The 109,184-nt window shown below is 45.1% G+C and overlaps 5 protein-coding genes across 15 annotated transcripts; 4 read left to right on the top strand and 1 right to left on the bottom strand.

Annotated features, from left to right (window-relative positions):
* Positions 1-4,707: 4,707 nt before the first annotated feature.
* On the top strand, positions 4,708-14,246 carry ZNF530 (zinc finger protein 530). Of its 2 annotated transcripts, none has more exons than XM_038006420.2 (3): positions 4,708-4,957; positions 9,119-9,245; positions 10,836-14,246. In XM_038006420.2, exons 1-3 carry the CDS (start codon positions 4,928-4,930, stop codon positions 12,470-12,472), a joined length of 1,794 nt encoding a protein of 597 aa, XP_037862348.2. In that variant the 5' UTR covers positions 4,708-4,927; the 3' UTR covers positions 12,473-14,246. The 2 variants fall into 2 exon arrangements, with proteins under 2 accessions (XP_037862348.2, XP_007996523.3); XM_007998332.3 differs by having other exon boundaries at positions 9,116-9,245.
* Positions 14,247-20,333: 6,087 nt separating this feature from the next.
* Positions 20,334-49,492, top strand: ZNF134 (zinc finger protein 134). 8 transcript variants are annotated; one of them, XM_038006421.2, is made up of 6 exons: positions 25,385-25,479; positions 36,577-36,717; positions 38,468-39,608; positions 40,192-40,230; positions 40,787-40,913; positions 47,424-49,492. In XM_038006421.2, the coding sequence occupies exons 3-6, from the start codon at positions 39,579-39,581 to the stop codon at positions 48,899-48,901; spliced, it is 1,674 nt and encodes a 557-aa protein (XP_037862349.2). In that variant the 5' UTR covers positions 25,385-25,479; positions 36,577-36,717; positions 38,468-39,578; the 3' UTR covers positions 48,902-49,492. The 8 variants fall into 8 exon arrangements, with proteins under 8 accessions (XP_007996522.3, XP_072871943.1, XP_037862349.2 ...); XM_007998328.3 differs by having other exon boundaries at positions 38,264-39,608; XM_038006422.2 differs by lacking the exon at positions 38,468-39,608.
* Positions 49,493-62,411: 12,919 nt separating this feature from the next.
* ZSCAN4 (zinc finger and SCAN domain containing 4) lies at positions 62,412-68,413 on the top strand. Its single transcript, XM_007998345.3, has 4 exons — positions 62,412-63,341; positions 64,620-65,113; positions 66,525-66,690; positions 66,777-68,413. Exons 2-4 carry the CDS (start codon positions 64,718-64,720, stop codon positions 67,514-67,516), a joined length of 1,302 nt encoding a protein of 433 aa, XP_007996536.3. The 5' UTR covers positions 62,412-63,341; positions 64,620-64,717; the 3' UTR covers positions 67,517-68,413.
* Positions 68,414-77,450: 9,037 nt separating this feature from the next.
* Positions 77,451-86,737, top strand: ZNF551 (zinc finger protein 551). 2 transcript variants are annotated; one of them, XM_007998391.3, is made up of 3 exons: positions 77,451-78,026; positions 80,934-81,057; positions 82,460-86,737. In XM_007998391.3, the coding sequence occupies exons 1-3, from the start codon at positions 77,946-77,948 to the stop codon at positions 84,262-84,264; spliced, it is 2,010 nt and encodes a 669-aa protein (XP_007996582.3). In that variant the 5' UTR covers positions 77,451-77,945; the 3' UTR covers positions 84,265-86,737. The 2 variants fall into 2 exon arrangements, with proteins under 2 accessions (XP_007996582.3, XP_007996583.3); XM_007998392.3 differs by lacking the exon at positions 80,934-81,057 and having other exon boundaries at positions 77,452-78,026.
* A 10,818-nt stretch (positions 86,738-97,555) lies between these two features.
* ZNF154 (zinc finger protein 154) lies at positions 97,556-106,356 on the bottom strand. Of its 2 annotated transcripts, XR_012093073.1 has the most exons (4): positions 105,550-105,809; positions 101,492-101,618; positions 97,847-99,394; positions 97,556-97,749 (listed from the first exon to the last, which is right to left on the bottom strand). XR_012093073.1 is itself a non-coding variant. In XM_073015838.1 (3 exons), exons 1-3 carry the CDS (start codon positions 106,231-106,233, stop codon positions 98,241-98,243), a joined length of 1,638 nt encoding a protein of 545 aa, XP_072871939.1. In that variant the 5' UTR covers positions 106,234-106,356. The 2 variants fall into 2 exon arrangements, 1 of the variants encoding a protein (XP_072871939.1); XM_073015838.1 differs by lacking the exons at positions 97,556-97,749; positions 105,550-105,809 and adding an exon at positions 105,877-106,356 and having other exon boundaries at positions 98,241-99,394.
* Positions 106,357-109,184: the final 2,828 nt, after the last annotated feature.

Genomic DNA, 109,184 nt, shown 5'->3' with positions numbered 1-109,184 from the left:
CGAATTGTCTCCAAAATTGATTTTTAAGACAAATTCATTGCAATCAGATCCAAAACGAATCTATATGGCTATTAATTGTTTCATCTGGTGAGTCTGTAATAATATATAGCTACCACTTTTTATTATTATTCTTGATGAGACATTTGTCCAGAATTTGCCACATTCTGGAATGGTGTGTGTTTTTGTTTTGTTTTGTGTCTCTCTGATGTCATTTAATATGCTGACCCTTTCTCCATATTCCTGTGCACTAGATATTAAGGAAATGGGTAATTGAACTCTGGTCCTGCAGATAGGTGTGCAATAGTAACACACTTATGCAGTGTGTGACTGTGTTGTATGTATATGTGTGTCTATTCACAGGGTGACATTCACAGACATCTGGAGGCTTAGGGATTATTGAAAAAAGAAAAAAGGAAGAAGCACTTTGTTTTTGCTTCCTCTAAGACATCTGAGAAAGTTTCTCAACTGATTTGAAATGTGAAACAATGCCAAAACAATTACCATAGATCCAGTAATAGTGCTTCTTGGTTTTACTCAAATGAGTTAAACATTTATGTCCACACAAAATCTTGTACATGAATATTTATAGCACCTTTGTTCATAATTTGCAAAATTTGGTAGCAACCAAAATATCCTTCAGTAAGTGAATAGATAAGTGTGGTACATCTAGAAAATGGTATATTTATCCACATTAAAATAAATAATAAAAGATGTGGAATAATCTTAAATACATATTTCTAAGTGAAGGCATCTGATATGGTTTGGCTGTGTCCCTACTCAAATCTCATCTTGAATTGTAACTCCCACATGTCATGGGAGGAACCCAGTGGGAGGTGATTGAATTATAGGGGTGGGTTTTTCCCCGCTGTTCTCATGACAGTAAATTAGTCTCACGAGATCTGATGTCTTTAAAAACAGGAGTTTACCTGCACAAGCTTATTCTCTTTGCCTGCTGCCATCTACCTAGCATATGACTTGCTCCTCCTTGCCTTCTTCATTAATTGTGAGGCCTCCCCAGCCATGTGGAACTGTGAGTTCTCCATTAAACCTCTTTCCTTTGTAAATTGCCCAGTCTTGGGTATGTCTTTTTCAGCAGCACAAAAATGGACTATTAAAGGATCCAAACTAAAAGGACTACATACTGTGATTTGAACTATATGACATTCCAGAAAAAGCAAAACTATGGAGACAGTAAAAAGTGAGTGGTTGGCCGGGCGCGGTGGCTCAAGCCTGTAATCCCAGCACTTTGGGAGGCCGAGACGGGCGGATCACGAGGTCAGGAGATCGAGACCATCCTGGCTAACACGGTGAAACCACGTCTCTACTAAAAAATACAAAAAACTAGCCGGGCGAGGTGGCGGGTGCCTGTAGTCCCAGCTACTCGGGAGGCTGAGGCAGGAGAATGGCGCAAACCCGGGAGGCGGAGCTTGCAGTGAGCTGAGATCCGGCCACTGCACTCTAGCCTGGGCGACAGCGCGAGACTCCCTCTCAAAAAAAAAAAAAAAAAAAAAAAAAAAAAAAAAAAAAAAAAAAAAAGTGAGTGGTTGCCAGGGGCTTGGGCTAAGGGAGGAAGGGATGAACACGTGGAGCATGGAAGACTTAGGGCAGTGAAACTACTCTGTGATACTAACATGGTGTGTACAAGTCACTATACACTTGTTAAAAGCCATATAACGTCCAGCTAGAGTAAATCCTAATGTAAACTATAGATTTGGGATGATAACGATATGCCAATGTACCATAAATTGTAACAAATATACTATTCTAGTGGGGAATGTTTATAGTGGAGAGGCTGTACATGCATAGGGGCAAGGGATATGTGGAAGCTCTGTAATTTTTTGCTCAATTTTCCTATGAACCAAAACTGCTCTAAAAAATAATCTATTAAAACTTTACGAGTCTGAGCAACATGGTGAGACCCCGTCCCTACAAAAAATCAAAAAATTTTCGGGCATAGTGGTACAGGTGCACACCTGTGTTTCCAGCTACTCTGGAGGCTGACGGGGGAGGATTGCTTGAGCCCAGGAATTCAAAGCTACAGTGAGCTCAGATTGTGCCACTGCACTCCAGCCTGGATGACAGAGTGAGACTCTGTCTAAAAAAAAAATTAAAATTAACTAATTTGTAAATCAGTTAAAAATATTTATTTAGCAATGTTTGTGCTGTGTATGTATTTGTGTAACTCAAGGGAGATTCATTTTAACAAATTGAATTTGGTAAGCCAGTTATTTCCATGAGCAGCCTAGTTAATTTATCTACCTAAACAAAAAAAACAAGTAGATATACAGATTTTCTGGCACTTTTCAAGCTTAATATTTCCCTATTTTGACTATTAGCCTAAGAAATTGCCATAAGAGTTGTGTGTACCTGTAGCCCCAGCTACTTGGGAGGCTGAGGCGGGAGGATCACTTGAGACCAGGAGTTTTAAACCATATCAAGAACCCTGTCTGTAAAAAAAAAAAAATCTTTTAAAAATTAGCTGGGCACGGTAGTGAGTGCCTGCAATCCCATACACTCAGGAGGCTGATACAGAAATGTCGCTGGAGCCCCAGAGTTTGAGGCCGCAGTAATCTATGATCCTGCCACTGCACTCCAGCCTGGGCAACAGAGCAAGACTCTTCCTCAAAAAAAAAAAAAAATTACCATTAGACACTCAAATATGCAGACAAACTGAGTCCTTTGTGGAGTCACTCAGAAGAGCTCCCCACTTACCTTTCTATATGAAATCATGCTGGAGCCAGACCTTCTCCCTTTCTTTTTAGACAGGACTTCAATTCAGCAACTGAAAAGCTATCTGCTCTACATGTCTTCAGGGTAAACTTTTCCAGAGTCAAGCCAAATGTACTCATACACTTATATATGAGTGTACTAAAAAAAGCAAAGTAAGTCTATGTTCAGTTCAATTAATTATGTTCAATATTCTTTTTTTTTTTTTTTCCTGAGATGGAGGCTCGCTCTGTCACCAGGCTGGAGTGCAGTGGCGTGATCTCTGCTCACTGCAACCTCCACCTCCTGGGTTCAAGCGATTCTCCTGCCTCAGTCTCCCAAGTAGCTGGGACTACAGGTATGTGCCACCACACCCAGCTAATTTTTGTATTTTTAGTAGAGATGGGGCTTCACCATGTTGGCCAGGCTGGTCTTGATCTCTTGACCTCATGATTAGCCTGCCTTGGCCTCCTAAAGTGCTGGGATTACAGGCATGAGCCACCACACCCGGCCTAGCCACAAGATTATTAATAGTTGTGATGTTTAATGTTTTGTGCCAACTTGCCTGCATTAAGGGCTACCGAAATAGTTGGGAAAACCTTAGTATAGGATGTGTCTGTGAGAATGTTTATGGAAGATATTAGCATTTGAGTCTGTAGACAACGTAAAGGAGGTCTGGCCTCATCAGTGTTAGGGGGCAACATCCAATGCTTTGAGAGCCAAAATAGAACAAAAAGGCAGAGAAAGAGCAAGTTACTCTCTCCTTGTCCTGGGTCATCCACCTTCTGCTTTCCAACATTGAAGTTCTTGGATCTTGGGCCTTTGGACTCTGGAATATACAAGAATGACCCTCACCCAGTTCTCAGGCCTTCAGCTTCCAACTGGGAATTTCACCATAGGCTCCCTTGGTTTTCAGGCCTTCAGATGCAGACTGACTACCACCCAACTTCATGATTTACCAGGTTGCAAAAGGCATATCCTGGGACTTCTTAGTCTCCATAACTGGATGAGCCAATTCCCATAATAAATCTCCTCTTGTACATCTATGTACCCTATTTGGTTCTGTGTTTCTCTGGAGAATCCTGACTAACACAATGGCTTTCAGCAATTTTCATTTCACAACTGTTTTTCTGAGATAATCTCAACTCCCCTTGCAGGCACTGTCCCTGCAGTAACAGTATCAATGATCAAAATTTCCCATCAAAGAGATGAAAGCTAGGTGTCCCTAACCTTTATTTTGGCATTCTGGTGTCCCCTTTGCACAAGTGCTCTGACTGTGAACACTACAGACACTGTTCTACTTTAAAATGACATATGCTAAGTGGCTCTTCTGTTTAGAAAGTTGCTACAATCCTAAAAGAGGCATATCTAAGAATATGGAGGAAGAAATATTATATGAATAAAACACCGTTCCTTACAGGGTTAGACACACTTACTGATTACACAGGCAGGAGAGGCATTTTCTGTGAGAACCAGAGACAGAATTCCACTTTCGTCCACCTGCTTCGGTGCGATCTAACGGATGTTTTATCATTCCTGTCGTGGCTCTATGTAAACTCTATTTCCCTCATTCCTTACTGAGCATAATGAAATTCACAAAGCTGACTCTAACATTCTACTCTACATAAATGTGTGGAGAAAGAAGGTAATGTTTACTAGGTTCTCACCATGGATAGAGGCATTTTGTATCTGAATGACTCTGACTACCTAGGTGACTAGTTGTACACAATACTCTCCAAAAATCTCTGTATGGTACCTTAAAAAAGCAGCGAAGCTCCTCCCTGGTCCAAGGAGGCTGAAGACACCACCTCTCAGGCTTCCCCTCCACTTTTCTCCATAGCACGGGGCCATTCCTCCCTGAGGTCCAGGAGAAGAGCAAGCTCTGCCAGCCCAGGAAGCGGTGAGAACTACATTACCCAGAGGCCCGTGCGCCAGGCACTTGGCGTGAAGCCAATGAGGTCCAGGTGAGGGACTTTTCCGCTCTGCCCAACTTGTCTGGGCGGGACTTCCGGCGTCCTCCCAGTGGCGGGCACTTTGGCTTGTGTCAGTTCCATCCGCGGGTGCCGGATCTGGACCCAGGTGCTGACAGCGAGAAGGCGCGAGGAGAGTGGTTTTCCCAGCTGCACAGCCGGGGCCTGACGGTCGCCGGCGGTGGTGATTGCTTTGCTAGCGTCCCCGCCCGGATCGTCCACCGCTCCCGGCCCGCTGTGCCCAGAGTCCGATGGCGGCGGCAATGAGGGCCGCGACCCCGGTGAGCGCTGCGTCCTCCCAGCCTCCTCCGCCCTCCCCACCCGAAACTGAGGGGCGCGTGAAGGGTTTTCTGCAGCCGGACCGCATTGTCCAGCACAGTGAGGCTCTGGTGCTGGGTCTCGTTTCTGGTAGTGTAGCAGGGAGCGGGAGAGCGACGGCTTGGAGCTGCTCCTGAGCCAGGAGGCTGGGGAGACCCAGGCCGGCCTCACGCGTGCAGGGAGCAGAGGGTGGGGCAGCGCCACGCTGCATTGGCCCCACTGAGTTTCGCCAGTACACTGAGGGCCACAGCACGTAGGACAGAAGAGGGACACGGCCCCAATCACGCTTCTAAAAGTTTCACAAAAGCTGTTCAGAGGAACTCACTGGAAGGGCAGTGATGATAGCAGGCATGGAGGGACCTAGTCTCTTTACGAGGTCACAAAGCTGATAAAAGTCAGCATCAAGGACTGATGCCCAGATATAAAGCTGTCATCCCAGGACACCTGGCTCTGGTGTTACACATTGGAGCCAGAAGCCCATGGAGCCGCAGTGTGGTCACTTGCCTCTCAGAACATGTCTCTTCCCACAGATTGCCACTAATACTTATAGGTCTGTAAGAAGAACTTACAGACACTACAAGGGTGAGTGGAGGAAATCCAGAACCTAACTGATTGCAGCAATGGGATCTCTGGGACTGGGACTGTGGTGACCTGCTATTCTTTACTTACCGCTTTTCCAGGCTTTGAGCCTAGGGACTCTGAACAAAATATGCCCAGGGTGGGTATTCTATGAGGTGGTACCTGTTGCTGGCAAATAATAGAATGAATGTGGAAGTTTGTCCCAGAGATAATTACAGGTGTTTGGAGCTGCTTGGAGTGAGGCTGAGCTGGTTAAGAGAACCTCAAGTCTCATTTCCTTCTCATGGGAACAGAGAGCAGAGGTACAGGAGCTAGAAATTAAATGACTGTCTCGGATGTCTTTGTTCTGGAGATGATGGCAGCAATGAAGATTTGGAGCAGAAGAGGGAAGTGATCTTCCCCAGGCCTCCTGAGGCTCCTGTGGCTGAGCACAGACAACAGACTGTGGGTTTAAGGGAGTTGGTAGCAATACCAAAGAGGAAAGAGGAGACTAATGCAATAGTCCAGGCGAGTGTAGATGATGTGGGCCAGAGTAGTGGCCACAGTGTGGTAGAAATGGTTGAATTTTGGATTGTAAGTCGGTTCTGATTTTCTGGTATTGGGACTGAGAGAGAAGAAGGGATGATTCAAGGCTTTTTGGGTTTAGCAGCTGGAAGCATAGAAGCTCCATCTACTGGGAGAGCCAAGTAGATAGTAGGATTATTTTTCACTCAGGATATCAGGATTGTGTTTTGTCCATGTTATAAATATGAAATGTTTTAGAGAATAAGTAGCTGTATCAAGTGGCTAGGTGGACACACAGGTCTTGGACTCTGAGGAGGGGTGCAGGATAAAAACTTCTACAAAGAGTGGAGGATAGTATTGAACTAGGATGGAGCCCTGTGTCTGTTAGGCCATTTGCATTACTATAAAGAAATACCTAAGGCTGGGTAGTTTATAAAGAAACAAGGTTTATTACAGCTTATAGTTCTGCAGGCTGTACAGGAAGCTTAGTGCTAGTGTCCTCTTCTGGTGAGAGCCTCAGGAAGCTTCCATTCATTGCAGAAGGCAAAAAGGGAGCCAGCAAGACAGAAGGGAGGCACCAGTCTCTTTTTAGCGACCAGGTCTCATGTGAACTTATTACTGTGGGGAGGATACTATGCCATTCATGAGGGATCCACCTCCATGACCCAGATAACCTCCCACTAGGCCCCACTTCCAACATTGTGGATCACATTTCCAGGTGAGATTTGAAGGGGACAAATATCCAGGCTATATCAGTGTCTTACCTTAGGTTGATAATGAAATAGCCTATATTGGTGGCTTAAACAGCAAAAATGTGTTTCTCACAGTTCTTCAGGCTAGGAAATTCTACATCAGGGTGCCTATAGATTCACTTATTTGTGATGGGCTGCTTCTTGGCTTGCAGTGGCTGCCTTCTTGCTTTGTCCTCACATGGCCTTTCCTGAGAGGGAGTATGTGAAGAAAGCAAGGAATCTCTTTCTATTCTTACAAAAGCATCAATTCCATCATGAGGGCTCTTTTGACCTGATCGAAATCTAATTACCACCCAAAGATTCCATCTCCAAATACTATCACACTATATTACGCTTCATTGTGTTAGTGCTTCAACATAAGCATTTTGTGGGTGGGCATGGGGCAGAAACATTGAGCCCATAACATCATAGATCCCATTTAGTAGTGGGATTCCTGGTCACGATAATAATATTAATAGCAGGCCCAGGAGAGGGAGGCGTGGGAGCCACAAGAGGGTACCATACTTGGGTATCTGGATGGATGTTGTGGAAATCACAAACACAGGTTATAGAGGGAAGTGGGGCTAGGAATAATATAGAGAGAGGATACCAGGCAGGTGGCCAGGTTTATGAAGAATGAATGAACATAAGATGAATGTGGAGGCTGCATTAGTCCATTTTCATGCTACTGATAAAGACATACCTGATACTGGGAAGAAAAAGAGGTTTAATGGACTTACAGTTCCACATGGCTGGGGAGGCCTCACAATCATGGTGGAAAGCAAGGAGGAGCAAGTCACATCTTACATGGATGGCAGCAGGCAAAAAGAGAGTTTGTGCAGGGGAACTCCTCTTTTTAAAACCATCAGTTGTTTTTTTTTTTTTTTTTTTTTTTTTTTTTTTGAGACGGAGTCTTGCTCTGTTCCCAGGCTGGAGGGCAGTGGTGAGATCTCAGCTCCCTACAGCCTCCACCTCCTGGACTCAAGGGATTCTCCTGTCTCAGCCTCCCAAGTAGCTGGGATTACAGGTGTGCGCCACCACACCCAGCTAATTTTCGTATTTTTAGTAGAGATGGGGTTTCGCCACATTGTCCAGGCTGGTCTCAAACTCCTGACCTCAAGTGATCCGCCTGCCTTGGCCTCCCAAAGTTCTGGGATTAGAGGCCTGAGCCACTGCGACCAGCCTTAAAACCATCAGTTCTCGTGAGACTTATTCACTATTGCGAGAACAGCGCAAGAAAGACCCGCCCCCATGATTCGGTTACCTCCTACTGGATCCCTCCGATGACACATAGGAATTGTGGGAGTTACAATTCAAGATGAGATTTGGGTGGAGACACAGCCAAACCATATTAGAGACCTAGTGGGATTTCAGACAAGATGAGGCTGAAGCAAGACCTCATGCTTTACTGCTCTATGGCCCCACCAGGATCTTATGACTGCTTCTCTGCCTACGGAGTTTCATGCAGGCTGGTGGATAAGTTTAGGGGCAGAAGTAGTCATCTGGGAGCATCACTTAACCTTGGGTGGAGGGCCACTGGAATGAAGGGTAGCAAGAGAGGAAGGCAGTTACTGTTTAGTGCAATACAAGTTGGAAAGGGCCATGTGTATCTGACGTATGTATGTGGTTCTGGGTAGCTGAGGTTGATGAAAGGCATATACTCAGGTAGGGAGGGCTTCAGAGCAGGATATGGGGCTACCTGTGGCAGTAGGGACCATCAGAGGTCTGGGTAGTCCTGGAACTCGTTTGAATTTGCAAGCGGTTTCTAGATGTCTTGTGCTGAGTAACATATAGGAAGGCAGGAGAGATGCCTGTGTTGTGGGATCGGGGTGGAGGTGGCTGAGGGAGTGAGTTGGGTGAGAGAGGTGTGGTGGAAAGAGTGATGCACATATGAAGAAGGAGTGTGAGCTTTTGTTTCATGAGTCTGGACATTGAGGACATGAGAGCGAAATGTGAACCCAGACCTTCAGTTGTGTTTGGGAGCCATGGTCTGAGGGATTCCAGGAGAATTTATAGACACGAGAATGTGGTTTCTATCTGTCCACCTGCCTGTTGTTGCTGTGGGAGAACACAGTGACCAATGGGACCATGAGGAGAGAGTGGGCATCAGTGGCATCAGGGCCTGTTGTATTTCCTGAGATGGGGAGATGGGGAGGAGGGTGAGCCAGGGGTGGATGTGTGGGGGATGGACATATTCCCTGAGGTGGGGAGATGGGGAGGAGGGTGAGCCAGGGATGGACGTGTGGGGGAATCAACTTGGGGTCCTAGGAAAGATGCTGATCATGGAATGAACTGTCCCCATCATAGCAGGGTTTTGTAGCCTTTGAAGATGTGGCCATTTACTTCTCCCAGGAGGAGTGGGAGCTCCTTGATGAGACGCAGAGGCTCCTGTACCACGATGTGATGCTGGAGAACTTTGCAGTTATGGCATCCCTAGGTAAGGCCCTCCTATTCCTCCCAGTGTCCTTTGTGGGTCTCTCCTTTTCCCCTGTCCCTGAGGCAGCTCTGTCCTTTCTTCAGTTAGACCCTCGCTCTACAGACCTTCCCACTTTCTTGGCGTATGTATTCTGGGGGACATTGCCAAGCAAGGCACTCTCAAGACTATCCTAACACCTATTGCCTCTAGGCATGCAGTGAAGGGTCTGGGAGACAGGATCTTTCTTTCAGCCTAAAGGATTTGTCCTTGCCTTCTCCATGACAGGATGGCTTTGTCCACTTCTAGGATGCTGTTTGTTCCGTGTTCTGCCTTTTGCTTCTAACTAAAATCTCAAGCTGCCTGTTTCAGTAATTGCAGGCATCATGATGGTAACTACTGATTGGTCCATAGGCTTCTTATAAAGATCCACCTAAAAGATTTTCTTGTAACATTATTTTTCACTGCTGTAGTTTGTCATGTGCTGAGTTGCTCTGTGCCAGTGCTGGCTGTGCACCTCTCTGGTCTACCCTTTAGGGCTTGCATCTTACAGGCCCGGTATAGTTGCACAACTGGGATTGGGGGATGGCTCTGGTTGCTTTACAGGGTGCAAATAGCAAGATACTCTCAGAGGAGTCCTGGCCCTGATGAGTGACAACTAAGGGAGGGCAAGACGCTAGGGCTGTTTCTAATCACGCCGTAAACCTGTCCCGAGTTCTCAGTGATTGGTGCCAGTTCCATAGGATATGCATCATTTCGATCTTTTTTCCTTTTCTTGTATTTATTTATTTTTTTTTTGAGTCAGAGTCTCACTCTGTTGCCCAGGGTGGAGTGCAGTGGTGTTATCTCTGCTCACTGCAAGCTCCGCCTCCCGGGTTCACGCCATTCTCCTGCCTCAGCCCCCCGAGTAACTGGGACTACCACCGCGCCCGGCTATGTTTTTGTATTTTCAGTAAAGACAGGGTTTCACCGTGTTAGCCAGGATGATGTAGATCTCCTGACTGCATGATCCGCCCACCTCAGCCTCCCAAAGTGCTGGGATTACAGGCATGAGCCACGGCGCCTGGCCTTTTTTTTTCTTTTCTACACGTGTTCTGATTTTTATTTCATCCATGACTTCCAGCCCTTAGCTGCTCCCAATTTCTGGCCTCCATGTGTTACCTGTTCCTTTCCAGTGCAACTTCTGAGTGTTCTCTAACACTGACCCACATGTAATATGTTGTCAGATGTGCACATGTTTTTAAATAGTCCTTCCACACCTAGTATTCAGTTCCCATGGGTTTCTACTGGGCCTGGACACCAATAATCTTCTGTGCAGTATACCGAAGTCCTCTCTTCTCATCAGAGGAGGAGGTCCTGATAAAAGCTTTTGGAAGAATAGTGAGTCAGAGACCCTACCTCTTCTCTCTGAGTTGTGCCCCAACTTTGTGTTTTTCATCTCATAAGGCCTCCCTTGTTTTCTGTGACTTGTAGAGCCTTTTTTCCCCAAATTGCCACCAGCTCTCACATCCTAAGCATATTTTCTTAGGCTCATTCTTTGTCTGACACACATTTTTGATGTAACTTCTCACACCGTAGTGAACCTGCATTTTCTCAGCATTTCTCTTCTTTCAGGTTGTTGGTGTGGAGCAGAAGATGAGGGGGCACCTTCTGCAGAGAGCATTTCTGTGGCAGAACTGTCACAGGGCAGGACTCCAAAGGCAGATACATCCACTGATAAGAGTCACCCCTGTGAGATTTGTACCCCAGTCCTGAGAGACATTTTACAAGTGATTGAGCTCAAAGCCTCACCCTGTGGACAGAAATTGTACTTGGGTGGGGCATCAGATTTCTGGATGAATTCAAACCTTCAGCAGCTCCAGAAGCTTGACAATGGAGAGAAGCTCTTTGAAATGGGTGGGGACCAGGCCTCATTTATGATGAACTACAGGTTCCATGTGTCAGGAAAACCCTTCATGTTTGGGGAAGTTGGGAGGGACTTTTCAGCCACCTCAGGACTTCTCCAGCTTCAGGTGACTCCCAGCAGTGAGAGACCACACAGCAGGATTCAACACTTCAGAGTTCCCACTGGACAAAAGCCTCTCAAATACACTGAATCCAGGAAATCTTTTAGAGAAAACTCTGTATTCATTCAACACCAAAGAGCTGACTCTGGAGAAAGGCCTTACGAGTGCAGTGAATGTGGGAAATCCTTTAGTCAAAGTTCTGGCTTTCTTCGACACAGGAAAGCACACAACAGAACAAGCACTCATGAATGTAGTGAATGTGGGAAGTCATTTAGTCGCAAAAGTCACCTAACTCAACACCAAAGAGTTCACACTGGAGAAAGGCCTTATGACTGCAGTGAATGTGGCAAATCCTTTCGCCAGATATCTGTCCTCATTCAACATCAACGAGTTCACACTGGAGAAAGGCCTTATGAGTGCAGTGAGTGTGGGAAATCTTTTAGCCACAGCACTAACCTCTATCGTCACAGGAGTGCCCACACTAGCACAAGGCCTTATGAGTGCAGTGAATGTGGAAAATCCTTTAGCCATAGCACTAACCTCTTTCGACACTGGAGAGTTCACACTGGAGCAAGGCCTTATGAGTGTAGTGAATGTGGGAAATCATTTAGTTGCAATATCTACCTCATTCACCACCAAAGATTTCACACTGGAGAAAGGCCTTATGTGTGCAGTGAATGTGGGAAATCATTTGGCCAGAAATCTGTCCTCGTTCAACACCAAAGAGTTCACACTGGAGAAAGGCCTTATGAGTGCAGTGAATGTGGGAAAGTTTTTAGCCAAAGCTCTGGCCTCTTTCGACACAGAAGAGCTCACACTAAAACAAAGCCTTATGAGTGCAGTGAATGTAAAAAATCATTTAGTTGCAAAACTGACCTCATTCGGCACCAGACAGTTCACACTGGAGAAAGGCCTTATGAGTGCAGTGTATGTGGGAAATTTTTTATCCGAAAAACCCACCTCATTCGACACCAGACCGTTCACACTAATGAAAGGCCTTATGAGTGCAATGAATGTGGGAAATCCTATAGCCAAAGCTCTGCCCTCCTTCAGCATAGGAGAGTTCACACTGGAGAAAGGCCTTATGAGTGCAGCGAATGTGGGAAATCTTTTACCCGCAAAAATCACCTCATTCAACACAAGAGAATTCACACTGGAGAAAGGCCTTATGAATGCAGTGAATGTGGGAAATCCTTTAGCCAAAGCTCTGGCCTCTTAAGACACAGAAGAGTTCATGTGCAGTGAATGTGGGAAATTATTTTGTCACTTTTTTTTTTTTTTTTTTTTTGAGATGGAATTTCGCTCTTGTCACCCTGGCTGGAGTACAATGGTGCAATCTGGGCTCACTGCAACCCCCGCCTCCTGGGATCAGGTGATTCTCCTGCCACAGCCTCCTGAGTACCTGAGATTACAGGCACCTGCCACCATGCCCAGCTAATTTTTGTATTTTTAGTAGAAACAAGGTTTCACCATGTTGGTCGGGCTGGTCTTGAACTCCTGACCTCAGGTGATCCACATGCTTCGGCCTCCCAAAGTGCTGGGATTACAGGCGTAAGCCACCATGCCCAGCTTGTGTTGTCACATTTAACACAAGATTTCCCAAAGAAGAAAGGCCTTATATATTCTGTGAATTTGTGTGTTTTTTGTTTGTTTGTTTGTTTAATTTGGTATGATGGCGCTAGCCTTTGAGAAGAGCCTTCTCCTGATGTGACTCATGTAGCCAAACATCTATGGATTCCCCATAAATTTGAGGTATGTGGGAAGCGTGTCTAGCTATGTTGTACTCTCTAAACCTGCCCAGGGACCTTACCAGATTCATATCACTGCCAGTTTCTGTGGCTGAAGCCTTTTCATCTCTACCCCCTGGGAGACCCACAGAGTGTTCATCAGTCACCACCCCAGCATGCTCAGGGAGGCAGCCTTCTTCCATTAGTTGGAGGAAAGTATGAGTAGTCTAAGCTCTTAGGGGGATTTCTCATTTCCTCCTCTGGCTACATAGTGCATGTAACTACCCCATTGTTGGCCCCAGGACCTGCCCTGAATTCTGCTGGCAGCTTCCAGAGGACTGCCTTTTTTGAGGGCATTGTTGATCTCAGGCAATGCTTGTGATGAAGCGTTTTTTAGCTTCCACCACGTACCAGGAACTGCCTGTTAACTGGCTTGTGCAATGATAAAGGCCTTTTGTTTAAGTACCTTTAATCTTGTAAGTTGTATTAACTGTGGAGTAGTTTGGAGACATAATAGGACTCTGTCAGCTTAAAAGGGTATATAACATTTGTGGGGATTCAAATTCTGTTTGCCTCAGATGGGACAGTATGCTGACAGAATATAGCTTTTGCTCCATTTTTGGCCTATTTTGCATTGCTACTGAGGCCTTCTAGGAGACACTGCAGGGCTTTCTGGTTCTGATTTTTGCCTGCATGTGGGCTCAGAGGTCATTCTGCAGAGGGGGCAGTTGTGACAACTTCCATTGTTTCTGGAGACAACACAAAGTTTTTCTTGTTGATTGAGGATATCACATAATGCCCTGCAATGTTTAGAATCCCTTAATGAGGTCCTGTGAAGGAGCTGTGTCCCTTGAAACACAAAATTCAGTGAGCTAGTGTCCCTAGGTATAAAACTATGGGGCTGGAAGGAAACATAATTGGTAAAGAAATGCTGTGTTGAATACTAGGGAATGGAGGAGACTGCAGCAAATTACATGGACTGTTCCTCAAATAAAGCTTCATCCGGCCAGGTGCAGTGGTTCACACCTTTAATCCTAGCACTTTGGGAGGCCGAGGTGGGTGGATCACGAGGTCAGGAGTTCAAGACCAGCCTGGCCAAGATGGTGAAACCCCATCTCTGCTAAAAATACAAAAATTAGCTGGGCACGATGGTGGGCGCCTGTAACCCCAGCTACTCGGGAGGCTGAGGCAGAGAATTGCTTGAACTTGGGAGGCAGAGGTTGCAGTAAGCCAAGATCGCACCACTGCACTCCAGCCTAGGCAGCAGAGCAAGACTCTGTCTCAAAAAAAAAAAAAAAAAAAAAGATCCATTCAGGCCAGTCACAGTGGCTCACACCTGTAATCCCCACACTTTGGGAAGCCATGGCGTGCAGATCACTTGAGGTCAGGAGTCAGAGACCAGACTGGCCAACATGGTGAAACCCCATCTCTACTAAAAATACAAAAATTAGCCAGGTGCAGTTGTGCATGTGTATAATCACAGCTGCTCAGAAAGCTGATGCACCGAGAATAGCTTGAACCCAGAGGTGGAGGTTGCAGTGAGCTGAGACCATGCCACTGCACTCCAGCCTGGGTGATGGAGAGAGACTGTTTCAAAAAAAAAAAAAAAAGACCGGGCGCAATGGCTTACACCTGTAATCCCAGCACTTTAGGAGGCCGAGGCGGGTGGATCACCTGAGGTCAGGAGTTTGAGACCAGCCTGGTCAACATGGCGAAACCCTGTCTCTACTAAAAGTAAAAAGTAGCTGGGTGTGGTGGTGGGCACCAGTAATCCTAGCTACTCAGGAGACTGAGGCAGGAGAACCTCTTGAACCTGGGAGGTGGAGGTTGCAATGAGCCAAGATCACGCCATTGCACTTCAGCCTGGGCAACAATAGCGAAACTCCGTCTCAAAAAAAAAAAAAATTATCCACAAATGTTCCAGTGACTATGACTGCAGGATCACTGTGTGCCTAAATCTCTAGAAATGCGTGTCTTGTAGCTCAAGTCATTATTAGAGACAACACGGGTTTTATGGATTCCTGTAGCCTCTCTGACCTGTTTACTTCAAGGCCATTGCTACATAGACAATAAAAAAAGATGAAGTCAAGAGAGATTCAGTTGTCCTTGGTCCGGCTTTTGTCATCCAGCAGCAATCCTCTTAATGCTGGTGGAAATGGCCTTCATTGCTCACCTGTATTTCCCGCCACTGCCTCTACGTGGCCTGGGAGCTAGACGGTAGAGTCAATAGAGACTTAGTAAACCAGACTTTTTGAAGTGTCAACGACTGAGATTGTTAATTGCATCCATTAAAAAAAATTATCAAGTTATAACTGATGTGGAATAAATTGCACATATTTAAAGTGTACAACTTAAGTTCTGACATAAGTGTAAACTCATGGAAGCATTGTTGTAATCATAAGAATGAGCATATCTCATCTGCATATTTTACTTTTGCTCTTTTATAATACATTCCAGAATATGCAGGCAACTTTTGACATTCCTTTACAATTGATTGACTTGAATTTTCTGGAATTTTATTTTAGACATCATAAAGCATGTATTTTTGTGTGTGGTTTTATTTATAAAACTTCTCCTTAGGTAAGGGCCTGAGGTTAACTTTGGGGATGACAGATATGTCCAACACCATTGATAGGGTGATGATTTCAAAAGGGTATATATGTGTATGTGTGTGTGAATGTGTGTATATATATATCTCAAGACTTACTGTTGCACTTTAAATATGTGCAGTATATTGCATGTTGATTACACCTCAGTGAACCTATAAAACGTTATTCCATTTAAAAATCTGGGCCTCCCACTTCTATTGGAAACTGGACAACTTGACAGCCTGCAGTGTTTTGAAACAGCGTGGATTGAGTGTCTTGTTTCCAGCATATGTCCCATGTTCCCCAACACTGTTCCTCAGGAAACAGGGAGGAACAGCTATTCCTCAGGGAAAAGGTGTTCCTCAGCACCTGCTGAGTGGCCATATTCCCTGAATGTCAGAAAAGTAACAAAGTGACTGTTTTGGACAAAATTCTGAGCTTAAAACCTTGCCTGAATCAGTAGCCACCAAATTCATTGTGCACATCTTATAATTTCCAAGAACATACATATTAAGTGAATATTTTTATAATTGTGAAGTGGTCTGTTCAGGGCCCTCATTCCTCAACCTTTTTTTTCAACCACCCTCTCATTAAGGAGGCATATGTATTAATCATGGTTTTTGTTTTTTGTATTATATGTCTTGACATCTTAAAATTCTTGCTGGTTACAGAGAGACTTACCCTACCAGAGGTAGCTAATTTCCTTTTTTTTTTTTAGACAGAGTCTTGCTCTGTTACCCAGGCTGGAGTGCAGTGGCAGGATCTCAGCTCACTGCAAGCTCCGCCTCCCGGGTTCACGCCATTCTCCTGCCTCAGCCTCCCGAGTAGCTGGGACTACAGGCGCCCGACACCTCGCCCGGCTAGTTTTTTTTTTTTGTATTTTTCAGTAGAGACAGGGTTTCACCGTGTTCGCCAGGATGGTCTCGATCTCCTGACCTCGTGATCCGCCTGTCTCGGCCTCCCAAAGTGCTGGGATTATAGGCTTGAGCCACCGTGCCCGGCCGCTAATTTCTAAAAATAGTAAACAACTATCTTGGGAGCAAGGCAAGCCAACCACCCTCTTTATCTAACGCTTACTCACCAAACCAATGCTTTCCCTGCACTAAATCATCCCAGCATTACTGCCAGTGAGTTTGCAGCAGTCCGCAGCAATTTTGGTCCTTACTTCCTCAGAAGAAAATTCAACCAAGGAGGCAGAGGTTGGTTTAAGGCAGAGGAAGAGACCAAGGCAGGTTTTTTTTAGCAGGAGTGAGAATTTATTAAAATGTTTTAGAGTAGGAGTGAAAGGAATCAAAGTACACTTGAAAGAGGGCCAAGTGGATTACTTGAGAGGTCAAGGGCCCCACTTGATCCTTAGCTTGGAACTTTATACATTTGCTCATTTCCCAGGCTCTCTGTTCTCCTCCCTTGGGTAGGCTGTTGCTTGACTACTGCATGCACAGTGGTCTGCCAGCACTTGGGAGGGGCTGCATGCAGTAAACATGACTGTTTACTGAAGTCATACATATACTCATTTGGGGTGATTTTCCCTTACGAGTCAAGCACCCACAGAGGAAGGTCAAATACCAGTCAAATTTTGCCATCTTGCCCCATTTTGTGCATGCTTGAAACCTTGTCAGGGATTGCGGGTCACTGGCTCCAGGTGTTTTCTATCTGTTGGAAAACTCTTTTCCCTCCTGGTACCAATCATGGCCGCTTACCATCTCAGAGGGATAGTTTTATGCTCTCCTGTCCTTCACCCAATGAGAGCTGGACATCTCAGGGGTCCCTCTCTTGTTCTGTTTATTATCTCAGAGGAAAGGATTTATGGATTGCCCATCCTTAATGCCAAAATTGCCTGACATTCCTGGGGTCCCTCTCTCCTGCCCTACTCACATCTACCTACTCTAACACCAGGGTCAGGGTATGAGGCCACTAGAGACCACCCCTGTAAATCAAAGCCAACCAGAATTATTCAGACTAGCCTGTACTCACCTGTTCGCTCTGATCTGCCTTCCCTTTCCCATGGAAAACACAATAAAGGATCTGGCCTGGGTGCTCCCCTAGCTCTTGCTTCTTCCTTTAGACTAAAACCTGTTCCTCCTGTGGCCCTTCACGACACGCTGCACTTCTCATTTCTAGGGAAATTCAGTGGCATTGAGCTCTCCATGTCCTTTTCCAATAAAGACCCATCCACAAGTTGGCCTCTCTCGGCTATGCAATCTTACATATCATTCCAGCACTTCTCAGTGCCTTCGCCTCTTTTCTCCATTATGCCTGCTACATTGTAACACTCCATATAATTCAGCATTTTTTTCACATTTCCTCCTCTGTCTTTCTTGAGTACAGCGTGAGCTACTGGGGTCTGTCTCTTGTTTTGCAAATGTCCCGTGCAGTTAAGATAGTGTCTGAACTACAGTAGGTGTTCCTTGAACATTTGTTAGATCTATGAATGAGCATAATACTACAGCATCCCTGTTCACATTAACATTCTGATAGCACTTTCTAAATGTTTTCTTTACTTCTCCCTCCAGGTATTACTGAGTGTTTTCAAGAATGAAAAGAGGCCTGGCATAGTGGCTCACATCTGTAATCCCAACTTTTTGGGAGGTTGAGGTGGGAGGATCCCTTGAGCCTAAGAGTTTGAGGCTACAGCAAGCCATGATCATGCCGCTATACTCCAGCCTGTGCAACACAGCGAGATCCTGTCTCCAAAATCAAATAAATAAAAAAAATTACATTTTGGAGACTAAACCCTGCTTGTGGTCATAGTTCTAGCACAGCTGTGTGCTCAGCTTCATTTGCTTCTCAGAATTCAATGTCTCCTGCTCAAATTTTGCTGTCATCTTAACTGTTTTCACCTATGACAGGTATGTGTCTCCAGGTCCATTTCTTCATGTATCTGTGAATAACTACAGAATTATTAACTTTGAGTAATTTGGCCAGGCGCGGTGGCTCACGCCTGTAATCCCAGCACTTTGGGAGGCCGAGGCGGGTGGATCACGAGGTCAGGAAATCGAGACCATCCTGGCTAACATGGTGAAACCCCCGTCTTTACTAAAAATACAAAAAAGCCAGGCGTGGTGGCGGGCACCTGTAGTCCCAGCTACTCGGGAAGCTGAGGCAGGACAATGGCGTGAACCCGGGAGGCAAAGCTTGCAGTGAGCTGAGATCGTGCCCTGCACTCCATCCTGGGCGACACAGCGAGACTCTGTCTCAAAGAAAAAACAAAAAAACTTTGAATAATTTAAACAATTCACAAATGTTTTTGTCTTTCTTTCCCCATACATTCCCCCTTCTTTCATTTTTTTAAACCATAAGTAAATCTCAATTCTTTTTTTTTTTTTTTTTTTTTTTTTTTGAGACGGAGTCTCGCTCTGTCACCCAGGCTGGAGTGCAGTGGCCAGATCTCAGCTCACTGCAAGCTCCGCCTCCCGGGTTCGCGCAATTCTCCTGCCTCAGCCTCCCGAGCAGCTGGGACTACAGGCGCCCGCCACCTCGCCCGGCTTATTTTTTTTTGTATTTTTAGTAGAGACGGGGTTTCACCATGTTAGCCAGGATGGAAATCTCAATTCTTAATTCAGACACTGTCCGAGTAATTGCAGGTGAAATGAGAATCACCTCCCAGCCAAGAAATGTGATCCCAGTTTTCCAAATCTTTGTTTCTGGGTTCAGACAACACCTTTGCAGCCCCTGTCTTGGCACATGAAAACATTTATAATGCTGCTGCTTCTTTTTTTTTTTTTTTTTTTTTTTTGAGATGGAGTCTTGCTCTGTCGCCCAGGCTGGAGTACAGTGGCCGGATCTCAGCTCACTGCAAGCTCCGCCTCCCGGGTTCACGCCATTCTCCTGCCTCAGCCTCCCGAGTAGCTGGGACTACAGGCGCCCACCACATCGCCCGGCTAGTTTTTTTTTTATTTGGTAGTAGAAATGGGGTTTCACCATGTTAGCCAGGATGGTCTTGATCTCCTGACCTTGTGATCCGCCCGTCTCGGCCTCCCAAAGTGCTGGGATTACAGGCTTGAGCCACCGCGCCCGGCCTATAATGCTTCTTCTTTTCAGATAAGAAACATTCCCAAAAGAAAATAGATATATCTCAATTTTTGGGCTAGGAACTTTCATTTGGATAAAAGAGTATTGCTCCTTTGGTTGGACATTAGTGACCATACAGGCAGGAAAGGTGCCTTCCTTGACCACCTTCTTTCGCCTGTCTTCCTCCTCATGGTTCTCTCAGGTATTTCTTTTCTGAGGAAACCAGAGGAAGAGCTCTATATTAGTCCACTTGCCTCAGGGAGCTCCAGCTTCCCTCCATAGCCACTGTCTGGAGACCGTTCTTCCACTCCATGGCCCTGCCTGGGGACAATTCTCTGTTAACCCTGACCCAACCGAGGCTCACAACACTGACTCAAAGCTTCCCTCTACGGTACACATATTTTTTAAATGAAGGAAATTTGAGTGAACTCAGAGTGACATGGGATGTCGTGTGTCCATTTGGTGTTGTGACTTCGGGGAACATATGTAAGACTATATCCCAATATTTCGGGGATCCCTGCAGACTTCACTACACAAGACCTGGTTGAGGGTCCTTTAAGAGGAGCGAAGCCACGCCCTGCCCTCAGAGTCTCAAGGCATAATTTCTCAGCGCCCCTCGCAGTACCATTTGGTCTTTGCCCAGCGTGCAGGGGAGTTGCCACGGCCAAGTGCACATGAGAACTACATTGTCCAGAAACCTCTGCGCTGCACGTCGGCGGCACTCAGGGGCGTTTCCCTGCGGACGGAAGCTCTCTGGGCGTGACTTCCGGCATCTTCCTCGCGGCGGACATCTTGTCGGCTCTTAGGTGGAACCATCGGAGCAAAAGCTCGGGGTTTCTGGGCAGTTCCGAGGTGACGGAAGCGGGAGGGTGCAGGAGGAGTCGTTGTTCGCCCTTCAGAGTGGCTCGCCAGCGAAGACCCCGCCTCCACCCCCGGGGACGAACGACCGCGGTGCCAGGGTCCCGCGACCTGGGACCCCCCTCGCGGCTCTGTGAGGTCTATGAACTATGATGGCGGCGGCCGCGGTGTTGAGCCCGGCGCAGGTGGGTGCTGTGTTCCCCAGACTTTCGCCCCCCCGGAATCCTGAAGTTCCGAATGAGGAGCGCCTGTCTGAGTCCTTGCTGCGCAGGCCCCAGTGTCCAGGGCAGCGGGGCGCTGGTGGGTGGGACCTCGTTCCTAAATCTGGCATGTAAGGTGGGGGCGAGTGTGACGGGCAGAGGGGCAGCCTGAGCATGGGCTTGGAGCTGGACTGAGCCCGTAGCAGTCGGGAGCGTGTGTGAGCGGTAGTCACGCCTGCAGTGTCGCGGGGAGAAGTTGCATCTTCATTGCGAGGACGATAGGAGCCATGGCGGGTTTTGAAGGGTGGAGTGAAGGGATTTGATAACGGATTTTTAAAGTATTCCAGTGTTTGCTGAGGAGGAAACAGACTAAAGTGAGGTAGAAACGATGAAGATGGAGGCAGAGCAGGGAGACCTTTGAGGAGGTCCTTGGAACGATCTCCAGAAGTGTTGCCGTGGTGGCTGGGCCAGAGCAGTGGCAGGAGGGATTTGGGTGAGGAAGTCGTGAGATTCTGGATAGATTTTTAAAGATGGAACCAACGGCGTTTCCTGCTGCATCAGATGTGGTTGTGAGTGAATGTAGGGAGGGGAGGGCTATCCAGGGTTTTTTTGGTCTGTTTTCCTTCCTGAACATGTGAAAGAATGGAAATTGGTAAGTCACGGCAGGGAGCACCTTTCGGGGGATCAGGAATTGGGTTTTGGACTTGGTGAATCTAAGGTGTTCTGCATTGGAGGTTCACATGGGTAGCTGAACATGCAGGTCTGGAGTTCTGGAGAGTGGGTTGTGCTAGAGACCTTCAATGCGTGAGGCATAAGGGTAAAGCCTGTAGTGGATCAGGTTTAGAGGGTGGAATATTAAGGATATTATGTGACCTCTGAAGTGAGAGGTAGGGTTAGGGTGGAAGGCCAGGGATGAAGGGGTGGACACTTAAGATTCCTTCCAGAAAGGAGGGGTCCTGGCATGTGAAAAGATTCTAGATGGTGGTGTTGGAAGTAAATGCTCGGTGCTGCAAAGTGAAACCAGCACTCAGGCAAAAGTTTTCTCAGCAAGGCAATTTACTTCTGTGCAAGTGTGCTGCCTGCATTAATCACGATCACAAGAGCACACTGAACAAAGGAGGGAAGGGAGTTTTATCTCTAACCCGTAGTCCCTACATTCCTCTGTGTCACTCCCCCATGGGCTGGGGTCGAACTGCACGATCTAAGCTGAACCAATTAGGTATATTTTCCCAAATAAGGAAGAGGGAAGGGGAAGGTGAGTTACAGTGGTGGGACATGTGGGTTGTGTGGGACGTGTGGTTTTGGCGGGGGGAATGGGTGCAAAGTGTATAAGGGAACAGATGGGAATTAATGATTAGTGCTGACGGGAAGGTTGTTTACAGTAACTAGGGGCAAGGAGGCATGGAGAACAAGAAAACTAAGTTTGAGAACAAAGAACAAGGAAGTTAACGGTAAACCTTTGAAGAGCAATTTTATTATATCTTATAGTATCAGCAAGAGGAGAGGGCTGTAGAGCATATGTAGCCTGGCCTGCACTGGAGACCAAGGTGAGGGATGCAGTAGATTTGCCACCCTACAGGCTCAGCATGCCTTCATGGGCGCTGCCTGTGGAGCAGTTCCATCCCCAACCAGTGCACTGGTGCCTCAGTTACCCAAACCCTCAGGTAAGCAGAGTTGATGAACATCTCTAATGAAGGATCACTGCAGGTCCCCTTCAGACGAATATATATCAGGTAGGCTGCTTTAGTGCAAGAGCTGGTGTACACCTTGCAAGTACATGGAAGTAGGGAACTAAAAAATGTATATACAAAGTAAGGTAAATTTATACTAGCACTTAATGATTGGTCAAAATATTAATTTGCCTTGAAGTATGTTATTACAATGGAAAGTCTTACCAAATTTTCTTAAAAACTTTTAAAGCAGGTGAAACAGACCTAATTTTTTAAAAACTCATCAGTTCATTTGCATGGATAGTAGTAGCTGTTTTAAAGGCACTTGAGATGTACGGACAATCCTGATACAAACAATAGCCCTATGGGGTAGGGTGCCATTTTTATCCCCACTTTTAAGATGAGGACACTCAGACACTGGTCTTTGTTTATATTCACACAGCTGATAGGAGCCAGCACTGAGATGTGAGTATCTGAAGTTAGAGAGGTAACCCAAAATCATTCCTGCCAAAGGGCAGGGTAGACAGAGCTTAGGGAAACAGTTCAGTCCATGAGATCCCACTGTGGGAACCTGCCATGGTGGCAGAAACTTGTGGTTCCTACCTAGATGAGTGCAGATTGTCTCACCCCCTCACTTAGCCCAGCATACCCCCATTATCTCAGCAACTCAGTATGAAGAATGATAGTGTTTTGGGACTCTTCAGTGTCTCTTCTGCCTACTGTTTGAGGAGGTCCGGCAGTCACCCAAAGCTCTGTGTTGTAAATTCTGTTTTGGAGTTATGTGAAGTTTCCATTTCTGGCAAGCAGTGGGATGAAGTGTGAAACATTATCTCAGGCATAGGAACAGCATGTGCATATACTTCACTTGAGGCTAAACTAGGAGTGTTTGGGGAACCTCAAGTCTCCATTATGTCTAGTGGGATCAGACAGCAGGGACAGGACTCGGCCCAGAAATGGCAGCCTGAGGATCTGGGTTTGTTTGCTGAGAGAATTGGGAGCCACTGCAGGTTTGGAGCTAGGAGGGAGTGATCTGACTTTGGTCTTAACCAACTTTCTCTGACTATACAGTGAAGAAAAGACTGTGGGAGTGAGGATGAAGGAAGGAATACCACTGAGGAGCTTAATGCAACAGTCAGGTTGGACCACAGTGGTGGCTGTAGAGGTTGGAGATGTGGATGGTTTCGGAATCATTTTTCTTAAACTGGGACCAACCAGATTTTCTGATGTGGAGGATGAGAAAGAAAAGGGGAGGGGTGAAGGATGACCCTGGATGTTTTCGTCTGAGAAGATATAAATATGCCATCAACTGAGGTGACAAAGTTGGTGGTAGGAGTACCTTTCAGAGGTAATATCAGTAGTGCAGTTTGGCTATGTGGAATCTACCGTGTTCCAAAGACACTTGCGTGGAGGTGTCAAGTAGACAGCTGGACACAGAGATCTGAAGTTCAGAGAAGGGATTCAGATTGGAGCTATCCACAGGGTGGCTGCCCAGCATGTGGATCAGGATTGAGATTTGCTTCCAGTTTAGAGAGAGAATCTTTAGATCATGGTGACAGTGCCATCAGCATACTGTAAGGGCAGGCACAGCAGGGTGGAGGTAGGGGCCATCTTAGAGGATAGAAGAGGGAAGGAAGTGTCCTTGGGGGGAAGGAGAATAATAGGGTCCCAGGCCAGGTGGCAAAGTGTTCCAGAGAGAGAGTGGATGTGAGGTGAACTACTGTAGTAATAGAAGGGAGGTGACCGTGAGGCCAAAGCCGTGCTTATTCAGCTCTTTATGTGCTCCTCAGACTTCCATGGTGACCTTTGGTGGGACCTGTGGAGTTTCAGTCAAGCTAGTGAATTAGCCCAGAGACAGATTGGGACAGTAGGCAGAATCAGTGTGCTTGGGGTAGGTGCCCAGTGAGTGTGGGTTTTGAATGAGTTAAGTGTTGAGAAGAAGCCTGTGACTGACCTCAGTAGTACAACAGCAAAGCAGAAAAGGGCTGAGTTTATCTGAGATCTGCACATGGTTCTGGATTGCTAATTGACCTGTGAAATACAGCCGGGGGGCGGGGTTTAATAACTGGATTCAGGACAACCCATGGCACTGTGTCCATTGATCAGGACCAGATGTTATCCTGGATGCTTTATCCAAGCATTCTCTGGATACTGTGTACAGATTTGCATGTGGGGAAGCTGTGGAGGTACCTATGTTGTGGGTGTCATAGATGTAAAGGAGGTGTGGCCAAAAGGGTGATGTGCACATGGAGATGGAGTGTAAATTCATGAGCCCAGAGCTCTGGTACTGAGGATTTCTGAGACAATGCTGAGCTCAGTCACACCAAGGCCTGTTATCTCATTTGAGTTAGATGTGACAAGGAGTCCCGGAGAGAGAGGCTGCCCTTAAGCTCAGTTGTCCATCTCACACAGGGCTGTGTGACCTTCAAGGATTTATTTGTGTACTTAGGAGGAATGGGAGCTGCTGGATGAGGCTCAGAGACTCTTCTATTATGAAATAATGGCTTTTGTGCTTTACATTTATAGTCTCCCTGGGTGAGGCCCCAATATCCCATTTTTCTGGACTGGGCCCTACTCTTCCTTTCTGCCCTAGGGATTTCCTTTCCATAGCTAGAGCATGGGCACTGCTGTCTTCTCTAATTCCCTCACATAGGTCCCCTGGGTTCCAAGGCTCAGCTAGATGCATTGCCTCCTCTCTTCCCTGTGTTCCTTAACTCCTGCTGCCCTGAAGTTCCTTAACCCCTGCTTAACTCCTGCTTCCCTGTATTCCTTAACCCCTGCTTGCCAGGAAGGGTTTGGGGGTCAGGAGTCCTAACGTGACCCAGTGAATCCTGCTTGGCCTCTCCCTGGCCAGGTGACTGTCCACAATCATGACACCTCTGGATTCCGGGCTCTACCCGCTTCCTCTAATTGTAATTTCCTTGAGTCTGCCTGTGTCAAATCATGGTCACTACTTGTGGGCCCATTGCACTGTTCCTGCAGGGCAATTTTCTGAGGTTCATTTTGTAGTGTTTGTTTTCTTGCAGTTTTGCATGGGTGGGCTACTCTGGGCTAGTGCTTCACACTCAGTCTGTTTCATCTTTCCCCTATGCTTTGTATCTTCCAGATCCTTTGTGGTTGCTGAATTGTAACGAGAGAGAACCCTGGGTGCCTGAGAGGGCATGACTCTAGTCACAGCAGGAGGGGCTTGGACAGGCCCTGGTGAGTGGGAGCTGAGGGATGCCATAACCTCAGGGCTGGGTTCCTGTAGTTCCAGAAACCTATGTTGTGCCCATCACAAGTGCCAAGGCTAGAGACCCTAACTTAGTTCTACCTTTTTATCCCCATTCTGTACACTCTTGTCATTTCTAATCTGACTTCTGACCCAGGGCTGTCTTCTCCCATTCTCTACCAGAGGGGCTCTTAGTAGAGCAATAGCGCTCTCTCTGCAGTGCTTTCCAATATTGGACTACACTTACACTGATGTGTCATAAGATGTGTGCATATCCTTAAATAGTCCCTGAACACGTTACTTGTTTTTAATCACATTTTCCTGGGCCTGGACACACATTTCGGCATAGCACTCACTTGTCACCCACAGTCAGCCAAGGTCCTGCTAAAAGTCATTGCAGAGGATGAAGTTGGAGACCTCGTACTACACCCCATCCTTGTGTCTTTGTTTCTTGTGAGGCCATCTCCATTCTGTGACTTTTAGATTCCAGTACTGTACAGCAGCCTTTTCTTCAACCTGATCCTAGCTCTGTTCCACCAGGAAACTTAGGTACTCAGTCCTGGGTACAACAGACACACATTTGTGATGGAGTTGCCCCACCCACCAAAGTCAGCATGTACATCAATAGTATTTTTCTGCCTTCAGGTTGTTGGCATGGAGTGAAAGATGAAGAGTCATCTTCTGAACAGAGCATTTCTATAGCAGTGTCAAATGTTAATACTTCCAAGGCAGGTTTGCCCACACAGACAGCTTACCCTTGTGACATATGTGGCCCCATCTTGAAAGATACTTTGCACCTGGATGAACACCAAGGTACACACCATGGACTGAAACTTCACACATGTGGGGCATGTGGGAGACAATTCTGGTTCAGGGCAAACCCTCATCAACACCAGAAGTGTTACAGTATAGAGAAACCCTTAAGAAGGAATGAAGGTGAGGCCTCAATTGTGAAGAACTGCACAGTTAGCAAAGAACCTCACCCATCAGAGAAACCCTTTACGTGTAAGGAGAAGCAGAAAAACTTCCAGGCTACTTTGGGTGGCTGCCAACAAAAGGCCATCCGCAGTAAGAGGAAGACACACAGGAGCACTGAGAGTGGGGATGCATTTCATGGTGAACAAATGCATTACAAGTGCAGTGAATGTGGGAAAGCTTTCAGCCGCAAAGATACACTTGTCCAGCACCAGAGAATTCATAGTGGAGAGAAGCCTTACGAGTGCAGCGAATGTGGGAAAGCCTTCAGCCGCAAAGCTACACTTGTCCAGCATCAGAGAATTCATACTGGAGAAAGGCCTTATGAATGCAGCGAATGTGGAAAAACCTTCAGTCGAAAAGACAACCTTACTCAGCACAAGAGAATCCACACTGGAGAAATGCCTTATAAGTGCAATGAATGTGGGAAATATTTTAGCCATCACTCCAATCTAATTGTACACCAGAGAGTTCACAATGGAGCAAGGCCTTATAAGTGCAGTGATTGTGGGAAAGTATTCAGGCACAAATCTACACTTGTTCAGCATGAGAGTATTCACACTGGAGAAAATCCTTATGATTGCAGTGATTGTGGGAAATCCTTTGGCCACAAATACACCCTCATTAAACATCAGAGAATTCACACTGAGTCAAAGCCTTTTGAGTGCATTGAATGCGGGAAATTCTTTAGTCGAAGTTCTGACTTTATTGCACACCAGAGGGTTCACACTGGTGAAAGGCCTTTTGTGTGCAGTAAATGTGGGAAAGACTTTATCAGAACCTCCCACCTTGTTCGACACCAAAGAGTTCACACTGGAGAAAGGCCATATGAGTGCAGTGAATGTGGGAAGGCCTACAGCTTAAGCTCCCACCTCAATCGGCACCAGAAAGTTCACACTGCAGGCAGGCTTTAGGAGTGCTTTGAATACAACAGGACTCATCAGTCAGATGTTGAATTTCATATATCTGAACATTGACACAAAGGAGATTCCTTATGGTGCCAGGTATGTAGGAAGCTTCGAGGGATATGTTGCACTTTCTGACCTGCTCAGGTTTTCTGCCAGAGTTTTGCCGCTGTCAATGCCTGTGGCCGAAACCATCTTAACTCTACCAGCTTAGATACCCCAGCATTGGGGAATGCAGGGTTTTGTATTCTCCAGTCCCTGGAGAAAATCATGAGATGCCTGAGATCATTGGGGGTCCTCATTCCGTTCTATATGACAGGTATAGGTATGGACATGATCCATCTTTAGCCACGAGGGTCTGAGCTGTATCTGCTGGTGGCTTATACAGAAGGTTTACTTTCTTCATGGATATTCTTGGTCTCACATACTTGTAATGAGTTTTTCCAGCCTCCAAGTCACCTGGCCTGGGAAAGTACTTGCCTCATGTTGCTCTGGTTTGTGATAATAAAGGCTTTACAGTTTAAGCCACTTTTAATCTTGGGGGTTCTTACTGTCTGGAGTGGATTGAAAACAGACTCTGCCAAACTGAAGACAGCCTTTGTGGGGCACCTCCAACTTTGCCTCATGGGACAGTGGGTTGAGGGAAAACAGTTCTTAGTTCAGTTTTGATGTTAACTTCCATAGCTGAGAAAGCTTGTTAAGTAAGAATTCAGATCTTGTGTAGACCTGATTTGTCTGGATTATTTGAGAGCCCATAGTTCACCTTGAGGAGGGTGCCGCTGCTGTGACAGGCTGCAGTGTTTTGAAACAGCATGGATTGAGTGTCTTGTTTCCAGCATATGTCCCATGTTCCCCAACACTGTTGAGGGAAAGCTGTTCCTCAGGACCTGCCGAGTGGCCATATTCCCTGAAGGCCTCAATCTGGTACACAGGCCACTGTTGGTAAGATCTAAAACATCCAGTAGGGAAACAAAATTGATAAATATTGGGTGTGGATAATTGGGATTGGGGAGATTGCAGCGAACTAGAGGGGAAGTACCCATTGTAAAAAAACATCCACAGACAGTCCAGGCACTGAGTCTGAATGGGATCAGGTATCCAGAAATCTCAGGATCTCCAGGGCCGTGTTGCTGTTAGGTCAAGATCACTGGTGCAGCAACGAATGTAGTTTTCCTAGATTCCTCTGCCTCCCTGGGCTCTTTAGCTAATGTCTTTGCTGCACAGGCAGTAACCCTGGGAGTAAAGAGGTGTGGTGGTCCAAAGAAGTAGCTTTTGTGACCAGCTGGAGTTTCTGGTGACTGTTGGCAATGGTCCTCATTGTTTGCCAGTTTTTCTTACTACTGAGGAAGAGATGGTCTTCCCAAGGTATTTGGAGTGATAAGAGTCACCATAGTGATGTAGAGTCACTCTTAGTGATGTCCAGTTGTCCAATTTCCAATAGAAGTGGGAGACCCAGATTTTTTAGAGGGATGACTTTTTATAGGTTCACTGAGGTGTAATCAACATGCAATATATTGCACATATTTAAAGTGTACCAGTAAGTCTTGATACACACACACGCGCACACACACACACACACACACTTGAAACTATCACCCTATCAGTGGTATTGGACAGATCTGTCACCCCCAAAGTTAACCTCAGGCCCTTAACCTTTATCTCAGTGCTCTCCTTCCCCCAAAATCCCTAGGCAACCATTGAGTAGTTTTCACTATAGGTAAATTTGTCTTTTCTACAGTTTTATGTAAGTCTGTCTATAAAGTGTTAATTTTGTTTGTTGTCCTCATGCAACAGAATTTGAAATTTGTCCATGGTATGTATGAATAGCCCATTTTAAAATTACTGAGTCATATTCTGTATGGATATACCACAGTTTATCCATTTATCTTGATTGGTGTCTGCACTCCACACCCCATTTTTAAATACTAAAAAGCTGCTGCAAATATTGATGCATGAGTCTTTATATGGACACTTAGCTGAGAACATTTTTAAGCAGAGGTTTTGAAGGTGTGGCCATGTTTCTTACTGATTATAGTAAAATATATTGGAAAAGAAATACATACAGGGAAGAACTGCGAAAGAGAAAAGACCCAATATTTGATGATTTGGGAAATTCTCAGCTTATCTGAATTGGAAAAAAAACGAAATTAAGAGATTCATTGTCAGGAAAGCATGTTTTAGAGAGATAGGCAAAGATATTTGCTATTACCGAGATCAAAACATACATTAGAACACTCATTTCTTTGAAGAGATTAAACATGACTTGTAGATCCGCTCAATACAAACAATTTGTAAGAAGTTTAAACTATCAGTCATCTCAGCAAAAGCCAAAAATATAGATAGGGGATTCCCTAGGGGGAATAATCTGCATAAACCTCTTTTCTAATGGTATGAATTTCAGTGACATACAGGAGACTCACAAAATTCTTGAAAATTTTATACCAGTGAAAATGCTCACCTTGGGTTTAAAGGAACCTTGAAAGTATGAAGTTAAAGGGTGTAGGCATGTAAAGTGTGAAGTTAAAGGGTGTAATATTCTATACATGGGACTGGCTGCAGAAACAGGTGCAAGCCCTTGCTACCTTTCATGAGAAAGGAAGAATGACTCAGAGCGGAGGAGAGTCCAGTGGGCAGAGTCCTGAACTACGTGATATTCCCGTGTCTTGACTCCCAGTGGCATTTGCCAAACTAGATTTCAGATTTTCTTGGGATTGGTGGTTCCATTTGTTTGTTTTCCCCCCTTCCATTTCCTCCCTTTTTGAAACAATGCATATACATATAACTATTACCCTAGGTCTTTCCCATCCTTTTGTTTGGGAGCAGATAACTAGTTTTCTAGTTTTACGGATCCAGACGAGACAGGAATAGCACTGGGTGGTCACAGGAGGATGGAAAATCTCAACACCCTGGTTTTGGTGCGGCTGAAAAAAAAGAAAAAACCCAAACAACAGCTAAAACGGGAACTAGGCAAAGAAACCATGGGATAATAGAAAACCCAAAACAAAAGAGAAAACTGCCAGAACCCCAGTCAGGGTGACATGTCCATGACTCTTCCGGTCAAATGCAAATGAGGGAGGAGGGGTGGTAATCGGGGGTCCCTGAAATTCCCTCCTTTCCCAGAATACCTAATGATTACCCCGATTAGAGGAACACCCATACAATTAGAAACCCAAACTTCATTTTGCATGACTTGCTCTCAGGAGCACTCCCACACTTCTCTCTTGTGTATACTTTTGCTTCACAATAAAAGCTCCTTGCCTTTGCTTCATTGTGACTCGTCACTGAATTCTTCGATGGTGTTAAGAACTTGGATGCTGGCTGGGTCTGGGGTCTCACCAACAATGTCCAGTGAGCCCCCCCAACAACACAGGAATTGTGCCCCAAGATGAGATTATACCTAGAGCCCCCATCCGTACCGGACTTAGACAATTTAGATGAGATTGGAGACTTTAGCTCAGTGTGGAGGCACACACCTGTAATCCCAGTTACTCAGGAAGCTAAGCAGGAGAATTGCTTGAACCCAGGAGGCAGAGGTGGCAGTGAGCCAAGTTTGCAAGATTGCACTACTGCACTCTAGCCTGGGCTATAGAGGGAGACTGTCTCAAAAAATAATAATAAAAGACATCAAATTTTGGAGGGGAAATACTTATTGGTGAACTGAAAACAACAGTTCTGGTATGTGGGATAACATGTATTAATAGCCTTGATCATTTTAAATTTCATAATCATAAATGGGATTTTGGTGTTTTTTTTTTTTTGGTTTTCAAGACAGAGTTTCACTCTTGTTGCCCAGGCTGGAGTGCCATGGCATGATCTGAGCTCACTGCAACCTCCGCCTCCCGGGTTCAAGCAATTCTTCTGTCTCAGCCTTCCGAGTCGCTGGGATTGCACAGGCATGCACCACCACGCCCAGCTAATTTTGTATTTTTAGTAGAGACAGGGTTTCTCCATGTTGGTCAGGCTGGTCTTGAACTTCTGACCTCAGGTGATCTGGCTGCCTTGACCTCCCCAAGTGCCGGAATTACAGGCATGAACCACCATGCCCAGCCTTTTGGGATTGGTTGAAAGAGCTGTGGAAGACAATTAATTGAGCAATTACCACAAACAGATTAGCGATGGAGTTCCTAGTATATTTGAAAATTAATAAAATTGTTCCTGAGAAAATTAACAATAGTGATCTCAGTCTAAATTATAGAGTAAGTGAGTCAGAGAGGATAATATGCCACATATGCATAGATTTGTTTAAAACAGTAGTAAATTAGCACTGTAAAAATTGAAAAAAAAATAGTATTAGAACAACAACAATTAGGTTGATGAAGCACAATAAGAGACTAATGAAAAGGAAAGGAAATTAATATCAAAATGTATAAAATAAATTGAAGCCATATACAAGCATGCCAAATTAACTTGTGAGATTAACAAATATTGTATTAATTGGAGAAAGAGACGAGGAGTCTGCAGATCCTAAAATTACGCTTAACACTAAGCCTCTTACAAACTTCAAGTTTTCAAAAAGGCTCAAGGTTTTCTGGTACAGAGGTACTGTGGGAGCACAGTTCAGATTTAACTTAAGAACATTACATTATGTAGGCCAGGCGCGGTGGCTTACGCCTGTAATCTCAGCACTTTGGGAGTCCGAGGTGGATGGATCACGAGGTCAGGAGATCAAGACCACCCTGGTTAACACAGTGAAACCCCGTCTCTACTAAAAACACAAAAAATTAGCCGGGCGTGGTGGCGGGCGCCTGTAGTCCCAGCTACTCGGAGGCTGAGGCAGGACAATGGCTTGAACCCGGGAGGTGGAGCATGCAGTGAGCCAAGATCCTGCCACTGCACTCCAACCTGGGCGGCAGAGCAAGACTCTGTCTCAAAAAAAAGAAAAGAAAAAGAAAATTACAGTCTTTAGGAAACAATTCACCAGAGTGTATGTGACCAGAGTAAATTTTGCCAGAATAAGCCATCTTATGATGTCTAGATGACACACTAAATACTTAAACTGATTCAGAATTACCTGAGCTACTTCAACATAGGACATAGCAAAATACTGATAATTACATTGCTATATACTTATAAAAGATACTTTCAGCCAGCAGCAGTGGCTCACACCTATAATCCCAGCCCTTCAGAAGGCCGAGGCAGGCGGATCATCTGAGGGCAGGAGTTCCAGACCAGCCTGGCCAACATGGTGAAACTCTGTGTCTACTAAAAATACATTAGGCAGGTGAATCGCTTGAATCTGGGAGGCAGAGGTTGCAGTGAGCAGAGATTGTGCCATTACACTCCAGCCTGGGCGACAAGAGCAAAACTCCATCAAAAACAAAACAAAAAGAAACATGCTTTCAAATCTGCCTAATAATTATAGCCTCAGAGTCCTTATATTCAGGATTATCTATTTGTAACTTACAACTTTTTACAAATATTTTCCTTAAACTAAACTAGAAAGAATGTTTGGTCTTGCAGGTGTCTGAGAATCTTTAGTAAAATACCCCTACAGATTCTATTTTGAAATCATGATTTTTTAAAAAGCAAAAATGTTTATTTCCAGTTAATTGCTATAGAGATGCCAAATGTCCACTCAGTAGTTGTGAGTAAAACAATTTGTCTTATTGCTCTTCACTTCACAGGCAAATAAACTCTTTGAGTGATTGTGTGAAGTTCAGAGTATTTGGTCAGGGATGAAATGGAGGCTAATAAGAGAAAACATAGGTTATAAGAGAAAACATGGAATAGAGATTCTAGGGGCACTAAAGCAAATGCATGAGGTAGTCTATGCTTCTGGGTACCTCATAGTATGTTCCTTCTGAGTATTTGTATTCCAAACCTCTAAATTACAATTTTTTATATAACATTTCTTACTGGATTCTCCAAGATATAGTCTACTTTTTGAAGAATATGACATTATGTAGAAATAGTGGTTACTTACCAAATGGTATTTGCTACTAGGAAAGTAGCATCAGTTTTTGGCATGGGCATCTGAACTCTGAGAATAAGGTTTGGGATTCCATGACCTCATCTCCTTGCTGGGAAATGATGGTAATTTTATTCTTCCGCCTGTAATTGCAGTGACAGTGTCTCCAAGAGGATTGGAGATAATCTCTAAAAAATATTTTTTTGAAGTTAGAAAATTATAGAAAATTATTAACATTAATTACTGGAGTTATCCATTTAGAATGACATCATACCTAAAAGAGAAAATTATCTGTGAAATGAGAAAAAATAAAGGTCAATAGAGGAAACAGTTCTAAGACATGAAACATGTAAGTTGAACCATTGGCTATGCTAGAATCTTGGCTCCCATGAAATTCTTTTCTTTTTTTTTTTTTTTTTTTTTTTTTTTTTTTTTTTTTTTTTTTTTGAGACGGAGTCTCGCTGTCTCCCAGGCTGGAGTGCAGTGGCCGGATCTCAGCTCACTGCAAGCTCCGCCTCCCGGGTTCACGCCATTCTCCTGCCTCAGCCTCCCGCGTAGCTGGGACTACAGGCACCCGCCACCTCGCCCGGCTAATTTTTTGTATTTTTAGTAGAGACGGGGTTTCACCGTGTTCGCCAGGATGGTCTCGATCTCCTGACCTCGTGATCCGCCCGTCTCGGCCTCCCAAAGTGCTGGGATTACAGGCTTGAGCCACCGCGCCCGGCCTTTTTTTTTTTTTTGAGATGGAGTCTCGCTCTGTCGCCCAGGCTGGAGTGCAATGGCGCGATCTCGGCTCACTGCAACCTCCACCTCCCAGGTTCAAACAATTCTCCTGCCTCAGCCCCCAAGTAGCTGAGATTACAGGCGCCCACCACCATGCCTGGCTAATTTTTGTATTTTTAGTAGAGACAGAGTTTCGCCATGTTGGCCAGGCTGGTTTTGAACTCCTGACCTCAGGTGATCCACCTGCCTCAGCCTCCTAAAGTGCTGGGATTACAGGTGTGAGCCACCACACCCGGCCTAAATTCTTATTTCTACAAAGTGTGACATTTTTTCATTCATATGAATGGTGACAAATAACAAACTTGGAAGGAAAGAGTAAAAAGAGAGTAAGAGTACAAAGATGGAAGAGGGAAAGCATTACTCAACATCTTATCTGGTTCAGAGGCTCTTCTAGATTTGTATTTACAGCAGTGAACAACCTACAAAGAAATGTATTCTCCAGTAGTCTTTATTCAAATTGAGAGATGTGGTCTGGAAATAAAGAAAATATTGGAAAACATACACTAAGTTATTAAGAGACAGGTTCTATGGAAAATATCAGAATATCAGCACCAAGTAATAACAAACATGTGAAGTAGGTAGAATTTCTATAGGAAATAGGTCAGGGTTGTCCTTGTAGTGGAGATAATATTTGAGCATGTATTTAAGCAGAGCAGAGAGAGATTGATTTGTAAACACAGGGAAAATGTGCTATGGAAAAGAAATAGCCAGTACAGTGTCCAAAAAGCAGGAGCTTGCCTGGAAGTGAAACAAATCGTGGTCAAAGCACAATTCAAGAGTGACTGGTGATGGTTTTTATACCATAAAAAATCTCCCCAATGTGCACAATTACCTGTATATCCATTCACATGTCATTATCTCAGACCTCCTTGTCAATTGTCTTCTCAAACATATTCTTCCTTGCCCTTGATTACACTGCCAGGTCATTGACTGCTATCCTGTGAAATACTTGTTATTTGGACACTTATTCCTCTGCATAAAAGGGTTTACAAGGTATGCCACTTGTGGCTTCACCTACAGGGAAAATTTTGATCCCCAACTATCTTTCAAGAGGACGCAGAATAGGACTCTGAGGCAGCCACAATTTTTTTTTTTTTTTTGAAATTTATCTTTTTTTCCACCCTGCCTTATGGTGCTGACACAATCTTTTTTTATTACTAAGTTTTTTTTTGGGGGGGGGGGGTTTCTGGTTTTTTTTTTCTTGAGACGGAGTCTTGCTCTGTCGCCCAGGCTGGAGTGCAGTGGCCGGATTTCAGCTCACTGCAAGCTCCGCCTCCCGGGTTTACGCCATTCTCCTGCCTCAGCCTCCCGAGTAGCTGGGACTGCAGGCGCCCGCCACCTCGCCCGGCTAAGTTTTTGTATTTTTTAGTAGAGACGGAGTTTCACCGTGTTAGCCAGGATGGTCTCGATCTCCTGACCTCGTGATCCGCCCGTCTCGGCCTCCCAAAGTGCTGGGATTACAGGGTTGAGCCACCACGCCCAGCCTATTACTAAGTTTTTAAGAGCACTTTTAGGTTTGCAGTAAAATTAAGGGAAAGGGAAAGAGATATCCGTATACTCCCTGCACACCTACATATGCATAGCCGCCCCCTCCTTCCCCCGCCAACCCCAACCAGAGTGGCACATTTGTAACAAATGTAAACCTACAGTGACACATCATTATCACCCAAAGTCCCTACTTTACATTAGGGTTCACTTTTAGTGTTGTACATTCTGTGTTTGGACAAAGGTACAATGACACGTGTCCACTATTAGAGTGTCATATAAAATAGTTTCATCGCCCTACTAATCCTCTGTGCTCCACAAATTCATCCCTCCTACCCTTCTAAACCCCCAGCAACCACTGATCTTTTTGCTCTTTCATACTTTTACCTTTTCTCAAATGTCATTAATTGGAATCATACAGCATATTGCCTTTTCAGATTGGCTCCTTTCATTTGGTGGTATGCATACAAGGTAACTCCATGTTTTTTCATGTCTTGATGATTCATTTACCTTCAGCATTGAGTAATGGTCCATTGTCTAGATATACTACAGTTTCTAATCCATTCACTTACTCAAGGACATTTTTGTTGCTTCCAAGGTATGCCAATTTTGGATAAAACTGCTATAAACATGTACAGGTTTTTGTGTGGACATAAATTTTCCATTCATATGGATAAATTCTGAAAAATATGGTTACCATATGTATGGTGAAAGTGTGTTTAGTTTTGTAAGAAACCACCAAACTCCATTTCAAAGTGGCTGTACAACTTTGCATTCCATCAGCAATGAGAGCTCCTGTTGCTGTACATTTTCTCAACCATTTGCAGTTGTCAGAGGTTGTTCATTCTAATGGATGTGTAGTGGTATCTCACTGCTGTTTTAATTTTCACTTCCCTGATGACATATGACAGGGATTATCTTTTCATACACTTATTTGTCATCTGCGTATCTTCTCTGGTGAGGTATCTAAACCTAAAGTCTTTGCCCATTTCGGTTTTTAATCAAGATGTTTCTTTTTTTTTTCTTTTGAGACGGAGTCTTGCACTGTCACTAGGCTCGAGTGCTGTGGCATGATCTCGGCTCACTGCAACCTCCACCTCCTGGGTTCAAGCGATTCTTCTGCCTCAGCCTCCCGAGTAGCTGGGACTACAGGCATGCGCCACCGTGCCCAGGTAATTTTTGTATTTTTTAGTAGAGACAGGGTTTCACCATGTTGGCCAGGATAGTCTTGATCTCTTGACCTTGTGATCCACCTGCCTCAGCCTCCCAAAGTGCTGGGATTACAGGCATGAGCCACCAAGTCCAGCCCTGAAAATTTTATATGATTATACAAAACTTACTTCAGCTAATTGTGCTTCATTACCTCATGAGGAGTACTGGAAACTTTTGAGTACGTGCAATGGATAGAAACATTGAATTTGGACATAAAGAGTTGTGTCCTTTTTTTTTGTTGTTGGAGACAGAGTCTCGCTCTGTCATCTAGGCTGGAATGCAGTGGCGCAATCTCAACTCACTGCAACCTTCACTTCCCAAGTTCAAGTTATTCTGATTCTCCTGCTTCAGCTTCCTGAGTAACTGGGATTACAGGTGCCCGCCACCACCCCCGGCTAATTTTGGAATTTTTAGTAGAGACGGGGTTTCACCATGTTGGCCAGGCTGTTCTTGAACTCCTCACCTCAGGTGATTCGCCCACCTTGGCCTCCCAAAGTGCTGGGATTACAAGCGTGAGCCACCGTGGCTGACGAGTTGTGTCATTTTTCACTAGTTTTTCAGTTGGTTACCTGAAAGTATGAATTTTTAAAGCATAATAGGATTCAGCAGTCTCAGGTAGGAAAAAAGTAACCTGGAAAGATCCCTGCATGTGAATGCACACACAGCTTTCAGGGATCTGAAGAAATCCAGCATGTGTGGGATGTAAAGGAGATACATGGTAGGAGGTGAAGCAATATGTAATGGTTGGTTCTTTAATATAGGCCCAGCCGAGAACTCTAACCTTTTTCCTAAAAACAATGAGAAGCCCATTGTGAGATCTAACCAGATGTACAATAGTAGTCATTCCACTTATAAATTTTTGTAGTAAATGTGTAAAGAAATACATTATATATTTGATAAAATCATTTTATAATTTTTAATTTTAATTTAATTTATTTTATTGGTATTAATTTGTCCTAAAGGATTTTTATTGTGAAATGTAAAATTTGATCTAGTATATATAAAATGTATATGTGTACATTTAACAATGTGCATATATGTACCTTAAAATAATATAAACTTTCTGGGCGACAGAGTGAGGCCCTGCTTAAAATAATCATAATTTGATATTTTATGCGTTAAAAACTTTTGGCTGCGCATGGTGACTCACGCTTGTAATCTCAGCAGTTTGGGAGGCTGAGGCAAGAAGATTGCATGGCCCTAGGAGTTTGAGACTAGCCTGGGCCCTAGAGGGAGACCCCATTCCTACAATAATTTTTTTAATTAGCTGGGTGTGGTGGTGTGCTTGTAGTCCCAGCTACTCAAGAGGCTGAGGCCGGAGGATCACTTGAGCCCAGGAGGTCGAGGCTGCAATGAGCTATGATTGTTCCACTGTACACCAGCCTGGACAACAGAATGAGACCCTGTCTCAAAAAAAAAAAAAAAATTAAATGTTTTGATTATACAAGGAAAATGAACATTCATGTATTAAAGCTTCATGTTTTATGAACAAAATTGACTTTGCAGGCAGGAGAGCGTTTTCTGGGGGCACCAGAAGCAGGGAACTTTCTTTGTCCATTGGATGCAGGGATGCCCACTATCCCTCCACTATCTTCCCGTCATAGCCCTGTCTGGCGTCTTTTGTCCCTGACAAAACCTACAAAAAGTGAATTTAACACTTCAGGCTGCGTGCATTTGAAGAGCGATAAGATAACATTTTTTCACTTCCAGCTACCAGTGGACATCTGCTGGGGTGGGCTGCATGGAATCTGAAATAATGTCTAAATACTGAAGCGACCCTCTACACTAGAGACTGATATACAGCTGACACCGACCCCCGCAGAATTGAAAATCATCGTATTACTTTTGACTCCCCCAGACCTTAACTACTAATAGCCGACTGTTGCCCGGAAGCCTTATGAAGTTGCCCAAAAGCCTTATGAATTACATAAACTCCCAATCGATTAACATTTTGTAGGATATATGCATGATATACGCATAACACATATATATATGATTACACATTTTGTATGATATATGCATTATATATATTTTAGTGTAAGAACTATACTTATACTAAAACAGACTAGAGAAAGGGTATCAGGAAAATTGTAAGAGGCTCGTTGACATTTCACCCAATAAAAAAAGGAAAATAAAAGAACATGGAAGGGAAAATACATTTACTAATCATTAAGTGGAAGTGTATCATCATAAAGGTCTTCATCCTTGTGTTCTTCACGCTAGGCAAGAGAATGAGGTGGGGCTGATCTTGTCTCTGGGGCAAGAGGTCGGGGAGCTAAAGGAGCACACTCGAAGTAACGTTTATTGGGAGAAAAAAAAAAAAAAGCCTACGTGTAAATGGACCCGCACAGCTGAAACCTGTGTTGTTCAAGTGTCAACCTACTTAAGACCTCAAACACCGAAGCCCCTCAGTCACCCTGGAGGGCGGCAGACTCAGTTTCCTAGCGCTCCCAGCAGTCTGCACACAAGGTGCTGTCTGCCGCAGCCTTGGGGAGACTACATTTCCCAGAAAGCTTTGCGTCGAGCGGCAGTACTTTGATCCAATGAAAATCCAAGACGGGCATTTCCGTGTGGGCGTGCCCCTCAGGGCGGGACTTCTGGCGTGTTCGCAGCGGTCATTTTGGCTGCCCTCCGGTCCGTTCTATCCGTCAGCCTCGTTGGTGTGCCTCTTCGGCATCGAAGTGACGGACCGCGAAGGCGCGAGAGTCAGGTCTGAGGGTCCGGGGCAGAGCCGCCCGCGAGGCCTGCCTGGGGATAGCGGTGCTCGTGTTCCCCCCCTCGTCGCCCGCAGCTCCCGGTCCAGCTCCGTCCACAGACTCGGATGGCGACCGCACTGAGGGACCCGGCTCCGGTGAGCGCTGCGATCTCCGGACCTCCCCCGGCCGCGATTCTTAAGTCCCAAGTGAGGGGCACCAGCTCACGTTTCTGTAGCACAGGGTCGGGGACACTGAGGCTAGTGGGTGGGGCCCCTGTTTCTGACATCCGATGTGGTGGGCAGGGGGACAAGGGACAGGACCGGCGCTTGCAGAGCTTGGATGGGCGACCGAGAAGGGGGCATTCAGGAACCTGGGCTCCACATTGTTACTGCAGGGAACAAAGTTTGAGAAAGATCTACCTTTATTCTTAGGGCCGTGGGAGCCCTAGAGAGCTTAAACGAGAGACACCATCTGAGTTAGGATTTGAAAAATCCTCTGCAGGCTGTTCAGTGGAAGAAAAGACTTTAGAGATGGATGAGGACGTTGAGGCAGAGGGAGGTTGAATATTTTTCCAAGGCCACACAACTGGTGAGAGGCAGCACTAAGGACTGAGGCGCACAGGTTAGACGGTCGACCCAAAGTTACGTGGCTCTCGGCCGAGGCAAGGGTACAGGGAAGGTCTGTGCCCATGGAGCACTGCCATGATCACATTCCTCTGAGGCCTGCGTCTTTCCACAGGTTCCCATAGCTACAGAGGTACTTTTCAAGCTTACACAGGTAAGTGGAGGTATCTCAGCCCCTCACTGGTCTGAAATATCCCTCCTCCCTCCCCACACAGATATTTTCTTTAGATTTGTGGTGTAATGGGACTCACCTACCATTCTCTCAGCTGTTGGTTTGGGAACCCTAGAGAATCCCTGAGCTCAGGGTGCTGAGTCCAGGCCAATGTTTCCATTTGGAGCAGCCAATGTAAAGGGGTGAAAGTTTATGATAGCCAGTACCAGCTTTTGGAACTCCTTGGAGGTGAGTCTGAACTGGTTCAGGGAACTGCAGGTTTCCTTCATTTCTGTGAAGTTTGGCATCTATTGTGAGGAAGTTGAAGTTTGGGATCAGAGGAGGGAGATTTCTCTAACCCAAGTGTTGACAGGATACAGAGTAGAAAACAATGAAAACAGTGACTAATGGGAATGTGAAGAGACAGCAGGGATCAATGACACCAAGGTCTGGTGTCTCTTCTGACTTGGGGAGCTTGGGAGGAGAATGTGTGAGGACATGGATTTTGAGTCTTCCAAAGTGAGACTGTTCATGGTTTCATCAATCCCTATTATGCTAGGGAAGTGTGACCTTTGAAGATGTGGCCGTGTACTTCTCCTGGGAGGAATGGGATCTCCTTGATGAGGCTCAGAAACACCTGTACTTCGATGTGATGCTGGAGAACTTTGCACTTACATCCTCCCTGGGTAAGGCCCTCATACTCACCCTTGTGCCCTGTACCAGGCTCTGTGTTTCTCCTTTTCCTCAGGAGCAGCTCTGTCCTCATACTGGACCATAGGCACTGCCTCCTTCCCCAGTTCCCTGGGTAGATGTTGTGGACTGAGTGCAAGCCTACTTCCCTTGTCATCCCAGCCCAAAAGCATCTTGGGTAAGGATTTGGGATCAATCTTTACCCAAATCTTACAGTAAGCCTAATAGATCCCACCTGACTTGCCTTCTCCCTGTCTGGTAACTTTCTAGATCTATGGCATCCAGTTTTCCCTCCCTTCATGTACCTGACATTTATTTGTGTTTGACTGTGACATGAAATGCAGTCACTGACATTGTCACTATTTACAAACTGTTCTTGAACCACCAGCCTTTCCATTAACAGCAGAACACTCTAACGAATTGCGCCACAGAGACACTACACAGACTGTTATAACTTATAAAAACCTCCTCCAAGGTGTTCTTCTTTGTTTATTTTTAATTGTAAAATATATATAACAAACTTTACTATTTTAATCATTTTCAAGTATATAGTTCAGCAACATTTAGTACATTCACATTGTTGTATAACTATGGCCACCATCCTTCTATACTACTTTTTCATCTTATAAAACTGAAACTTTGTACTCATTAATAACTCTTCCCGTCCCCTGGCAACCACCATTTTGCTTTTGGTCTGTATGAATTTGTCTACTGTAAGTACCTCATATCAGTGGGATCACACAATATTTGTTCTTTTCTATCTGGCTTACTTCACTTAGCATAATATCTTCAAGGTTCATCCATGTTGTAATATGTATCAGAATTGCTTCTTTTTAAGGCTGAATAATATTCTTTTGTATGTATTAGTTTATCCATTCCTTCATCAGTGGACACAGGTTGTTTTCACCTTCTGGCTGTTGTGAATAATATTCCTGTGAACATGGGTGTTCAGATACATATTTGTGTTCTTGCTTTCAATTCTTTTGGGTATTGGCCCAAAAGCAGAATTTCTGGATCATAAGGTAATTATTTTTAATTTTTAAGGAACCACCCAAATTGTTTTTCATAGCAGCTGCACCATTTTACATTCCCACAAGCAGCAGACAAAGGTTCCAGTTTCTTCACACCCTCACCATCACTTGTTATTTTCTGATTTTTTTTGATAAGTCATCCAAATTGGTGTGAGGTGATATCTCATTGTGGTTGTGATTTGCAGATTACTGATATTGAGCATCTGTTCATGTGCTGATTGGCTATTTGTATATCTTCAAATGATGTTTTTATTCAAGTCCTTTGCCTATTTTTAAATTGGGTTTTATTAATTGTAATTAGAAGTGTTAAATATAATTTTTTATTGAGCTTTTTTTTTTTTTTTTTTTGAGACGGAGTCTCGCTCTGTCGCCCAGGCTGGAGTGCAGTGGCCGGATCTCAGCTCACTGCAAGCTCCGCCTCCCGGGTTCACGCCATTCTCCTGCCTCAGCCTCCCGAGTAGCTGGGACTACAGGCGCCCGCCACCTCGCCCGGCTAGATTTTTGTATTTTTTAGTAGAGACGGGGTTTCACCGTGTTAGCCAGGATGGTCTCGATCTCCTGACCTCGTGATCCGCCCGTCTCGGCCTCCCTAAGTGCTGGGATTACAGGCGTGAGCCACCGTGCCCGGCCACTTTCATCATTTTCAAAATTGTTGTAGCTATTCTGTGTCTCTTAATATTTCAAATAAATTTTAGGATGGATTTTTTTATTTCTGCAAAATAATATCATTTGGATTTTGATAGGTATCGCACTTTCTATAGATTATTTTGTCTAGTATAGATATCTTAACAATATTGAGCACTCTAGTCCATGAACAGGCATGTGATATATTTTCTTTTATTAATGTTTTATTTAATTCATTTTAGCAATATTTTGTAGTTTCTAGTGTACAAGGCTTTTACTTGTTTGGTTAAGTTAATCTTTAATGTTTTATTCTTTTTGGTATAAGTATAATTGTTTACTTTTCAAATTGTTCATCATTAGTGTATAGAAGCGTAACTGATTTTTGCACATTGTATTTGTATTCTTCTATTTGCTGAATTTGCTTATTAGTTGTAACAGTTTTTTCGTGGAATCTTTATGGTATTCCATGTATATCATCTGTGAGCAGGGATAATTTTACTCCTCTTTTCCCATTTTGGTCCCTTTTCTTTCTTTTTCTTGCCTAATTGCTACATTGAACAAAAGTGCTAAAAGTAGGCATCTTTATCTTGTCATTAATCTTAGAGGAAAATCTTTCAGTCTTTCATTGTCGAGTATAATTTTAGCCGTGGGTTTTTTGGGGTTTTTTTTGTTTTGTTTTGTTTTGCATATGGATTTTATTATGTTTAGGTAATTTCCCCCATTCCTGGTTTGCTGAGTGTTTTCCTCACAAAGAAGTGTTGCATATTGTATAATGCTTTTAGTGCATCAGCTGAGATGATTGTTTCAGTTTTTTTAGAGATGGGATCTTGCTATGTTACACAGGCTGGTCTTAAGCTCCCGGCCTCAAGCGATCCTCCTGCTTCAGCCTCCCAAGTAGCTGGGATTACAGGTGCAAGCCACCACTTTGATCAGTTTTTGTTTGTTGAACCATCCTTGCGTTCTAGGAATAAATTCTATCTGGTAGTAGTACATAATCCTTTTAATATGCTGTTGAATTCAGTTTGCTAATATTTGGTTGATGGTTTTTACATTAATAATCAAGGATATTGGCCGGGCGCGGTGGCTCAAGCCTGTAATCCCAGCACTTTGGGAGGCTGAGACGGGTGGATCATGAGGTCAGGAGATCGAGACCATCCTGGCTAACACGGTGAAACCCCATCTCTACTAAAAAATACAAAAAACTAGCCGGGCGAGGTGGCGGGCGCCTGTAGTCCCAGCTACTCAGGAGGCTGAGGCAGGAGAATGGCGTGAACCCAGGAGGTGGAGCTTGCAGTGAGCCGAGATCTGGCCACTGCACTCCATCCTGGGCGACAGAGCGAGACTCCGTCTCAAAAAAAAAAAAAAAAAAAAAAAAATCAAGGATATTGGTCTGTAGTTTTATTTTCTTATACAATCTTTGTGTCATTTGGAATCAGGGTAATGCTGGCCATATAGAATGAGTTTAGAAGTGTGTACGCTACAGTTTTTTGAGAGAATTTGAAAAGGATAAGTATTAGTTCTTAATTAAATGATTGGTAGAATTCATCTGTGAAGCCATCAAGTCAAGGGCTTTTCTTTAAGGTTTGTCTTTTTTTTTGAGATGGAGTCTTGCTCTGACACCCAGGCTAGAGTACAGTGGTGTGATCTTGGCTCACTGCAACCTCCACTTCCTGGATTCAAGCAATTCTCCTGCCTTGACCTCCTGAGTAGCTGGGGTTACAGGAACATGCCACCACACCTGGCTAATTTTTGTATTTTTAGTAGAGACAGGGTTTCACCACGTTGGCCAGGCTGGTCTTGAACTCCTGACCTCAGGTGATCCACCCGCTGCCTTGGCCTCCCAAAGTGCTGGAATTACAGGCATGAGCCACTGCACCTGGCCAGGTTTGTCAATTTTGATAACCTTTTCAAAGAAACACCTTTTGGTTTTGTTGATTTTTTTTTTTTTTCTATTGTTTTTCTCTTCTGTATTTTATTTATCTAGGCTTTAGTCTTTATTATTTTTTTCCTGCCAGCTTTGGTATTAGTTTGTTCCTCTTTTTATAATCCCTTAAGTTGTAAAAATAGATTGTTGAGTTGAGATCTTTCATCTTTTTAAGGTTTATAGCTATAAATTTCCCCTTTAGTACTGCTTTTACTGCATCTCCAACTTATTTCCCTTCTGATTTCTTCATGGCCCCATTGGTTGTTCAGTATTATATTAATTTCTACAGATTTGTAAATTTTTTAGTTTCCTTCTATTAAGAGTTCCCAACCTCATCCCACTGTGGTTGGAGAAGATACTTTGTATGGTGTGTGTCTTTCTAAATCAAATGAGGCTTAATTTATGGTTTCTTCTGGAGAATGTAATAGGTACACATGAAGGGAATGTATATTCTGTTGTTGGGTAGAATGCTCTTTATATATTTGTTAGAGCTAGTTGGTTGTTTAGGTCCTCTGTTTTCTCACTTCTCTCTGATTCTTCTGTCCACTGCTGAGAGTCAGGTATTGATGTATTTAACTGTTATTGTAGAACCATCCATTTCTCCCTTCAGTTCTGTCCATTTTTGCCTCATGTGTTTTGATGGTCTATTATTAGGTGCATAAGTGTTTATAAATGTTATATCCTCTTTCTCTATTGACCTTTTATTAGTATATAATATCCTCTTATATCTCTTGTTACCCTTTTGATTTAAAGTCTCTATTGTATATTAGTGTGCCATTCTTACTCTTTTTTGCGTGCTATTTGCATGGAATATCTTTTTGTAGCCTGTCACTTCCACCTTATTTATATCTTTGAATCTAAAGCGAATCTCTTGTAGACATCATAAAGTTGGATCATGGGTTGTTTTTATTTTAACCCATTCTGCCAATCTTTGTCTTTTGGCAGAGTTTAAGCTAAAAGTTTGGAGAATTTAAGGCATTTACGTTTAAGGTAATCACTGATAGGGAAGGGCTGACTTCTATCATTTTGCTCTTTGTTTTCCCCATGTCTTATAGCCTTATAGCTTTTTTGATCCTAATTGCCTACATTACTGCCTCTTTTGTGTTCGGCTCACTTTTTTTTTTTGTAGTGAAACTTTTTAATTCCTTGTCATTTCCTTTGTGTACTCTTTCTTTCTTTCTTTCCTTCTTTCTTTCTTTCTTTCTTTCCTTCCTTCCTTCCTTCTTTCTTTCCTTCCTTCCTTCCTTCCTTCCTTCTTTCTTTCTTTCTTTCTTTCTTTCCTTCCTTCCTTCCTTCTTTCTTTCCTTCCTTCCATCCTTCCTTCCTTCCTTCCTTCCTTCCTTCCTTCCTTCCTTCCTTCCTTCCTTCTTTCCTTCCTTCTTTCCTTTTCTTTCTTTCTTTCCTTCTTTCTTTCCTTTCTTTCTTTCCTTCCTTCCTTCTTTCCTTCCTTCCTTCCTTCTTTCTTTCTTTCCTTCCTTCTTTCTTTCTTTCCTTCTTTCTTTCTTTTCTTTCTCTTTCTTTCTTTCTTTCTTTCTTTCTTTCTTTCTTTCTTTCTTTCTTTTCTTTTCTTTTCTTCCTTCCTTCCTTCCTTCCTTCCTTCCTTCCTTCCCTTTCTTTCCTTTCTTTCTTTTCTTTCTTTCTTTCTTTTTCTTTCTTTTCTTTTCTTTTCTTTCTTTCTTGTCTCTCTCTGTCACCCAGGCTGGAGTGCAGTGGGGCGATCTTGGCTCACTGCAACCTCTGCCTCCCATGTTCAAGTGATTCTCCTGCCTCAGCCTCCTGAGTAATCCCTCCTGGGATTACAAACACACACCACCATACCCAGCTAATTTTTGTATTTTTAGTAGAGACAGGGTTTCACCATGTTGGCCATGCTGGTGCCAAACTTCTGACCTCAGTTGATCCACCAACCTCAGCCTCCCAAAGTGCTGGGATTACAGGCGTGAGCCACCATGCCCAGTTCTTTGTATACTTTATGTAGCTCTTTTTTAAAAATAGTTACCATGGGAATTACATTTAACATCCTAAAGTTACAACACTAACTTGAATTTATACAAACTTAACTTCTTTAACTTTCCTTGTTCTTTTTTGTGCCCAGTTCTTCTGGGCCAATGTTAGTTGCTCACGTGTCCTGTCTTTCCCTTAGGACTTACATCATCCTGGTCTCATGTAGTTGCTCAACTAGGACTAGGGGAAGTGTCCTCTGTTCTTCACAGGATGTTCATAACTCTAGCCTCAGCAAGATGGGATCAGAGAGGGCCTGGCCTACATGAATGGCACTTGGGAAAAGGCATGTCATCAGGTCTGTGTTTAAATTGCACCAAGAACCTGTCCTGTTTGACTTGTCTTGATGCCATTGCCCGAGACACTTCACTTTGACCTTCTCCTCTTCATTCTTAGCAGTTTGCAAACTTGTTATTTCTCCTACTTGTCATTTTTATTTTGACTTCTAGCTAACGCTAATCCTCACCTCTCTGGACTCCTTATCCCATCTGTTCTTTACACTGTTCCCTCTGTAGCGTTCTGTAATATTATTTTGTCCTGAAGTGTGCATATCTCCCTTAATAGTCCCAGTTACTGTTCCAGTGAGATTTTCCTGGGCCTGGACATACACTTCACGGCATCACTTGTCACCAGCAGATACGATCCCGCTAAAAGCTATTATCAGAGGAATTAATTGTAGAACATGCCTCTTAGTCCTGGGCCATACCTTAGCCTTGTGTACTGTACCTGGGAGGGCCCACCCTATTCCATAACCTTAGGGACCAGTAATACACAACAGGTGCTTCCTCAACCTGACCCCCAACTCAACTTTTCCTGAAGACAGGCCCATAAACTAGTTCTTTGCTATAACTGATGTGCATTTGTGATTGCATTGCCTCCTCCTAATAAAGGTAACATGTACTTCACCACGACCTCTTTACTTTTAGGTTGTTGGCATGGAGTGGAGCATGAGGAAACACCTTCTGAACAGAGAATTTCTGTAGAAGGAGTGCCACAGTTCAGGACTTCCAAAGAAGGTTCATCTTCCCAGAATGCCTACTCCTGTGAAATATGTGGCCTGGTCTTGAGAGATATTTTGCACTTGGCTGAACACCAAGGAACAAACTGTGGGCAGAAACTACACACATATGGAAAACAATTCTACATCAATGCAGATCTTCAACAGCACCAGAGGCAGCACATTAAAGAGGCACCTTTCACAAGTTATGTGGACACAGCCTCATTTACAAAGAGCTGCACAGTCCATGTGTCGGAGAAGCCCTTCACCTGTAGGGAGATCAGGAAAGACTTCCTGGCCAACATGAGGTTTCTCCATCAAGAGGCCACTCAAACAGGGGAGAAGCCAAATAACAGTAACAAGTGTGTGGTGGCCTTTTACAGTGGGAAAAATCATCGCAACTGGGGAAAATACAGTAAAGCCTTTAGCCACACAGACACACTTGTTCAGGACCAGAGAATCCTCACTAGAGAAGGGCTTTTTGAGTGCAGCAAATGTGGGAAAGCATGTACGCGAAGATGTAACCTCATTCAGCACCAGAAAGTCCACAGTGAAGAAAGGCCTTATGAATGCAACGAATGTGGAAAATTCTTTACCTACTACTCCAGTTTCGTTATACATCAAAGAGTTCATACTGGAGAAAGGCCTTATGTGTGCCCTGCATGTGGGAAATCCTTTAGTCAGATCTACAGCCTCAATAGCCATAGGAAAGTTCACACTGGAGAAAGGCCTTATGAATGCAGCGAATGTGGGAAATCTTTTAGCCAAAGGTCCAACCTCATGCAGCATCGCAGAGTTCACACTGGAGAAAGACCTTATGAATGCAGTGAATGTGGGAAATCTTTTAGCCAAAACTTCAGCCTCATTTACCACCAGAGAGTTCACACTGGAGAAAGACCTCATGAGTGCAATGAATGTGGAAAATCCTTTAGCCGAAGCTCCAGCCTCATTCACCACCGGAGACTTCACACTGGAGAAAGACCCTATGAGTGCAGTAAATGTGGGAAATCGTTTAAGCAAAGCTCCAGCTTCAGTTCACATCGGAAAGTCCACACAGGGGAAAGGCCTTATGTGTGTGGGGAATGTGGGAAATCCTTTAGCCATAGCTCCAACCTTAAGAACCACCAGAGGGTTCACACTGGAGAAAGGCCTGTTGAGTGCAGTGAATGTAGCAAATCCTTTAGCTGTAAATCTAACCTCATTAAACACCTGAGAGTTCACACTGGAGAAAGGCCTTATGAGTGCAGTGAATGTGGGAAATCCTTTAGCCAAAGTTCTAGCCTCATTCAACACCGGAGAGTTCACACTGGAAAAAGGCCTTATCAGTGCAGTGAATGTGGGAAATCCTTTGGCTGCAAATCTGTCCTCATTCAACACCAGAGAGTTCACACTGGAGAAAAGCCTTAACTGTACTGAGAATATGCAATTTCCTTTTAGTGTAATTATACTGAAGGAGTACACCTGTGAGAGAGACAAGTACCTGAACTGGAAGCCCCAACATCGAAGGATATACAGTGGGCAGATTCCCCTTAAGTTCCAGGTATGTGTTACACTTTCTAACCTGCCATTTAGAAAGTGTTAGACTTTCTCACCTGCCATATATGGCTCTTGCCATTTATGTCACTGACAGTTTCTGAGGCAGAAGCCGTATCACATCTACCACCTGTGAGGTCCACGTAATGTGCACCATTTACCTCCTGAACCTGCTGAAGGAAGCAGACCTCTGTTTCTCCCCGTTTGCTAGAAGAAATCATGAATAGTCTGAGTCTTCCTCTCTGACAAGTCAGGGCATGGACTTGACCCAGCTTTGTGCCAGAGAACCCAATATGAGTGTTGTTGGCAGCTTGCCAAGAAGGACTCTTCTTTCAAGACATGTTGGTTTCATGTGACACCTCCATGGATTTTTTCCAGCCTCTCAGTCACCAACTTTGGAACTGCTTGCCTCACATCGCTTTGTTTTTTACAATAATAAAGGCATTATTATTTAAGCTACCTTTATCTTGGCATTTGATTCACTCTTTAAGGTGGTTCAAAAACAGAATTGGGCCCTGCTAGCTTTACAGAGTAAACACTTTTGGAGGGAGAGAGAGGTATCATATTATTTGTATGCCTCAGAGACAACAGTATAATGGAAAAATACAACTGTCTTTCCAGTTTTGGCATAATCTGAATTTGAATTATTGCCCATACAAAAAATTAGCTGGGTGTGGTGGTGGTCCCCTGTAGTCCCAGCTACTCAGGAGGCTGAGGCAGGAGAATGGCGTGAACCTGGGAGACGGAGCTTGCAGTGAGCCGAGATCGTGCCGCTGCACTCCAGCCTGGGTGACAGAGTGAGACTCCGTCTAAAAAAAAAAAAAAAAAAACCACCTGGGCATGGTGGCATGCACTTGTAGTCCCAGCTACGCAGGAGGCTGAGGCAGGAGAATCACTTGAACTTGGGAGGTGCAGGTTACAGTGAGCCGAGATTGCCCCATGGCACTCCAGCCTGGGTGACAGAGAGAGACTCTTGTCTCAAAAAAAAAAAATACATAGAACTACACACACACAACGAGTGTATAAAATGGTGAGGTCTGAAAGAGGTCTGAGGATTGAACCAATGTCGCATACCTGGTTTTGATGATGTACTAAGGTTATATAAGATGTCACTACTGGGGAAAGTAGGTGAAAGGTATTCTGCACTATTGATATGGTGTGGATATCTGTCCTGCCCAAACCTCATGTTGAAATGTAATCTCCAATGTTGGAGGTGGGGCCTGGCAGGAGGTGATTGGCTCATGAGGGTGGTTTCCCCTGAATGGTTTAGCACCATCCTTTTGGTGCTGTCCTCACCATAGTGAGTTCTCATGAGATCTGGTTGTTTGAAAGTATGTGGCACCTCCAACTTTGCTCTTGCTCCTGACCCTACTCTTACATTTGCAACATCCTGCATATCTGTATTTCAAACTAAATTCTTAAAAATTTTCACTGTTCTGTGTATTTCCACAGTGTGTATAGTTCACTGTTCTGTATATTTCCACATCAGAATGTGTAATTTTCAGCCAGATGTGGTGGTTCACTCTTGTAATCCCAGCACTTTGGGAGGCCAAGGTGGGTGGATCACCTGAGGTCAGGAGTTCGAGATCAGCCTGACCAACATGGTAAAACCCCCTCTCTACTAAAAATACAAACAGTAGCTGGGTGTGGTGGTGGGTGCCTGTAATTCCAGCTACTCAGGAGGGTTAGGTTACTCACCACTATACTAATGAGGATGAAGCCTCTTTTTTTTTTTTTTTTTTTTGAGACCGAATTTTTGCTCTTGTTGCCCAGGCTGCAATCGTACGATCTCGGCTCATTGCAGCCTCCTCCTCCTGGTTCAAGTGATTCTCCTGCCTCAGCCTCTCGTGTAACTGGGACTACAGGCTTGAACTACCATGCCTGGCTAATTTTTGTATTTTTAGTAGAGATGGGTTTCACCATGTTGGCCAAGCAGGTCTTGAACTACTGATCTCAAGTGATCCACCCACCTTGGCCTCCCAAAGTGTTGAGATTACAGGCGTGAGCCGCTGCACCCAGCCTAAGATTATTCTTTACTTTGTTGTTGTTGTTGTTGTTGTTGTTGTTTTTAACAAGGTCTCATTTGTCACCCAGGCTGGAGTGCAGTAGCATGATCTCAGCTCACTGCAGCCTCAACCTCCTGGGTTCAAGAGATCCTCCTGCCTTAGCCCCTTTTCTGCTCTCCACCCTCACCCCCAATAGCTGGAACTACGGGTGTACTACCACTCCCAGCTAATTTTTGTACTTTTTGTAGAGACTAGGTTTCATCATGTTTCCCAGGCTGGTCTCCAACTCCAGAACTCAAGTGATCTGCCAGCCTCAGCCTCCCAAATTGCTGGGATTACAGGCGTAAGCCACCGGGCGTTGTTATTCTTCACTTTGAATCCCACATGTTATTTAAAGCTAAGGCCTGAGGCAAAAGAAAATTCACTTCTATACTTCAACTAATTCTATTTTATTACTAGGTAATAGGTCCCAATATTTACATTTATGTATACATACACACACACTTTTTTCCTATACCATTAAGATAATGGTAGACCTTTATGTCAAGAAAATGCTATAGGCCGGGCGCACTTAATTTGGGAGGCCGAGGCGGGAGGATCACTTGAGTCCAGGAGTTTGAGGCCAGCCTGGACAATGTGGTGAAACCCTGTCTCTTAAAAAAAAAAAAAAAAAAAAAAAAAAAAAATTAGCTGGGTGTGGTATCATAAGCCTGTAATCCCAGCTACTTCCAGCTACTCAGGAGGCTGAGGTGGGAGGATCTCTTGAGTCCAGGAGGCAAAGGTTACAGTGAGCTCAGATCCCACCACTGTACTGCAGTCTGGGTGACAGAGTGAGAACCTGTCTCAAAACAACAACAACAAAAAACAGCTGTTGGTAATTGAATTTATCTTTATTGAACAAATCCTCTTTATTGCATGTTTTAAATTTTATTAATTTGTTTACATTTTATTGACTTGTAATAAAACGATTTTGAAATTACCAGAGAAGGACAGGCACTGTGGCTCACGCCTCTAATCCTACCAGTGTGGGAGGCAGAGGCGGGCGGATCACCTGACATCAAGAGTTCGAGACCAGCCTGACCAACATGGTGAAACCCCGTCTCTACTAAGAACACCAAAAAACAATTAGCCGGGCGTGGTGAAGGCACCTGTAGTCCCAGCTACTCAGGAGGCTGAGGCAGGACAATGGCTTGAACCCGGGAGGTGGAGGTTGCAGTGAGCCGAGATCGTGCCATTGCTCTCCAGCCTGGGCGACAGAGACTCCGTCAAAAAGAAAAAGAAAAGAAAAAAGAAAAGAGAGAAGAGAAGAGAAAAGAGAAAGAAGGAAGGAAGGTTGGTTCCTGGGTAGATGAAAGTGAGGGATCGGGGTCGGGCGCGGCGACGCCGCAGCTGCGGGGCTCGGTGGACCCGGCGGGCAAGAGCCCCAGGGCGCTGCTGGCGGCGGGCGAGGAGCTGGGCGCGGGGCGGCGGCTCCAGGCGCTCTGGCCGCTCCGCGTCTGGGGCCCAGCGCCGCACCCGTCACGGAATCCTCGGTGTTCCGCCCGCGGCACCCAGCGGCGGGGAGGAGTCGGCGCAGTCGTGCGGCCGCGGAGGACGGCGAGACGCGGGGCTGCGGCTCCGGCCGAGGGGCGCCCGGGACAGTGAGAAGCGGCGGCGGGACCCGGTCACCGGCAGGGCGCGCTCGGCGGTGGAGACGGCTACATCCGATCCAGGGCTGGCAGGCGGCCCGGATGGCACGCCGTCTCCTGCCGAGAATTCCAGTTTCCCCCTAAATCGCTCAACAAGCGAGAAGGTTTTGGGATTCGAATTCGGTGGGACAAGCGAAGTCGCCTTTCCTTCGTAAACAGATGGAATCCCTGGTCCACAAACGTGCCCTGTGCCCGTTTCATACAACACGCGATGGCTGGTGCGGATGAGAACACAGCAACTCTGTGCCAGATGGAAAGCTTCAAGGCTCTGTGAATCCAAGGTCAAAAACGCCAAAAAGGAAAGTCCTTTGCCAGGACAAGCGCACGCGTGCTGGTCGTGGAGCGCCCCCTCCTCGTGGAGACCTGCCTGGGATTCATGTCCTTCATTAACAGCGAGGCTAAGCTGGGCTATTCCATGACTTACCAGGGGCAAAATTGGCTTTTAGCCGCATTCTGGGAGCTATCCCCACTAAGAAGGCCAAGTGATGTGGGGTCTGAGAGCCTGGCAATCATGCAAAGCCGCTGCTGGCTGGAAGCATAGGGGTCTTTTACCTTTTGTGATGTATGCACGATTAGAAAAGTAAAGTGGATAGTAATTGGATATTGCACTCTGCTAATGCAAGCTACAGACAAAAGCAAAAGGAATCTAGCTGCCACTGTGCTACTGGGATTCCATTTTCTGTAACTTCAGTTCTGATGTTTTTCCTTGGCTTCCAGCGGTTCTTCCCACCTCAGCCACTCCAGCATGCTAACATCCGGCAGCACACCCCTTACCATTTGTGTAGGCTGCTAAATACAGGGAGGCAGCTGGTATCTCCAGTGTCTGTAGTCACAAAGATGTTTACACTTGGTGTCAAATTTTGTATTTTAAATGTTAATACTTTTTTTTTTTAAGCTCATACAACACAAGTTCACTGACATCAGTCTGCACCTGTCAGCTCCTGGGTGAATCATTGCTCTTTTGTAAATGTGTGTTTAACCTAAAGCCACCCTTTTTCTAAAATTAATCCAAGGCCGGGTGCGGTGGCTCACGTCTGTAATCCCAGCACTTTGGAAGGCTGAGGCGGGTGGATCACGAGGTCAGGATTTCGAGACCGGCCTGATCAAAATGGAGAAACCCCATCTCTACTAAAAATACAAAATAAGCTGGGCGTGATGGCGCACGCCAGTAATCCCAGCTACTCCGGAGGCTGAGGCAGGAGAACTGCTTGAACCCAGGAGGTGGAGGTTGTGGTGAGCCAAGATCGCACCACTGCACTCCAGCCTGGGAAACAAGAGTGAAACCCCGTCTCAACAAATAAATTAATTAATTAAAATTAAATTAATCCAAGTTGTGATGATACTTAAAGTATCTTTGCCAGGCCTAAGTAGGTTTACAGAAAATCATCTTAGGACAACTTATTACTTTGAGAAAGTCACAGGCCGGGCGCGGTGGCTCAAGCCTGTAATCCCAGCACTTTGGGAGGCCGAGACGGGCGAATCACGAGGTCAGGAGATCGAGGCCATCCTAGCTAACCCCGTGAAACCCCGTCTCTACTAAAAAATACAAAAAAAAAAAAAACTAGCCCGTTGAGGTGGCGGGCCCCTGCAGTCCCAGCTACTCGGGAGGCTGAGGCAGGAGAATGGCGTGAACCCGGGAGGCGGAGCTTGCAGTGAGCTGAGATCCGACCACTGCACTCCAGCCTGGGCGACAGAGCGAGACTCCGTCTCGGGGAAAAAATAAATAAATAAGAGAGAAAGTCACTTTAGCAGTTCTTTGCACACAATTTTGACAAGTGTGTGTATTATAAGTTTGTATTATATTCATATTTAAAAGGGAGTTGGGTAGTTTGCCTTTTGAAGAATGCAGTTTTTAAAAAGGAACCATATCAGATCCTCATGAAGCAGCCAATGCCTGCCATGGTTCCTACAGGTCCCGCACAGACTCGGGGCTTTGTCCAAGTCTCCACTAAACATGCTAAGCTTCGATGCGCCCTGGAGAATCTCCACAGGGTGATCCACGCACCTCCCTGAGATCCTGCAGCTTGCTTGTATGACTGGAAGCACTGGATAAGCTTCGCGTGCTGGCTCCCCAGTTCTTTCCTTCTCTTTATGACTGTTGTAGCTTTAAGCTAATGGAGTGGTGTGGTCCAAGTGCAGCCACCTATGGGAGGCGCAGAGCTGCCTGGGAAGCTGGCAGGGGACCCCAGTCTTTGCATTCATAAAGACATTTAGAACCGGATGAATGTTGTTCCTTTTTTGAAGTTGTTATTAAAGTAGATGCAACAACCAAAAATAAATAAATAAATACATAAACAAACAAACTAAATATTTTTTCTCCAAAAAAAAAAAAAAAAAAGAAAAGAAAGTTGCCGGGTGTGGTGGCTTACGCCTGTAATCCCAACACTTTGGGATCTATGGCAGGCGGATCACCTGAGGTCAGGAGTTTGAGAGTATCCTGGCCAACATGGTGAAACCCCGTCTCTACTAAAATACAAAAAGTAGCCGGGCGTGGTGGCACACGCCTTTAATCACAGCTACTTCAGGGGTGGAAGTTGCAGTGAGGCAAGATTGCACCACTGCACTCCAGCCTGGGCAACAGAGCAAGACTTTGTCTCGGAAAAAAAAGAAAGTAACAGTTTTGTTTATTTTCCTGCCAGATTTTTTTTTTTTTTTTTTTTTTTTGTATTCTAATTGAAATCACTGTTTCCTACATACTGAGGCAGATTGGCTTTGTCTTCTTGGAAACAAGGGTTATTTTCCTCACTCACACTGGAGCGGGAATACTCACCAGACACAAGTTGAGATGATGCTGGATGTAAACAGGTCATCTATTTTTACCAAAGGCAGCACTACCTGCCTTCCCAATTGATCAGAAAAACATTTGATAGCTGTCTTTGTAATATCCTTATTTGATTAAATTACTATGTGGCTTTCACATTTATTTTTCTTTTGTGCCTGTTTATTCCATGCCTAAATTGGGGTATCGCCAGGTCATTTCCTCCACCACCTGTGTTCCCCAAGGATAAATCCTCCCGCTCATGCCCTTCACTCCTCCATTGGCCCATTCCCTAGAAAGCTGCTGGTTTTACACAGTGGTTGTGTGCCTTTGCCTCCTTAATGTAGCACTCAGAGTCCCACTCTGGAGCCAGGTATCAAATCCTAGCCCAGCCACTTACAGGCTATGTAGCACTGGCCAAGGTACTGAACTTCTCTGTGCCTCTGTTACTTTGATGTTAAAATGGAGTTATTTAGGATCTACTTTACAGGACTGTTGTAATGGAAATGGGCTAATGTACAGAAAGCACTGAGAACAGAGTCAAATATGCCCTGACTGCTTAAAGGTTAGTTATTATGATCCCTGATGTTATTACCACTCTTACCGATATCATCATGCCCCAGGTCTAACTGCTCTCAGAGTTACACACCAGCATGTCCAACAGCTGGCTGTATATCTGAACTCAAAAGTCCAATAACCTCCTCCAAACAGAAATTGCCAGCTTTTCCCGAAACTTTTTTCTTACTCCTTACAGAGCTCAAGGAACTCCCTGAGACTGTAGAAGGAGACATCCCACCACAATCTTTTTTTTTTTTTGAGACGGAGTCTCGCTCTGTCGCCCAGGCTGGAGTGCAGTGACGCAATCTCGGCTCACTGCAAGCTCCGCCTAATTTTTTGTATTTTTAGTAGAGACGGAGTTTCATCGTGTTAGCCAGGATGGTCTCGATCTCCTGACCTGTGATCCGCCCGCCTCGGCCTCCCAACGTGCTGGGATTATAGGCGTGAGCCACCGCGTCCGGTCCACATCCCACCACCAATTAACAACTGACCTCCAGTGGTACTCACATTCTCTACATTTTTCGTTTTTGTTTTGTTCTGTTTTGTTTTGAGATGGAGTTTCACTCTGTCGCCCAGGCTGGAGAGCAGTGGTGTGATCTTGGCTCACTGCAACCTCTGCCTCCCAGGTTTAAGCAATTCTCCTGCCTCAGTCTCCCAAGTACCTGGGATTACAGGCACCTGCCACCAGGCCTGGCTAATTTTTGTACTTTTTTAGTAGAGACGAGGTTTCACCATGTTGGCCAGGCTGGTCTCGAACTCCTGACTTCAGGTGATCCACCCACCTCGGCCTCCCAAAGTGCTGGGATTGCAGGCATGAGCCTCTGCGCCTGGCCCATTTCTCATTGTTGTAGCAGAGAAGTACCCCTGTTCCCATCAAGAGTCAATTTTCCACTGGCGCTTTATGTCCTGTCACAGTTGGTTTAATGACACAGTTGGTGACAGGACCTAAACCACCAGTGGAAAGTTGGCTCTTGATGGGAGCAGGGATACTTCTCTATATGGAGTAAATGTGGATGAAACTCCTTAGAGTCTATCAAACATCATACGCTTTCTCAATATAAAATATGTACCAATTTCTCCCTTTCCACTGATATAATCCTAGTCTCAGCCCCTGTCATCTTTTTGATGAATTAGGAATGCCTTCTCTGGGGTCCTGGGCCCCCTCTGTTCCACCAGCCTGGAATTGGCACAGAAGGAGACAGAGCACTAGCCTTGCCCTCTGCCACCCTTGTAATTCATAAATCTCTGAACACTGAAAAGTTTGAGCAAAAGTTTGTCATGTTTGTATGAGTAATTTATAATAAAACTTGACCAGAATTTGTGAGACTAACGTTTGTTATATATAACGTTTGTTATTATATTTTCATTTAATGAGGACATTGTCACATTTAACAGCAGATTTTGTGTTTTTGTTTTTGTTCGTTTGTTTGTTTGTTTTTGAGACAGAGTCTGCCTCTGTCGCCCAGGCTGCAGTGCAGTGGCACAATCTCAGCTCACTGCAACCTCCTCCCAGGTTCAAGCAATTCTTCTGCTCAGCTTCCTGAATAGCTGGGACTACAGGCACGCGCCACTATGCCTGGCTAATTTTTGTATTTTTAGTAGAGATGGGGTTTCACCACATTGGCCAGGCTGACCTCGAACTCCTGACCTCGTGATCCGCCCACCTCGGCCTCCGAAAGTGCTAGGATTACAGGCGTGTTTTTTGTTTGTTTGTTTTTGAGACTGGGTCTCCTTCCGTTTCCCAGGCCAGAGTTCAGTGGGGCGGTCATAATCCACTGTAGCCACGAACTCCTTGGCTCAAACAAGCTATAGGGACATGCCACCATACCTGGCTAACATTTTTAACATTATTTTTGGTAGAGACAGGGTCTTGCTTTGTTGCTCAGGCTAGGGCTTCAGAGTCTTGCTCTGTCTCCCAGGTTGGAATGCAGTGGTGCAATCTTGGCTCACTGTAACCTCCACCTCCCAGGTTCAAGCGATTCTCCTGCCTCAGCCTCCCGAGTAGCTGGGATTACAGATGCCCACCACCATGCCCGGCTAATTTTTGTATTTTTAGTAGAGAAAGGGTTTCACCATGTTGGCCAGGCTGGTCTCGAACTCCTGATCTCAGGTGATCTGCCTGCCTCGGCCTCCCAAAGTGCTGAGATTACAGGTGTGAGCTGCTGCACCTAGCCTGCAGAAATACTAATGTGTTTGTTTATGACCTATTGACCTAGGACCAGTGATGGTATTTAACACTATATTAGAGACACGGAGCTGTGGCTGGATGAAGATTCCATCAGTAATTCAATCAACAGACAAGTGTTATCCAATCATGTCTTTAAATCACTGATTCTAGATCCTATAAAAGGGAGCAGCCTTAGGAGGCACATCAGATAAACCCAGTGTGGAAAGCCGGTCACACAACAGCTCAGTGTTCAGCCCGGGATTACCCAGCCAACCAAGAAGGAGGTAAGCTTCCATAATGGGAGGAAAATTCCCAGTTTTGTGTCTCTGAGTGTGTATGCATGTGTATGTAGGCATAGCTGTTTCAGGAAAATTCCTAAGTACAGAGATATGGTGGTCTCCCAGGTGTAGGGAATGATCTTTTGTTAAAACAGCTCTGACCCAAAAGGGCTTAATGTCGTGTACTTTGTATAAAGGACTGGTGTGACTGAAGATTTCTCTTAGAAAAGTCTATCGTATCGCTTTATGTTCTAGTAATTTTTTTTTTTTCCGAGACAAGGTCTCTGTCACCCAGGCTAAAGTTTAGTAGCCCCAGTCACAGCTCACTGCAGCCTCAGCCTCCCCAGCCTCCAGTGATCCTTCCACATTAGCTTCCTGAGTAGCTGGGACTACAGGCGCACACCACCACACCAGGCTAATTTTTCTATTTTTTGAGGAGACAAGATTTTGCCATGTTGCCCAGGGTGGTCTCAAGCTCCTGGCCTCCAGTGATTTGCCCACTTTCAGCCTCCAAAAGTGCTGGGATTACAGACGTGAGCCACTGCGCCCAGCTTAGTAATTCCTTTGTATTGCATTATAGGAGATATTTAGCTGAGGGTCACTAGAGATCATAAACCCCAGGACACAGACCCAGACCTGATGGGAAGCACGCCTGCATCACACAGTTTGTAAATGCCAGACTCCAGATTAGAACTCCGGTAGCCTTGTTTTGAATTCCCAGGCTCTGGGAAATAAACCATAATACTTTGCGGCCTTGTCTATGTGGGACGTAGTGCATGTCTCCAAGTGTGAACATGTGGTCTGTGTGTCATAGGGGAAAAACGGTGGGTAATCCAAAAAGAGAACTTGGAGGGAAGTGAAATGAAGGAGAAGCCATGGGTTCCACAGGAAAAAACAAAAAACAAAAACAAAGGGAGAGAGACCAATGTCCCTACATGTGGAGAACCAGCCACAACACCTAAGATGGAGCTTGAGAAGTGTAGAGCTGGCCCAGGAAAGCCTCATAGGACAAAGACTCAGTGCTTTTCCCTGAGGGCAAAGGGGAGCCATCCAGAGAGTAGAGTGGGGTATGATGTGAGCAGATTAGCATTTTATAAACGTTGACTGGAAGCATTATGACAAAGGGATTAGGGAAAGGCAAGAAAGTGTTCCATTTTCTCCCAAGAGGTTTTACCAGGATCACCTCTGCCTCATTAACTGATGCCATCAGGGTGGCAGATCTGGTCTAATCAGACCAGATGAGATTAACACAAGCAGGAAATAACATTAACTAACAGAAATCAGTTAGGTTTTTGTGTGCCCACGTATTACTCCCACCATTTTCTGATTTTATGGCATGAAGTTTGCTTTTTTCAAAATTGCACAAATCTTTGAAATGTTAACCATGTATAAAATTGGAGGGAAAAAACCCACAAAAATAGCTGTGATACATTAACAGAAAAGGGATTAAATTCTTTATCCATTCAGGATTCCAAAGGGTGTGTCTATAGTTGTACAGGCAGGTAATTTGATTTGGGATTAGAAATCAATTTCAAGCAATGCAAACTCAGTTTTACTTCTGAATCCTAAGCATCAGTGGGAAAGGATGGGGAGTAAAAACAGATAAACATAAAATTATAGCTTTGGTTAAAGCAGTGAAGTTCTAAGGAATGGTAACTGTTAACAGGAAAAAAATTCAAACAGTAAAGGTACTAAGAATGTTTTCCAAGGAATGTATCCTTTCACAACACAGTGGGTGTAGCTGGTAGTGGCCTTGCAGATGTCTGTGCCTAATAAGTTTTCAACCAGAGAAAGGTGTCATTTGTATGGATTCTGGCTTGTCTTTTCTATTTTATTCTCTTCTTTCTCTTTTTCTTGTTTTCTCTAGCTTTACTGAGGTATAATTGACAAAGACTGCATCTATTTAAGGTGTACAACGTGACATCTCTCTCTGTATATATGTATACATTGCAAAATGATTACCACAATCAAGTTAGTTAGCATATTTATCACCACACATAGTAATCTTTTTTCTTTTTCTTTTTCTTTTTTGAGACAGAGTCTTGCTCTGTCACCTAAGCTAGAGTATAGTGGTGTGATCTTGGCTCACTACAACCCCCACCTCTCGGGTTCAAGCAATTCTTGTGCCTCAGCCTCCCAAGTAGCTGGGATTACAGGTGCATGACACCACACCCAACTAATTTTTGCATTTTTAGTAGAGGTGGGGATCCACCATGTTACCAGGCTGGTCTTGAACTGCTGACCTCAAGCGATATGCCCACCTTGGCCTCCCAAAGCACTGGGATTACAGGCGTGAGCCAATTATCTTATTTACATCATGAGAACACTGAAAATCTAGCAAATTGCAAGCATACAATATATATTAGCTATAGCCACCATGCTGTACATCAGATCTCCAGAGAATATTCATTTTTTTCCTAGCCTGAGAATGACGTGGTGACATTTATTTATTTTATTTATTTATTTATTTATTTTGAGATGGACCTTCACTCTGTCGCCCAGGCTGGAGTGCAGTGGCACAATCTCGGCTCACTGCAACCTCCATCTCCCGGGTTCAAGCGATTCTCCTGCCTCAGCCTACCGAGTAGCTAGAATTACACGTGTGCACCACCATGCCTGGCTAATTTTTTATTTTTAGTAGAGACGGGGTTTCACCATGTCTCATCTCAAGTGATCTGCCTGTCTCGGCCTCCCAAAGTGCTGGGATTACAGGCACGAGTCACCGTGCCCAGCCACATATTCATTTTATAAAAGAAAGTTTGCCATAGGCATAGTAGCTCATGCCTGTAATCCCAGTACTTTGAAAGGCTAGAGTGAGGAGCAGTCACTTGAGTCCAGGAGTTCAAGACAGCCTGGACAAAACAGCGAGACCAAGCCTCGAAAAGAAAAATTTTTTTTAAATTAGCCGAGTGTGGTGGTGCATGCCTGTAGTCCCAGCTACTCAAGAGGCTAAGGCAGGCCGGGCGCGGTGGCTCAAGCCTGTAATCCCAGCACTTTGGGAGGCCGAGACGGGCGGATCACGAGGTCAGGAGATCGAGACCATCCTGGCTAACACGGTGAAACCCCGTCTCTACTAAAAAATACAAAAAATTAGCCGGGCGAGGTGGCGGGCGCCTGTAGTCCCAGCTACTCGGGAGGCTGAGGCAGGAGAATGGCGTGAACCTGGGAGGCGGAGCTTGCAGTGAGCTGAGATCCGGCCACTGCACTCCAGCCTGGGCCACAGAGCGAAACTCCGCCTCAAAAAAAAAAAAAAAAAAAAAAAAAGAGGCTAAGGCAGGAGGATCACTTGAACCCAGGAGGTTGAGGCTGCAGTAAGCTGTGATGGCACCACTGCACTCTAGCCTGGCTGACAGAGGGAGACCCTGTCTCAAAATAAAGAAATAAAGTTTGCACCATTTGCTCAACATCTTCCCATATGCGCCACCACGCTCCCGGCAACCACCCTTCTACTCTCAGTTTCTAATACTTTATTTTCTGATGATGATGATTGTGATAACGACGATGATTACTATTTCTGTTATTGAGACGGAGTTTCTCTGTGTTATCCAGGCTGAAGTGCAGTGGCCCGATCTCAACTCACTGCAACCTCTGCTTCCCAAGTGCAAGCCATTCTCCTGGCTCAGCCTCTCGAGTAGCTGGAATTACAGGCATGCACCACCACGTCCGGCTAATTTTTATATTTTTAGTAGAGACAGGGTTTCACCATGTTGACCCAGTCTGGTCTTGAACTCCTGGTTTCAAGTGATCCACCCACTTCAGCCACCCAAAGTGTTGGGATTACAGGCGTCACAGTGAAAAGAGGTTTTTGGTTTTAATTTCAACTGCTTGTGATAGCATAATAATATAATATTCAGTTCATTTTGGTATATTGGCATTGTAATAGACATCTTACTAAATTCACGTAGGCTACTAGTTGTTGAATATTTTATTTTATTTTAGATTCAGGGAGTACATGCGCATGTTTGTTACAAAGGTATTCTGCATATTAGTGGAAATCGGGCTTCTAGTGTACCCATTACTCAAATAGTTAACATTGTACCCAGTGGGTAATTTTTCAATACCCATTTCTCTCCCACCTCCCCCAGTGGAGTCCCCAGCATCTGTTATTTCCATCCTTATGTCCATGTGTACCCACTGTTTAGCTAGCACTTATAAGTGAGAACATGTGGTATTTGGTTTTCTGTTTCTGAGTTAGTTCACTTAGGATAATGGCCTCCAGCTCCATCTATGTTGCTGCAATGGACTAATTTCATTCTTTTTTATGGCTGCATAATATTCCATGGTATGTATTTCACATATTCTTTATCCAGTCAACCACTGGTAGCCTCTTAGGTTGGTTCCATGACTTTGCTCTTGTGACTAGTGCTGCAATCAAAATATTAGTGCAGGTGTCTTTTTTACATAACCATTTCTTTTCTTTTGAGTAGATACCGAGCTGGATCAAATGCTAGTTCTATTTTTAGTTCTCTGAGAAATCTCCATCTGTTTTCCATAGAGGTTAACTGATTTACATCCCCACCAAATTTATTGAATACGTTTTGTAAACAAAATCAAGACTCTATAAATAGGTTTGAAATATTTTCTTTCCTTATTTCACTGGTTAGGGAGCAATCCAATGTTTCATAGAGATGATAGCTGAAGCAGAAAACTTTTAACAATAAATTTTGTTGTAATTATTTTGTAAAATATTTTTCACATCAAGTTTTTGTTGTTGTTGTTTTGTTTTTTTGAGAGAGTCTCACTCTGTTTCCCAGGCAGGAACTCAGTGGCATGATCCTGGCTCATTGCCACCTCCACTTCCCAGGTTCAAGCGATTCTCATGCCTCCGCCACTGAAGTAGCTAGTATCTGGGTCTACAGGTACGTGCCACCACACCCGGCTAAGTTCTGTGTGTGTGTGTGTGTGTGTGTGTGTGTGTGTATTAGACAAAGTCTTGCTCTGTCGCCCAGACTGGAGTGCAGTGGCACGATCTCAACTCACTGCAATCTCCACCTCCCAGGCTCCAGCAATTCTCCCATCTCAGCCTCCTGAGTAGCTGGGACTACAGGCACACACCACCATGCTTGGCTGATTTTTGTATTTTTAGCAGAGATGGGGTTTCACCATATTGGTCAGGTTGGTCTTGAAATCCTGACCTCGAGGCCTGACCTCGAGGCCGGGCGTGGTGGCTGAAGCCTGTAATCCCAGCACTTTGGGAGGCCAAGACGGGCAGATCCTGAGGTCAGGAGATCAAGACTATCCTGGCTAACATGGTGAAACCCCGACTCTATTAAAAAATACAAAAAAAAAAAAAACTAGCCAGGCGAGGTGGTGGGTGTCTATAGTCCCAGCTATTCGGGAGGCTGAGGCAGGAGAATGGCATGAACCCAGGTGGTGGAGCTTGCAGTGAGCTGAGATCCGGCCACTGCACTCCAGCCTGGGTGACAGAGCGAGACTCCGTCTCAAAAAAAAAAAAAAAAAAAAAGAAATGCTGACCTCAGGTGATCCACCTGCCTCAGTCTCCCAAAGTGTTGAGATTACAGGCGTGAGCCACCATGCCCAGCAAGTTTTGTATTTTTAGTAGAGATGGTGCCTCACCATGTTGGCCAGGCTAGTCTCGAACTGCTGACCTCAAGTGATCCACCCTCTTTGGCCTCCCACAGTTCTGGGATTACAGGAGTAAGCCACTGTGCCCAGCCAAGGATATTTCCTAATACTTCTAGTTTATTATGTGCCTTTTTCAGTAATAAACACTGGCATTTAAACATTTTAAATGCATTCATTGAGATGATTTTATTACATTCTTGTAGCCATATCCTGTTAACGAAGTAAATTGCATTGATTTTTGAATTTTAACCCAAACTTCCTGCATTTTAGAAATGAATACCACTTGTGATGTATATGTGAGTAGATTTGATTTTCAAATATTTTGTTTTGGATTATTTTAATGTATTTGTAAAATTTTGATATCAGGAAGTGCTGACCTCAGTAACTAAAGTGGGTAGTGCTTCCTCTTATATGCTCCTGGAGAGTTTATGTTAAGTTATAATTATTTCTTTGAATTCATCCATAAAACCATCTAGGCCTAATTTTTTGGTTGATTTGTCTTTAATTATGCCAGTGGTGCAATTAATTACTTATCTCTTTTCTATTTCTAGCTTGCAGTTTTAAAGAATCCACCAACTGCTGAAAGAAATCCCTAGAGACTCAAGGGACTGAATCATCAAAGTTAAGTCTCTCAGATTTATTGCTAAGAATGGCTTTAGATCTAAGAACCGTATTTCAGTGTGAACCATCCAAGAATAATCTTGGATCAGAAAATTCAGAGTTTCGACGAAGTCAAGGACCTGCTGTTCAGACAGAAGAAGGGATTTCTGAGTTCTCAAGAACGATGCTGAATTCATTTCAAGACAGCAATAATTCATATGCAAGGCAGGAATTGCAAAGACTTTATAGGATCTTTCACTCATGGCTGCAACCAGAAAAGCACAGCAAGGATGAAATTATTTCTCTATTAGTCCTGGAGCAGTTTATGATTGGTGGCCACTGCAATGACAAAGCCAGTGTGAAAGAGAAATGGAAATCAAGTGGCAAAAACCTGGAGAGATTCATGGAAGACCTGACTGATGACATCATAAATCCACCTGCCTTAGTGAGTACAGCATTCTGACTTCTGGGATGAGGGACAGAGGAAAGTAAGAAATAAATCACGGTCAGTTAGAGTTGTCTGGAAGTTAGAGAAGCTATCGGAGGTCCAGTTATTAGTCAGCTCACACTCTCCCACCATTCTCACAAAGAATAATCTTCAATGTCCTAAGTGCTCAAGAAAAAAAGCAAAAAGGTATATATCTTTTTACTCTGTAGGACATATAGGAGCCAAACATATTGATGTTTGAATAAGTTAATTTTAGTCTGTATAATGGCAGAGAAATTGACTTTTTTTTTTTTTTTTTTTTTCTGTTGCCCAGGCTGGAGTGCAGTGGCATGATCTCGGCTCACTGCAACCTTTGCCTCCCAGGCACAAGCCATTCTCATGCCTCAGCTTCCAGAGTAGCTGGGATTACAGGCGTGCTCCACCAAGCCCGGCTAATTTTTATATTTTTTATAGAGACAGGGTTTCACCATGTTGGCTGGGCTGGTCTCAAACTCCTGGCCTCAAGTGATCCGCCTGCCTCAGCCTCCCAAAGTGCTAGGATTGCAGGTGTGAGACCGGCCTGAAATTGACATTTAAATGAAGACCTCAAGGTTGAGGAAGAAATGTCTTGACAAGAGCTGGTTCTTCTGTCAGGGAACCCTAATCAATAAAGACATTCTAAAGAACTATTACAATAGATCCTTATTCTCAGAGCCCATATTTGCAAAATTGCTAAAATTTATTTGTAAGCTTAAAATAAATACCTGAGGCACCTTCTCCATCATTTTCAGATATGTGCAGAGTGGTAAAATATTTGAGTCACCTTAGGAGCATGTTTCCAGGTGAGGTTGAACAAGGTCACAACCTCGCTTCCTATTTTGGTTCCTACAGTGTAAATAAGTGTCCTTTTCACAGTCTATTTAGTGGCACATTTTCACACTTTTATGCTTTTTATTGATAACTTTGTTGTTTAAAGTGACACTGAAGTAAAATGCTGAAACACTGTCTAGTCTTCCTAAGTGCAAGGAAATTGCAATGCATTACGGAGATAATACGTGTGTTGGATCCTCTGAGTTCAGACTTAATCAATAAATATATATTAAATGAGGTGTCTTTGAACATATACACACATAAAATAAACTCATGTATTGATCAATTGACAAAAATAATGTGGCCAGAAGCTCACAGGAACTAACCCTGAATTCTTCCTAGGGGAAATGATTCAGTACTTGTAAATTCAATGTCCATGTGACTTTATTAAACATAAGAGCTTGTAGTAACAAGAATAACACCATCAGAGATGGTGGACAAAATATGTGGTAGCCAATACTTGAGGGAGTTTGTGAGAGCCTGTTAAGGGCCACTTTTCCAAAAAGTCTTCTGCTACACAACAGATTCAGATACTACAGTGATCTGGCTTTCTTTACAGGTCCATGTCCAAATGCAGGGACAGGAAGCTCTCTTTTCTGACAATATGCCCTTAAAAGATGTCATTGTTCATCTCACAAAACAAGTGTCTGCCAAAACCCCAAGAGAAGCAAACATGGGGACACCCTTCCAGACTTCCCAAGACACTTCCTCAGAAACAGGACAAGGTAAGTCAGGTAAATCTGCACAACTGAGGGGTGTTCTATGTGGACCCCTTCTTGAGTACAACTTCAGTGAGTGTCTATTTTCACAGGACATGAAGATGAACAAGATGGCTGCAACAGTTCTTTGAAAACTACTCAAGTAAATGAAAGTAATACTAATCAAGACAATCAAATAGTTTCTCTAATCATCATCCAGGAAGAGAATGGCCCTAGGCCTAAAGAGGGAGGTGTTTCTTCTGACAACCCATACAACTCAAGAAGAACAGAGCTAGTCACTGCTAGATCCCAGGAAGGCTCCATAAACGGAATTATTTTTCAAGGTGTCCCTGTGGAGATGGGAGCAGGGTCTATCTCTCAGCCAGAGCAGTTATCCCCTGAGTCTGCCCCTACCCACCAGAGCAATGAGGGGAACCCCACACGTGAGGTACATCAGAAAGGATCCCATGGAGTCCGAAAATCATACAAATGTGAAGAATGCCCCAAGGTCTTTAAGTATCTCTGTCACTTATTAGCTCACCAGAGAAGACACAGGAATGAGAGGCCATTTGTTTGTCCCGAGTGTCAGAAAGGCTTCTTCCAGATATCAGACCTACATGTGCATCAGATAATTCACACAGGAGAGAAGCCTTTTACATGCAGCGTGTGTGAAAAGTCCTTCAGCCACAAAACCAACCTGCGGTCTCATGAGAGAATCCACACAGGAGAAAAGCCTTATACATGTCCGTATTGTAAGAGAAGCTACCGCCAGTCATCCACATACCACCGCCATATGAGGACTCATGAGAAAACTACTCCGCCAACTGTTCCCTCCACACCAGAAGCTTCCTAAGCTGCTGGTCTGATAATGTATATAAATATGTATGCAAGTATGTATATTTCCATAGTATATAGTATTTATCTATTTAGGATATAATTTCCTGATTATGCTTTCAATTTATTGTCTTGCTTCATTAAAATGTAAGGCTAAGGAGAGCATGGAATTTGTTAGTTTTGTTCACTAAAGTATTCCAAGCGGTTGGGAAAGTGGAATGTTTCCAAGAACCAATAAATTTCTGTTGAATAAATGAATGAATCCATAATGTTGATTACCTTTCTTAAAAAAAAGAGATGGGGCTGGCCACGGTGGCTCATGCCTGTATCCAAGCACTTTGGGAGGCCAAGACCGGCAGATCACCTGAGGTCAGGAGTTCGAGACCAGCCTGGCCAACATGGTGAAACCCTGTCTCTACTAAAAATACAAAAATCAGCAGGGCGTGATGGTGCATGAGGCACTTGTAATCCCAGCTACTTGGGAGGCTGAGGCAGGAGAATCGTTTGAACCTGGGAGACGGAGGTTACAGTGAGCTGAGATCGCACCATTGCACTCCAGCCTAGGCGAGAAGATCAAAACTCTGTCTCAAAAAATAAAAATACAAATAAAGAGTTGGGGTCTTGCGCTTTCTTTTCTTTTTTGGACAGAGTTTCACTCTTGTTGCCCAAGCTGGAGTGCAATGGCACGATCTTGGCTCACCGCAACCTCCACCTCCCAGGTTCTAGCAATTCTCCTGCCTCAGCCTCCTGAGTAGCTGGGATTACAGGCATATGCCACCACACCTGGCTAATTTTGCATTTTTGGTAGAGACAGGGTTTCTCCATGTTGGTCAGGCTGGTCTCGAATTCTCGACCTTAGGTGATCCACCCGCCTCAGCCTCCCAAAGTGCTGGGATTACAGGCGTGGGCCACTGTGTCCGGCCAAGGTCTTGTTCTTTCACCTAGGCCAGAGTGCAGTGGCACCATCATAGGTCACTGCAGCTGCAAACTCCTGGGCTCACAAGATCCTCCCACCTTAGCCTCCCAATTAGCTGGGACCACAGGAGCACAAGAACACACCTGGCTAATTAAAAAAAAAACAACTTTTTTTGTAAAGACAGGATCTCGCTATGTTGCCCAGACTGGTCTCAAACTATCCTCCCACCATGGCCTCCTAAAGTGCTGGGGTTATAGATGTGAGCCACAGGGCCTGGCATTATTCTTTAAAATCCAGCAGTGTGCCCACATTAAAAGGCAATGAGTTCCACACTGAGGACACAAACACCAGCTCACCATGCTCCAGTGAGGCTTTTCCTGACTTCTCTCCTGTCCTTACACCACACCCTTTAACTATGGTGCAGCCACATGGACCTCAAAATGGGTGGAGCAGAGGTGGAAATCTGGAAGCAGGTCTTAGATTATGAAAGCAAACTTTCATATGTAAATGATACTATAATGTTTAAAATTTATGAGAAATTAATAGCTAAACTTGACCTGAATATGACTGGTGATTGAAAGTTGCAGATTGCTATTTTATTGGCAGACAGTTACCAGAAAAGTCCTTTTTCCCTGTTAATTTCTTCCAAGATGATGGAGATGTGAGCAAGGGAAGCTTATTTCTGGAACCAGTTTGAAAGGTCAGTTTGGAGAAAAAGAATTCCGGGCAAAGCTGAAATAGCAATGCATATGCTAGTCGATTTTGGGGGATTCATGTGTGAGTTGGTTTCCACTAGGTAACTGGGTTCAATCCAACTGACAAACTAGAAGGTGCCCTGTAGAAACGGCCTAAAGGATGGAAGGGGGGAATTCTGCAGCGTAAATTATGATGCTTCTCTGATTCCACCGCCTTAAGAACGGAGAACTGTCGGGCTGCTGCGGATAACGCTGCACTGTACCAAGAAGCCTGTGCATCCATCCTCTTTCCTGGACCGTCTCCGGGTATTTTGCTATTGTGAGCATTCTCGCACCTGCTTATTGGTCCACAGGAAGGAAAAGTTTTGTTTGCAAAGATCTGTATGAAGCAGGGGAAAACTTTGTCAACGTGGTTTTTCAATCTATTACAGCACCATCAGCAAGGTAAAAACTTAATGTCCATGTCTTCTCCAACACTAGATATGGCTACTGCTTTGGTTTTCTTTTCAGACGGGGTCTGGCTCTGTTGCCGAAGCTGGAGTGCAGTGGTGCCATCAGAGCTCACTGCACCCCCGGCCTCCTGGCCTCAAGGGATCCTACTATCTCAGTTTCCCGAATAGCTGGAGTTATAGGTGAGTCACTACTAATTTTTGTATTTTGTGTAGAGAGAGGCTTTTGCTGTGTTGCCCAGGCTGGTCTCCAACTCCTAGGCTCAAGCAATACTCCCGCCAACCTCCCAGCCTCGGCTTCCTGAGCAGCTGGACCTAAAGGAGTGAGCCATTGAATGCTTTGATTTTAATATCCAAACCCTGAGTACAGTTTATTGGAGTCAGCCAATAGGACAAGGGGGGTAAACAAAGTTCTTTCCCTCCTCACCCCCTGCATAGAAAATATGTTTCTATTCTGCAGGCTTAATGTGTATCTGACGGTTCTCTCTGACACACCAGCTGCCAGTCTGATTTTACTGGGTGTTTTACGGGTCCTGCAATCACAAATAAAACAATAACCCCTGGCCTCCACCCAACGCTTCACATCAGTTATTATATCCCTACCCTGTCAGCGATTACAGCCAGCTTTCACTGATACCCAAAGCCTCCCGCTGCTGACTCTTGGCTTAAAGTCCCCGGATGAAAATATTGGCAGAAAGGCTTCTGGGACTTGTAGTGCATTACGCGGCGCGCATTGCTCTCTGGGAGCTGAAGTAGGTGGTGAGTTCTGCGCAGGGGCATAGGGGACCGCCTGATGAGCCGCATTGTGGAGACAGAAGGCGTTGAATGTGATTCCCCCCCGATGGGCAGAGGAGGAAAACTGGGCTGGAAACTGAGGCGACAGGTCCCAGTGGAACGCGGTGACCCAGGGCCGCGGTCTCCTGAAACGTCCGTCCGGAGCCAGGCGTTCTAATGGCCTCTGGGAGTTGTAGTCGTCGGCATCCAGCCACACGTTACCTTCTGGGATCTAGTGTCCGCCAGCACTGCGCTGGACTCCCTGGCGGAGCTTCCTTCGAGCTCAACTGCCCTGGGGCTTCGGAACTCATTCCTGGAGTTCTGTGTATTTGGAATTTCCTCTCTTACCCTGGGAAAGACAGGGCTTCCCTACCAGAGGAAACAAAAATATCATTGGGCTTTTCATTACAATTGCCATCCTTTATTCTAGGTGGAAGTGGCTTACCCTCTGCAGTAGAGAGTCCATGTTTCTCCTTAGGAGTTGTAGTTATATTTCTTTTCTTTTCTCTTTCTGAGACGGAGCCTCGCTCTGTCGCCCAGACTGGAGTGCAGTGGCGCGATCTCGGCTCACTGCAAGCTCCGCCTTCCGGGTTCACGCCATTCTCCTGCCTCAGCCTCCCGAGTAGCTGGGACTACAGGCACCCGCCACCACACCCAGCCAATTTTTTTGTATTTTTAGTAGAGACGGGATTTCACCGTGTTAGCCAGACTGGTCTCGACCTTCTGACCTCATGATCTGCCCGCCTCGGCCTCCCAAAGTGCTGGGATTAGAGGCGTGAGCTACTGCGCCCGGCCGAAGATTTTCTTATTCATTTGTAATCCGTGTAATCCACTTCATCCCAGGCCGCCTCCACTGTCCTGATAGCCCTTCCGAAGTTGATAGGAGAAGCAGCAACTGAGCTGGAGACTAGGGATGGGCGTGGCTTAACTTCAGACAGCAGGACTTCGGAGAGGAGTCTGGTGGAGATGACCTGGTTGGAGGTAACGATCACCTTCCTCCTGCAGCATCCCCTTTCCCGCTCCCCTTCTGCTGAGAGCTACTTCCACCGCTTAATAAAATCTCCACATGCACTATCCTTCAAGTTGACCTGACGGGATTCTTCCTGGACAGCAGGCAAGAACCGAGGTACCAAGAGGGCAGGGTGTAAAAGGCTGTCACCCTGACTCTCCATTGAGCTGGCTATCACTTAGCCATCCATGGGAGGCAACTGATAGAAGAATATTGTGTTTTTGGCCGGGTGTGGTGGCTCACGCCTGTAATCCCAGCACTTTGGGAGGCGGTGGCAGGCAGATCACGAGGTCAGGAGTTTGAGACCAGCCTGGCCAACACAGTGAAAGCCCGTCTCTACTAAAAATACAAAAATTAGTCAGGTGTGGTGACATGTGCTTGTAGTCCCAGCTACTCAGGAGGCCGAGGCAGGAGAATCACTTGAACCTGGGTGGCAAAGGTTGCAGTAAGCTGAGACCACACCATTGCACTCCAGCCTGGGTGACAGCATGAGACTCTGTCTCAAAAAAACCCCAACAAAACATTGTTTTTAACACAGGCCCTCCGGGGCTCCAGAGGTTGCGGGCAACCCCTGGACGCTGCTCCAGGCCAGTACAGGGTTCATTCCTGCACCACTCTCCAGGCTCTTGTACCCACTCACCTGCATGCTCCCACTCTGGCTAGCGGTTTGAGCTTGGGGTGCTGAGTAAGCAAGCCACACCCCTGTTACATCCTGCAAAGGGGTCAAGGGTCAAGGGAACTCTACTATCTCATAGAGTCACCCCCTCTCTATAATTTCATTCTACTTTACTGTCATCAGAACCTTTAGGGTCATCTGACATTCTCCTGCCCATTTAGCAAGGTCTGTCTTGTTAATGGCTCTGTCTCCAATGCTGAAATACGAGCTCTTGTTCCTGTTAGGCTGCCTCCAGGAATTCTCAAAAGATTTGATCACCTCGCGTCAGACATGGCCCTACACCAGTAGACCTCACTTACCACATCTGTGACCTTCCTTGCATTATTCCTTTACTCACTACTTTCAGTTAAGCTGTTCTGAAAATGTCAGCTTCTTTCCCATTTTCCACTCTCTACCCTTGGACTTCCCTCTGCCTGGAGCATTTTCCCCAGTAACTGCAGAGCCTCCAAAAATCCTCTTATTTTGGGGACTCTGCATTGATATTCTCCACCCTCTGGAATGATGTAATCCAAAATGTCCACAAAGTCTGCATCTTTGTCTCTTTCATGTCCCTAAAGTTATTCTCTTAGAGAGACCTCCCTGAGCAAACTATCATAAATTGTAACCACTTGTTTCGTAATATAATCTCCAAAATCAAATTCCAGACCCTGCAAGATATAGAAGAGGTGAGTTCTGTCAAACACTCAATGAAATAATCAAATATATTCCAAATCTTGCAGATAACAGAAAATATCAATTTACTCTATAAGCCTAGCATAACTTTATTGTACAAGCTTAAATATAAAAAACCCTGAGAGATGACATTTAATCACCAAACCCACTCATGAATATAGATGCAACCATCCTATTTGCTAGTAAAATTAACAATGAATAAAGATGTCGTACATCCTGAATTGATCCCCAGGATGCAAGGATTGTTTATTAGAAAATAGAGGCTGGGTGCAGTGGCTCATGCCTGTAATCCCAGCACTTGGGGAGGCTGAGGTGGGTGGATCACAAGGTCAAGAGATCGAGACCATCCTGGCCAACATGGTGATCACACCACACCATAGCAGTCCAGCCTGAGTGACAAAAGTCAGGCACGGTGGCTCACGTCTGTAATCCCAGCACTTTCGGAGGTTGAGGTGGGTGGATCTTCTGAGGTTGGGAGTTCAAGACCAGCCTGACCAACATGGAAGTTGTAGTGAGCTGGGATTGCACCACTGCACTCCAGCCTGGCGACGGAGCAAGGCTCTGTCTCAAAAAAAAAAAAAAGAAAAAAAAGAAAATAGATTAATTTTCTTTTGTAATTTACCATGGTAAATAATGTAATTTACCATGGTGCTGGATTATAAAAGATAATGCATTATCTTATTAATAAAAGTAGAAAAATGTCTAAGCATAATTTAAATCAACTGGTATTAACAAAAGTTACTTTTTTTTTTTTTTTTGACACAGAGTCTTCTTCTGTCACCCAGGCTGGAGTGCAGTGGAGAGATCTCGGCTCACTGAAACCTCCACCTCCTGGGTTCAAGTGATTCTTCTACCTCAGCCTCCCAAGTAACTGAGATTACAGGCATGTGCCACCATGCCTGGCTAATTTTGCATTTTTAGTAGAGATGGGGTTTCTCCATGTTGGTCAGGCTGGTCTTGAACTCCTGACCTCAGGTGATCCACCCACCTTGGCCTCCCAAAGTGCTACTGGGATTACAAGCATGAGCCACCGTGCCCAACTTTTTTTTTCTTTTTTTTTTTTTTTTGAGTCGGAGTGTTGCTCTGTTGCCCAGGCTGCAGTGCCCTGGTGTGATCTTGGCTCACTGCAACCTCCACTTGGAGGTCCAAAATTAATCATAGACACCAAACCACAGATTCCAAAATCTCAGAGAAGAGGAAGCAGAGTAAATACCAAAAACCTACAACTACATACATTATATTCAAACTACAGAAGGCCAAAGATAGAGAAATTCTTGAAAGAAGATGGAGGTGATTTTATGATAGTTTGTTCCTACAGAGGAACAAGGATGAGAATTAGAGTAGAATTCTTGTCAGAAACCAGATAATCAAGAAGGGAATGGAGTGAAATGTTCAAAATTTAGAACAAAAAATAAAACCCCACCCTAACATCTGTATCCAGCGATGTTATCTTTCGAAGGTGGAGGAGAATAAAGCTTTTCTCACACAAATACTAAAGAATTCATCCCCAAAGGTCCTGTTACAGGGTCCCTGCATTACATGTGAAGCAATCCAGTAGTTATTTGAAGGTCAAATTAGATTAAAGATGTTTAGGCTGGTCACGGTGGCTCATGCCTGTAATCCCAGCACTTTGTCAGGCTGAGGCGGGCAGATCACTTGAGTCCAGGAGTTTGAGAACAGCCTGCGCAATAAGGCAAAACCTCATCTGTACAAAAAGTACAAAAAAATTAGCTGGGTTTGGAGGCATGCACCTGTAATCCCAGCTACTTGGGAGGCTGAGATGAGAGGATCACTTGAGCCCGGGAGGCAGAGGTTGCAGTGAGCTGAGATCAGACCACTGCACTACAGCCTGCGTGACAGGCTCAAAAAATTTTTAAAAAGATGTTTGTTGTAACTTCTTTTTTTTTTTTTTTTTTTTTTTTTTTAAATTTATTTATTATTATTAAACTTCAAGTTGTAGGGTACATGTGCACTATGTGCAGGTTTGCTACATATGTATACTTGTGCCATGTTGGTGTGCTGCACCCATCAACTCGTCATTTACATCAGGTATAACTCCCAATGCAATCCCTCCCCCCTCCCCCCTTGTTGTAACTTCTAAGGGAGGAATTAATAATTTTTTTTTTTTTTTTTTGCTGGCAACTTTGATTAATTAAAAAATACAAAAATTAGCTGAGCATGGTGGTGCATGCTTGTAATCCCAGCTACTCGGGAGGCTGAAGCAGGAGAATCGCTTCAACCTGGGAGGCAGAGGTTGTAGTGAGCTGAGATCGTGCCACTGCCCTCCAGGCTGGGCGACAGAGCAAGACAGGCCAAGCGCAGTGGCTCACACCTGTAATCCCACACTTTGGGAGGCCAAGGTGGGCAGATCACGAGGTCAGGAGTTCAGGACCATCCTGGCCAACATGGTGAAACCCTGTCTCTACTGAAAATACAGAAATTAGTTGGGCATGGTGGCTGGCGCCTGTAGTCCCAGCTACCTGGGAGGCTGAGGCAGAAGAATGGCTTGAATCCGGGAGGCGGAAGTTGTGGTGAGCCAAGATTAAGCCATTGAACTCTAGCCTGGGCAACAGAGCAAGACTCCATCTGGAAAAAAAAAAAAAAAAGAACTGATAAACAAATTCGTCTGTGTAGCTGAATTCACAGTCGACATGCAAAAGTTGGCCGGGCTCGGTGGCTCAAGCCTGTAATCCCAGCACTTTGGGAGGCCGAGACGGGCGGATCACGAGGTCAGGAGATCGAGACCATCCTGGCTAACACGGTGAAACCCCGTCTCTACTAAAAAATACAAAAAAACTAGCCGGGCGAGGTGGCGGGCGCCTGTAGTCCCAGCTACTCGGGAGGCTGAGGCAGAAGAATGGCATAAACCCGGGAGGCGGAGCTTGCAGTGAGCTGAGATCTGGCCACTGCACTCCAGCCTGGGCGACAGAGCCAGACTCTGTCTCAAAAAAAAAAAAAAAAAAAAAAAAAAAAAACAAAACATGCAAAAGTCAACATGTAAAACTCATATGCCTTTCCATACACTAACAATGAAAAATATGAAAAGGAAATTAAGAAAACAATTTCATTTGCAATAGTAATGGATAGTAATGTATATGGTCAAATGATCTTCAACAAGGCTACTAAGACCACTCAATGGGGAAATGATGATCTTTTCAGCAAATTATGCTGGGAAAACTAAATATTCACATGCTAAGGAATGAAGGTGAACCCTTACCTAACACCAAAAACACAAATGAACTCAAAATGGAGTAAAAACCTAAACATAAGACCCAAAACTATAAAACGCTTAGAAGAAAATATAGGGTGAAAGTTTTATGACATTGAATTTGGCCATAATTTCTTGGATTTGACACCAAATACACATGTGACAAAAGAAAAATAGACCAATTAGACTAAATGAAAATTAAAACTTTAGTATATCAAACATTAATAACAAAGTGAAAGAGAAGCCTATTGAATGAGAAAAAAATACAGGTTGAACATCCCTGAGCCAAAAATCTAAAATCCAAAATGCTCCAAAATCCAATTTTTTTTTTTTTTTTTTTTTTTTTTTTGGAGACAAGGTCTCCCCTGTGGGGAAAAGAAAGAGAGATCAGCCTGTTACTGTGTCTATATAGAAAGAAGTAGACATAAGAGACTCCATTTTGTTCTTTGTTCTGGATTTGAGATACTGTTCATCTGTGACCCTACCCCCAACCTTGTCCTTGCAAGAGACATGTGCTGCGGTGACTCAAGGTTGAATGGATTTTGGGCTGTGCAGGATGTGTCTTTGTTAAACAAATGTCTGAAGGCAGCTTGCTGGTTAAAAGTCATCACCATTCTCTTTATTTCAACTACTCAAGGACACGTACACTGCCAAAGGTCGCAGGGACCTCTGCCTAAGAAAGCTAGGTGTTGTCTAAGGTTTCTCCCCATGTGATAGACTGAAACAATGCTACTAAAATGTTTATGGAGATGTCTGCATATGCATCTCAAGGCACAGCATTTTCCTTTAAACTTATTCATGTCACAGAGGTTTTTGTTCATATGTCTTACTGCTGATTTCCTCTTTTTCTTTGATCCTATTGTCCTGCCACTCCCCTGTCTTTAAGATGGTAAAGATAATTATCAATAAATACTAAGGGAACGGAGAGACCGGTGCCGGCGTGGGTCCTCTGTAAGCTGAGCGCCGGTCCCCTGGGCCCCCGCTTTTCTTTCTCTATACTTTGTCTCTGTGTCTTATTTCTTTTCTCAAGTCTCTCGTTCCACCTTACGAGAAACACCCACAGGTGTGGAGGGGCAGGCCACCCCTTCACTCCCCCTTTCGCCCAGGCTGGAGTGCAATGGCGTGATCTCGACTCACTGCAACCGCTGCCTCCCAGGTTCAAACGATTCTCCTGCCTCAGCCTCCCAAGTAGCTGGGATTACAGGCGCTGGCCACCACACCCTGCTAATTTTTGAATTTTTAGTAGAGGCGGGGTTTCACCATGTTGGCCAGGCTGGTCTTGAACTCCTGACCACGTGATCCGCCCACCTCGGCCTCCCAAAGTGCTGAGATTACAGGCGTGAGCCACCACACCCGGCCCGCCTGACTAATATTTTTATTTTTAGTAGAGATGGGGTTTCGCTATGTTGGCCAGCCTGGTTTCGAACTCGTGACTTTAGGTGATCCGCCCGCCTCGGCCTTCTAAAGTGCTGGGATTACAGGCGTGAGTCACCGCGCCCAACCCCCTGAAATAATATTTTTTCCTCTAGGGGCACGCTGATCTTTGTGGAGTCTGAAATAATGTCTCTAAACACTTAAGTGATCAGTTACAGAAAACACTCCCCAGAAATCTGGAAAAAGGCCCTTTAAGAAGGGGTAACCACCTCCCTCCCAACTGGAGGCCGAAGTCGCCATTTCCCTGCACTGGGCACAGCACCTCAGAATCCACGTTCACAGAGGTCAAAGCAGTAGACACACTCGAAAGAGCTCTGTGGCGTTTTGGCAACTACATTATCCAGAGTGCAGAGCGCTAAACGGCAGCAAAGTTGAGCCAATGACAGCCCAGGATGGGGCACTTCCGTGCATGCGCAGAGCGACGGGCCGGAACTTCCGGCGTCCTCCTTGTGGCGGTCATTCTGGCGTCTGTCCTGTCTGTTCGCCCCGCCAGTGTCTGCAGTTTGGGTCGCGACTGAGGGACGGGACAGAGAAGGCGCGAAATTGGGCCTGAGGTTCTGCGACGCCACTTCGGGTGAGCTGTGCCAGGCTCGGGATAGGAGCTGCTGTGTTCGAATGCCCACCCCGGTCGGCCGCCGCTCACCGCCTAGTCGACGGAGCTCAATGGCGGCAGTCGCGCTGAGGGACCCGGCTCAGGTGAGTGCTGCGTCCTCCGGGTCTCGCCTGCCCTCCCCCAGCAGAAGCCCTAAGGCCCAGTGAGGGATGCCTGCTCACAGCTCTGCAGCCCAGGCCCCAGTGCTCTGGACAAGGCGCTCGTGGATGGGTCCCGTTTCTGACGCCCAGTGTGTACGGCAGTGTGACGGGCAGGGTACTGACGCGTGCAGAACTTGGAGCTGCAACTAAGCCGGGGGGGATTCAGTAGCCTGGGGTCCATCTCGGGTCTGCAGGAACATAGAGTGAGGCAGAGTTGCACCTGAGGAATTTGACCGTTCTGAGGACACTGGCAGCCTTCGAGATTTGTGAACAGATAGGGACACCGGGCTAAGATATCCTAAAGCTATCCAAAAGTTGCTCAGGGGAAGAACAGGCTGAAGATAGGTAATAGTAGTTAGGCATAGGAAGACTGAGTTCTTGTCCAAGCTCGCGCAGCTGGTAAAGTCAGCACTGAGGACTGAGGTGCGGAGATAGTGCCGCCAGCCCAGGCCACCTGGCTCCAAAAGTGGGCCAGGGTCATTGGGCGACCTGAGCCTGTGGAACCTGTATGTCGTTGCCTGACTCTCGTGGTTTTATGTTTTTATAGAGTTCTATAGTGTAGAATGGCTTATGGAGCCTAATTGGTGAGTGGTGTGTGTGTGTGTGTGTGACTGGTCCTCACTTCACCCATTATGGTCTCTGAACTAGTGGTGTTCTTGGACTGCTCTCCCGCCTCTCGTCTAGCCTTGGGCCCTGGGACTTTGAGCAAATACAGAGCCCAGAGTCCTAAGTCCAGGTTAGATTATATGAAGCTGTTGGCAGCTGGGGGAAAGGAAGTGTAGGTTGTCCAAGGCATAGTTACCAGTATATGCAAAGGTTTGGAGAGGAGGCTAAGATGGTTCAGGAACCTACAATTATTTTCTTCTCATGAGAACAGGGAGCAGTGTGGTAGAAGTCAGACTCGGAAGGGTTCCCTGAGAAGATGAGTTGTCTGTTCGTTACTTAATAGTAACAGTGGGAGGTTTGGAGTGGAGGAGGGAGGTGATCTGGCTCAGGTCTTATTAGGCTCCCTGTGGCTGCAGCATGGGAAGCCGACTGAAAGACGAGGGGGAAGACCTGGGAGGAGACTACTGGGATAGTCCAGGTGAATGTGATAGTAGCTGGGCCAATATGGTGGCTGTGAAGATGCAAGAAGCACTTGGATTCTGGATTCATTTTATAAGTAGGGCTGCCTGAAATTTTAATTTTGAGGATGAGTGGAGTCAGGGATGACTTAAAGGTTTTATTTTGGCAGTTCGAAGGGTGGAAGCTCCATCCGCTAAGATGGGGAAGTCCATAGTAGGAGTAGTTTTCATTTGAGATATCAGAAGTTTTATTTTTGACCTGTTGAGACTATGAGAGTTTTCAGAGAAATGGTTCATGGGCTGCTGGAACCATAGGTTGGGAACAGTGAGGAGAGATTCAGAATGGAGACTTTTCCAAAAGGTAGTGGACAATCTGTGGACCAGAGTGGAGCTGTGGATCACATTTAGTAGAGGGGAAGCCGGCTCACAATGATAATAATAGTTGCCCAGGAATGGGAGGGGAAGGTCAAAGACTGGTCTCCTGCCTGAGCCCCTGGTTGTGTGAGGTGTTGCGACACAGCTATTAGACAGAAATGTTCATGGGGAGGGTCGGAGAGAGATTATGATCTAGCATGTGGCCAGGGCTTCTCAGGGGTGAGTAGACATGAGACGGATGTAGAGGCATAGGAGTTACACAGACAGGATGATGCTAGGACGGGTGCATATTCACCTCTCTGCAGACTCACCAGGATTTTATATTAACTCTTGGTGGGATCTGGGAAGTTTCAGTCAGGCTGTCACATTATCTTAGGAGCATAATTGGCCATCTGTGGGACTCACTGGGCCGGGGGTAGAGAGCTACTGGAGTTGGACCTTGAATTAGTGGTAGTTGTAGAGAGGAAGGCTGTGACTGATGGGACAGCAGTCACTGCCCAGGAGTGGAAGAGGCCTTGGTTATCTGAGATCCACAAGTTATCTGAGATCCTTGGTGAGATCCACATCCTTCTCTCCATCTTCTCATTTGAAAGAATACAACAGGGCCCAATAACACTGATGCCCCCTCTCTTGCCATGCAAGGATCCACAATCTCTTGTAAGGAAACTATCCTGGAAGACAAGAGATTGTGGTTCCTTGCATGGCAGGCTCAGAGCTTAGATATTTGCCCACCTGCCTGTTGTTGCTGTGGGAAAACACAATGACCAATGGGACCATGAGGAGAGAGGGGGCATCAGTGTCACTGGGCCCTGTTGTATTCTTTCAAATGAGAAGATGGAGAGAAGGATGAACAGCGGGGATGAATTTGGGTTCCTAGGAGAGATACTGATTATAGAATGAACTGTCCCAATCATGGAAAAGCTGTGTGACCTTTGAGGTTGTGGATGTGGGAATGCAGCTGTGTGAGACAGGTGTCGTTCAAAGAGTGATGTGCATGAGAAGAGAGAGAATAAACTGAGGGCCATGAACTGGAGTCATAGGGGTAAAGGGTGAGCCCGTATTGTGTCTTGGAAGATCAATCTTGGGGACTTCACGGGTATTGCCTGACAAGACAAACGTCAGATCACACACCCTCTCTATGGCCAATTCTCTCTCTAACTGGTGTTTGTGAGAGGTATAGCCTACCTGCCAAGCCCAGAGCTTAGATAGCATCTATCTGTTCACACACCTGTTGTTGCTATTCGAGGACTCAGTATCAGTGAAACTGTGGGGAGAGAGTAGGCATCAGTGGCACCGTGGCTGGTTATCTCTGCTGAGGTGGGCAATAGGGTGACCCGGGGATGGATGTTGGGGGCAAGAGGATAATGAACTCTGGGTCTGATCGTGGATTGAACTATTCCTGCTGTGACAGGGTATGACCTTTGAGGATGTGGCCATTTATTTCTCCCAAGAAGAGTGGGAGCTCCTTGATGAGTCTCAGAGGTTCCTGTACTGCGATGTGATGCTGGAGAACTTTGCACATGTAACATCCCTGGGTAAGGTCCTAGCATCCCTTCCAGTGTCTGCTTTTCTTTTTGACCCCGAGAGTTACCTCTGTCTCAGGAGTCTTACTGTCAGCCTAGTGGATCTTATTTTTCTTGTCTTCCCCCTGTCAGGATGACTGTGTACAGATTCATGGTACCTTGTGGCCCAGTTTCTGCCCTTTTCCTCTAGCTGCCATTTCTGTATGCCCACCTGTATCAGAAATTGCAGGCATTGTCATAATTACCACTTACATGAACTGTGGAGATCTTTTTACAAGACTCTCCTTTGAGTGTTTTTTGTGAGTGCTGGTCACTCCCTTGTCCTCTCTTTCCTTAAGACTTACATCATTCATGTGTTAGGTGGTAGCACAATGAGGGCTGCAGGGAGAACCCTAGTTGCTTCACAGAGTGAAGAAGGCAAGGTGGTCTCAGAGGAGGCCTGGCCCCAGTGAGTGGCAGCTGGGGAAGGGCATGACATCATGGTTGTGTTAGAATCATATCAGCAGCATTTTGTGTCCAGCAGCATTTTGGTGCAAGTGCCACTGGCCATACCTCGTTTCTACTTCTGCTTCCTTATGCAATACTGTGCCGAATTGTCGTTTCATCTGCCACTTCCAGTGTTTGGCTGCCTCCACCCTCTTGGTCTCAGTGTGTCACTTGTCTTCTCCACAGCTCACTTCTTTTCAGCGTTCTTCAGTCTTGACTCACTGTGTTGTGAGGTATGCACACAGCCTCAAATAGTCCTCCTTGATCACCAGCTACCCAGTTTCAATTGGATTTTCCTAGGACTGGACAACAGCAGTCTTCTGCATAGCACATACATCACTAGCAGACAAAGTCCTGCTGAGGACTTTGGCAGAGAGTGAGTTGGAGACCCTCCTCCTCCTGTGCTGTACCTCATCCTTGTGTCCTTTGCATGATGAGAGGACATTTCTATAATCTTCAAAAGCCCAGTACTAGGCCGGGCGCGGTGGCTCAAGCCTGTAATCCCAGCACTTTGGGAGGCCGAGACGGGCGGATCAGGAGGTCAGGAGATCGAGACCATCTTGGCTAACACGGTGAAACCCCGTCTCTACTAAAAAATACAAAAAACTAGCCGGGCGAGGTGGCGGGCGCCTGTAGTCCCAGCTACTTGGGAGGCTGAGGCAGGAGAATGGCGTGAACCCGGGAGGCGGAGCTTGCAGTGAGCTGAGATCCTGCCACTGCACTCCAACCTGGGCGACAGAGCGAGACTCCGTCTCAGAAAAAAAAAAAAAAAAAGCCCAGTACTTCAAAGCAGCCTATTCCTCCCCAGTTCCGTTGTTCCCAGAACAGTTCCATGCACTCAGTTCTTGTGTCTCACACATTTTTGTGATACATCTTTCACCTTCCATGAAAGTCAGCATGCATTTCATCAGCATTTCTCTGCTTTCAGGTTATTGCCATGGAATGGACAATGAGGTGATAGCTTCTGAGCAGAGTGTATCTACACAGGTCAGGACTTCTAAGGGCGATACACCCACCCAGAAATCTCTCAGTGAGATTAAGATGTGTGTCCCAGTCTTGAACGACATTTTGCCTGAGGCTGAGTACCAAACCACATCCCCTGTGCAAAAGTCGTACTTGGGTGGCACAAGCGTGAGAGGCTTCTGCTTCAGTGCTGACCCTCATCAGCATCAAAAGCATTACAATGAAGAAGAGCCCTGGAAAGGGAATGTGGATGAGGCTACATTTGTGACAGGCTGCAGATTCCATGTGTTGAATTATTTCATCTGTGGGAAGGACTTCCCAGCCTCCATGGACCTACTCCAACACCAAGCCACTCCCAGTGGTGAGGAGCCACACAGTAGCAGCAGCAAGCATATACAGGCATTTTTCAATGCAAAAAGTTATTACAAGTGGGGCGAATACAGAAAAGCCTCAAGCCACAGACACACACTTGTTCAGCATCAGAGTGTCTGCTCTGAAGAAGGGCTTTATGAGTGTAGCAAATGTGAGAAAGCCTTCACCTGCAAGAACACACTTGTTCAGCACCAGCAAATTCACACTGGACAAAAGACATTTGAGTGTAGTCAAAGTGAGGAATCCTTTAGCAAAAAGTGCCACCTAATCTTACACAAGATAATTCACACTGGAGAAAGGCCTTATGAATGCAGTGATCGTGAGAAAACCTTTATCCATAAATCTGAATTCGTTCACCACCAGAGACGTCACACTGGAGGAGTGCGTTATGAGTGTGGTGAATGTAGGAAAACCTTTAGCTACAAATCTAACCTCATTGAACATCAGAGAGTTCACACTGGAGAAAGGCCTTTTGAATGTGGTGAGTGCAGGAAATCCTTTAGACAAAGCTCTAGCCTTTTTCGACACCAGAGAGTTCACTCTGGAGAAAGGCCTTATCAGTGCTGTGAATGTGGGAAATCCTTTAGACAAATCTTCAATCTCATTCGACATAGAAGAGTTCACACTGGAGAAATGCCTTATCAGTGCAGTGATTGTGGGAAATCTTTTAGCTGCAAATCGGAACTCATTCAACACCAGAGAATTCACAGTGGAGAAAGACCTTATGAATGCAGTGAATGTGGGAAATCCTTTAGACAATTCTCTAACCTGATTCGACACCGCAGCATTCACACTGGTGATAGGCCTTATGAGTGCAGTGAATGTGAGAAATCTTTTAGCCGCAAATTTATCCTGATTCAGCACCAAAGAGTTCACACTGGAGAAAGGCCTTATGAATGCAGTGAATGTGGAAAATCCTTTACCCGCAAATCTGACCTCATTCAACACCGGAGAATTCATACTGGCACAAGACCTTATGAGTGCAATGAATGTGGCAAATCTTTTAGACAGCGCTCTGGCCTTATTCAGCACCGGAGACTTCATACTGGAGAAAGGCCTTATGAATGTAGTGAATGTGGAAAGGCTTTTAGCCAAAGCGCTAGCCTCATTCAACACCAGAGAGTTCACACTGGAGAAAGACCTTATGAATGTAGTGAATGTGGGAAATCCTTTAGCCAGAGCTCTAGCCTCATTCAACACCAGAGAGGTCACACTGGAGAAAGACCTTATGAGTGCAGGGAATGTGGGAAACCCTTTACTCACAAATCTGACCTTATTCAGCACCAAAGAGTTCACACTGGAGAAAGGCCTTATGAATGCAATGAATGTGGGAAATCCTTTAGCCGCAAATCTAACCTCATTCGACATCGGAGAGTTCACACTGAAGAAAGGCCTTAAATGTGAAGGGAATGCGCTATTTCTTTATTCAGTATAACAGCACTGGAGGAGACTGTGGTGGCCACCTTCCTAAATTTAAACTTTGAACATCCACAGTAGGGTATTCTTCATAAGTTTCAGGTATGTGGGAAGCTCTGAGGAGGTTCATTGTAATTTCTGATCTGCCCAGGCTTATAGCCTGATTTATGTCACTGCCAGTTTCAGAGGCTGAAGCCGTTTCACCCCTACCACCTGGCAGGTGCACACCATGTGCATGAGTCACCTCCCCACAGTGCTCAAAGAAGGAAACGTCTGTACTCTCGCATTTGCTTGGGGAAATTATTCATAGCCCAAGCATGTAGGGGGTCCTCATGTCTTTTCTCTGACTTTAGAGTATAGACTTGACCCAATTGTGGTCCAGAGAATCTGAATTGTGCTGTCAGCTTTCTAAGAAGGATTACCTTTTTTAGGAACATCGTTGGTCTCACATGATGCCTGTAATGAATTTCTCCAGATTCTGATTCACCAGCCTGGAAACTGGTTTATAAAAAAGATTTATAATCTTTTTGTAAAGGCTTTAAAAAAATTTATGCGCCTTTAATCTTGGGGGTTCTATTCATTGCGTCGAATGACTTGTAAGCAGAATAGTGATGTCAGCATGAAGGGGTGAATAGATTTTGTGGAGATCTCAAACTTTCTGTGCTCAGAAGGGACAATTGTGATGGCAGAAGACAGCTCTTTGTCCTGTATTGGTCTAATTGGCCTGCTGCCCAAGGCCTCAAAGTAAAAACTGCCAGGCTTTGTGTTCCTGTATTGTGGCCTGCTGCGGTGCCATTTTTGTCAGGTCAGAGGTCACCATGAAAAAGAGGCAGTTGTGACAATCCCCAGTGCTTCTGTGAACATGAATTTTGTTCAGTTGTCCACAAGAGATCCACGTAATTCCTAGCACTGTTGAGGGAAATCTATTTCCCAGGTCCTGCAAAGGAGCCATGTGCCGTGACGTATAAGTCAATGTAGACTTGTGCCATTTGTTGTCAGACTATAGGTGTAGAGGTGAAATTACAGGAGCAACTGTAATTGGGACAGAAACTCCAGGTAAATGGGGAGTGGAGAAGACTGCAGTAATTAGATGGAATGCCGCCTCTTTTTTTTTTTTTCTTTTTTTTTCTTTTTTTATTTTTTATTGTTATTATACTTTAAGTTCTAGGGTACATGTGCATAACGTGCAGGTTTGTTACATATGTATACTTGTGCCATGTTGCTGTGCTGCACCCATCAACTCGTCAGCACCCAGGAATGCCGCTTCTAAAAGTCCATCTACAAATTTTCCAGTGAATATGGTTGTGTGGGATCAGTGCATACAGAAATTCTCAGGATCTTCTGTTTACTGTCACTGAGATCATTATCAGAAAATAGTCTGGCCAGGCACGGTGGCTCACGCCTATAATCCTAACACTTTGGGAGGCCAAGGTGGGTGGATTGCCTGAGCTCAGGAGTTCGAGACCAGCCTGGGCAACATGGTGAAACCCTATCTCTACGAAAATACAAAAAATTAGCCAGGCGTGGCAGCATGCGCCTGTAGTCCCAGCCACTCAGGAGGCTGAGGCAGGAGAATCGCTTGAACCCAGAAGGCGGAAGTTGCAGTGAGCTGAGATTGCACCACTGCACTCAAGCCCAGGCGACAGAGTGAGACTCTGTCTCCAAAAAAAAAAAAAAAAAAGTCTATAAAGGTTTCGTGGCTCCTTGTATCCTCTCTGGGCTGTTCACCTCAAGGCCATTGTTACGCAGGTAGGAGAACAAGAATAGAGAGGAGGATCATTCTGTAGTCCAGGGATGTGGCTTTTGTGACTCAGCCAACATTTCTATTAATTCAGGTGGCAACAGTCTTCATTGCTTGCCAATTTGCTGCCCCTGAGGCAAGGTTGCCTCTCTCAGGGCATGAGGAGAGAGAGAGAGAGAGATGGTGAAGTCCCTATCAGGTTGCCAACCTGATCTAAAAAAAAAAAAAATGGAACATCTAGGCTCTTAATTTTGAGCCACGTTTTAAGGCTTTATGAAGGTCTAATTTGTGTAACTGACATGCAACAAGGTACACATATCCAAAGTGTACAGTTTGGTAAAGCCATGAAACCATCATCATAACCATAAAAATGAATTTATGTATCACCCATATATTTACCTTGTATCCTTTTATAACCTTTCTCCCTTCCCCAGCTCTTCAGGGTCAACTGATCTCCTTTACAGTAAATTACTTTGCATTTTATGGAATTTTTAGTGAGATATATACACACACACACACACACACACATATATATATACTTTTTTTCTTACTGGTTTTCTTCATGCTGTATAATTGAGATTCAAAAATGATGAATCTTTGTATTGCTGAGTATCATGCTGTTCTATGGATAAGTCACTGTTTATCCATGTGTTTAGGGGCATTTATATTACAGATTTTTGTATATTACGAATAAAGCTGCTGTAAATACTTGAATTCAGTTCTTTATATGGATATGTGTTTTATTTTCCTTGTGTTAATAACTCAAATTGTAATGTCTTAGTTACAATGTAGGTGAATGTTTAACATTTTAAGAAATGCCAAATTTGATCTAAATGGATGTTTCCTATTGTAGTCTCACCAAGGGTGTATGAGAGTCCCAGTTCCTTTACATCCCTGCCAGTGCTTCATGTGGCTAAATTTTTTTGTTTTAGCTCTTTCAGTATATGAATAGTGGTATCTCACTGTGGTTTTCATTGCATTTCCCTAAAACTTTATGATATTGAGCATTTTTTAATGTTTTTATTTGCCACCTGTGTAACTTCTTTGGTAAAATATCTGTTCATATGTTTTCCCTACTTTTTTTAGATGAGTTAGTTTGTTCATTCATTTATTTATTTTTTATTTATTTATGTATTTTGAGATAGAGTCTTGCTGTGTCGCCCAGGCTGGAGTACAGTGGCATGATCTCAGCTCACTGCAACTTCCGCCTCCCAGGTTCAAGCGATTTTCCTGTCTCAGCCTCCTGAGTAGCTAGGATTACAGGTGCGTGCCATCATGCCAAGCTATTTTCTGTATTTTTAGTAGAGACGGGGTTTCACTCTCTTGGTCAGGCTGGTCTCGAACTCTGACCTCGTGATCCACTCGCATCAACCTCCTAAAGTGCTGGGATTACGGATGTGAGCCACCATGCCCAGCCCAGTTTATTTATATTTTAAAAAAAATAAAAACACAGTGCAGAATAACTGTCTTTAGTAACAAAGACGTGTTGGAATTTTCCTCGCTCATTCTTCTATGGTATAGTTTCTTTGCTGTGTTAAACAATTCTTTTTCTATTGGAGGATTTTTTCTCTCTTTTTCTTTTCTTTTCTTTCTTTTTTTTTTTTTTTTTTTTTTGGAGACAGGGTGTCACTCTGCCGCCCAGGCAGAGTGCAGTGGTGCCATCACGGCTCACTGCAGCTTGGACATCTCAGGCTCAAGGGATCCTGCTGCCTCAGCCTCTCAAGTAGCTGGGACTACAGGCACATGGCTAACTGCCTGGCTAATTTTTTATTTTTGTAGAGATGGAGTTTTGCCATGTTGCCCAGGCTGGTGTTGAACTCCTGGACTCAAGAGATTCTCCTGCATTGGTCTCCTAAAGTGCTGGGACTACAGATGTGAGCCACCATGCCCAGCCCTCCATTTTTTAAAATTATTGTTTATTGATTTTTTTTTTATTTATTTTGAGACAGAGTGTTGCTCTGTTGCCCAGGCTGGAGTACAGTGTCACAATCTCGGCTCACGGCAACCTCTGCCTCCCAGGTTCAAATAATTCTCATGCCTCAGGCTCCCAGGTAGCTGGGACTACCTGTGCACCACCACACACAACTCATTTTTGCATTTTTAGTACAGACAGGGTTTTTCCACGTTGGCCGGGCAAACAGCTTGGCCTCCCAAAGTGCTGGGATTACAGGTGTGAACCACCATGCCTGGCCCTAATTTTTAATTTTCTCTTAAAAATTCCTCACCACCAGTTCCAGAATTTGCGTGGGTGTGGGTGTGGGTGTGGGTGTGTGGGTGAATGGGTGTAGACAAGGTCTCCCAGGCTAATTTTTAATTTTCTCTTAAAAATTCCTCACCACCTGTTCCAGAATGTGTGTGTGTGTGTGTTTGTGTATGTGTGTGTGGGTGAATGGGTGTAGACAAGGTCTCCCAGGCTAATCTTTTAACTCCTGGCCTTAAGCATTTTTCCCACCTCTGCCACCCAAAGTGCTGAGATTACAGAGCATGAGCCACTGCACCTGGCCTTTTCCTTAATTTTTTGTGCACAATATAATGCCTGTATTTCCCATACATTTTTTATTTTTAATCTGCATTAACATGTTCTCTGTCACTTTCTTAAGTCTAAGCATTCAATAATGTATTAAATTAAAACTAGGTTTGTAGTCTTTGCCAATTTCCTTAATATAAATGCTCATGTTATAGTCAATATTCTTTTTGATTTTTGGTCTATCCTTATTTGGTGATTTTAGATAGGTCGTGGTTATAAGGTTAGAACTATATACATATAGATATATGTATACCAATACTTTTGGTTTCATTAAGCAGACATTTACTGAGTGCCTACTTGTGTAAGCATTTTACTAAAACTACCTATTAAATCTCCCATCTTCCCTACTAGATTCTAAGGTTTGAGAAAGCCAAGGCCTTTTTTCCTATTCACTACTGTGGTCCCAGTTCCTAGGAAGATCTTAGTGTAAGAGGCCCTGAAGAAACATTTATGCAAGCTACATAAAGGAGGGAAGTAAAGAATCCCAGTCCCAACACTGGCGTTCAAGTGTGTCCTACAGTCCTGGAAGGCCTGTCCGTACAAAGTGTGAAAAACAGGAGTTTTGGAGTGACTTTTGGGTAGCATGAACAAGAACTCACTTTGGTAAAGGTTTTGTTTATTCATGCCTTCTTTCAACAATAGCACTCCTCAGCTAAGCATACAGTCGCGCTGTTGCTTCCAGCTGTCACTTCTTCCTCCTTTCTGTGACCCTACCCATACTCACCTCCAACCCTCCTACCCCCTCTCAGGCCATGGATCCACAAGGCCAAGGTTACCCTACTCTTCCAACCCCAGCCGTGGTCAATTTCTTTTTGCCTTTTTTTTTTTTTTTTTTTTTTGGAGACGTAGTCTCACTCTGTCGCCCGGGCTGGAGTGCAGTGGTGTGATCTTGGCTCACTGCAACCTCCACCTTCCTGGTTCAAGCGATTCTCCTGCCTCAGCCTCCTGAGTAGCTGGGACTACAGGCGCCCACCACCACACCTGGCTAATTTTTATGTTTTTAGTAGAGACGGAGTTTCACCATATTGGCCAGGCTGGTCTCAAACTCCTGACCATGTGATCCTCCCGCCTTGGTCTCCCAAAGTGCTGGGATTACAGGCATGAGCCACTGCACCCAGCTGCTGTGGTCAATTTCAAACTGCCATATTGATGTCACTGAACCTGGAGTTGGGAAGACTTTCTGGTAACACACCTTTGTATTGTTTGCAATACACTGATAGAGTATCCACAGATAGCCAGAAGAGTAAAGATGACAATAAAACAGTAAAATAATCAGGAAGTGGCAAGTTTTAAATATTTGTTTTTTAAACAGTTTTATTGAGATACAATGAACTTAAATTGTATGGGTTTTTATCCTTCACCTTAGAAGGGATTCAGTTGTGTATTTTTAAAATATATATTTTGATGTTTTTATACGTCTTACATTCCCAAAACCAAATGTTTCTTCCAGCCTATTCAATTTATCCTTCGCAACATAAATTAATGATAGAAAGACATATTCTGCCCTTCTGCCCTTTGTAGGGGCTATTTTCAAATATGCCTATAAATGGAAGACATCATTATAAAACCTGATGAACCCTTTCCCAGTCTTCTATCATTTATCTTTTTTTTTTTTTTTTTTTTTTTTTTTTTGAGACAGGGTCTGTCACCCAGGCTGGAGTGCAGTGGTGGATTTATCATTTTGTGGTCATTCTTTTTCTTTTTTTTCAGCATTAACTATCAAGCAATTCATGGTTGTTCTTGTTTCATCTGTCCCTATGTGGATTTATAATTATAGATATTTCATTAAAGGCATAAAGTCTTCAGATTGCATTTCTAAAATTTAAGGACCCTTTCCTAACTATAAGATTAATATACAAAATAAAACTGTATGTGTACAAAATTATAAATGTTTTATATACAGTACTGAATCATATCAACTGCTGCTTAAGACAGATTGCTATCAGCATCCAAAATATATTTGATGTTTAGTAGGTATGTCTTTGAGTTTAACCTATACGTACTGCTTACTACTTTAATATTTATGTAACGTTGCTAAACTGCTTGTACATTAGAACTTCCCAGATTGTTGATTTGGCTTATTAAATCTCAGATTCTGTTCAGTGTGTTCACCACTCACTCTGCTCCCCAGTCCCCAGTATTTCCTGTATACTAGATATTGGTGAAATGAGTGATTAAGATCTGTTCCAAATGGACAGGTTTATGGTGGTGACAAACCTGGAAACAGTGTGTCCTTTGCTACCACATGAGCAGCCTGGAAATAAACATTACAGGTATTGTGTGTGCTGGTTGTGAGACAGGTGTGCAGTGGTGACAGCACAGCCTAGCAACATACACACACATCTGTGGCATACACTGACAGATGTAGGAAACTGACACCCCCCCAGCACAGCCTGGAGCCATATGTGTATGCCATGTCCACAACAGAAAAGATGTATAACAGACCTGAAACACAGTCATGTACACAACACGCAAGGGACCTGTGAGACGGGATGGAGATACTGACACACCATAGCAGTCTCCACAGAGACTTGTGGGACAGACATGTGCTAGGGACAACCAAAAATCTGATGTGTGGGGCCAGGTGCGGGGCTCACGCTGGTAATCCCAGCACTTTGGGAGGCCGAGGCGGGCGGATCACAAGGTCAGGAGATCGAGACCAGCCTGGCCAACGTGGTGCAATCCCATCTCTACTAAAAATACAAAATTAGCCGGGTGTGATGCTGCGCACCTGTAATCCCAGCTACTCAGGAGGCTGAGGCAGGAGAATCGCTTGAACCTGGGAGGCAGAGGTTACAGTGAGCCGAGATCGTGCCACTGCATTCCAACCTGGGCAACAGAGCAAGACTGTCTCGAAAAAAAAAAAAAATCTGATGTGTGGGTCACAAACACAATTGCAGTATTTCTATGGGCCAGTTGTGAAGAGGCAGGCACAACCTGATATGGTAATACTACTCCCTACACCCCTCACTGCGTACTAGAGGATGTACTGATGAGGGAACTGGTTCATACACCAGCACAACCTGGAAATGCACTTGTCTGAGCAGATTTGACCTAGGAAGGAGAATATGATGTTTATGGGCTTTATAGGAGGGCTCAGCCCAGATTCAGCCAGTTTCAGAAGTAATTGGTCAAGTACAGGTGGGAGAAGGAATGCTCTTGGGGATTAGTACTCATTGTCAGTCACTGATTTTACACAGGGCTGGGGAGGAGCAGTTGGGACTAAGGACACCTGCTAGAGGGGTTGGGAGGCAAAAGCCAGAGATAAACGACATGATGGTCATGCTGGACATTCTCAGTTGTTCTCTCCCAATGTCTGCATAGTGACTGATAACTGAGTGACAGTTCAGTATGGTGTGGAGGAAGCATCCTATGGCGGTGTTTAGATGGAAGACCAAAAGGACCCTAGGAATGAATCATTGCATGTGGTTGTGAGAGAGTGATGTGTTTGGAGTGACACCAGGGACCCTGTTGGAAGTGTTCAGGCAAGTGGCAATGCTGACCATGGGAAGCAAGTTTGCGGAGAAGGACTTGAGGCCCCAGGTGGCCGTGTCCCAGTGTGGTTACTCATGTTCTGAGCTTAGCAGACTTGGCAGAGTGGAATCTGCCCAGAGTCTCCTGCATTTCCAGTCAGAGGAATAAAGGGACCAAGGCAAGCCAACCCAGTTCAGCGTAGACCTCAGCTGCTTATGTGAGAAACACACTCACCCCAAACCCAAAGAATGGACTAAAAGGCATGAAGAACAGCGAAAGTGAGACTTTCATTAACAGTTTTGTGGGCCAGGCGCGGTGGCTCAAGCCTGTAATCCCAGCACTTTGGGAGGCCGAGACGGGCGGATCACGAGGTCAGGAGATCGAGACCAGCCTGGCTAACACTGTGAAACCCCGTCTCTACTAAAAAATACAAAAAAACTAGCCGGGCGAGATGGCGGGCGCCTGTAGTCCCAACTACTCGGGAGGCTGAGGCAGGAGAATGGCGTAGACCCAGGAGGCAGAGCTTGCAGTGAGCTGAGATCCGGCCACTGCACTCCAGCCTGGGCGACAGAGCGAGACTCCGTCTCAAAAAAAAAAAAAAAAAAAGTTTTGCAAGATCAAGGGGTCTGGTGTAGGCAGGCACATCTAGGGTAGTCACAACAGGTAATTTATCTCCTTGCTCTCAAGTCCCTCCTGTCAGTTACTCACTGGTCAAGTACTATGGGGTTACAATCTTCCCAGATGTCATCTAAGTTTCATTATCCCCCTTATAAGGTTAAACCCTGGTCCCCTTCCCTGCTTAAGTTTTTATTTCCAATAATGAAACTTTCTTCCCTTTTATGTCCCGAACCCTCCTCTACATTCTGTGCACCTATTGTGACCTTCTAGGTGCATGAGCCATGCGGTTTGTTACATTTGCAGGCTGGCTGTCAGTCCTTAGATTTATCATGCCTTGAAAATGAGCTATTTAAAATATTTTCTCACACTTGGCAGCCGTGGTCATGTATGGATGTTGCTTGCCCTCTCTGAACTGCAGATACATTAAGAGACAGGAATGATCATTCCTCTCTACTCTTTTTGGGGGGAAGGAGGAATAAGTAAATGAGGTAATCCTTAGGAAGCTAGTCAATATTAGCTCCACATGAAAACAGTAGTCTTGGCCAGGTGTGGTAGCTCACGCCTGTAATCCCTGCACTTTGGGAGGCTGAGGCGGGTGGATCACGAGGTCAGGAGTTCGAGACCAGCCTGACCAACATGGTGAAACCCCATCTCTACTAAAAATACAAAAATTAGCTGGGTATGGTGGCGCGCACCTGTAATCTCAGCTACTCAGGAGGCTGAGGCAGGAGAGTCGCTTAAACCCGGGAGGCAGAAGTTGCATTAAGCCAAAATTGCACCATTGCACTCCAGCCTGGGTGACAGAGGGAGACTCCATCTCAAAAAAACAAACAAAAGAAAATAGTAGTCTTGATTGCCAGCATCCAGGGAAGTGTGCACAGTGCTGTGGGGAGCCTGAGAAGGGCTCTCAGAAGAGTCAAAGGGAAATGGGGTCTGGCACCAAGCACAGACAGAATAGAAAGGTAGTGGAGCTGGATTCCCCAAGACCCTGGGTCCTGCAGTCTGGGTTTGAATCCAGGATTCCCTATTTCTCTCCATGGGTTTATAAGGAAGCGACACACTCTTGGGGGCTTTCTACTCCTGTGCAAGATGGAGATAATGAGTGGACCCATCCAGGGGCCATGAAGATGATGTACAGAGCTGAGGTTTACAGAGCATGGGTCAGAGAGGGCTTCATGCATAGCCACTGTTGTGGTGGTGGGCAGCTGTTAGGGTTGTGATTGCCCTCAACTCATGAGGGGAGGGGAGATTCCTTTGGGAATGGGGACCAATGGGGAGAGGGGAATGGAGATATTTACAGCTCAGACCCCATTTTCAAGGGCTGCGGGTCTCCCTCACCCACCCCATGTACTTTGCTTATCATACCACTGGGCTCCTGGCCCAACCAGCTTCCAACCTGGCTGTCCCAGCCAGGAGGTCCTACGGGGCCACAAGGCCCAAAGATGTGAAAATATCCAAACTGAAACAGAAAAAAACCCCCAAAAAACAGAATACTACCAAAAAGTGTGTTCTGGAAAGAGAGGCAAAACTGAGACAGAAGCAATATCTGTTTAGATAATCCCAGAAAATTTTCAAAAATTGGTAAAAGGTATAAAACTCTGCATATCTCAGAGATAATATGAAGAAAACCACATACATACGTATTTTAGTTAGCAAGACTTCCAAGAAACAAAGCCAAGGACAAAATATTAAAGCTGGCCAGGGCTGAGGATAAACACACTGCTTTCAAAAGAGCAATAATTTGAGCTTATTCCTCGAAAGAAATGATAGGAGCCAGATGGCAATGGAAGGATAACTTTCATGTGCTGTGAAAGAACACCATTCTCAACCTGGAATATTATGCCTACCTTAAATGTTCTTCAAAAATGAATGACAGGTAAACATATCTTCAGAGGAAAAAAAAAGAATCTATAGCTAGCAAATCTACTCTAACAGAATAATAAAGGGAAGTCTTTGGGCAGAAAGAAATGGTGTGAGAGGGAAATACAGAATTGTGTGAAGGAATGAAGAACAACATAAGCAGATAACAAAGATAAACATCAGTAAATATTAATTTAATACTGGTTTATACTGTCAATTTAATGGCAGTCAAATTGGGAACCCATACCCAAAAGGATGATGGTTCCTATTTTTCCAAATCTTCAAATAACTGTTTCCCCCATACAGGAGAAATGCTAGACTTTCGTTCATACATTCTCCTACTGAATAATGAAGACTAAATTCTCCTTTGTGGAGACATCATGAGTTAAAAGCACTTTATAGTAACCCTGGTACAATCACGTGACACAAAAGGAAGGGGTGTCCTTTTACATTTTTTTGAAGCACTTTTTTTCTTAAGTGCAAATATGGGAAAGACTAGCATCTCTAAGTACTGACATTTGTCAGAAAGTGTGTAGGGAGCATTAAATCTGTAATGTAATTTTTCTAGACAGCAAAGCATGGTGAGTTTGACTGCTGAGTTGCCCACAAAATGATCAGAGATTATTATTGTTAGAATAGGGGAAAGGAAAGTGATGTTTACTTAAGGAGAAGTAACAGAGGAGATTAACGTAAATAAAAATGTATATATTAGATAAAGGTCCCTGAGGATAGAAGAAATAGAATCCATTGGGGAAAAAAAAAAAAAAAGCCACGTCAAAAATACTGAATGAAAAACATTATGAATTGGCATCTCAGCTTCAACTGCCAATATCTACGTTGCAGAACTTCACCCAATTCAGTCAAGAAAACTATACAAACAATGTTGAGTGTACATTCTAGTGAGGGGGAAGAAAACAAGTGTATCCAGTAGTTATAAATGTACTAGAAAGTGAAACAGAACAGAGTGTGACTGGTGGAGGGAAACCTCAAAGGACATGGCATTTGAGTTTACCAGAATGATGGGGAACCAGCCATGAAATATGATCATACTGCTGAAACTAACAGATTTAAAATGCATGCTTTTGAAGATACCAGGCAATGTTATGAGATTTTTACCTGCCATAACTATTTTAATCTTAATAATAACACTGTGAAATAAGAGCTATTATTGTCACGATTTCTCAGATGAGGAAACTTGAGGCAGTGGAATTGGGATTTAAACCCAGGTAACATGACCAGAATCTGATATTAACCACTGTGCAGTCATGATAAACTTTTATGGTGAATGGTTAAACACAAAGACCCTGAGATACAAAAGACGCGGTTTAAAGAAAGAATGCACTTACCATGCCATATTGTGATATTTAAAACACACATGCACATCCTTTGAGCTTCTGAGTAATATGGAGTGTGTCTTGTCTTGCCCATAATAGATTCTCAACCGAGGCTCTTATTCACTACTTCTTACTATTTTCACACTTTTCAACTTTAGCACATGTACTGCATCCATTTGGTGAGTATCTTTTTATACCCAGTAGGTAAAAAGTATTTACATACAGTAGGACTATTACATTGAGTAAAATTGCAAGCTGTTTGATATGGTTTGGCTCTGTGTCCCCACCCAAATCTCATCTCGAATTGTAATTCTCATGTGTTAAGGGAGGGACCTGTAATCCCCACATGTCAAAGGAGGAAGGTGATTGGATCATGGGGGCCAGTTCCCCCGTGCTGTTCTCATGATAGTGAGTTTTCACAAGATTTGATGGTTTTATAAGGGTTTGGAAGTTGCTACTTCGCTCTCTCTCCTGCCACCCTGTGAAGAAGGTGCCTGTTACCCCTTCTGCCATGATTGTAAGTTTTGTGAGGCCTCTCCAGCCATGCAGAACTCTGAGTCAATTAAACCTATTTCCTTTATAAATTACCCAGCCTCAGGTGGTTCTTAATAACAGTGTGAAAACAGACTAATACACTACTGCTATAAGAAACACACACTCAGCCAGGCATGGTAGCTCACGCCTGTAATCCCAGCACTTTGGGTGTCTGAGGCGGGCGAATCACCTGAGGTCGGGAGTTTGAGACCAGCTTGACCAACTGGAAAAACCCCATCTCTACTAAAAATACAAAATTAGCTGGGCGTGGTGTCACGCACCTGTAGTCCCAGCTACTCAGGAGGCTGAGGCAGGAGAATCGCTTGAACCCGGGAGGCCAAGGTTGCAGTGAGCCAAGATCGTGCCACTGCACTCCAGCCTGGGCAACAAGAGCCAAACTCTGTCTCAAAAAAAAAAAAAAGGCCAGGTGCAGTGGCTCACACCTGTAATCCCAGCACTTTGGGAGGCCGAGCCAGGTAGATCACGAGGTCAAGAGTTCGAAAACAGCCTGGGCAACATGGTGAGACCCCCGTCTCTACTAAAAATAAGAAAATTAGCCAGGCATGGTAGCGGGTGCCTGTAGTCCCAGCTACTTGGGAGACTGAGGAGGAGAACTGCTTGAACCCGGTGGGTGGAGGATGTAGTGAGCCGAGATTGCGCCACTACACTCCAGCCTGGGCAACAGAGTGAGACTCCATTTCAAAAAAACAAACACAAAAACAAAATAAAACACTCATTTGTATGGTTAGTTATTTTCACCTGTACTTCTAAAACAATTACAATTCCTACTATAATCTTACCACCTGTGGTGCTACCCTATGGAATTCAGGATATCAAGGCATACAGGACCTGGGGAACAGATTTCCCCCACTAGCACTGAACACAATGCAATATTCCTTGTGAACAAGAGAACAATTTCATGTTGCTTTCAGAAGCACCAAAGGATGTCATAGTAACTGCTGCCTACTCAGGCTGACCTCTATGGCATCCAGGATATAAATTAGGACAATACCCTGTAGTTTTTTCTTGGAGGCCTTGAATAGCAATGAAAACTAGGCTCAAACTAGAGAGAGAGCTATATTCTGCCATCCTACTGTCCCTGTCTCTGTTGAGCTACACAATGGGAATCTCCAAAAAAAGCTATTCACCCCTTCATGTTAGCAGAACCCATACAGTGACTAGAACCCCCAAGATTAATAAGGCCTTTATTATTGTACAAACCAAGGCAGTAAGAGGCAGGTGGTTCTCACAGTTGGTGATTTGGAGGCTGGAAAACTCTATCAAGAGTCATGTGACACCAACAATATCCTGAAATATGTAGTCTCTCTTTTCAGGTCACCAGCAGAGTCCTCTGGGCCAAACCGGGTCAGGTCCATGGCCTAACTCATCAGAAAGGGAAACAAAAAAGAAAGGAATAAATGCTTAGGCTATTTACAAATTCCTCCCATGAATGGGAGAACACCAAGGTTCACTTACCTGAATACACTGGGGTGGGTGAGTGGTGCACACTGGTGGTCACCTGCCAGGTGGTAGAGGTAAAATGGCTTCCACTACAGTATCAGCAGACATAACATCTGACATGGGCCCTGGGCAGGGCAAAAGGTGCAATGCAGTTCCCACATACCTGGAATTTATGCAGATGTTCAGATAGAGGATGTTTAATTCAGGCTGATGCCTCCCTCATAAGGGATCTCCTTCAGAACTGTTATATCAACTGGACATCCCTACATATCAAAGGTGTCTTTCCCTTGTGCATTCTGTGGCACTCAATGAGATACGGCCTTCAGCTGAAGCTTTCTCACATTCACTGTGTACTCAAGGACTTTCTCCAGGGTGCTAACAGATTTTCCACATTTACCACTCAAGGCTTTTATCGACTATGAATTCTCTGATGTTTAATAAGGCTGGAGTTATGGCTAAAGGATTTCCCACATTCAGTGCACTCATAAGGCTTCTCCCCAGTGTGAACCCTTCTGTGCTTAATGAGGCCGGAATTTTGAGTAAAGGATTTCCCACATTCACTGCACTCATAGGGTCTTGATCCAGTGTGAACTCTCTGGTGTTTTCGGAGACTGGAGCTGTAGGGAAAGAACTTCCCACATTCACTGCACTCATAAGGCCTCTCCCCAGTGTGAACTCCCCGATGTTGAAGGAGCGCAGACCTTTGGCTAAAGGATTTCCCACATTCGCTGCACTTATAAGGCCTTTCTCCAGTGTGAACTCTATGGTGTTCAATGAGGCTAGAGTTTTGGCTAAATGACTTTCCACATTCGCTGCACTCATAAGGCCTGGATCCACTATGGACTTTCTGGTGCTTTATGAGACTGGAATGATATGTAAAGAACTTCCCACATTCACTGCACTTATAAGGCCTGTCCCCAGTGTGAACTCCCCGATGTTGAAGGAGTGCAGACCTTTGGCTAAAGGATTTCCCACATTCACTGCACTCATATGGCCTTTCCCCAGTGTGAACTCTCCGATGTTTAATGAGGTTAGACTTGTTGCTAAATAATTTTCCACATTCATCACATTCATGAGGTCGTACTGCAGTGTGAACTCTCCGGTGCTGAATGAGACTAGAGCTTTGCCTAAACGACTTCCCACACACTCCACATTCATAAGGCTTTTCTCCAGTGTGAACTCTCCAATGGTCATTGAGGCTGTAGCTTTTGCTAAAGGATTTCCCGCACTCACTGCATATGTAACATCTTTCTGTAGTGAGCGTTCTCTGCTGCTGAACAAGTGTGTGTTTACGGCTGAATGCTCTTGTGTACTCTCCACAGTTGTAATGAGTTTTTCTTCTGTGACTGACGGCCCCACCGTCGCTTCTGCTATTTGATTGCTCCCCAGTGTGAGTGGCCTGTTGATGGAGAAATCCCAACTTGGCCAGGAAGTCCTTCCCAGCTTCTCTGCAGGTGGAAGGCTCCCCTGACACATGGAATGTGCAGGTCTTCACAAACAAGGCTCTGCCCACATTGCTTCTGAAATGTTTTTCTCCAAGGTGCTGCTTCCGGTGATGAACATCTGCAATGAAATACAATTACTTCTCACATGCCCCACCCCTATATAATTTCTGCCTATGATGTGTCCCCTCGGACCCAGCCAAGAGCAAAATGTCTCTCAAGACCAAGCTACATGTCTCACGGGGGGGCCTTCTGGGGAGAAAGACCTGCCTTGGAAGTCCTGAGTTGGGTCACTCCTTCTAAAGAAATGCTCTGCTCAGAAGGTGCCTCCTCATCCACCACTCTATGCCAAAAACCTAAAAGCAAGAAATGCTAGTGAAGTGCACATTAACTATGGTGGGAGGGGGCAGCCCCTGTACAAGTGTGTGTATGACAAACTCAGGAACAAGTCCATGGGATTGTTTGCATGACAGTAGAGTTGGGTTCGGGCTGCAGATGGGGCTGCATAGCAATCTAGGCTATAAAGATTACAAGAATGGGCTGGGTGCAGTGGCTCATGCCTGTAATCCTAGCACTTTGAGAGGCCAAGGCAGGCAGATAAACAAAGTCAGGAGTTTGAGACCAGTCTGGCCAATATGATGAAACCCCGTCTCTACTAAAAATACAAAAATTACCCTGGCGTGGTGGTGGGTGCCTGTAGTCCCAGCTACTTGGGAGGCTGAGGCAGGAGAATCGCTTGAACCCAGGAGGCGGAGGTTACAGCAAGCCAAGATTGCACCACTGCACTCCAGCCTGGGTGACAGAAGGAGACTCCGTCTCAAAAAAAAAAAAAAAAAAGATTACAAGAATGTGGGAGAACTCAAGAGGTAAGGCCACAACCATGAGGTATCACAAAGAGAGAGGCAGGGTCTAATACTAAATCCTCTGCAAACAACTTTTGCAGAAGCTTATCTGCTGGTGACACTTGAGTGCTATGTAGAATAGTATATGCAAGCCCAAGGAAATACGACTGCAACGCAGCAGCTGGCCTTCGAGGACTATTTAAGAGTATGTGCAAGGACGGGCGCAGTGGCTCACACCTGTAATCCCAGCACTTTGGGAGGCCAAGGCGGGTGGATCACAAGGTCAGGAGTTCAAGATTAACTTGGCCAAGATGGTGAAACCCCATCTCTAAAAAAATACAAAAATTAGCTGGGTGCAGTGGCAGGCGCCTGTAATCCCAGCTACTCAGGAGGCTGAGGCAGGAGAATCGCTTGAACCTGGGAGGCAGAGGTTGCAGTAAGCCGAGATCACGCCACTGCAATCCAGCCTGGGTGACAGAGTGAGACTCCATCTCAAAAAACAAACAAAAAAAGAGTATGTGCATACCTCATGACACACTATGTAGAAACTAACATTGGAAAGAACTGCAGATGTAGCAATGAGAAAAACAGGTAAAATATGGAGTCCAGAGATGTGAGGATTAGCCCCAGGCTGGATGTTAACAGCAGAAGTGACAAGTAGTAGAGCTGACATGAGTAGAGCTGACATGTCAGCAAAATGTCAAGAATGGTGAAGGGAAACCGGAAGTGAGCTGTGACCACTGGCATTGGCACCAAAATGCTCGCCAAACAGAATAGGTGGCTGCTATGATACGGCATCTGGATAATGTAAATACTAAGGGAAGAAAGAACAGAAGAGCAGCCTGCACTGTCCCACAGAAAACTCAGCACATGACAGCCCACAGGAAAAACACAAACACACACAAATACTTCAAAGAAAATTTCAGAGGAATACTTTCTAAGAAGAGTCCATGGTCTACATAAGTAGTGACCATGTCAGTGACAATAACCCCTGGCATAGGCAGGCATAATGAAATGCCAGCTATGGGATGGAAGTAGTAGCTGGGGCACACAGGATCCTCAGATCTGGAAAAAGTCACCCAGATATGGAGGGGACAATCAAGGTGGGATGCACTTGGGTGACTGCAAGACTGCAGACTCTGCATCCTTCCCTGTGAGGCTGTGGGGAGACAGGTATGGGGGCTCCTCAAGGAGAGGAGAAGACAGTATGCACACCTTAGTCTTACACATTAGTCTTACCAATGACAGAACTATGCAGGGAACTGAGAAAGAAGCAGAGCCCATAGTCTTGTCATGAGAAGGACAGACCTGCCGATAGGGAAAAGAGGAAGGGCACAGACTAGCTAAGGGCACAGGAATGGGTAAAAGAACCTTACCTAGGGAGGTTAAAAGAGCCAAGTTCTCCAGCATCACATCACGGTACAGGCATCTTTGAGCCTCATCAAGGAGACCCCATTCCTCCCAGGAGAAGTGTATGGCCACATCTTCAAAGGTCACAGTGCCCTGCCACAATGGGAACAGATGAAACCACCAAGAGCCCCTATCCCAAGGACCCACAATGCATACCCCCACATCTTTACCCCATGCCCATTCTCTTCCCAAGCTCCCCAGCTGAGAGGAGAAACCAGCACATGGATAAATAGGTGTCTAAGCTGGGGGCCTGGCATGGAAGGATCCATACTATCACATCATGAAATCCCCTGGAATGTCCAAGGTCATCTAAGTCTCAATACCAGGGCCCTGCAGCTGTCACTTACTGCCTCTCCAGATGCACATCATTCTTCAGAATACACATCCCTCCTATCTCCAGACACCACAGCCCCAAACCCAGGGCTGCCACCTCACTGCCCACACCATAGGCATCTCCCTGTTCTTACCCCCCATGTCACTGTTTTAATCTCTTCCTCTTTACCCCATTAGTGAAGGCAGGATTGCCACACTAGGGTTATGGATATGGCCAAATACACATTACCTGACACTAGAAAGATGATACAGCAGCAGGGCACGGTGGCTCACGCCTGTAATCCCAGCACTTTGGGAGGCCGAGGTGGGCGGATCACGAGGTCAGGAGTTCAAGACCAGCCTGACCAATATGGTGAAACCTATCTCTACTAAAAATACAAAAATTAGCTGGGCGTGGTGGTGGGTGCCTGTAATCCCAGCTACTTGGGAGGCTGAGGCAGGAGAATTGCTTGAACCTGGGAGGCAGAGGTTGCAGTGAGCCGAGATTGTGAAACTGCACTCCAGTCTGGGCGACAGAGCGAGACTCCGTCTCAAAAAAAGAAAAAAAGATGATACAACAGTTTATTAATCATATGTCCATAGAACCTGGGAGATGAGGACAACATGTACCACACAGGGTCACATGGGGGTCTAGTCCAGAAAAAAAGTGAATAACCAAAAGCTGTGGAATGCAAGCACTTTGAAAACAAAAAGATCAAGTGCCCCTGGTTCCCACAATGGGCTTCTTTGGAAAACTCCATGGCCTGGTAGGGAGCTGAAATCTGCTACAAAGTGATAGGCAGAAACTGTGCCTGGTCCCTTGATAAAAAGAGTTGTCTGTCTGGGAGAAGGGTAGGGAGGGAAACTTGTACTCAGGCCATTTGATGTCACCCTGATTTTACCAGAGGTCATACTGGGCCTTAATTTTAGACTTTACACCATAACTTAGCACACAGCATCGAGGATATGCTTGACAAATTCAAACTAGGATCTAATACTACCCTAGATCTCCCAGGGCATCCACTAGTGGTAGCAGCCCCAAATCCTATGAAGGCTCCCTGGCTGGCTCCATTTTTTGCCTCAGACTTAGGCCACACAGAACCACATGTGCATCTCAGACAACCATGGCCGTATTACACTTCTGTGATGTACTTGCTATCCCCTCGGCAGTGACAACCTTCTTCTGTCCACTTAACACTCAAAGACTAGCTCCACTGATCACCTGCCCGAGGCCAAGTGACTATCATAGATGACCACATTGGCACCTGGCCTTATCCTCCAGGTTGAATTAAACACTCCCGGCCCCATCAAAGTTATCAAAAAATCCTGATGATTCCACAGAATGCTGAATAAGCACTAAGGAAAAAAGGACAGCCATTTGCCTCAAATACACCTATGCCTCTGCATTCACCTTACATCCACTCTTTCCTTGAAAGCATATGCCACCTGCCCAACTATCCTCTCCAAACACCCTACCTCCATAGCCACTAACCTCCCTTACCTCTGTTTAGAAAGCCCAAGAACATCACCCACTTACCCAACCAAAAGGCTTGGTTGGTCTTTAGCCCCCACTCTGCCCTTGCTGACCAAATAACCTGTACCACCATGCCTAAAGATAACCATTCTAGGCTGGATGCGGTGGCTCATGCCTGTAATTCCAGAACTCTGGGTGGCTGAGGCGGGTGGATCACCTGAGGTCAGGAGTTTGAGACTAGCCTGACCAACATGGAGAAATCCCATCTCTACTAAATAAATACAAAATTAGTCGGGTGTGGTGGCGCATGCCTGTAATCCCACCTACATGGGAGGCTGAGGCAGGAGAATTGCTTGAACCTGGGAGGCGGAGGTTGTAGTGAGCCAAGATCACACCATTGCACTCCAGCCTGGGCAACAAGAGCAACACTCCATCTCAAAAAAAAAAAAAAAAAGATTAACCCTTCTAAATGTAATCCGCAGCTCACTCACCTTAGTCCACACAATAACCACCATATTTTGGATGTCTCCATTCTGAAGCACTCCCCAGATTTCCAGACCTGGGTGTTCACCCACCTACTTAATGCCTACTTAATGTCTCTGAAACATCTCAAACTCTTACATGACCAAATAAAGCTCCTGTTGTCTCCAGTGAATATTACTGTTAATACCAACTTCTCCATCTCAGTTGAAGAACTGTGGGGTCATCGCTGAATCCTGTTTCACTCCCTCGCTGTCTACATCAGAAAATTTAGTTGCCCCCTTTAAAAATTTGCATCCAGAATGCAACACATCTAATCAATGATTCTGGTCCATTACCCTGGACTGGTAATGGACCAGAATCATTGATTCTTCCACTGTGATCTTCTTTCCTCCTCCCTCAACCCTACAGTCTGCTCTCCACGCTAACAGGATGGACCCTGTTAGGACTTTAGCAAGATCACCTCCCTCTTTTAACCCATACCTCCTATTACCTCCAGAATAGGTACCCAGCTTTTCAGGCAGCCACTGCAGTCCTGACTCCTTTCCCCCTGCTCTTTGTTCCCAGCTAAAAGGAAAGAGATCTATGGTTTCCTCAAAAATCTCAGCTTAGTTTTACTAAGCACTTGCGCCTCCTGATACCAGTGCCACAGATAACCTTTCACAAGTTTCCACTGGCTGCCAAAAATGGGAACACCTCAGTATAACCCCTGGCATGGACTTAGAGCCCTGGGCTTGGAATTTCTCCAGGGCACCAGACCCAGGATTGGGGTAACAGCACTTAAGAATACTAGAAAACCACAATCCCAACAACATGTGGGTGCGGGTGGGGGCTACTCAGGGACTGGAACACTCTCCACTTCCTATGTGAGTTCTGTACGCCCTTCTACAACTAGGAGAACCAGCGAAAGGGGAATGCATCCCTGGTGAGGCTCGATGGGCTCAAGCCTCCCTGTACCCCTGCCTGGCCCTGAACTCAGGCTGGCTGTTTTACTTTCCGGCCTCAGTGCTGTCACCTCTTGCCAACTGCAGGGCAATGAAAAAAAGTTGCAGCCTCCCACTATCTCAATGTCCTCATCGCCCCATCGTTGCCCTTCCTGTGAACAGTCTTTGGAAAAGTTTTCAAACCCTAACATAGGGCGGGCGCGGTGGCTCACGCCTGTAATCCCAGCACTTTGGGAGGCTGAGGCAAGCGGGTCACTTGAGACCAGGAGTTCAAGACCAGCCTGGCCAAAATGGTGAAATCCCGTCTCCACTAAAAATACAAAAAAGTAGCCGGACGTTGTGACGCAGGCTTGTAATCCCAGCTGCAGGGGAGGCTGCGGCAGGAGAATCGCTTGAACCCAGGAGTCGGAGGTTGCAGTGACCCGAGATCGCGCCATTGCACTCCAGCCTGGGCGGTAAGAGCGAAACTCCGTCTCAAAGAAAAAAAAAACCTAACATAAATGGCGTCCCTTCTTTGTTCAAAACTCTCCGTGGCTTCTAGCGTCCTCACGAGGAAGGTACAACCCTAGGAGTAACTCCGCCTCATATTCTTCGTTCCCTGCAGAAAACAGCTTTCCGAATTCTCCTGGCTCAGTCGCGCCTCCGACCTTTGCACGCGCCGGTGCCTCCGCCTGTCACGCCCTCCCACACCTCGTCACACGCAGTGTCAGAAACAGGGCCCCACCCTGGGCTGCGGGGACGCGAGCAGGCGCCCCTCACTGATGGCTTTAGTGGGTGGGGGAAGGCGTGTGAGGCGGTGAGACGCGGCACTCACCTGAGCTGGCGCCCTCAGAGCGGCCGCTGCCATCAGACTCTGTGGGGAGAGCTGGGCCGGGAGCGGCGGGCGACCAGGGTAGGGACCCGGGGACAGGCCTGACGTGGGTCACCCAGGGCGGCGTCGCAAGGCTTAGACGCTTTCGTGCAGCAGGGACGACGACTCCCCTCACGCCTTCGTGGCCCCAACCCGGCGCTCTGCTGTCTCTGATCCGGTGAACACACCCCAGAGAAGCCAAAATGGCCGCCACGAAGAGGACCCCCCCCCCAAAAGTCCCTCCCTTTCTTTTTGTGACTCTCGTGGAAAGTCGGTCTTCTGAGTTCTTACCGGCTTAGCGTGGCGTTCAACGCAGAGCATTCTGTGTAATGTAGTTTCCACAGATTCCCGAGGTCGGGGCTGGGGACCCTTTGCACCAGCCTCTTGGAGTAAAAGCGAAGCTCCAGGGCGCTGGGCGATGAGAAATGGCTTATCCAGGTCCTCGGGCAGTGGAGGGGCTTCGCCCTTTGTTAAATGGGTCGTAATCAGACAGCGTATCAGAGGTGCCATCTGCAACTGATCACCCAAGTGTTTGGGGAATATTATTTCAAACTTCGTAAAGTTCAGCAGGCTCCCAGAGGCTAAAATCATTATCAGACGCTCCCTAAGGCTGCCAATCCAAATATGCAAATCATTCCATAGAGCCATTCAGACACGAAATATATCTACTAATAGGGAAGCTAATAAACATTACCATATTAAGTTTATTACTTTTTCTTTCTTTTTTTTTTTTTTTTGAGACGGAGTCTCGCTCTGTCGCCCAGGCTGGAGTGCAGTGGCCGGATCTCAGCTCACTGCAAGCTCCGCCTCCCGGGTTTACGCCATTCTCCTGCCTCAGCCTCCCCAGTAGCTGGGACCACAGGCGCCCGCCACCTCGCCCGGCTAGTTTTTTTTTTTTTTTGTATTTTTTAGTAGAGACGGGGTTTCACCGTGTTAGCCAGGATGGTCTCGATCTCCTGACCTCGTGATCCGCCCGTCTCGGCCTCCCAAAGTGCTGGGATTACAGGCTTGAGCCACCGCGCCCAGCCTATTACTTTTTGTTTTCTTTTACTTTTTCTTTTTTTTTAGACAAAGTTTCCCTCTGCCCCCGAGCCTGGAGTGCAGCGGCACCATCTGGGATCACTGCAACTTCCGCCGCCCGGGTTCAAGCGATTGTCGTGCCTCAGCCTTCCAAGTAACTGGGACCATAGGCGCACACCACCACTGTAGGCTAATTTTTTGTATTTTTAGTAGAGATGGGGTTTCACTATGGTGGTCCCAAACTCCTGACCCCAGGTGATCTACTCGCCTCGGTCTCTCTCCTTTTTTTTTTTTTTTTTGAGACGGAGTCTTGCTCTGTCGCCCAGGCTGGAGTGCAGTGGCACAATCTCGGCTCACTGCAAGCTCCGCCTCCCGGGTTCACGCCATTCTCCAGCCTCAGCCTCCCCAGTAGCTGGGACTACAGGCGCCAGCCATTAGGCCCGGCCTTTTTTTTTTTTTTTTTTTTTTTTGTATTTTTAGTAGAGACAGGGTTTCACCTTGTTAGCCAGGATGGTCTTGATCTCCTGACCTCGTGATCCGCCCATCTCGGCCTCCCAAAGTGCTGGGATTACAGGCGTGAGCCACCGCGCCCGGCCCGCCTGGGTCTCTCAAAGTGCTGGGATTACAGGCATAAGCCACCGCACCCAGCCTCTATCATATTACATTTCAAATGTATGCACTCGGAAGCACTGAAGTCAGTCTGTGCACTGTTGGTCAGGTACAGGTGAAAAACTACTTCAGATAGTGGCATGATAGTGCCTCCAGAAGATAGAAGAGAAATGTTGGGTCACCTTGAAGCGGTAGTACAAAGGTAGAATTCTATCTGTGATTCCAACAAAAAACATCTTTTGTCTGCATAGTCAGTTATTGTGTCAAATTACTGTGTCCAGTCAGTAACTGTATCCAATTCACTGAGCAACACTTTTATCCATTTCATAATTCTTTCTTGATATCTGAGATATATTCAGTTCCTTTTAGAAGTCTAACATCAATCTCAAAAAAACAATGAAAGAAATGCTGCTTTGATAAGAGACAAAGGGGAGAGGTGGGACTTCTTAATTAGAAAGCCGGTGAAATGCATTGAAGGAAGTGAGAGATGAGCCATGTGCGTATTTTTAGAATAAATTCCAGGCAGAAGAAGCATGTTACTAGAATGCCTGGATGGCTGAAGACTTCACAGGGCTCTTCAGCATTGGAGGGCCTAGGGCTTCAACCCAGAAGGCCTTCATTTGCTTTGCTGGCTGCAGAGACACTCAGGGTATATAGGTGAGAAATATCTATGGGATGGAGCTTGATTTCAGAATTAATAACAGAAATTCCCAGTAGGGACTTTTATGTCCCTCTGGCTGCATGACCCAAGCCAGCCTAGCCATTTATGCCAGGTAAAAGCCAGCTGTAAGGACACGGAAAAATTTCAGAGTTTAAGCAGCACATTCTAACTCCCACTGCCTTTCTTTGCCAAGAGTCAAACTAGGTATCTAGATGTCCCCAGAGATAAGCATAAAATTGTCCTATTCCAGCTATAAAGTATCTCTGTTCTCCACAGTCATCCCTTTGTCGGCTGGGTATTTTTAATTACAAATCACTCTGTCTTAATATTGCCCTACATCATTTTCTCTATAGAACAGAACAAACAAAAAGGGCAGCTGTCAAAATACTTTGTGTGCATTATTTGAGATGTGGGTATTGCTTCAAAGTATTTCAGAAAATGAAATCGCTCAGCACAAAGGTGTTCATAATCATGCACAAGATTGGCAACTATTTTACCTCCTTCCATCATCAACTTTAAGAACAGTATCAATAGATTCATTCAATTCAAAGTTAATTCTAGTTCCTCTTCTAGCCAGTATTTTCCATGGATAGAACATCTTGTGGTTGTTTTAATTCAATTTCTCACTTTATTTTATGATCTATATCAATATTATCATAAGCTTTGTTTGAAATGTGTTAGTCAATTTGTGATGCCATAAAGGGATACCTGAGATTGGGTAATTTATTAAAAATTATAATAAAATATATAAGAATATAAAATAAAAATATATAAGAGGGAGATGTATTTGGCTCACAGTTCTGCAGACAGTACATGAAGGAAAGTGCAAGTATCTGCTTTTGGTGAGGGCCTCAGGAAGCTTACAATTATGGCAAAAAGTGAAGGATAGCCAGCATGTCACATGGTAAGGGAGGGAGCAAGAGAGGTAGGGAGGAGGTGCCAGGCTTTTCTAAACAACCAGATCTTGCATGAACTCAGTGAGAACTCACTCACTACCATGAGGACAGCACCAACCCATTCATGAGGGATCTACCCCCATGACCCAAAGACCTCTGACTAGGCCCACCTCCAATGTTGAAGGTCACATTTCAACTTGAGATTTGCAGGGAACATACATCCAAACCATATTAGAACCCATCAAATTAATTTTACCAAATACACCAGTATTACACCAAATAGCAGATAACATTATGAGTCTGATCATGATCGTTACAAAATAAGTCAAAATTACAGTATATTCTCTACCTTTCCTCCAAATTGGGGTTCTTGCCCGTATACCAAATATATATGTTTTTTAGAGATAGGTTCT

Source organism: Chlorocebus sabaeus, chromosome 6, assembly GCF_047675955.1.
Source record: "Chlorocebus sabaeus isolate Y175 chromosome 6, mChlSab1.0.hap1, whole genome shotgun sequence".
Taxonomy (NCBI): Eukaryota; Metazoa; Chordata; class Mammalia; order Primates; family Cercopithecidae; genus Chlorocebus; species Chlorocebus sabaeus.
The sequence above is the reverse complement of the archived record's forward strand: the minus strand, read 5'-3'. Positions and strand labels throughout refer to the sequence as shown.

What these genes read in the sequence shown, in the direction of transcription:
- ZNF530 (XM_007998332.3), top strand. Translation starts at nt 4,928, where the DNA reads ATGGCGGCGGCAATGAGGGCCGCGACCCCG. An exon ending in CAATGAGGGCCGCGACCCCG is followed by an intron (nt 4,958 to 9,115) that starts GTGAGCGCTGCG and finishes TCCCCATCATAG; the next exon opens with CAGGGTTTTGTAGCCTTTGA. An exon ending in TGCAGTTATGGCATCCCTAG is followed by an intron (nt 9,246 to 10,835) that starts GTAAGGCCCTCC and finishes CTCTTCTTTCAG; the next exon opens with GTTGTTGGTGTGGAGCAGAA.
- ZNF134 (XM_038006422.2), top strand. Translation starts at nt 36,616, where the DNA reads ATGATCTCGGCTCACTGCAACCTCCACCTCCTGGGTTCAAGCGATTCT. An exon ending in GCATGCGCCACCGTGCCCAG is followed by an intron (nt 36,718 to 40,191) that starts GTAATTTTTGTA and finishes GTCTTTCCACAG; the next exon opens with GTTCCCATAGCTACAGAGGT. An exon ending in TGCACTTACATCCTCCCTGG is followed by an intron (nt 40,914 to 47,423) that starts GTAAGGCCCTCA and finishes CTTTACTTTTAG; the next exon opens with GTTGTTGGCATGGAGTGGAG.
- ZSCAN4 (XM_007998345.3), top strand. Translation starts at nt 64,718, where the DNA reads ATGGCTTTAGATCTAAGAACCGTATTTCAGTGTGAACCATCCAAGAAT. An exon ending in TCATAAATCCACCTGCCTTA is followed by an intron (nt 65,114 to 66,524) that starts GTGAGTACAGCA and finishes CTTTCTTTACAG; the next exon opens with GTCCATGTCCAAATGCAGGG. An exon ending in TTCCTCAGAAACAGGACAAG is followed by an intron (nt 66,691 to 66,776) that starts GTAAGTCAGGTA and finishes CTATTTTCACAG; the next exon opens with GACATGAAGATGAACAAGAT.
- ZNF551 (XM_007998391.3), top strand. Translation starts at nt 77,946, where the DNA reads ATGCCCACCCCGGTCGGCCGCCGCTCACCGCCTAGTCGACGGAGCTCA. An exon ending in CGCTGAGGGACCCGGCTCAG is followed by an intron (nt 78,027 to 80,933) that starts GTGAGTGCTGCG and finishes CTGCTGTGACAG; the next exon opens with GGTATGACCTTTGAGGATGT. An exon ending in TGCACATGTAACATCCCTGG is followed by an intron (nt 81,058 to 82,459) that starts GTAAGGTCCTAG and finishes CTCTGCTTTCAG; the next exon opens with GTTATTGCCATGGAATGGAC.
- ZNF154 (XM_073015838.1), bottom strand. Translation starts at nt 106,233, where the DNA reads ATGGCTCTATGGAATGATTTGCATATTTGGATTGGCAGCCTTAGGGAG. An exon ending in TTGAACGCCACGCTAAGCCG is followed by an intron (nt 101,619 to 105,876) that starts GTAAGAACTCAG and finishes CCATTGTGGCAG; the next exon opens with GGCACTGTGACCTTTGAAGA. An exon ending in GGCTCTTTTAACCTCCCTAG is followed by an intron (nt 99,395 to 101,491) that starts GTAAGGTTCTTT and finishes ATTTCATTGCAG; the next exon opens with ATGTTCATCACCGGAAGCAG.